Here is a 132,457-nt window from a genome sequence, read left to right as displayed (position 1 = left end):
GCTGTGATAGTGATGGTGGTGATGGTGATGGTGGGGATGATGGTGATGTTAATGTCAGTGGTGATGGTGGTGATGGTGATGTGATAGTGATAAGGATGGTGAGGATGGTGTGATGGCGGTGGTGATGGTTATAGTGATAGTAGTGATGGTATTGATGATACCACTTGCTTTCACAGTTATTAAAGGAATGGGATAAAATAAAGTTTGTTAAATACTTTGAAATATGGTTAGTGATCGAAACCTGAGGTTTGAGTGTAGATATGGGCCTGCTGTGGTGTGAGGCATGAGCAGTGGTCAGCCCAGGCAGTGGCTTCTCTGTTTTGAGGACAGTGCTGCCTGGGCATGCTCTTCCCAGCACAGTCAGCCCATAAACCTGGAGTTCCTCCGTGGTGGAGGGCCGGCCCCTCGTGGAGAGGTGGCAATAGCACTATTCCAGGTCTGCTTCTCCTCTGTTGTCTTCTTGTGAAGCTGATCTACTTACTGGATTTAACATTTTCATGAATGAGAGTGAAGGTTACACAGCAGAAAAAAGATGAACACCTGCAAAACAATGGAGCTAAAGTTGAAATTTTTGATAAATTGCTAGAAGATCTCTCTAAAATATTGTGGATGAGACTGATCTAAGGCATATTTATTTGAGACAAAACTAATAATGTGGTTTATTTATCAAATCAAGAGGATGTCTATTTTTAAATTTTTATTTATTTTTTTGTGGGTCTGGGGATGGAACCCAGGGGCATTCGACCTCCGAGCTACACCCTATTTTTTATTCTTTATTTTGAAACAGGGTCTCACTAAGTTGTGGAGGACCTCACTAAGTAGCTGAGGCTTTCCATGAACCACGATCCTCCTGTCTCAGCCTCCCAAATGCTGGGATTATAAGCGTACGCCACCATGCCCAGCTGGATGTCTAATTTTTTAAAGGCACAGTAATAGATAGACAAGTCTCTACTGTTGTGCTGAGAAAGTGGCTCAGGTAAAGCAATACAGAGATGACCTAGGGTTCCTCACACTTGGCCAAGGTGACATAGACCAAGAGTGGATGACCAAAGAGTGACCAAGGGTAGAATGACTGTATAATGATCAATCAGACCAGGAGACTAAAGAGGTGATAGTATTGATTAGGCCAAAACAATAGGGGTGGTCAGGGTTGCCCTGGACCCAGTGGACTTATGGTCATCGTAGCTCAAAGGGAAATAGAAGAGGAAGAGCAAAAGGGTTTTCTAGCTGTCTCTGAACATAGGTCAATTTGGTTGCATGCAAAAGAAGTGAATCTGATTAATAGTATGCAAAACAAAACAAAAACAGACACCATATGGCAATGCGGAGCTGGTGGGATTGCTTGCAAGGATGCTAAGGGGAGGAGGATGGTTACAGGATCCCAGGGAGAACTGGAGAACCCTCCGAGGAGGTGCAAGCACCAGCCGCCGTCCTTGTCAGACACAGTCACTAGGATGAATCAGGCCCTGCATTCAGTCCTCGTGGGGCTCTGCTCAAGCCCATCCTTCACCAGGGCGCCCCACTGGCCAAGCTTAGCTCTCCCAAGAAGACTTTGTGCAGTGGGGGCTGGGATGTTCCCTGGAGCAACACGGGGGGGTTCTCCATGTGGAAGTGGACCAGGTAGAACCAGCAGAAGTCCACGGCCCTTGTTGACCAAGGACCGCACCTGCATCTGCGCTCTTTTCTCTCCCTAGGGCCTCCCCAGGGCAACGCAGGGGCTCGTTTGTTCATTCAACAGGCATTTCCAAGCAGCTGTCACATGCAAAGGAGGATTATTTGTTTCCGAGATAAGGCCATAAGCAACATGACAGGATCCGTGCCTCATGGGATCTGCATTCCACCGGGACAGACAGGCTCTTCTTTTTTAAGTTAACTAGAGTTGTTTTTAAATTGCAAAAGTAATAGGCACGCATTGAAACAATGCGCCAATACAAAGATGGGTTTGGAAAAAGTTTGACAATAGCTGTATAATATTAATTATTGTAGATTAAATCACAGTAATCGTTGTTTATTACAACACTTCCCAGGTGACAGTTATTTAAGATGTTTCTTGTAAACCATGAGAGCACCACACACACACACACACACACACACACACACACACACACACTACGTGTGTGTTACCCATGACTGTCTATGTATGTACACACGTATATACATATGCATACACTTACCTTTGTGTATGGCTGCTTCTATTTCTGGGTTGTTTTTTATGGTACTAGCGATTGAACCCAGGAGTGTTCTGCCCCTGAGCTACAACCCCAGTCCTGTTTTGTTTCGTTTTTGTTTTGAAATTTTGAAATAGGGTCTCTCAAAGATGCTGACAGATTCGCTAAGTTGCCGCGCCTGGCTTTGAACCTGCAGTCTTCCTGTCTCAGCCTTTCAAGTACTGGGATTATGGGCACACACTACCACATCTGGCTTGTGATATTGCTTTTATTTCCATAAATAAATTCTTTAAGGTGGGTTGTTATGTCAGAGATAGACATTTTTTATTAGAATACATACGCCAACTCACTTTCCCCAAAGTTGCAGCACTGGACAGTCCCAGCACCAATTTATTTATTTATTTGTTTTTTTGGTGATAATGGGGGTGGAACCTAGAGGATTTTCTACCTCCGGGGTATACTCCCAGACCTATTTTTATACTTTATTTAAAAACAAGGTCTCGCTAAGTTGCTGAGAGCCTAAGTAGCTGAGGCTGGCTTTGAAACTGTGCGATCCTCCTGTCTCAGCCTCCCAAGCGCTGGGATTACGAGTGTGTGCCATCATGCTCAGCCCAGCACCAATTTTTTAAGCACCTTTTCCTGACTACCTCATGTACTAGACATCATCATTATATTGATTTTTGCCAATATGACATCTAACATATGCTTGCAGATTGTTATTTTAATTTGAACTTCCCTGAACATCAGAAAGGTTGAACATTCTTGTATATATTTATCAAACTTTAAATTGTTCTTTTCTGAAAACGGCCTAATTGTGGACTCTCCCCATTCTCCACGGGGTGGCTGTCCTTTCCTTAGCATTTTCTTTTTTTTTAATTTTTTTTTTTTCAGTACTGGGGATGGAACCCAGAGACATTCTACCTCCAAGCTACACCCCCAGCCTTATTTTTTTATTCTTTATTTTGAAACAGGGTCTTACTGAGCTGCAAAGGGCCTCACTAAGTATGTGAGGCTGTCTACAAACCACGATCCTCCTGTCTCAGCCTCCCAAATGCTGGGACCTGGTGTTTCCTTAGCATTTTTTTCCCCCGGTACTGGAGATGGAAACTAGGGGCACTCTACCCCAAGCTACACCCCAGCCCTATATTTTTTTTTTCAGTACAGGGATGGAACTGAGGGGCATTCTACCTCCGAACTACACCTCCAGCCCTATTTTTTATTCTTTATTTTGAAACAGTTTATCACTGAGTTGCAAAGGACCTTGCTAAGTAGCTGAGGCTGTCCATGAACCGTGATCCTCCAGTCTCCGCCTCCTGAATGCTGGGATTACAAGCGTGCGCCACCACGCCTGGCTTGTTTCCTTAGCATTTCTGAGGAGCCCTCTCTGCACAGTCCTAGGCACATTAAGCTTCATCTACCACATGTCCTGCACAAGTTCTCCCCAGTGTAGCACTTACTTCTGACTTTGTTTATATTGTACAAGTTATTTAATTGGAAGTAAAAAATGTTTGTGTGTGTGTGTGTGTGTGTGTGTGTGTGTGCGCGCGCACGCGCGCGGGTTGTGTATAGCACGACCATCTCTAATTTAAAAACTCGTATACCAAATCAGCCTGTTCAGTGGCAGAGCACCTGCTTAGCAAGTGGGAGGCCCTGGGTTAATCCGAGTATGACACACATGCACAAATCAACCTATTTTCCCCCATGGCTGGGTTGCCACCTTGCATGGGGAGTTTGCCTCACCCTTAGGGACACATAGCTGCTTCTCTGACCTCTTCCAACGCAGGCATTAGAACGGCCTTCACCTTTGCAGTTTAGAAGCCTTCCCTCGCTTCCCCCCGCCCCTGGTATATATGCAGAGTCCCCGCTGTGGCTTGGAGGCCTCTGAGAAGGCAGGCCTGCTCAGGCCAGAATGAGGAGCACCAGCCAGGACTCTGTGTCCTGCAGAGGTCACGGTCGCTTAGAGGGAGGATGCTGGGGTTCACCCTATGTCCTTTGGCTCAATATCCGAGAGTCTTTTTAGTTGATCTTGAAACCCAGGGGTGTCTCAGGGGCCCAGAAGTGTGTTTGATCTGATTTTTAATCCATCTTACCAGGCAATATGCTCCTGTTTGGTTTTGAGAGTCAGTTTCTAAATCCTCCTGAATGGGAAGAAGTGGCTTGTGATGGTCCCTATGATATAGGATACAAAAAATAAAGAGGTAAAAAGGAGGCAGACAGGAACAGAAAGGAAAAGCAAAATATAACTTGAAGATAAAATCCGGGTGCTAAAGGGCTTCAATTTTTATTCCACAAACCAGTTCTCTTTCCCACCTGTCTGTTCCAAATTCCTGGGAAATCTGTTGATCCTAAAATTGGCTGGAAGAAACTATAATTGCCTTATGCATTGTTAAGATGTCAGATAGAACTTTGAGAAACAAACAATTTAGGACCCTCTTCAGCTTATCTGTTAGTAAGATAAGACTTCAATCAGCCCGAGGACCCTAAGATTGGCCAGACCACCGGACCACCATAAACTGCCTCAGGACTATTGGACTGAGATTATCCTCACCGACCTCCTTTAGCCCAGCCCTCTCAAAAGTCCTTTAAGGGAAAAGAGCCCAACCAGGCGTGATGGCGCACGCTTGTAATCCCAGCATTTGGGATGCTGAGACAGGAGGATCATGGTTCGCGGACAGCCTCAGCTACTACTTAGTGAGGTCCTTTGCAACTCAGTGAGACCCTATTTCAAAATAAAGACTAAAAAATAGGGCTGGGGGTGTAGCTTGGAGGTAAAATGTCCCTGGGTTCCATCCCCGGTACCTAAAAAAAAAAAAAAAAAAAGCCCCACACTCCCCAACATTATCTCTCCCTCTTGAGATGGTACTTTCCTAGATAAACCTCTGTGTCTCTGACTGATGTATGCTAAAGTTCTTTTCCATCATGTCAGCCAAGCACCCACCGATCCTGAGTTCCTGAGTTGAGGAATGGACCATGGCCCCCATCATCTTGGCTCTCAGACCCCTGCTCCCCAGCCAGGAATCCTCAGAGCTCCTCCTCCCTGCCAACCACCTGATAGAATCAAGTCCAAGCAGTAGTGTCACTAGGGTGCCAGAGTCCACTTACAGTTCGAAAGCTCTTTTGCCCACTGTGTGAGTGTTCACAGGGCAGGCGTGTCTGGCAGAAGAACTCTCATCACACAGGAGGCTGGAGGCTGGGCCCTTCTGAGTCTGAAACTCCAAAATCCTGGTGACATTTGGAGCTCACCCTTTCTTGTTATGGGCCAAGCTGCCTTGGGCCGGAAGCTTGCCCTTGGTTTCCTAGGGTCACTGTGGGCACCACGGCAACCCTGGGAAGGTTCCGAGCTCTTCCTGTTCCGGATTCTAGTTTCTGCACAGGCTGGGGGCTGTGTCCAAGGAGGCTCGAGGCTGTCTCTGTGGGGAAGTGAGGCTCTCACTGGAGCCCAGGCCTAACTCTGAGCCAGGCTTTTCACTGAGACCCGCTGGGAGCCATGTACTTCCTCCACACTGTCTCTGACATTCCTGTTCCCTCAGAGCACCACGTTTCCTTCAGCACCTGGAGCCTCCTGGAAGAGTCTCTAGAGGGGCCTCCGTAAGGATCAAGCCCCACGTCCCCAGCAACAAATGAGATGATTAGACTGGAAGGTTCTCCGAGGCCTCCCTCCCTGCACTGGCATTCTGCGGTGCTCTAAGTCTAGCTTTCGGTATCCAGAAATGTTTTGACAAAAAAAATTTCAGAGAGAATTGAGTTTTACCTTATTAAGAGCTGTGTTGGAGGAGTTGCTTTGTCGATGGGTGATTTACAATCTGCTCTCTCTGGGAACTAAGAACTACCTAAAAGTCAAGCGCAGGACCAAGAGCCTTCATGTCAGGGCCAGGGTAGGACCTTGCAGTGTCCTCAGAGACTTGGTCTGCAAGCCTCTGCCCAGCTCAGAGATGGAGGTGGAGCCGCATCAATCATGGCCACCTAGAACTGGTCCATCAAACCTGGACGGCTGCGCTAAGGCTTGCAGAAAACCCTAGGCTTAGTAACAGAAACCTGAAGTAGGGCAGCTTGTGAGACCCAAACACTGTCCTCCTCCCAGCCTGCAGCCTCTCCTGAGTCGTGCACATTGTAAAGCAGAGCAGGAAGGTGACTGCTTTGTCTACCTGTGACTGTGTTCTAGAAAAGAAACACTGTGTAAGTGGGAGGCATCTCTGAACTTGCCTTTCCTCAGCTCCCAAATCATAGGGTTTCCCCGTCCCCCAATGCCCATATTCTCTTTGCAAAGCGGTTGGTTACATGGGGGGTCTGTGAGTGGCTGACTCTTCTCTTTATGCCAAGAGCCCAACCACCAAACAGAGCCCTTAGAAAGTGCTTAACAAGCCGGGTGTGGTAGCACACGCCTATAATCCCAGGACTTGGTTGGCTGAGACAGGTGGATCACAGGTTCAAGGCCAGTGTCAGCACCTTAGTGAGGCTCTCAGCAACCGAGTGAGACCCTGTTTCCAAAGAAAAAATAAAATTGGGCTGGGGTATAGCTCAGAAGTAGATTGTCCCTGGGTTCGAACCCTAGTGCCCAAAAGGAAGAAAGTGCTTAACAAATGTCTCTAGAATTAGTTGACTGGATGTACTCACTACTCAATCACAACTCTTACTTTTGCAGATGGATGAATGCTGCATGTGTGTGCATGCCTGTGCCTGTGTCCCCTCTCAGCCCAGCACCCCAGGAGAGGTCAGGGGAGGTGGGGAAGGGCGTGACTGGCAGGAGAACCTGGTGGATGAAGAACGTGGGCAGTAGGGGCTGGGGCACTGTCTTTGTTTTATGGAAGGGGGGTTATGCGACCCCTATCTTCTTCCCCTAACCTTGGCTGCAGCCAGAGGTAGAAAGGAGGCCGCCAGCAGCTCCTGCAGGGGTTCAGGAACCACAGAGGCTGGAGAGAGAGCCCGTCCTCCTGAGCCAGACCGTGGGCTCTCTCTCACACTTCAAAAACAAAAAACTGTTGGATTTTTTTTTCCTTACAAACCAACATAATCTTAGGCACAAATTCAGCGGCAAAATATTTTGACAACAAGCCAGGTGTGGTGATGCACGCTTGTAACCCCAGCATTTGGGAGGCCGAAACAGGAGGATTGCGGTTTGTGGACAGCCTTAGCTACTTAGTGAGGACCTTTGCAACTCAGTGAGACCCTGTTTCAAAATAAAGAATAAAAAATCAGGCTAAGGCTATAGTAGCTTGGGGGTAGAATGCCCTTGGGTCCCATCCCCAGTGCTATATATATATATATATATATATATATATAGAGAGAGAGAGAGAGAGAGAGAGAGAGAGAAATAAAGAGAAATAATTTGAATTCTACAGCCAAAGCTAACCATCATGAATTATTTTATATGTTTATTTTTTAAAAATGAGACCTCACTCTACTTAGTTTTTCCACCTGAGTTGTTTACTTAACATTGCACCCTTTTCTCCCACAATCCTGTGCATGGTTGTTAGTGGTGACAGTTTCCTAGGTGGAGGGGAGCAGTGGTTAGTGTAGCAGCTCCTCTGTTGGACATCAATGGTTCTGGGTGCAGGCCCTGCAGCTAGGCTGAGGTCTTCTCAGGGGAGAGACAGAAGCCCACACAGCCACATGGGCGTGCATACAATTGTCTCCAACCTCTGCTCCCTCCTGACCATGATGGTACATGCAGCGCCCCCTCCTGGAGTCTGGTCTACTGCTTACCTCCCAGTCCAGAGCCGAGACCATGGTGTGTGTGTGTGTGTGTGTGTGTGTGTGCGCGCGCGCGTCTCTCTCAATGCCGCTTCTTCCCCACATCCCAAACTTTCCTTAGAGAATCTCCCTGTAATTTGGGCCTCATGTAGGATTGCATTTAAGAAGTCTGAATCACATTACCTGGGACCCTCTGACATCCCAACCTGCCCTCTGGGAACCTTTTCTGGGGCAACCTGCTGAGCCGGCCCTTGGGCTCCCCCTAGTGGCCACTCTACAGAAGCATCCTAAGGTACCACAGCCTTTTTTGCAGCATGCAAGCTCAGAGATCAAGGGCCTTCATTCCCTTTACCTCCCATAAAATCCTTGACACCCTCATCCCCGACAGAGCTCTTAGGAGCTGAGCTATAAGTCAAAGTAAAAGACAGCAAATATACAAAAATGGGAACAGACCTAGTATGTTTCCCTGTAAGAGTTACCTAGTGGCACCCAGTGTGCTGAGGATGTGCAGTGATCCAGTCCCCTGGGTCCAGCCCATAAATAGAAAACAGAAGAGGAGGATGTACATCCAGCATTTTGGCTTTGGAGGGGATGCCCGTGGGACTGCTTTCTGTCTCATCTTGCTTGGAGTACCGAGAAGGAACTGGCATATCTGAGATCTCAGGAATCACTGAAGCAAAAGGGAACTCAGTGTCTCTCAGGGGAAGGGGAGACAGCAAGCTCCTAAAAATACACTCGCAACCCTTGCTAATCGGGAAACCGTGGGTACAAGCTCAGAGAACACACACCTCCGAAAAGGTTGGTGAGGCCCCCAGAATCACTAGCCAGGCTGATTGGTGAAGGCTTTACCCCGTATGGGGCCAGTTTAAAAAGAGAGGAGAGGTGGCTGTTTTCAAATGAGTAGCAGTTGTGGGGAGCCATTAAGGCTTTCCCCTAGATTAGTGTCTCTGACTCAGCTGACTGTCCTTGGCCCAGAGTCAACAAGGTTTGGGGAGAAGATCAGATGGTGATGGCACGAGGGTACTGATTAACCTATCTGTAATATATGTGTTTTGTATTGGTCTTTATTGTATTCTGGTGGTGGTAGCACAAGGCTATTGATTGACCTGTGACTGTATAAATACCTCTGGAAAAACAAATCCAGCGTCGGCACAATAAAGATGAGACTGAACCAGAAGTAGGCGTCAGCCAGGAGCGTCGGCGCAATAGAGAATACTGACCCAGGCACAGTCGTCAACCCGTAGGAAATATTGACCCAGGAACAGGGGTCGGCCAGTAGAGATAGTAGGCTGGCGGCTCCCCCACGTTAGAATTAAAAATTCTTCATCCTCACGCCGCTCTTCAGAACCCGTAATTCTGCCGGCTGGCTCCGGCAAGCAGTAAATAAAAATAAATAAATAATAAATAAATAAATAAATAAATAAGAAGGCATATGAAGAACCAGGGAAACACAGCCACATCAAAGAATAAATAATCCTCCAAAAAGCGACCACCTGAAAAGAAATTAAAAATAATCACCTGCTGAGTGTGGTGGCACACACCTGTAGTCCTAGTACTTGGAAGGCCAAGACAGGAGGATCGCAGGTTCAAGAACCAACTCTGGAAGTAGTAACACTTTCATCAACCTAGCGAGACCTTGTTTCAAAATAAAAATAAAGCTGGCCATGGTGGCACACACGTATAATCCCAGTACTTGGGAGGCTGAGATAGGAGGATCATAGGTCCAAGATCAGCCTCAGCAACACAGGAGGCTCTCAGCAACTTAGCAAGACTCTTGTTTCCAAATAAGAAATAAAATGGGCTAGGAGTGTAGCTCAGAGTTAGAATGCTCCTGGTTTCAATTTCTAGCAACACACACACACACACACACACACACACACACACACACACAGAGCTAGGGGTATAGCTTGGAAGCTTGGAGGTAGAATGTCTCTGGGTCAGTTCCCAGTACCAAAAATATAAAAAAATATATAAAAAAGAAATGGTTCCCAGAGGGCAGGTGGGAAATGTCACAGGGTTCCAGGTAATGTGATTCAATAAAATATATATAAAAAGATCTCAATGTGCTATAAGAGACTACAGATAGACAATTAAACAAAAATCAGAAAATGTTCCATGAACAAAATGAAAATATCAATAAAGATAGAAGCCATAAAAAAGAGCCAGAGGAGATTCTGGAACTGAGGAACACAATAACTGAGCTGAAAAATTCACTAGAGAGGTTTAATTGGACACGCGGTCAGGCAGAAGAAAGAATCTGTGAACTTGAAGCCTTATAATTCAGTGAGACCGTTTCAAAATAAAGAAAAAAAAATAGGGATGGGGGTGTAGCTCAGAGGTAGAATGCCCCTGAGTTCCATCCCCAGTATGGCAGGGGAAAAAAATGGAGAGGAGATTTGAGAGACAGAGACCGAGAGAAGACAGAGGCGGAGGTAGGAGGTCTTTTCATGGAACCAGGGACGCCCAGGATCGCCAGCCACCACCGGGAGCCGGGAGCCGAGCAGGAGCTCTTCAGTGCCTCCTGGGAATCCTCACCACGCTGTTGACCTTGAACTTCTGGCTTCCAGATCAGGGAGAGAATACATTTCTGCTGTCTAAGCTGCTAAACTTGTGGGGGTGTCACAAGCCAGGAAACAAATCCACCTTCCCCCCTCCTCTCGCCCCTCACCCACCTGCCCTGCACACTGGGGTCCCTGAGCAAGTCAAGAGCCGGGAGGAGGTGGGCAGCAGGAACGCTGCTAAGTGGTCTAATCACCTGCCTCTCACAGGTAATGGCTGCCCATTCCTAATCACTTAGAGGTGAACGGACAGGATTCAGGGTCGATCCTCACACACTAAGAGACTGGACAGGCAGAGAGACAGCCCCTCTACGTCTTGACCCAATAAAAGGAAACAGATGTTGCCTCCTATGGGCAGAGACTGTAGAAAGGAAATCTAAATTAATCTGATGCATCCACTTAATCATTTAAGTAGCAAGTCAATATTCCTCATTAGCTTCCACTTACAGACCCAGCCATGCTAATGAAAGAAACATTTTTTTTGGTCGATGGCCAAAGAAACGAGGCCAAAGAAACACGTAAGGCTAAGTCTGATATTATTTAACAAAGGCAAGAAAAGACTCAACCCTTCCCAGAAAATACACAGTAGCCACACTCATTGCCAAGATCCAAAGAAAAAAAATTTATTTACAATAGAGAATTTTATTCGAAACATGCATTTTTTTTTTAAAACAAATCATCAAATGCAGACCAAGTTTACACTCCTTAAGGCAAGAGTCCCTGTACACGCTGTACATGTTCATAGTAAATCAAAACCTGCTCACCTGGGCATTCGTGTACCAAGGTCAACAATGTGTCTTTTATTAGAGAATCAGACAATCTCCCTGATACAGGAACTCTGAGGTCAACTTGCTATGAATACTAGAAAAATGCAAACCAATAGCAAGAAATCCTGACGGTCTCCTTAGCACTGCATACAATCAAATCAACTTTGTTTAGAAAGGAAATACAGTAGTGCATACAAAAGTGAGGACGCTGTCCGCGCCCGAGGAGCAGCAGGGTGCCGACGCCACATGACACGCGTCTAGTCCAGGCCGTTGGGTTCCGAGTTAGCTTTTCCCCATTTTGGCAATCAGTTCGTCGCAAATCTTGGTGAGTTCTTCTATCTCTTTGTTCTGAAAGAAGAACAAAGTTCCTGATGTTTGAAATCAAGGCAATGAGGCCAATGAGAAGGGTAAAATACCATGGTGAAATACTGCATGGTAAAACAAGTCAAACACTTAATTCTAATCAATGCAGCCCCTTACGATCTACAGTGGACACCCCAGCGAGTCTGTTTTTTCTGTGGGCCAGCCAGACTTTTGATCCCCCCCAAGTTATCTAAAGCAGTGAGAAAAATAACTTGGAGCCAGACAACCTGTTATATATTCCAGTTTTAGCTGTGTGACCTTGGGCAAGTTACACACCCTCTCTCCAACTTGGTTGCCTTATCTTTAAATTGTAGGAGATATCATCTGACTGAGAATTAAACTAGGCAAGAGATGTACAGTCCCTTGGAAGACTGACTGGCTCCCAGCGGAGGGTTAAGGACTATGGTTCTTGGCCTTTGATTTGTCTCTTAAGGACGTGGTGTGGGGTGAGGATGACCTGGGCCGAGCTCTTTGGAGACTTTATTGAGAAATGGTACAAGGAGGATTAAGCAGTTCTACTCGGATGGGGAACACTGGCATTATTTGGAAGATGTCCAAGAGGTGTTGCCATGGATTCAGGGGCCGGTGGCGGGGAGGCAGGGAACGCGCAAAGTGGTTTCAAGGTGTTCCTCACGCGTCACCTTGTCCATCCCCTGAAGCCCGATGGAGGGCAAACACCTCCTGCTGGTGGAGCGGACTATCTTTCCATTCTGTGTGTGTGTGTGTGTGTGTGTGTGTGTGTGTGTGTGTGTGTGTGTGTTTGGTGGTGCTGGGGGTGGAATCCAGAGGCTTTCTACCTCCGGGCTATACTCCCAGACCTTTTTTATATTTTATTTGGAAACAGGGTCTCACTAAGTTGCTGAGAACCTCACTGAGTAGCTGAGGCTGGCTTCGAACCCGTGCGATCCTCCTGTCTCAGCCTCCCAAGCGCGGGGATTACAAGCGTGCGCCACCACGCCCGGCTCTATCTTTCCATTCTGATGGGAAGGACCCATGGGGAGAGGCCCACAGTGGCAGAGGTGGCTCTGCTCTCGGCGGGGACAGAAGCCGAGCCCCAGACCCGACCTGGTTCCCCTGCACAAGGCTCTAGCAGCCCTCTCCAAGGATCCAGGTCTGCCTACCATCCAGGGGACATTTTTCAATTAGCCCCGCCCCAATTCTCTATAGGAAGTGAGACTTCACAAAAAGCCTGAGCTCCAGGATGTACTGAGTCCCTTCCTTGAAATACTTGTGACTGTCCGAGACACATTCCAGCCTAGAGCCAGGAGCTCAGCTTCCAGGCTAGGACTCCTGGTGCCACCCATAGCTGTGTTGGTGCAGGGGAGAGTCAGCTGCCCGTACACCACAGCGGGCCACCCCCTGTCCAGGACTATGGCTGAGGTCACAACTCAGAGAGGAGTTGAAATCCCTCCTGGAAGACAAGACGCTGTGATTGGCTCCCGCCACTGAGCTTAAAAATCACCATGACAGTCACTATGTCCCTGCTGGGCTGCTAAGGGTGTTTTTTTTGTTTTGTTTTGGCGGTACTGGGGATGGAACCCAGGGCCATTCTACCTCCCATCTACAATCCCAGCCTATTTCTTATTCTTTATTTTGAAACGGGGTGTCACTGAGTAGCTGAGGGCTCACTAAGTAGCTGAGGCTGACCACAAACCTGCGATCATCCTATCTCAGCCTCCCAAGTACTGGGATTACCAGCATGTGCCACCATGCCTGGCTGCGACGTAATTTAAACACCATCATATCCCAATTAAAAGGGGGGAGTGTCAAATGTATTGCTACGTTTTTTATCTAGAAACATCAAATGTGCAACTGCCCTAGTACCCAAAATGATTGGGGAATGTGGTCTTTATTTAACTGGGACATTTTACATTTTGAAGTTACTGAATAAACTACTCAGGGATCAACATACAACCAATAAAAAGAAATACCCACCAAGCCCGAGCACCTAATATTATTCAGGAATTACTGGTGAGATTTGGTGACTCTGGTCATACTGCCTGCCTCTGTGGTCATTGCTAAGAACAAACATCAGGGCCCGGAATCCACAGGTGGTTGAAATATTTGGTATATTTGACACAATGCAGGTGCTTGGAAGGCTGAGACAGGAGGATCGCACAGGTTCAAAGCCAGCATCAGCTACTTAGTGAGACCCTGTTTCCAAATAAAGTAAAAAATAGGTCTGGGGGAATAGCCCGGAGGTAGAAAGCCTCTGGGTTCCACCCCCAGTACGCCCCAACACACAATAAAATAAAATGCCCTTCTGACTCTAAACTGCAGGGTAGCCTTTGTCTTTTTCATCCTAGGAAGAAAAGGGAGAATGCAGTGATCTATACTGTGAGTTTTCCACTTGCTTGGATTCGGAAAAACCAGGGACCTACTGGAAGACAGGGCACCAAGTATGGGCGGAGTTAGCATCAGACCTGGGTGTCAGGAAAGTTCATGGAAGGGGACCTCGAAACCAAGCCGAAGGGCAAGGCTAGCACAGGGCCTCCAGAGGGCAGAGTGCGGCAAGGAGACAAGCCTCCTCATTCCCGGGCTTCCTTCTCTCACACCATCTCGGTGAACTAAGTTAGCACCTGCCCAGGGCAGAGGTCACTGATGCGGGGCCCAGGTGCTGCTCTGGACCCCAGGCAGCCAGGCCAGAACCTGGCTGGGTGTGGACAGAGCAGGAGGGTGCTCTCCCGGGCGAGCTGGAGGACACCTGGTTTCTCTGGCCCTGACACTGCCCACTCTTGGCACGATCAGGCTCCCGCTCTCGGGTTAGCATACTGAATGCTGGGGTTCGAGTACCAGGCCTGGTACATCCTAGGTGCTAATGAATCGTCGACGAGTGAATGACTGCTAAAAAGAAAAATGCAAATGAACACTCCTGCCAGCTGCGATTCTAGGAAAGACAAAATGGAGGCCTGTTCCAGGGATGGCATTGAGCCGGACCTCCCAGAGGGAGGGAGACACGGAGGGCTTTGCACACCACCCGGGTTGATCGGATGGACGGACTGGCCAGCTGCCACACGGCGCCCGCCCAGCCACGTCCCGTCACCTTCTGCTCCAGCGTCCGTTCCAGAGCGTCCACTCGCAGCTGCTCCTTCCGCAGGCTGGCCTGGTAGGCGGCTTGCTCCTGCTGGGCCTTGCCACGAACCTGGGCAATCTCGGCGTTAGCCCTGCGAGAAAAAGGCTCCCAGATCACTCCTCTCCACGTGGGTGTCCGTAGATCCCCATGGACACGGCCCGCCTCCCGCCTCCCAACTCTGGGCAGCGAGAAGGGTCTGGCTCCAGCCCACCTACTGGAGCCTGGGCCGAGCAGTCCAAGAGAGCCGCCACCCCGAAGTCCCGCCCATGCCTAGGATGCCCAAGCACTTTGGGTACCTACGCATCACAACACAAGTGCTTCACCCAGCACAGTGGTTGCTGCTTGAGTGTGCTATATGTAGCACAGGTCACACTGAAACCCGCGTGTGGGTCAGCCATGGCTTTCAAGCCAACTCTGGGGCGCCGCCAGAGCTCCAACCCAGCGGGGGCTGCTTACCTGTCCAGCTTCTCCTCCGCATGCACCTTCAGGGCCTGGTACCTCTGCTCCTCTTTCTTTACTCGGGATAGGTACTCCTGAGCACATTTCTTTAGTACCTCTTCATTCTAACAGGACAGAGGGCAGGGATGAGACCCACCAGAAGAAATGCCCGAGTATCAGGAACCCCATGAACTCTCTGATGCAGGTAGCACCCAGGTGGCCAATCTGACTCCCCATCCAAACAGTCCCCTCCCCACAGTCAGCTCAACACAGACTCCCAGCACCCCCATTCTCCACAAGCAGGGCCCCCACCCAGCTGCCCGTTCAGCGGGGACCACACACACACCTTGCGGAAGCCTTCCAGGACCTCCTTCATTTTCTCATATCTCCTGAAAAGGTCAGCCAGAGACTTCTCCACGGAGTTGAGATCAGCCAGCGCTTGCTCCTTCTCCAGCACCAGCTGCTGCACGGTTTGGTGGGAAACAGACTTCTCTCTCTGTTCATCCTCTGGTGGGTGAGAAAAGGTGCCAGACAATGGAGCCCATGGAAGACAGACTGGGTCTCTGGAGCTGGCTGAGCTGAAGCTCAGTCTAACCCCCGGGCATTTCCTGACTCCAGCTTTTTGCTGGGAAGGGCCCGCTCCTCAGAGCCTCTCTGATGGTCTCCAAAGGAATGTAGGCCACGGCCTGGCCTCTCAGGCCTGGGCCCATGCAGTATCACACTGCATGGTAAAATACCATGATGAAATACTGCATGGTAAAATAAGTCAAACACTTAATTCTAATCAATGCAGCCCCTTACGATCTACAGTGGACACCCCAGCGAGTCTGTTTTTTCCTAATAGCAAATAGATAAAAAAAAATATTACTACTAAATTCTGGGTGGGGACAAGATTCATGGGTGTGTGGCCTGGGCTTGAGGAACCCTCCAAAGTGTTATCCAGACAGACAGAAGGTCACTGGGAGAGAAAAGGGTTTTTTTTTATCCCAAGACATTCCAGATACCCAAAGCCCACAAAATGGTCTCTCCTGAATTCTGTTTCATGCTGACACAGAGAGTGGCCTTGAAGCAGCAAATGGTTTACTCCAGGTAGGACTGAGCTGATTCTGTGACGTGTATTTCTCAGTGACGCCCAGAGAACCCAGCATGGACTGCGATCCCGGCGAGGAGCAGCGCTGCTCTCTGGCCCGCAGCTGCCCCAAGCCAACTCTACCCAGGACTCCAGCACACGGTCCTGCTGACAGGATGGGGTTCCTCTGACCACGCTACCCACAGCACCTGGCCCACACAGCACTGCGGCGAGCAGCCCGGAGGGTGAGGGGCTCTTTGCTTTCCTGGTGAAGGGCTGCCTGCTGCCAGGGACTGACTCCAAGGGCTAGCTGCCGCAGGGGAATGGCCTTCCAGGCTCTTCCGTGGGTCCCGTGTGGTGCTGACTCCTCATTAAATGCCTGCACTGGTACTTAGCAGTCAGCCCACACCAAAGAGTAAACCAGGACACCTTGCTCCTGCCCTGGGCCTCCAGCATGCCCTCCTGTCCTGAGTAAACCAGACTCCCCACCCCGCACTGTCCTCTACCTGCCGCACTCCAGCCTGCTGCTCCCGAAGCCAGGTGGCTCCTGCCCAGCGCTGTGCACGGCTCTCCCATCCATTCAGGCCGCTGACCCCTCTTCACCTCCCCAAGTTGTGGCAGCCCAAGTCCTTTCCTCTCCTCTTCCCTGCAGAAGCCCCTCTGTATCATATCAGATGTGTGCACACACTGTGTGTGTGTGTGTGTGTACGCATGCGCGCGTACACACATGAACATACTTGTTGTGTGCTGCTGGTGGCCCATGTCCTCACCCAGCACACCCTTCCCAGGGGCCCTGGGATCCCTTTTGTCCACTGCTCTGCCCCGGGCACACAGGACGTGCCCACACAAGTCCACGCATGAACAAGGACGGCTCGCAGAGCTCCCGGCATAGGTTTTCGCGCCCCCATTTTACAGAGGTGTGAAAAGCCAAGCCACTTGTACACTGAGGAAGCAACAGAGCCCAGACCCACACCCCAAACCGTGATCGTGGCTCTGGTCCTCCAGGGGCCCTGCGAAGACAGACCTGAGGGACAGGCTCCTGTAACGGGGAGACACTGCCTCGGCTCCCTTCCCCTCACCGCAGGGTGTGCAAACCAACCTTGCGCCCCATTCCCACTTTCTGGTCTGGTAGGTTGGATGGTGCAAGGAATCAGCATCGGTAACCAGCTCCCGGTGGTGGTGCTGACGCTGCAGGCCGGGGGCTCAGCCTGGAGAGGCGCCGGCCAGAAACAAGAGGCGCAATGTCCCTCTGTCCTTCCTCTGTGATCACAGGGCTCTTAGCGCTCTTGCCACCAGCAGCCTGGAGCTGCAGAGGGCACTGGGCAAGGGGCTCCAGAGTGTAGCTGCCTGGGTTTGAATCCTGGCTCTGACACTTTCCAGCTGTGGGGCCTCAGGCTGAGTTTTTGGACTCTGGGTCTCAGCCTCCTGTTATAACATATGAGATAATGGTATAGATGTGTGCATACAGATTTAGCCTCACAGCATTGAGGAGATGATTGAGAAGCTCCATCCAAAGGCCTTGACACCTGGGAAGAGCCCAGTACCAGAGACCATTATTGACGGCATGGCTGTCCATGTTGAGCCCTGTGACAGGCACTCCTGGGTGCGTAACAGTGCACTATAATGGCTCGGGGGCAGAGAATGGAATCGCCAGCAACCTGCTTGCTAAATCTGCACTCCTAAAAGAAAGGGCGTTTCCAGGCTTCACAAGTAACTAAATGCTTGCCTTTTATTCTTGGCCTTTCAGCCGCTTCCTTAGATCCCAGCATGCTATACAATGTACATTCTGGGCTGGTGTGTGGACACGTATGCGTTTCACTCGGCGGGGTAAAGGAGCCATTTATCACACCAAGTCCATCTGATTTCCTGGATCCAAGACGTGGCCTGCCTTAGGTTTCCTTTCCTCCTGACGCTTTTTAAAATTAGAATTGCCCAGTTCCCAGGAGACCGAGGCGGCGAGAATACTGCACAAATCTTTTTTATACGTGCACAATGCAGTTAGGTTCTTAAAACCAAGAAATCAGCCCCGGACCAAAGACGCTCTGAACTCGACAACAGGGTCAGCAACACCTCTGAGGGTTTTTTTGGCTTGTTCGTGCACAACGCTATTAAACGCAGCAAATACACAAAAGCAAAAATAACAAAAAGGGCAAACAAAAACACAAACAAGGGTTGCAAGGGGGAGGTGTCAAATTAAGGGAGAAGCGTTTACTTACCAGGCTTGCCTGATTGTTTTGCAAGCAAAGGGCAAGAAGCAACAGAAAATGGAAGCAAAACAGAGAATCAGGCAGTTGTTAGGAAAGCAGAAAAAAAATCAGTTGCAACAACCTGGAATGCAGAAAGCACAGACGTCTCTTTTTTGTTTTAAATGGTTAATGTCTGAGTTTAATAAGACATATTCTCTTTGGTAAGATCTGGGGAGAGGGGACAGGGATGGCGGGACTGATGTCATGCAGGTGTGCATAGCCAGAAGCACTGGCCCGGGAGAGTTCAAACACGTTTGCATCCACTCTGGTCCTGAACTGACCGCCAAGGGCTCAGGGCCTGAGCTTCCCCTCCACGAGCGAAGCTGGCCAGGTGAGCAAAAATGGGCAGAAAGTCAGGGAATCCAGATGTGGCTTGTGGGCATGTTTCTGGATATGGATGGACTCGCTTTCTTAGAAAGGTGCAGCCACCCACAGCCACAGCCAGTCCAGCCCGTCTCAGGTCCCTGCTGCCCTCTACCAGGACACAGGACTTTGGGATGTCTGAGGCCTCAGCCAGTGACCTGCCAATAGTGACTCTTCAGTCGCTGATGGCAGCCACAGACCTGCCGCCTCTCTAATGAGAAAAGCCCCGGAGAAGTAGATGAAGAAGAGGATGGAGTGCCGGACACAGCGAGCTACCACTCCGTGTGACGCCGCTGCTCCCAGCTAGGGACACCCGAGGGGCCTCACAGGGCCACACGGAGGAGACTCCCAAGAGCAAGAAAAGGTTCAAAGGGGCAGAGTGGGCAGCTCGTGGCGAGGGATCCTCAGGCCAAACACACCAGGTGGGTGTCCACAAGGGACAGGGGGTCACCTATGGCCAGAATCGCTGAAGCCGGTGGGAGGGCGCTGGCCTGCATTCCCTGGAAGGCTGAGTTGCAATTGCATTGACATGCTCCTCAGACTGTCTGGGCTTGAAAGGCTCTGTCTGTCCCCATCTGCAAATACTCTTCCAGAAAAAGATCAGGGTCAAGTAATCTTTCTGTCGCCACAGGGACAGACCACTTCTGGCAACCAGAGATGTCCTCACACCTTGAGCCCTCAAGAGGAAAGGCCTGTTTCAAGTTCCACAGCTGAGCACTAAAACCTGGCTTTGAGCAGCCTTCTAGCAGGAGTCCAGGCCCAAGCCCTTACACCCCTAATTCAACATCTGCCAAAGGCCATCACTGAGGGTAAACAGAAGTGTAGGGCTCAGGATGCAGCAGGCTACTTCCAGAGGAAGTGATTCTCCATCCTCCCAAGACTCCGGGAGGCCAAGCGTTGAGCTCAGCTTGGCAGATGTAGCTTAATGGAGGACGTAGATCCTTCAGCCTGACCCCTTCAACCAGCAGTTTCAGTCCCAAGAGTTTTAATGTTATTTTAAATCTCATCCACATGTGTTCATAAATTCTTTTACTGATTTAGTAAAGAAGTTTCATTTGGATGGAAAGTACATGCTGCAAGTCTGGTGTAGCCCAACAGGCTTCTCCTGGAGCTCTGGGGGACAGGACACAGTTGAGGCTCCTTTGGATGGAAGGCACTCCGTTAATTCCTGAGGCTGCCACTCTACTTATCTCGGGACAAGCTAGAGATGGCACATGACTCGTAAGTGCATCTGCTTGCACAGCGTCAGGTCTGAATCAGAAACAGTTGTTTGCAGTGACCTGGAGTGTGTACTCCACAGATTGCTAGATAAACCTCATGCCCCCAGAGTTCTAACATTGTATCTGAAGAGTGATCATTAGTATAAAAACTTGGGCTTGGAATGTCTGCAAGGCCTTTTTATGATTATAGGTGAAGGAGGAGGAGAGGAGGAGGAGGAAGAGAAAGAAGAGGAAGAGGAAAAGGAAGAGGAGGAGAGGAAGAAGAGAAAGGTCCAGCTGTGTGTGTGTAACCTATACATTTTTTTTTTTTTTTTTTGCAGTACTGGGGATGGAACCCAGGGGCATCCTACCTCCGAGCTATACTCCCAACCCTATTTATTATTTATTTTGAAACAGGGTCTCACTGAGTTGCAAAGAGCCTCACTAAGTAGCTGAGGATGTGTGCAAACCGTGTCCCTCCTGCCTCAGCCTCCCGAATGCTGGGATTACAAGTGTGCATTACAACACCCAGCTTTACTCTTTATTTTGAAACAGGGTCTCACTAAGTAGCTGAGTCTGGCCTTGAACCTGCAATCAATCCTTCTGTCTCAGCCTCCCAAGTACTGGGATTAAAAGTGTGCACCACTATGCCTGGATGTAATCTATACTTTGAGCCTTCTTTTATTGCAAGCCAAAGTAATCTGCCAGGACTAGCTGCTAGGAATGCTGTGTTAAGTTGGACCCTGATGAAGTGTCTAATCTCAGTGCAGAAGAGTGCTAGGATTTGTTAACAGGGTAAGGGATGTGGGCCAGTGCGACAGGTGTGGCCCCTTCGTGTAGAGTCCAAGTTGGGGTTTGAATTGCTTGTGTCTACAATACATTAGAGCTTAGGGATTTGACTCCTATTCTTTCCCCTAGGCAAAAACCAAAGCCAGCAAACTTCCCAGGAGACAAGGTGAGCAGTTCCCACGAGGTGAGCAGTTCCCAGCTGGGTTGACGGTGGCTATGGTGGTGACCACCCTTCCTGCAGTCATGGTCGCTAAGGCACATTCTGGTGGCACTTATAGGGCAGAGTCATGCACCGAGCTGCTCTGGTCCCCTCTGAAGGACCTCACACTCTGCAAAGAGCTAGCTCTGTGCCTTTACGCTCTAAGGCCTCCCCCCACTTTAGGAACCCCCAAACCGGCCTCAGCCCTAATCCGGACACTCACCGATCATCTGTGCGATGGTCTTCTCATACTCAGCCACAATCTTCCTATAAGAAAAGTAAAAAAAAAAAAACACCATTAGACCAGGACGACAGGATGGTCTCACGCAAGGACCCAGGAGCCAGACTCTGGCCAGGCGACCCAGGAAACATGGGTCAATCTTATCGGTCAAGGTTGTCACACCTGCAGGGCCACCACCACCTCAGCCCTCTCCTGGCACATCCAGACAGGCTCATTTTCCCAGTACATGACTCTAAACATACAGCTCTCCTGCGTACACCCTTCAGTGTCCCCCACTGCACACTAAGGAAAAAATATGAGGCCCGCTGCCTGAATCCTCCCATGACCCGGTCTGACCAGCAAGCTCACCTACCGCTCCAGCCACTTCATGGACTCAGAGGCTCAGTGAGAACGAAGACCCCGTGTCCATATCTGGGCTTCCTCACAACTGTGCTTCTGCCCATGTTCGTGTCTCTTCTCTATTCCCACCTCTTGGAGTCTGTTTCTCAAGGTCTAATTCAAAGGCTCTCTCCTCCTGGAAGTCTCCTCTGATTTCTCTTTGGAACTCCCTAACATTTTCTATGCATCTTCTTCCAAGGGCTCCCATGCAGCTGGCCTCAAAGTACGTGAGCCCTGTCTCCTCCTGGGGAACAGAAGCTCCTCAGGGCCCACGGGCCACAGGAGTGGGGAAGCTCTTGTTGGGAAGCCCCAACAAACAGCGGCTGCATGAAAGCACTCAGATCCCCTGCTCAGATGCCCGCCTTGCAGCTGTCAGGGTGAAAGCACAGGGCTGGGAAGTAGCCTGTGATCCAAAGCTGTAATTTTGGGGAGAAACCACTGCAAAAGATGCAGTTTTACTCGCATTATTTCCCCTCAAGAGAACTAAGAGCTGCTAATGGCCAGAGTCAAGGACCCGAGGACAGAGGACAGAAGGTCACAAAGACCCAGAGTCAAGCGGCCGGCCCGGCTGGCCTGCTTCTGGGGGCTGCAGGTCTTCACAGAAGCCAGAGGCTCCGCTTTCTCCTGGGTACCGGAGGCTCACTTCTGCCCTGACCTTCAGCTAGAAGCCACTTGGTTCTTTCTGAACCCTCCACCAAAGCACTCCTGTGCCTTCTGTGATCAAATGACACCTCCTTGCATCCTGACATCCCAGAATTATGGTGGAGCTTTGGGTCTGAAGCCACACTGCAGTGGACACACACGAGGCCAGGAAGGGACCTTGCAGAAGCGTGGGGCGACTGTGACTTCAATATGTGCGGGATTTTTATCTCATCCTCACAGTGACCTAAGGGTGGTGGCTCACTGTCCCTGGCTTTACGGAGCAGGATGCCAAGACACAGGGAGACTGGGAGCTCCTCCAGGATGCCAGGACCACCAAGGGGTGAGGCTTGTGTGCGACGCAGGAATAGACTAGAGCCCTGGAACTCCTCGCCCTTCTGCTCCCCTGCTCCAAGGTACCATTTTAACCCCCATTTTATAGACGAGCAAAGTGAGACACAGGGTTCCCCAACAAGCCCAGAAGCAGCTGAGGAGCTGAGCTCATTTTCACCTGGTCAGCCCCAGAGGCTGACAGGTGGACATTCGGGCCATTGAAAGCCGGAGCAGCTATGCCTGCTGGGCATTATTTTGATGCTGGGAATTGAACCCAGGGACATTCTACCTCCAAGCTACACTCCAGCCCATTTATTGTTTTTGAAATAGGGTCTTGCTAGGTTGCTAAGGCTGTCCTTGAACCTGCAATCCTTCTGTCTCAACCTCCCAAGTGCTACAAGTATAGGTGTGGGCCACCATGCCCGGTTGCTGGCAACATTTTAAAATCCCATGGCCCTGATGAGCAAACAGTATTCTCTGGTATGAGCCCCTCCTTAGCAGCGGAGCCAGAGACAGAATTTTAGCCTTCTCAGTATGAGCTATTCATTATTGGTACAGGTAAAAAACAAAAGCCACCCAACTCTCAAAAAAAAAAAAATCAAAAATAATGCAGCTATGGGGAAGAGTTCATCCGATTAACTTCCAGAAGTGCTCACAGGAAGCATCAGTGGTAACAAGGAAATATTGGAAGAATTTCAGGAAGAAAAAAACGGAACTAGAAGACATGGGCTGGGGGTTACCCAAAGAGGCGTTTGCTTGCCACTTAAAATAGTAGACAGACCAGAAGAATGGGCATGTTAAAAAGCCTACTGTACCCGGTATTCTGCAGCAATTTAATAAGACCGTTTCAAAATAAAAAATAAAAAGAGCCAGGCATGGTGGTACATGCCTATAATCCCAGTGTGTTTGGGAGGCTGAGACAGAAACGATTGCAGATTTGTGACCAGCCTCCGCGACTTAGTGAGGCTCTCTACCTCAATTTAGTGAGATCCTATTTCAAAATGAAAAGTAAAATAGGTCTCAGAGGTAGAATGTCCCTGGGTTCAAACCCCAGTATCACATCAATCAGTCAATCAATCAATCAATCAATCAATAGAGCTGGGGGTGTAGCTCAGTAGTAGGAGGCCTCCAGGCTCAATCCCTAGTAACGAGCAAAATAAAATGGTAGCCTGAAATGCAATTGATTTCCATAACTGACCAGCACCTAACACTGCAATTAAGTGCACTGGCCTTTACATGATATCTATTATATCTATTATATCAACTATGATTAAATACGTAACAAATGAAAGCAAATCAGGTGAACGTTCGGAGGCTGGTGGGAAGGCACTTCACCAGTGTATATTATTTATCTGACTACATACTTTGACTCAGGTGCGGGCCATTTTAATGCTAGAGATAGACTACTCCTTTTAGTATAGGAGCCTTGGATAACAAAGGAAAAAGGGCTTCCTCTACAGAAGACACTGGGGCCCGGCACCCGGCAGGCAGAGCTCTGCCACTGACCTCATCTCCATCACCTCCCGTCGGCTTTCTTCGTATTTGCCTTTCCACTCGGAGACCTCTCTCTCCTTGCTGATGACCTGGTATCAGGGAGAAGGGAGCGGTTAACCCCAGATGAGTTTGACCAAATGGAGGAGGCACCCGATACATGTGGGATTAAAACTTCCTACACCAAATCATAATTACACTTGGAGAACTACCCCGGGGGTACACACAAGAAAGACAGAAGCCAGCTATCTGACTCTCCCAAAGCTCCTCTGGGGAACAACGGAAAGGAGGCTCTCAGTTAAAAACCCAAGCCGCCCACACCTGTGAGACGTGGTTTCCAGGAAGATGAAAACCTGTATTCAGAGGAGAAATTGTTGCTAGAGACAGAGGCTTTTATTTTTATTTTTTGGTACCAGGCATTGAACCCAGATGCATTCTACCTCTATAACCCCAGTCCTATCTTTTATTTTATTTTTCATTTTTTATGTTTTTGGTGGTACTGGGGGTGGAACCCAGAGGCTTTCTACCTACGGACTATACTCCCAGACCCATTTTTTATATTTTATTTGGAAACAGGGTCTCACTAAGTTGCTGAGAGCCTCACTAAGTAGCTGAGGCTGGCTTCGAACTAGTGCGATCCTCCTGTCTCAGCCTCCCAAGCACTGGGATTAGAAGCGTGCGCCACCACGCCTGGCTTCTATTTTTAAAAAATTTTTAAATGGGGTCTCAGTAAGTTACGGAGGCCCTCACTAAGTTGCTAAGGCTGGCCTCAAACCAGCAATCCATCTGTCTCAGCCTCCCAAGTGCTGGGCTTATAAGTGTTCACCACCATGCCTGGCCTGACACAGACTTTTAAAATATATATTTTTTATTTATAAGTGGCAGACACTGGACCCTCTCCCGGTGCCAAAGTGGCCCCTGCATGCCACACTGAATACCATGGTACCTCTGCTCGGGCAATCTGGAGCGCAGAGTCCAGGTCGGGCTGCTGGAACAGAAGGCTGGCGGGTTTCTCCACCTCAGAGGTCACGATGCGGGAGTACAGGGCTGTTTTGGAGACGGAGACATCTGATGGGTGAGTGGCCTCTCTCTGTGGAATGGTTTTTCATTAGACACACACACACAAAAAGAAAAAAAAATCACAACTGTTAAGATTCATTGTATGACAAAGAGGACTGTGTTCGCCCTCTCATCCGCATGGTTTTGAAACAAAGAACGCGGGAAATTTGAGAAAATGCAAAGACTGATGAACGGGGGAAGCGCCAGGGACAACTGCTGGAAACCCATCATCTTGTACAGCCAGACAAAGGGGCTACGGAGGGCGAGGCCCGGGCAGGGGGTCCTGGCAGTCGGCGTGGCTGGTGCCAGCGTATCACTGCCATTTATCAGAGGCCGGGCCACTTAGGCAATGCCCAAGACTCGGGGTTATTATCAAGTGGGCTCCCCTTCCAAAATAAAATCTCGCCAGTGAATGATATTGGCTTCTAGTCTGCATTTGCCTGGTTTTAAATAACCGCAGATTCGATCGTTTTTTTAAGACTGGACACCTTTCAATTTGGGGGGCATGTGTTTAGCTCTGAAAGGAGGTGATTCACACAGAACTCGAGGGGGCTGTAGCTGTCAACCTTGTCAACTTCGACAAGCTGGAGTTTCTGGATGTGAGAGTCACACAGCAGCCGAGCCTAGAGGTAAAGGAGAACCTTAAAAAGCAGAGCAATGACCAGTCTCAGCAACCCAGAGAGACCCCGTTTCAGAAAATCAACAAAAAAGTAACGTGGGCTGTGTAGCTCGGAGGTAGAGTGCCTCCGGGTTCAATCCCCAGTCTCGCACACGCCCACCCCAAGTGGGCCAATGATAATCTCCACATCGGGCTTGCAACAAGCAGTATGGCCCCATCCATCTGACATAGGTTAGAGGCTTTCTACCCTTCAGGAAGGGCAGACACAGGCTCCAAGAGGTTAGCCGTACTCTATGGTTATTCTTCCTTTGGCACAAAATCCTCGGCAATATGCATCACAGGTGAAAGGCAGGGTTAGGCACATCGCCAGCCGGCTTGGCCAGCCTACCTCTACCACCACAGAAGCACCAAACCAACTGTACTCTCCGTCCTATTCATTAACCTGCTGCGCTGGCGTGGCTGCCAGGGTGAGGGCCACCGAGTCCCAAGTCCAACCCGTACAGTGGGATCACTCCTTCCTTGGGAAACTATGAAGAATTTGGAACATGCCCACAACACCACGGTGTAGCAGGAAGACAGCGATTTGGGAGAGAGTGAGGAGGAGTGATAAAGGGCAGGAGGTAAGGTTAAGGAGCCAGCTGTCCCCGGAAGGGGTGGACCCAAAGGAACCTGAGCAGAATATCCACGTGACCACAAGAATGGCCACGCTCCCCTTACGACGGGACCAGGGCAAATGACCACGGGAAAGGGGGGCCTAGGAAACTCGCGTGGAAGTTTAATGGATAGGACTGGAGATTACGGAGTTAGTTGTCACATGCAAGGAGAGCGCAATAGTTCAGGCTGTCTGGGGAGAGAACACACGGATTGGATTTCACTGTCCCTGCCCGGCCTCTAGTCTTGGGACTGGCCCTAAAGTGGGACCCACATAATTGGCTGGTCCAAGACACTAGTGCACAGCCCAGGTCCAGCGTACCCCCGAGGCTCACTCACACGTCCAATTGGGGAGCCAGGATCCTCTCAGCCTGTGGTTAAGACACCCCCAATTACAGGACACCCGAGAAGAGCCCAGGCTGGCCTCCTGGGAGAAAGGATGTCCCCATCTACAGGACAGTACCTCTGTATGGGGGTTTGGGGTCATCTCTGCTGCTGGAAAATAGTTTCTACTAACTAATGTTCTTCTAACATGCCAGAGGGATAATACTTTAGACCCAGTACTCTAACACAGAATCCTGAAGAGGACTTAAAAAGGAGGAAAAAAGAAAGAAAAAACTCTGTTCTTATCACTTTCAAATGATTTTTTAAAATTAGAACAATAAAATTTTAAAATGAAAAGAACAGTAGACACCAAACTCTGCCTGGTCCTTCTAAAGACAAAAAAAAAAAAAAAAAAAAAAAAAAAAAGAGGATCTGAGAGATTTGGTTTAAAGGTTTCCCAAAATTGAGATTCAACTCTGACCCAAACTCCTCCCAGCTCCCTGAAGTTCCAAACGAATTTAATAAAAAACTAACTTTATCTCACTAGGCAGGAACTGAATATGACCAATGAAGGCATTGAGGCGTATCTGTCATCCTAGTACTTGGGACGCAGAGACCGGAGGATTCCAGGTTCGAGGACAGTCTTAGCAACTTAGCCAGACTCTGAGCAACCTAGCAAGATTCTGCTTCAAAAGAAACAAAATAAAGAGGACTAGGGAGTGCAGTTCTGAGGTAGAATGCCCCTGGATTCCATTCCTAGTACCAAGAAAGAGAAAAAAAAAAAAAAAAAGAAGGAATCTTTAATGATCTTTAAGCCCTGTAAAATCCTTTCTAAAACAGGGGAATGACAAAGCAGGGCCATGCGCCTCCTACGTGAATGCAGAGGGACTCTACCCTGATACCTCCACCACGGCTACCTGGTGTCTTCCAGGAGGGGAGTGACTTCAGGATCCATTTGAATTGCTGCCCTTACTAAGTACCTGCTGTTAATGAAAGGGATTGTGCACAGCCCAGCTTTTCTTTACAACCAAGAATTGTTTTCAACCAAAATGAAAAGGCTTGTCTCTCACTGATATTTTAAGATCAGGTATTTTTATATTAAGCTTTGTTTCTCTCACATAATTTCCCACATGCTACTCTATTTAGAGAGGCCAAAAAAAAAAAAAAAAAAAGCAACTAGAAATCACAAACTAAAATGCTAAGTGGTACGACCCGGAAGGCACGGACCTTTGTCACCAACTTCCAATTCTCAAAACTGGCCTTGAAGAAGCTGAAGGCCAGGAGCTGGGCCTTTGTCACTGCTTCTTGGACTACGGTATCCGCTTTTGGACCCACCATCAAGTGGTGGCGGGAGAGGAGGAAAGAGAAGCAGTAACAGGCTGCCCCGACCCAACCTGTACTCATAGGAAACCCGCGTGCACGACCAGGACTCCTGGAGGAACCAGACACTGAGGGATCCCACCTTCCTCTACCCACGCTGCCCTCTGCGAGGACCAGCTCCCGTCCTCCAGCTTGCCACCTGCATGACCTTGCTCCTGCTACCCAGCAGCAGCATCCTCAGTCTTCAGAGCAGATCGCCCTCATCCAGAGACGTCCATGGCTCCAAGGAACACAGCCAGAGTGTCCCACACACAATTGAAATCAACGCACCCCTTGGAGGGCCACACAGACAGGACACTCAGCCCCTGTCCGACCCGGCCCAGTGTTACAGTTAGGAGTGCTGCACTGCGTATCCAACGACCCTGGTCACGGGCCCCCTCAGGAACAAACAACTGGGACAGGAGTGTATGGGAGGAAAGTGACAACCAGGCTGCAGCCTGCCACCCGGCTCTGAGGAACTGTTCCTTATTCCTTGTGCTTTCTAACTTGTGAGACAGAGTCCCTCGCTGTACTTCCTGGAGGTTGACCCTGCTCTGTGGGTCTAAAGAGAATCATCAGTTGAGGCTACGCTAAGGGATCACCACTTCCTGCTGATTTTCAACAACCCCTTGATGTGAGTTTTCATTCTGAGTTCACTTTTGTGTTAGCAACAGCTTAAGACCCTTCTGCAGAAACTCAAGGCCATGTCTCCCACAGCTGACGCACAGGGGCATGAAGCCCAGCAGACTGGAAACTCAGCTGCGCGTCTCTTCCCCGGGTCAGCAGTTTCCGATGCAGTGAGGGGCCTCGAGTTTCCGCATGAGAAAGAGACCCACAGAGGCCTACTTGTCTGGGCGTCAGTGGATCACGCTGGGCTCATTAGCTACAGAAAGAGCGTCTAATTTCCATGGGCCACAGTCACCAGATAATGTCTTTTCTGAAAGCAGTACGAGTTGCTCCCATAAGCAGAGAAAATGCTCCTTAGAGTCCAAGACAGTTCAACCCCAATGGAATATTCCCCTCAGCAGGAGCCTCTGAAAGGCACAGGAGGGCCTGGGCTGCCTCTGGGCCCACGCCCAGTAGATCCACATGACATTTTCTAAATCAGAATCAAGACACATGGCTTGAGAACAGGCCGTAACCGACAGGAAGTCAACCCCTATTTGCCTGTTTGCTGAGATCTGTCTCTGGCATGCTCTCAGAGGAGGGAGGCGGGGCACCCCAAACACTTCATCCCCAACCACACTACTCAGACAGGCACGCTCCGTTCTGCCTCAAACTTCTCCCAGACAGGAAGACACCAGCGTCATAGTGGCCAAACTTCAGGCAGCTCACTCTGTCTTTACGCCACGCCAAAGGACTTGAGGGAACGAATCTCGAGGGGGTACATTGTCACTGCTTAGTGCCTTCTAGAACTCTCGTTTTCATGGACATTCGACCCAAGTTTATGGTTTGACAACAAGAACAAAGACATCACTGATCTCTACTGCATTCTTATCCATGCCTGTGTCCCGGTGGCCACCCACAGTGTGATCTTGGCTACAGACGGAGAACACCGGTGGGGACTCTCAGGGACAGGACCACCACTAGAATTCCTATTCTGCTTTGCGGATGAGCCTTTATGCCAGAGGACAGACAGGGTCCCATTGGGTCCCATTTGGAGAACTGACTTCTAGTCCCCAACTGGTTCTGTTTTCCCATCTATAAAATGACACCTGGATCTGTCTCACAAGGAGAGATGCTGTGAGCATGAGGTTAAGTAAGAGTTAAAACGAGTGTCAGCTGACAACAGCCCCTCCTGCCTTTGAATGCATACCTATGTGCCGGCCCGGGCATGCCGTCTATAGTCATCATAACCAGAACACAGCCATGAGCCTTGTCTTTCAGCTGAAGACCTGGGGCTCATACAGGCTCTTGTTCAATGCCACAGAACACATGTGGTCCAGCCCTGGACTCACGCCACATTCACCGGGCTGCCCGACACAGAGTGGCGAAGGGTGGAGTGAGGCCAGGGCTCAGAGACCACACAGGCACGCCGCCTGCGTGGTGACGTCAGCAACACAACCAAATCAAGAAAAACGACCCCAAACCTGGAAGCCAGACGGAAGGCTCTCTGCAGGCTGTGTCAGTGCCACTCGAGAAGCGGGGGCTGGAAAACACTGGTCCAAGCCAAATGCCCTACTGCCCCTTTTTATAACAATTAAAAAAAAAGTTTTCCCGGAATAACACTGCGCTATTTCTCTGCATACTGTCTGGGGCTGTGTGGGCACCGCGGCGACAGAGGTGAGCACCTCCGACAGAGGCTGCCCAGGTGCCCCGCAAACCTCAAATATCTACTCTGCGCCCTTGACTGGAAGGAGAGTTGACTGAGCCCTCATCCTGGCGCATCGGCCAACATCGCAGGCCAGGTTTTGTGTCACCTACGACTTACTGATGATTTTCAAGAAAGTTAGATGTGGACTCTTAGAAAACAGAAAAGTTACAAATTATCCTTGTTCCATAGAGAAGCAAATCTTATCCTGTTTAACTACTCTTCTTCACGGTCGCATCTAACTTTTTCATCTTATCACCACTTTTATTTATTTACTTATTTATTTTGCAGTACTGGGAATGGAACCCAGGGGCATTCTAACTCCGAGCTACATCCACAGCCCTATTTTTTATTCTTTATTTTGAAACAGGGTCTCACTGAGTTGCAAGGGGTCTCACTAAGTAGTAACCAAGGCTGTCTGCGAACCACGATCCTCCTTTCTCAGCCTCCCAAATGCTGGGGTTACAAGCGTGCGCCATCACGCCTGGCTCTTTATCACCACTTTTATGTCCAACACCTTATTCTAGCCTCTTTATCCCCCTGATGGTACCCATTGGCTTTTTCTTTTCTCCCCCACTTAGCCAGGTCGTGCATCAGCTGGGACCCTCATTCTGGACTTTAATGGTTCTTGAGTAAAATAGTGTTCAGTGTGTGCTTACGCATGAGTTACACTTTCACCTTTTGGAAATCACACTTTGTTGCACACCCACAAGGCCCGCCTGCCCAAAGGTTAGCAAAGCAGCCCCGGGGGCCACGGTGCACACGCAGCATTCTCAGAAGCCGGCACACTGCAGCGGCACACCAGTACCTTGGCGCCCTGGCGGCTGTGAGAAGCCAGGGCAATCTGTCTGGCCAGCTTCAGGGCTTCTATCCGCATGATGGCAAACTCTAACTCCTCCTGCCCGAGGTGGGGTGTGAGCAAGATGGATGTGATGTTCTCCACATCCCAGAAACGAATGTGCCACGTAAACACGTCATGGTGACAGGTACTGGGGTGGGGGACACACGCTCGGCTCTCTTGCACAACGAACACCTCAGCAGATCATGAAGTAAGTGTTTAATTTCCTTTCTTAAAAACCCGCCCTTTTGAATATCTATTGGGAAGTATGCAGCCAAACAGGAAATGATTTTCAAAACAGGATCGAAACTTTTACTCCGCTGTAATCTTTTCTTTCTTTTTTTAAACGTAAAGTTAGCCAGAACTTTCCACGAATGGATGTGCATCTTTTCAGTGGCTGCCAACAGTCTCTCTAGGTTTGCTCTGAACATCTGAGTCCATGGGACATCCAATTAAGTTGTCAAATTTAAAGCACAGCGTAATTGCTTTGGTTCCAGATGCAAGACTGAGTCCAGATGTTCTGTCAACAGGACTCTGAGAATGCCTCGTATCTATAGACGGCCCGGCTTCACGGTGACCGCCTCATACCTTTGGCTCAGTGAATAAATCACCGAATCTGCTTTGGGGGCTATTAATAAATCTGAAAAAATGACTGTTTGGGCCCAATCTCCAAATTGAAATGGAAACGGTTTGATATATAATTGCACAATTCATGCAACTTTGGCGTCCTGGATAAAGCACATCCCATGTCAGTGTTGGAGGGGAAGCCGCATCACCTGGACCATTCTCAGCAGCCCCTCAGTAGGTCCTGCCTCGGCTCACCTAGGGCTCAGGGCTTCACTCTCTACTGAGGTTTCAACAAACTCCCAAAGGGTCACACGTGGTCTACAAACCTGGAGTTTCTGAGCAAAGGCTGGGGGGTTCTTTTCTGCTAAGTCGGGTTCCAGATAGTCAAGTGCACCACAGAGAGCAGCGGGGTGGGCCAGCCTGCTGAGGAGGGAGTCAGCAGAGGCAAAGGCGCCCTCGGGAGCTGTCTGCAGCCAGCAGAGAGGACAGAAGGGAAGAGGAGGAAAGCAGAGAATGATACTGATTCCAGACAAGGCGCTCGCATCCATCTGCTGGACATTTCTGCCCCAAGGCTAAAGAGAGTAGCAATTAACTGCCAATACAAGCCCACATGCTGACAAGGATGGCTTGAGATTGGCAGGCCCTGCCCCTCCCCGAAGCCCACCCGAAGGCCACCCATGCTCCCTAGCAGTGGGCGGAGCCAAGCTGACATTTGAGTCTTTATTTGGACATCTCAGTGGTGGGAGGCAAAAGCTAGCTGATGGGTTTTCAAAACATAATATAACTCATCAAGGAAAAGAGCTCCGAATATAAATATCAAAGGATGTAAGGTTTTGGCAAAGTTCATTTACTAAATAATAGAGAGAGGATTTTTTTGAATGAAAAGGTGTCTCCTGGTAGATCAGAAAGAATTCAAAATTAGAAGCCAACTGTGGAGAACGGTGAGCCATGCACAAGTCCCCCCACGGTATTTATCTGCAAGACGGATTCACAACTAGACCCTTTCTGCCCACGATTAGGCTTCTAATATCCAGCCCAGCATTCACTGCCAGAAGAGCACATAGCTGGTGCTTAATAAATGCCTGCTTCATGATATGAGTGAGATCGTCTACTATAGAAGGTACCCACTACATCAATAGCTTCTGGCCCGTTTAGGGACTGCTTCAAGGGAGGCAAAAGAAATAAAAATAAAATTAGCCTAGAAGGATGGTCTATTTGAGACGTGGAAGACCCTTGCGTGTGCGGCATATTCTCTAGGGAGACCCCAGGGAGGGAGTGGACTGCTTGAGGCCTGCGGCTCAGGTCTATTGGTTTTGGAAGGCCCCAGTTGGGGTTGACCGAGGGGACATAAAATACCCGGTCTAGAGATAGGAGAAATCTCCCATCACCGAGATCCAGGAAAACCAGCACATCCCCCAAAGGAGGGGACCAGCATGACGACTCAGCATGAGGGAAAGTCACTGAGGTACTGCAAAGACAGACAGGCATGAGGCTGGCAGGCTCAACCTGAAATCACCAGGGCTTCCATCTTGGTGGGCTCTGGTCTACAAACAGGAAAACTCTCCCATCACTGAGACCCAGGAAAACCAATGCACTCCACACAGGAGGGTGTCCACTGCTCTGCCAGAGACACAGCACTTGCTGACGGTGGCTCCAAAATGAGAGTCCAGTCCCAAGGGGAGAACGTGTAAATAAACACCTCAAGTGAGATCTGCAAAACCATCCCAGTGGGGTCGGAGGGTCTTCCCCTCGCAGTAATGCTGGGGTATCTTTGGCTGGCTCCTGCAGTCTGGGGGCCCGGGTGGGGCCAGGCAGATGCCAGGTGAGTGGTGACCCCTGACGGCCCGGCCTGGCCTGTGCTCTCCAGACCCTCAACTCCACTTACGAGTTCAATCGCCTCGGCAGGGGCGCCCAAGGCCATGGCCTCCAGCTCTTTCTGGGAGGGTTTCTCAGGCACCGGCAGGTGTGGCTCCTGGCTGGAGGCCAGCCCTCGTGGGACAGGATGCTGGACTTTGGCGGCAGCGTTCACAAGGGCTTCAGTCTCCTCGAAACTTGACCTGAGGAAGCAAGGACAACTCTGGAGTCTTCTCCTTGGCAAGTCCACGGAAATCAACCAGGATATCCCAATTAAGGCCATACCTCCGCGGTTCCTGAACCTCCAGGTCTGTGTCCCTGGGGGAACATGGCCAGGTCTTCAGGAGCCAGAGAGAGGCAGTCCACCCCACCCCAGGGTCGCCGACAGAGGAGGGCAGTGCGGATCTCAGTGGCTAAGGGGCACAAGCTCGGGAGTCAAGCAGTCAGCCGGCTGCTTTTTGTTGCATTCTGGGAGAAGTGACTGGCACTGTATATCAGACCCCTTTTCTATAAGACAGAGAGCGTGCACCTTTGCGAGGGCTGAATGAGCTGCTGTATATGTGTAAAATACTCAGCTCAGTGCCTATCAAATGGCGCCATGTTGTTCTAACAACAACAACATCATCATCATCGTCTGTCACATAGGTTCTGGTCTGCAGGGTCCTTAGTAAGTTTGAGCAGTCAAAGCAAGACCATTTTTAGTCCTGCTCAGTGAGAAAGCAGGTAACACGGATGGGATGGTCCAACTCTTAAGTGCAATGACCCACACTTCCGCAATCAGACGCTGCACAGGTCAGAGTGTGAACTCCGACAAACACAAACACCAGCCTCAGTAATGACATGCGCACACCAAGCGCTTTATGCCGGACGCCCTGACCAGAGCTTTCCATACGGCATCTCTGTGGAGGCCAGGTACCTGAGCCCCCGCACAGCTGGCGGAGGCTTCGGAGACGAGCCGCCTCTTTTAAACTTCCTAAGTCCCTATGAGCTCAGTCTATTACGCTCAGGGAAACTGAGGCACAGGAGGGCCCAGTAACTCACGTCAGGTCACAGTGCCAATACAGGGAGGAGGGGCTCGGGTTTTGAATGATCTGGCTCGCTGTCCTCCACTGGACAAATGGCAGAATGAAGTTGTGTGTGGAAGGGATGGGGAGTGATGGGGGCCGTTAAAGGACTTCACCTTAGTTCAAAGGGTCCCAGGACAACACTAATGCGCTGTGCCTGTGTGGACAGAGATGGAAGTGCAGGGCCACCTCCTCACAAACAAAACGAGGCTAGGAGGACGGCGCGAGGGTGCTGGGGCTTCAGGGTCCCTGGCCTCGGGCGTAGCTGGCCCATAGTGGAAGTCATACCCTGAACACGGCGTCGGGGAGTCCGACATCCGGACCGGAGGAGACTTGACGGGGCTCTCCTGAGAGGTGTCAAACATCAGGTACAGGGCCTGCTTCTTTGGGGCGTCATCGTCCTGCTGCAAGGATCAAAGTCACACATCAGCTTGGGGACAGCGGCCCCGAGCATGTCACCGAGGTGAAAACCTGAACGCTCTCCAGCAGGGAGCAGATTACACAATAGGAAAAATCCTCCATTTTTGTCAAATGATAGGAAACGAAAGAGTAAGCGGGGGCTGGCTGGCAGAGGGGCCGCGAGGGGCGGGGACGCTCAGACGGCCTTGCTGTGCTGTTCAACTCCTCGGTGTTTACTGACCACCCTCCCTGGGCCTGGAAGCACATGCTGGTTCCCGGAGAGAGATGGAGCTACTGAAAGGAACTATCCTGAAAGGACCGGGCTTCTCTCAGTGGGTCAGCAGGACGGGCATGTACAGAGGACATGGTGTGGGCCAAAGCTCAGAATCCTGAGTCCAGGCATGTGCCGAGCTCAGCTGGACTGGCGCACAGGGGGTATATGATCTAGAAATAAGGGGAAGGAAACGAGTGACCAGGGGGCCAAGCCCAGGCCCCCCACAGCCTTGAACCCCAAGCTCAGGAATGGGGCCTGCATGTGCTAGTGACAGGAAGGCACTGAAAGTCCCCTCCATTGCCCTGTGGGGTCCCCAGAGAAGCCCCTGTAACAACCAGCAGGCAGCTGGCTCTGCACCATCACACCCTGAACACCTCTGGTGGCCCTGCAATCCCTGGCAGGACACCTCTTCATGAACATCGCTGTCGAGGCCCGCCGACACACACGTCAGCGGATGGGGCACAAGAAGGGCCTTGTGGTTTCATCCCATGACATCGGCATCGCAACACATGGACGTTTCACTTCAGGGCGAAACGTCGCCCCCTCAGCATTATGTATGTGGGGTCAGGAGCCGCCAGACAGTCCGAGCAAGGCACCGAGGGACGGTGACAAGGCCCACGCACTTCCTCAGGGAGCGGCAACTTCAGCCTGTGGACGGGACGTTTCCCTGCCTGACCCTCGGGTCTGCCCCAGGTTAGAGGCAGCAATCCCCGCATCTACAAACGACGCACAGGAAACGAAGATGAGAGCGGCAGGTCCAAGGCCTTGCAGGGTCGTGGCAAGGCTCCCGTGGACCTGTGGGTCTCTGAGGACATCAAGGACCAGAGCACAGAAAGAGGTCACGGCCAGCGTAAAACACGTGGGCCGGGGAAGAGGGCTTACTACCGCCGCCACGTAAAGGGAAAAGGAAGCGGCGGAGTGGGGGCTTGTGGCCCCTCTCAAAGAAATAATAATAAAAAAAAGTTACTCTTGATGTCTACTGGGGAATGGTTCTAAGAGCCCCTCAGATACCCAAGTCCCTTATATAAAATGTCACAGTATTGCATATGTATTTAGCCTACACACACCCTCCAGGATACTTTAAGTCATCTATAGATTACTCTAGATTACTTATAATGCCCAGTATGATATAAATGCTACATAAAAAGCTATTTAAGTTCTGCATTATTTAGAAAATGACCGGAAAATAAGACTATGCATAGGCAGTACAGGTGCAAATTTTTTTTTTTGGTAGTACCAGGGATGGAACCCAGGGGTGTTCTATCTCTGAGCTATACCCCAGTTCTATTTTATTCTTTTATTTTGAGACAGGGTCTCTCTAAGTTGCCGAGGGCCTCACTAAGTTGTTGAGGCTGCTGTGAACCTGCGATCCTCCTGTCTCAGCCTCCCAAGTAATGGGATTACAAGCGTGTGCCACCGCAGCCAGCTCAGATGCAATTTTTAAAGAAATATTGTTGATCCACAGTTGGTGCATATACAGACACAGAACCCGGGGACATGGAGGGCCAGCCCTAAACTCCGACAGCTAGGAGTGTACTTTTCAAACAACCAACCCCACCCCGAGCCCCTTTCTAAAGCAATTCTGACTAGCTCTCTGTGTGTCTGGGGAAGTAATTATGCAGGAATCCCAATCACTTTCTGCCTAAAAATACCAAATGACACGGGCTGAATGCAAACCCCAAGCCCCAGCCCCAGTACGCCATCACTGCACAGTGAGGACGCGGTGGGCGCAGAGGGGTCCCTCTGGGGGTCTGAGCTCCTAGGGTGGAAAGAACTTACAGGTAAAGAAGAGCCGATTTTTTCCATATATTCAATTTCATAGGAGTTTCTGTAATCCAACTCTGCAAAAGAAACACAAAGTGAGATTAGCGGCAAAGACAAAACTAGAAAGTGGTGGTGCATGGCCGTAATCCCAGATCCCAGTACTTGGGAGGCTAAGACAGGAGGATCGCAGCTTGAGGACGGCCTCAGCAGGTAGGAGGTAGGGAGATTCTCAGGAACCTAGGGAGATCCTGTTTCAAAACCAAAAACGAGCCGGGCGTGGTGGGCACGCTTGTGATCCCCGCGCTCGGGAGGCTGAGACAGGAGGATCGCATGGGTTCGAAGCCAGCCTCAGCTACTTAGTGAGGCTCTCGGCAACTTAGTAAGACCCTGTTTCCAAATAAAATATAAAATAGGTCTGGGAGTATAGCCCAGAGGTAGAAAGCCTCTGGGTTGCACCCCCAGTACCACACACACACACACACAAAAACCCAAAAACGAAGGCTGGGGGTGTAGCTCCAAGGTAAAATACCCCTAAGTTTAAACTCCAGCACATGTACGCGTGCACACAATTTGGGCCTGGCAGAGTGGAGCCTCGGACGCCCAGGTTTGGCTGTGCACAGATCCCAGCACTCTGCGCCGAGGTCTCAGATCAGAGCACCTGTGTATTCTGGGCGGGGGCTTTGTCTGTAACCAGCTCACGTGCAGTACGTGGAATGACACACCCCCACGGCCTCTTGGAACTGGAATGTACTTGTCCTCTGCAAGCCCCACTCCCACTCCACTCCAAAGCAAGGGAAGACAGGCCGTTCCTCCAGTGTTGCTTATAGAAGCTTCTCAAGTCACCTGAGCTTCCCCAACAGTCTACGGTGTCTACAGGGCTCATCCAGATCAAATGTTCAAACGCAGAGGCTACTAAAGTCCAGCTGGGTAGAGAAGTGACTGACTTCAGGCTACAAAGAAAACTCCAGATACTCACTAGAAACCCCCTGCCTGCCTCAGGCACCTGAAGAGTTCCACAGGAAAACTCAGCTCTGCCCTTAACTGAACGCCCTGTCCAGTACACAGATTGAGCACCTACTGTATGCCTTTCAGTGCTTAGGGTATATCTGGTACAGTGGTGGATGAGCCTGAAAGGGGCTCTGTCCTTGCAGAAGCCACAACCCAGAGCTGCCAGATCCCTCTTTTCTACTTAAAAAAAAGTCAAGATATGACAAGCCAAAGCACTAGCAGCCATCTGTAAAGCTTAAGGCCTCAATATTTTTTTTTTTTTAAGATGAAAACAAATATAAATAGCAGTTCTGGTGTAAAGCTCCTTATTTCTGCACATTGCTGAAGGCATCGGGGAAAGGATGATTCTGATACGTGCTTGAAGATGGGACAGATCCTGGGAGACTTTCTCAGAACCTGTAGGCGTGTGTGGCTGCGGCTGAACGAACTTGGCACTTGGGCATGAGGGCAGCTTCTTGGAAATCTCTGGCTCTCTCCTGTGGAGCACACGTGCCCTTCTGGCGGGTACGGCCTGCTCAGACTGAAGCTGGGTTTGTGGATGAATGACCAGAAAGGCTCCTCACCTCCTGTCATGTCTTGGATTTAGAACATCCCCCTAGCTCTCACGGAACAAGGTAGAAATGTTGGAAGCAGGGTTTGGTTGCTAAGGAGAGGTGTGGCCTTGGGATTATATTATATATATTATATGGGAATTATTTATGTTATATTATATTATCTGCTGTCTCTCCCCTTCCTGTTGCCATATCCTGAGCTCTGTACATAGAATCCGACATCACCTGGACTGAACCCCAAATCTCCAAGAAAATTGTGAGCAAATAAATCGTCCTTCCTCTAAGGTGTTGTGTGGTCAGTCTTTCTGGATCATAGCAGTGCAGATGTTGACCAAGACAGCTCCTAAATGTCTGCACTGGGGCTGTACAGGGACTAGCACGCAGAGTGCGCATGTGCCTGAGCTGTGGTTTCGGAAGCTCGCGCTCCAGATGTCACGCAAGCCTGTTCCACCTCGGTACTGGGAAACATTAGTCTATACAGGCTGCCATCCTCCTGCACTGAAATGAGAAACAGATGGTGCAAGGTGGCCCTAGGGCCTCTGCTGGGTCTACCACTTTCCAGGTGTGAGACCCCAGGATGCTGCTGTCTTGTTCTATTTCAGACTGTTTGAGAAGATAATAGCGATCCAGCTGCTTCTTCCAATTCCAAGGTATGGCCAGGATGGCCAAAGCCTACATTATTAAACAGAAGCCTCCCGGAATGCCCCTCGAATGGCACAGAGCACCCAGTACGCACTCAGCAAGCCAGAGAACGCCACGAGCTTTCCCAGGGACTGTGGGCTCAACAAGTTCCCGCATCTGGTCTCCAGCTCGCCTCAAAGCACCCTGGGACACTTAGCTCACTCCCTGGCAGCTGACTGGCTGAGTTTGGGGCCAGCGAGCTCCCCCGCCTGTCCCTGCCCCACTGCCAGTGACCTTCATTCTTCCTGTCAGAGCAGTGGCGGACAGGACTGAGTGTTCTCCGGTATTTTAAGGAGACATCTTGCTGAAGCTGGTTTTAGAAATGTCACTCATCTGCTTACAGTTCTAAGCCTTCCAGGCAGGCGAGGGGGTTAAGCCACAGCCACTTTTAGCCCTTCCAGGCCAGGCCAGGAGGGGTTACACCAAAGGCGCCGAGTGGCAGCTGTCTTTCCGACTTCAGAGGCGCTTGTTCACTAAAGCACGTGGCTGCTTCAAGCTGAAGAGGCCCAAAGTTATTTTTAAAGGGGCCCCTCATGTCTAAGGACTGCTTTGGCTAATTATTTCCTATTGGACCCTGCACAACAAGAGGGCTTGGCTTGCTCTTCTAACTCTAATTGCTAGCGCTTTGCTGGAGGACTAGAAGGAGCCCTGGGCAGAAGGCAGAAGGAGCGTCATTCCCAGGATCGAGGAAACAAATTTACCTACTCGCTCCACGCCTAATGCCTCTATAGAATGGAGCCTGAAGTGCCACGTTTGCTGCAGAGGTTGAAATAGTGTCAGATAAAAGCCCTATAGCAAGCTGGGCGTGGTGGCGCACGCTTGTAATCCCCGCGCTTGGGACGCTGAGACAGGAGGATCGCACAGGTTCGAAGCCAGCCTCGGAGCAACTTAGTGAGACCCTGTTTCCATAAAGTATAAAATAGGTCTGGGAGTTTAGCCTGGAAGTAGAAAAGCTCCTGGGTTCCATCCCCAGTACCACACACACACACACACACACACACACACACACACACACACACACGCCCTATAGCAGATTATATAAACGTGAAGGATTGTAATCGGATACATTCTTGTTCAGTGCTGGTATTTATTCCTGCACAGTTGACATAAGTGGTGCTATGCTTATGAGCATAGGAGCTCAGGGGAAATGGACAGGGAGGCTGCTCTCAATTTCCTTACCACCTTCCTCCTGAATGTTGTGTGACAGTGATCAGGCTCCTAAGGACATCTTCCCCTGCTGGACGTGGAAGGAGGGGCTGAAACCGCTGCGAGGGCACAGGGAAACCAGGTGACCCCAAGGGCACGCAGACTGGTGACTATAACAACGCCTGCTCTTCCCTGGTCTCCTGGACCATGGGCTGGGGAATCCGCTCCTAAACTTTTCTTTCCTAGGAGCCACTCAGGTTAGGTCTATTCTCAGAGCACTGCGTTTGGAAAGATTGCGCAGAAGGGCACGCCCCAGGCGAGTATGCACGTTGTAATTGAGAGCCCCACTGTTCACGGTGGGAGGTTACGGGTCAGCACAGCGAGCTGATGTGTCATCGCTCAGATGTGGTAATGTAACCACCCGGGCTCCTTTCTAAACTAGCTTCATTGGGGTTTTTGAAATATTAAAGATAGTCGGGAGTGGTGGTACACACTTGTAATCCCAGCATTCGGGAGGCTGAGACAGGAGGATTACGGTTCGAGGACAGCCTCAGTTACTCAGTGAGGCCCTTTGCAACTCAGTGAGACCCTGTTTCAAAAATAAAGAATGAAAAATAGGGCTGGGGGTGTGGCTCAGAGGTAGACTGACCCTGGATTCCATCCCCAGTGCCACAAAAAAAAAAAAAAAAAAAAGAGAGAAAAGAAAAGAAAAGAAAAAAAAAAGAGAAATATTAAGGATACCTTAAAGGACTTTAACACAGCTCTTAGGCACCCCGCTAGGGAAGAAGGACTGGGTCATGCCCTCATCCCACAGATGAAGGCAAGAAGCCTGGTCCATGCTCATGTGAACAGCTGTTAAGTCAGGAGACCTGGATCATCATGCACAGGCCCCAGATACTGGCCAAGTCCCTCAACAGAGCAAAGCCTCTGTGTCCTCAGCTTAAAGCGGGCTCAAGTCTTAGACTATTTTAAGATGTATCTTTGGCTGGGCGTGGTGGCACACACCTGTAATCTCAGTACTCAGGAGGCCAAGATAGGAGGGCTGCAGGTTCAAGGACAGCCTCGGCAACTTAGCAAGCCACTGTTTTGAAATAAAAATAAAAAGGGCTGGGGGTGTAGCTCAGAGGTAGAATGCCCCTGGGTTCAATCCCCAGTACCAAAAACAAATAAATGAACGCAGCCGAGTGGGATCTACCCTGGCTTTTATTCCTTTAGGGGTAGCATCCCCGAGGCCCGGCAGGGGTACGAGCCATCACCCAGTTGCTTACCTTCCGTGGGTGAATTGAATTTGGTCTCGTTGACGAAGGTGGACAGGTCCGAGGGCTGCGGGAAGTCCTGTTTGTCCGTCTCCAGATCCACGGTCATGCACGTCCATTTCTGATTGGTGACCGCCAGCTTCTCCTCATCTGTGGCGTGGACCACCGCAGAGATCACGGGTGGCGCTTCTGGTGTTGCGGCGGGGGTGGGGTCCTGCGAGGACAAGGGAAGCAGTCTCTTCTCAAATTCAGTGTCATGGGCTGAAACCACGTCCACCCATGGGTCTGGAGCCCCATCAGCGAGGACAGGGCCCCCAGAAAAATCCTCCACACACAGCTAAGAATCTGCTTCTCTGGCCATTTGTTTCAGGCAGTAACCATGGGTTTAAAAACAAACAGGATTTTGTGTCTGGATTCATCCCCACACCCGTGTGTTTCATCTATATCCACACATCAACTTCTCAGTGTTGTCTGACAATACTCACACTCGTCCCTGGGAGGAGAGAAAAGGGGTCTTCCTGCTGGTCCACAGGACAGGGTGTAACTTAGCAGGGCAGCATGGGGGACCAGATATGTCGGAGCAGAGCTGTGTCCCAGCCCAAAGCCCCTATCCCTGGAGCTGGGTCCTGGGGTCTCCCCCACCCTGGCCAGTAACTGTGGCTTTGCTGGCTCAGATTTGTAGGGCTGGGAGGTTAACTTGTGCTGTGACCCAAGAATGACACAGTAAACTTGCTTGAGCACAAACTTCCTTGGTCTATAACGAGGGCTGAAGAAACGGCATGTGGTTGGTGGAGGAACTAGTAAGAGGGAAACAGGGATTCACCCAAGGAAAGAGCCTGAGTCCCTCAGAATCAGGGCATGGGGTCCCTTCACCTTCCCACGCTGGCTTGGGGGCCCAGTTCAGCCATCCTCGTAGCTCGGGTTTTGCATTTTCTTAGTCTGTATTCCTTGACCTTCTCAACTCAATAGTCACGTAAGGTCTCAGTGAGTTAACTGGAGAGAGTGGACCACAGTGGTCCTTTCTATAGAATCCAAGTATCTAGCACTTTTCTGGAGCTGTTTCCTCCTCCTGGGACACACACTGATCTTTGCCGAAGCGAAGAGATCGAGGCTGTCTTGCCAACACCAAGGGCCCTCCCGTGCGAGAGGTACTGGTCCTGGACACCCGCCCACGAGGGGCAGAGGGAAAGCTCCGTTGACTGGGGGGTAACACACCGCAGTGCTAACCCCGGTGGTGAGCAGTACAACCAGAAAGAGCAAAGGGCACTGTACCTGGGAAGGTGGATCAGAGAGAGGACACCGTTTTGGCGATTTTTTCACCCTAAATGTGTCACTGGAAATAAAATGGAAAATGTGAACCCAACAAACAGAACTACAGAAGACTCTAGAACAAAACATCGCAGCTGAAGCCGCCACCTCTACCGAGCTGTGTGGCCCTGGCCACCCCGCCTCCTGCCGCTGCCAGCTCAAGACGTCCACGCGGACAAGCTGAACAGATAGTATTTTTGCCCCCAAGGGAAAGATCCATTAAGCTGCGAATCTTTAAGGGATGCCATTTTGGAGTGCTGACCCAGAAAACAAAGCTAAATTTAACCAAAGGTTCTTATTTTATAAGGAAATTTTGGGTGAGTGGATTAATTTCTCTGGACTCTTCCAGGAATGTCTGAGCCAACTGAGGTTGGGGGAGGGGCCCTGGCCTCCTGATTTTCGCGTGGGCCAGGAGGCGCAGCCTGCACTGAACCGCCAAAGGAGCCCAGGCAGAAAGGGAAAGTTCTGAGTCTGCAGGGAGAATCTGCGGAGCTCTCCTTTCTACAGGACCTCTGAGCCGAACAGATTCCTGGACTCTAAAGGATTCCAGATGGGATTTTCTGTTTATTCCAGGCAGATAAATGTTTATGTGCGTTCTTAACCGTGGTTAATGAACTAGATTCAAGACTTTGTTTTTTCTTTCTTCACATAGATAATTATTGGGGTGGGGTCAAGGAGGCAGACCCCAAGAAAAAGGGATGACGTTCAGCACAAATGGTCCAGTGAAGGCCACTGGGCCGCTGGGGTCATGTTCATGGTCCAGTGAAGGCCACTGGGCCGCTGGGGTCATGTTCACTGCAGAAGGAAGCCCTTTCCCCTGCACACTGGTCCCTGCCGCCTGGCCTCCAGCGCCCCCTGGAGCAAAGCAAGGGCTTTTGTGGGGTGGGAGTCTCTCACCTTAGATCCCACCACCCTCTCTGCTTTCCATGTTAACTGGGTGGGCAGAGAAATTTGACACCTAAGTGCCTCTCTTGTGTTCTCTCAAATAAAACACTCCAACAATGGCATTCAACCATGGGAAAGAGTACCGCAAATGGCTATTAATGTATTTATGGCATTTGCCATAAAAACAGCATAATCGCAGCTTAAGGCATATATTTATTCATGCAAATAAATATTGCTAAATGGCTTGAAAATACTGAAGGAATCCCTTGGGCAGAAAAGGGCCTGAAAGGCTGTACCCTACCATGGGGCGGGTAGACCCCAGGGCCCTGGACTTCCCTTAGAAGGACAGACAGAAGGCTGCTGTCCTTGGAGCTCTGATCTGCCCACAAGACCCGCCCTGGCGGGGGAAGGCGGAGCTGCAGAGGCACACAGGTGGTCAGCTGCACTGATGCCCAGGGCATCCCACAGGTGGCAGTCAAAGCACTCCCGCCCCAGCCGGGCCCTTGTGACCAAGGCTGCTGCGGCCCAGGCCAGCCTGGCGATGGCTCTCAGCAGTGGGTCCACCCTCCGCTGACCCCGCACTGCAGGCCTCAATTTGGAATGCCCCCGACAGTTAAGCCGCACATGTCAGCGAGGACCAGCTTTGGCAGTGTGTCCTGTGCATCAGCGGGTGATGAGCACGAAGCCCCAGTGCTACTGAGAGCAATCGCCCGCCAGCCCACTTTAAAATGAAAAGAATGAAATGAAGAGTTAAAAAACATTATGTTTTCGATGAAGACATCCAGTATGCAAGGGGAGGAAGACGTTCCATTCTCGACAGGCAGGCATGTGTTGGATAATCATGTTTTCACAGCCAAGCAATCCCATTTGTGGTAATCACAATGAAACAGAAAAATAACCCCTGCTACCAGGGAGCCCTGTGCCCCCTCATTCCCAGGCCCACCACAGAAAGACATGAGCAGCAGCTGCGGGGAGGAAAGAAAAAGGGTTCGCAAGCAGAACACAACAGGCGGTGAAAAGCACACTTGGCGTGAGAAGCGGATTGCATTAAATTTACTTACAACAGAGAACACACAGACATCACATCTTCAACCATCCTAAGACAAGAAGACAAAGAAAAGAGAGACAGACAGAGGAACTGACAAAAAAGATAGCTCTGCAGACAACCGGCTCCTGTCGGGCGAGGATGTGACTATCACTCTCTGCAGATTCTGCTGGAGGGCGGGCAACCCCCCAGCCTTTTGGAAAGGGGCCTCTAGGGAGCAGCTGCCTCCCTGGGCCCTGACTGTCTGCAGAGCGCTGGTGCCCGGAGAGCTCTGTCATCTGGGGTATGAGCTTCTAAGACAACACCCCATCAGCAGGAGGGGTGAGACTGAGACCGGGGCCAGCTCCCCCGACCTCTGTCAGCTCTGAGGATCAGGGGACAAAGTCGCTGGAGACAGAATATAGTCAGGCGAGCTCAGAGAAGGAGCAGATGGTGGCTACAAGTTGGCTCTTATTCCAAGGATAGAGTCCACGGCTTTGCAGGCAGGCATTTCAGACCTCTAGGCCAGTCTTAAACTAAGATCCTCTGGCTTAGAAGAATCTAGAAAAGCCCACACTTGAGGCCAGAAAGGTCTCCCAGCCCCCATCAAGTAGTGGGGTGCTCAAGGCTAAAGCCTGCTGTCAAGATCCTCTTCTCAGGCAGCCAGGCTTAGGGCAACCCAGGATGGGAGGCACATGGCTCCCATGTCTCATTCCCACCACGCAGGCCCAGAGGACCAGCACTGTGACTGCTCCGTTGCACACCCCGGAGACTAGTCTCCTTGGTCTTGTTGCATCAGAGGCGCTGCCTCCCGTGACAGCAAGAGAGCCTGCAAGTGGCCAAGCGGGCTGCATGGGGTCCAGGGTCCTAAGAACAGACCTGCAGCCACCCAACTTAAAGCCGGGCTTGGGATGAGGGATGGGAGCAGACACACTGTTTTAAAGGGAGATGTATCCGGCAACATGTGAGCAATAGACTCGGTTATGAATGAGAGCCTAGAGGCTGGGGAACCCTCCACCCCTTTCTGGTTTCACTAGGCTCTTCTGGACTTGTAGGGCCTCTGGACTCCTGTCTAGAAGGGATGACCAGAAAGAAGGACAGAGCCAAGCCCGGCTGGCCAGGTGTAGGGAGGCCCAGGCAACACTGCTTCCTCACAGGCCTCCTGGAGTCTGCTACTATGTTGGGTTCCCAGGTTAGTCTCATTTACAGGCAAAAACACATGCTATAATTTTTATTTGTTTCGTAGTACTGGGGATTGAACCCGAGGCATTCTACCTCCGAGCTCTACCTCTAGCCCTTTTTATGTTTTGTTTTGAAACAGGGTTTTGCTTGGTTGCTGGGAGTCTTGCTATATTGCTGAGCCTGTCTTTGAACCTATGATCCTTTTGCCTAAGCCCCCCAAGAACTAGGATTCCAGGTGTGTGCCAACACGCCCAGCCAATGCTATAAATTTTAACAATATTCCATAGGGCCTATCTCCTAGCATCTCCAAAAAAACAATGTACAAGCTAAACAGAGAAGAAGGCCAGTCCAACAGGGGGTAGTCAGGCCTCTCAAGACAGCTCCTTTCCTATGCCCCCACAACCCTCCTGGGTTGAGCATCAAGTCTTTGGTTAAAAGTAAAGCTTTAGAATCATTAGGGTGACGCTCGACCCCACAGGGGTTTGTGGCCACAGAGAAGACAGGAAACACGTATCCTGTCTGCCTGGTGAGATGGCTTCAAACATGGCGTCCTACAGCAACGAGCCGAGGTTAGGCAGTGAGTTATCCAGGCACAGGGCTAAAGGTCACGGCATGCCTCCCGCCTCCGACCCTCATCACCCCAACCCTGAACTTACGTCTTGAGGGGCGTCTTCTTCTTCTTGGCGGGCTTGTTTAGCCCGTCCCCATCCACTCCATTGGCTTCGATGGCACTGGCTGGGATCTCAAAGGAGGCTGGGGATTTAGAAGGTGAGCTGGGGGTCTTAGAGGACGGCTTAAAGGGGTCAACGGGTTCATCACAGGTGTCCGGGTCAAAGTTATATGACTGTGGGGGCAGTTTGGGAGACTCCTGCATTTTTGAGGTGGAAGAAAAAGGGTTAAAATTGGGGTCATCCCACTTGTCAATATCAAAGGTGTAGGTACCTTTAGCAATAGGGATGTCATTGGGCTCCACGGGGGACCTGGGAGGCGAGGCAGGAGCGGTGTCCAGTTTCTCGGGTATCTTTTTTGTCTTTGGCCTCCTTAGGGGCATTTTGGCAACTGGCTTTTTGCCTACCTTTTTGGTAGAAGGGGGGTTTTCCTGCTGGCTGTCCCAACTACCTTTGTCCTCAGAATAGTCAAACTCCAGCCTCACGGAGAGCACTTTGGCCGGGGAGTCCTCTTGGTCCCCGCTATCCACTGAGGTTACCTGCGCTGTCTCGGGGGCCGTAGTAGGATGCAATGTTTTCCTCCCAACAGGGGGTGAGTTCTGTACCCTGCCACCTCCGGAAGCCAGGGGGTTGGCGTCCTCTGCCCGTTCTGAGTCCAAAGGACAGGTGGCCTTGGACACCGAGGTGGGCTCCGGGGGTGTCTCCTCCGATGTGGCGGACCCTGAACCCTCCGTGGTGGCCGACTCCGTCTTGGTGTCGGGTGCTAGATACTCCTCGTTGGGGACAGGACCCTCTTCAGCTGGCTCTTGCTGGGTCTCCTTCACTGGGGGGGTTTCTGTGGGCTTCTTGGTGGTCTGCTTCTTCTTTAAGGAAGGGGGCCTTGGTTTTTTAGTTCGCTTAAGGGTACTGGAAGCACTGCTGGAACCCGTGCTGCCGGCGTCTGGGGCGAGGGCCACGGCCTCGGGGCTGCCCGGGCAGGAAGCACCGTCGAAGTCGCTGGCCTGCAGGCTGAGCGAGCGGGACAGCGTGGACTTGGAGGGGGGCACCGACTCGGTGGTGGACTTCCTCCGCCCGCTCACCTTGCCCTCGGGACTCTTGCAGTCTGAGGAGCGGGGCTCCAAGCTCTGAAAGTTATCAACCAGCTCGATATTGTCGAAGTCTAAGTTGTAAGTCCCGCTGCTGGCTATTGGCTTGTCTTCATCGAAGACGGCGGAGGAGGAGTGCGAAGGGCGGAAAGGGCTTCCTTCCACCGAGTCGCTGCGGGGGCCATCGGGGACGGTGACTGTCTCAGGACTGCATCCTGAAGAAACGAAGACACAGCCGTTACTCGAGGGCACGGGGACCCTGGGAGCACTTCTCATCTGTTCCAGACCCTCACCCTCCAGGACAGCCCAGTGATGCTTGGGTACTGCCCCTGTCTGCGTGTTACGGTTTGAAAGTACAATGTCCCCTAGGCTTCCTGCACTGGCGGCAGCCATGCTTGGAGGCGGAGCCTGGGGACAAGGCTGGGTACGCTCTGTGTGAGTGTACGTGTGTGTCCCAGGCCTGCCCAGCTGCAGAGTCTGGCTGTAATCCTCTCTCAACCTTCTGCTCTCTCTCTGCTCCTCACAATCATGCCCTAAGGACCCATCACCCCAGTTCCTGTTTGACAGCTGGGACTTTGTGTGTGTACACGCCAGCCAAGGAAGCTACTCCTTATTTTCTAACATGTTGGAAATGCACAAAATATCAACCAAATGATGCTTAACCATCTCACGGCCCCACTGCGCTCTGGAGATCCGGCCGACCCTGGCCTTGGCTTGACCGGTCTGGGTCCCGCCTGCACCGTGGATATATATGTATCTGAACTGAAATCTCCAAGTTGGTAAGCAAATAATCTTCCTTTTGCTAAGTTGTGTGCGTCAGGTGTTGGAGTCACAAGGAGAATGCTGATGGAAACCCCATGCGTTATCGGCTCCAGACCCTGGACCTCAGTTCCTCATCTGTGCAAGAGCAGCCATGAGGGCTGAAGAAGGAACAGCCCCGATCGCGCACGCAAATCACATTTACCAAGTGCCTGCTGGGCCCAGGCGCCGTGCTGGGGATGCACAAATGGAATGACAAAGCACACACAATCTTTGCCTTCCTGGAGTCACGATCCTCAGGGAGAAGACGGAGAACAAACAGTCGAGTAATAAAACGCACAGACTGTCAGGCGGTGATGCCGGGTTAGAACCTGGGCCGGGCCACGAGAGTTGCAATTTTAGGTAAGATCATTAGGCAAGGCTTACTTGAACAAGGACCAGAAACCAGGTGAAGGTATGAACCAGGAAGACTTCTGGGGAGGGAGCACCAGAGGCAGAGAACAGGGGCGCGCGCCCCTGCTACATGACAGAAAGAGCCAGGCAGCCAGGGCGGCCCAAGTAAGCAGAAGAGCAGGACAGGGAAGTGGAGAAGTGGGACATAGGGCTCAGTGCCTTTCAACGTATCAGCTAGCGTCCGGGGCAGGTCTGGCCCCAACTACTCAGTCGCTGGAACGGGGGAAGCCCCGGGTGGAGCAGCAGGACCAAGCTTGTCCTGACCACCTGCCCCTCCAGACCTCACCCGGGACACCTCCGTCCCACCCCTGTTGCCCGTCCATTCTCCTCTCTGTGGCTCCTCCTGGCTTCCGGCCTCAGCCACAGCCAGCCAAGGAGGCTGCTCCTTACTCCCCAGTGAGCACAGGCTCCAAGTGCTGACCCGATGGTGCCCAGTGATCTCCCGGCCCCACTGCGCCCCAGGATGTGGCCGGCCCTGGCCTTGGCTTGACCACCCTGGGTCTCGCTCGCACCAGGCGGTACCTCCTACGTACTCTGGGCTCCCAGCTGTTCTGAGCAGCCAAGGATGCGGGGAAGTGGTATTTCAGAAAACAAAAAACATGCCGCTGGACAAAAGAGGGCAAACGTTGTAGCCCTAGAGAGAATAGGGATGAATAGGGAGAATGCAGGACACAGAATAGAGAGACTTGTCCAGAATATGACGGTACAGGGCTCTCAAAGCGTGCTTCCCGACAGATGTCAGGTCCCGTTAGTTCTCCTTTCCCCATGGTAAAACTGCCAGATAAAATACAGGATTCCTGGTCAAATTTGGATTTCAGATACATAAATACAGCTCCTAAGTCATAATCCCAGTACATGGGAGGCTGAGGCAGGAGGACTGCAGGAGTGAGGACAGCCTCAGTAATGTAGTAAGACTCTTGGCAGTTTAGCAAGACCCTGTTTTACAATTAAAAAAAACAAAACGCTGAGGGTATGCTTTGGAGGTAAAATATCCCTGGGTTCAATCTCTAGTAACACACACACACACACACACACACACACACACACACAATTTCCAGTGTGAGTGTGTCTCACATCCCAACTAAGTATTATCTAAGATTCAATTTTAACTGGGCACACTGCATTTTTATTTGCATTTTATCTGGCACCCCTAATTCTCATCCCAACAAACAAGGTCTGGGAAATGTTCAGTGAAACTGGACCAGGTCTCTTCCTGTGGATTTTCTCCCAGCCAATCACGCTCACTCCTGCATCCTGGAGGTGGTACTCTGTGTGGTGCCTACTGAGAACTTTGCTCGCAAACACCCCTTCCTCTGGAACTGTGCAGGGAGCCCTGTCGATGAAGTGGGAGGTCACAACAGAAGGGAACTTCAGCTCAGGCTCCTCTTAGATCCAGTCACTGGCAACTAATCACTTTCTCTTGCAAGCTCAACAAACACCTCTTGGATTTAGAGCTGACAATGAACCGCCAGGGATCCAGGCATCTATCCTACACATGGAGTGCCTGATTGGAGCCTCTTGCTTAGCTTTTTCCTCCAGGTGGTTTCTCCACCATCAGCCAAGCGCTCCTGCTTCCTTACATCTCAAAAGAACAGGTGCCGACCTTTGTTCTGAGATCAACTCTCTTCCTTGCTGGGGGACCTCGTATCCTCAAGTGCCCCACCTTTCCATCCACAGTGACCTTGTCTTCCCGCCCTGTGGTTGTCTCTGGACACCTGGTACAGAGAGCAGAGCCCAGGGATGCTGAGAAGGCCCAGGGGCTTCCAAGTGGGTCTTGCTGGGAGGGAAAAGGGCATCGTTTCCAGTAAGACCTATCGGCGCCCATCTTCCCTCGCTCAAGCTGCTGCACCTGCCTCAGTGGCCTTCAAATGCCAGTCTTCCCTGAACCAAGTAATAATTGGCAGCTCTTCGGTTTAACCATCTGCTCACTGTTTTCCCCAGAAGAAAAAGCTCCCTTCCTATTTAACATGGCTTTCCTATTCAGAACAGACATTCTCTAACCAAATCATCACGGACCAGGAGGCCTAATCTTGCTGCAGGGCTTCTTTAACCTGGGCATCATGGGCATTTTGGGACAGTGAGTCCTTTGTCAAGGAGAGGGGGCTGATCATTGCAGCATCCATCACAGCATCCTTGGCCTCAACACATGAGATGCCAATAACATGTTCCACCATAGCAGTGACCATCAAAAATGTCTGCAGACGTAGCCACATGTCCTCTGGGGGGGGGGGTAACTGCCCTGGGCTGAGAGCCACCATCTTATTGTAGCTGCCAGGGCAGGCTGCTCCACCCGGGCCGGCACCAGGCTCCGAGGAAACTTCGATGGCAAAGGTCATTCCCAGGTACAGCCTTGACATTCCAAAGCAAGAGTGGTTCAGTGGGTCCCCCTGGACTCCTGAATGTCCACACATATCTGCCCGAAGACCATTCACTCCACAAACACTCTTATGCCCGCCAGCGTGGGGTCTGTAGTTAACACAGGAGAGGAAGGACAAGACCGGGATCAATCCACCACGTCCACCCGCCCTCCACCCTCCTGCGCCCGGCTGTGCCGACCCGGGCATGGAAAACAATGCCCTGTCTCCTTGTGTTTGTGTTTCTGGCTCCTCCTGAGGATAAAGTCAGCATCACGGCTCACCACGGGGAAAGGCTCCTCGGAGTTTCCCAGTTCTACCAGTCAGCTCAAGCTGCCATGACCAAGCACTGCAGGCGAGGGCACCTAAACCACAAATGCTTCTCCCAGCTCTGAGTTCGAGGTCCAGGTGCCAGCAGGCCTGGCCTGCCGAGGCCTCTCTCCTGAGCTGGCAGGAGGCGCGTCTGAGTCCTCGCGTGGCCTTTCCTCTGCGCATGTACGGCCCTGGCCTCTTCCTCTCCTTAGACACCAGCCCGCTGGATTAGAGGTCATCCCACGACCCCATTTAACCTGCGTCATGTCCTTAAAGGCCCTGTCTCCAAATGCAGTTACCCTAGGAGCAGGGCTTCAACATGAGGACTTTCAGGGGCACACAACTGTCTGTAATACCAGTGCTGAGCACCACAGCCCACACGTTAAGGGACAAGCAGACGTGTTTGGAAAGGACAGGGAATTCTGAGGGAAAGGAGAGATACAGTGGTAGCCGATGTCGCCCACCTTGCCAAAGGCTACGTTTCCTAGCTTTGCTGGACCGTTTCTCAGGGGATGCTCACTGCCAGCTTGGTGCTGTCTCCCTACCCAGTGAGCTCACTCAGGGCAAGAAGCCACTGCACCCAGAGGGGCAAAGGCAAACAGCCGGGCACCCTGGCATGTTCAGATTCCGCCCTTACCAATCGGGCAAGGGCAAGTGCCTTACAGGGAGCGCAGCTACACACCCTCTCAGCTACCTGTGGCAGCTAATGATGTTTATTCCGGGAGAAGGGCTTCATTTTAAGCAGGCTAGTTGAGATATAAATGGAGTGTTACTTTGTCCTTGGGTAGCATTTACTGGTGGCTGTGGGCAGCTCAGAACAAAGCTGTGGTGAATTCAACATTTCTCAAATGCGTCAGCCCAAGACCCACCTGGGACACTCATCCAAACCCCAGACTGCCTGCCCATCCATCCACGTATCCACTCCCAGCTGTCCGTCTGCCTATCTACGTATCCCTCCTCCGCCACCACCTGTCTGTCCCTTCCTGAGTAACAGTTTGCAGGGCTGGGGCTCAGAATCCCCATTTTCACAGGTGAGTCTCCAGACCAGACGGCCTGGGACTGGGCTGGCGCACCCCATCTGCTTTGTGTCTGGGCTTGTCCCGGTTCCTAGACCCTTTGGTAGGCAATGCTTTTGTACTTGGCCACAGAAAAGAGTACATTTTAAGCATGACTTCGGATGAGCACGGATCGGTCTTGAGGTCAAGCTCAGATCCCTGTGGGTACTCTGCCTCAGAGACCGAGGTATCAAGAAACTAAACCCCAAACCCACCAGCAAGAGATGCAGGAGCCCTGTGCCAAGGTCACCTTCTCCCTAGACCAGTGGGCAGCTGTTCTCTCCCTGAGACCCCGCAGAGTGCCAAGAGCTGCCACAGAAAGCGGGTGCTCTGCTGCTTCTTGGGTGTCTGTCTCGGTCCATTGCATCCGTTTCCACACCTCCCTTCAGTTCCTGGAGGCTGAGCAGGGGAAAGTGCCGACTGAGGCTCTGTAATGGATTAATGACAATCGCTGATCATGTTAACTCAGTGCTGGCGAGACTGTCTTCATGAAAACCAGGTTGCATCCAGCAGAGTCCAGTGCATAAGCAGTGAGGTGGCGTGGCCGTTGTTAGGATGAGAGTCTAAGAGGAGCTTGGCTGGGCAGGGCACAAGTGACATTACTCCATGGGCACACAGGAGCCGCGCTGGGGTGCCAGGCCCCTGGGGGAGGTCACGAAGCTCACAGGACCTGGCCTGGTCAGCTCCACCTCCAGCGTGGCAAAGGTCACTGTGCTGTTGGGCTTTGGAGCCCTGCCTGCTGTCCCGCTGGGCACTCTCCCCACTGGGCTGCCTGCCCTGCAGCCACAGCCCGCTCTGCCAGCCCCAGCGGGAGCAGAGAGGCGCTATCTGTGTGCAGACCTCACCACTCTCCTGTAAGGGCAACCAGAATGACAAGCGGGTAACAACAAAACACCTGTGGGGCCCGTGTCACTGTCCCCAGCCTGTGCGCTCATCTGCGGAACAGTGCTCATTCCTGTCTGGTTCAAGCATGACTGTGGGTGGGAAACGCAATGCTCGAGAGACACGCCTCCTTTACAAACTGAAGACGACAATGTGAAGACAGGCTGCCGGCATGACCTTCTGGTGCAGAGAAGATGGTGCCAGGGTTCAGGGCTGCAACAGCGCTGCCAAGCATCAGCTCAGCATGCTCAGCCAAAGTGCCATAACCTCACTGGGCCTCACTGTCACGGTCCCCAGTACTGCCTCCTCAACCTCCGAGCTACACTCCTAGCCCTATTTTTTATTCTTTATTTTGAAACAGGGTCTTACTGAGTTGCAAAGGGCCTAAGGAGCTGAGGCTGTCTGCGAACCGCGATCCTCTGATCTCACTACACCCGGCTCCCAAACGTTACTATTTTTGTGGTCAAATGTCAACTGTAACTGGACAACACCTACCCATCGTCCTGAGGGATCATGGACTGAGCCACCTGCCTGGGGTCTTGGGAGACCTGGCTTCCTGGGGTACATTCGCGGCTTGCTAAGTGGCAGGGGTCACCACACAGGTAGACTGGGGGCCTTACGTGAAGTTGCCGTGGGAAGTAAATGTGTGTCTAGAGCTGGTGAGGACCTGCAGGTTCTTGGCATCTCCAATCAGGATGCCCAGGACAATTGTGAACATGGCCACCATCCTCTTGTGTTTTGTACCTGTCTACAGAGGGCCTGTTAACAAAATCCGATAGACCAGATCGATTATAAACACCAGAAATTGGTTGCACATATTCTAGAGGCTCCAAGACCAAGATCTGGTATCTGGTGAGAGTCTGAGTCTTGGTTTATGGACAGCACCTGCGTCCAAGGGAGAGAGGAAGGGTGCCGGCACAGGGCCCAGGGTGGCTGGGGTCACCTCCAAGCCCCCAAAGGAGTAAACAAGCTTGGCCTTCCTTGGAGGGTGATGTCTGGAGGGAGGGTGGACACCTGTCAGAATGACCCTCCCATGCACCCCGATGACCACCTACTTGCTGACCCCCACCCTGACCTCTGCCTTGGCGTGCGGTCCAGGCTGTGGCTCTCAGCAGTGGCTGGCACAGGGCTGCACCTGCACACGCCTGAGCCTCAACAGGCACAGCAAAAACTCACTCAGCACCTAGAGCAGCTGCCCACGGTCCCCGGGTGGACAGGAGTCTGGTTTCTAAGCTACTGGGAGCCAGGCTTGGAGGTGGGAGGCCTGATTCCAGCCCCAGGCTCCTCGCTTGTCGCAGACCCGTGACCTCACGGGAAGGGGGTGTTATGTACGTGAGGGATCAGTCGCTCTTCCCTAAGAGATGAAACACACAAAGGTCCCGGCCAGGCAGAGGCATAATTGGGGGCTATTATTTAATCAGGTGACACTTGCGTGTGTCCCTCAGTGACGGTCTTGGAGTTCTAATATCAGTCACTGTGCAGTAGCCAAGCGGTCCGTCCACAGGGCCATGGCGGTCAGAGGGGGATGGAAGAGGTCACCCTCTTCATTTACAGATCAGGGCACTGGGCTCCAAAGGCCGTGTTGTGGCCCCCCGCAGAAGGGGCAGATGCAAGGGGGCGCCCAGCATCCCACCCTCTGCCCCGTAGTGAAACGTGTGGCAGGGCCCGCATACAGCAAGTGCCTGTGCCATGAAGGTTTCCAGGAGGGAATGTCTTTATTCACAGCCAAAGGTCCTGCCTGTTATTTCACGTGCTTCCTTCAGCACCTCTGGTCACATTCCAGGCCTTCTGAAGAGGAAAACGCAACAATGGACTTTCCTCTCCTGCCCTTGCTTTCCCAGGGCTCTCAGAACAAACCCGCCTTCCCCTCTGGCCACCTACGCAAGCAAGGACTGGCTCCTCACACGTGGCAATGCCCCAGGCGTCTGCAGAGTGGGCGAGAGCACACCCCTTTTGGGGGGTTGCTTCTAACAAAGCAGCAAATCAAATGGGCTTTTGTGCAGCCCAAGCTGGGTGCTGTGAAGGTCACAGTTCTCTCCCTGTGTCTCCTCACTGTGTAACCCTCTCACCATCAGCCCGATTGGCATTCTCCAAGAAGAGCAGTGTAAAATCCCCAGTCTTTCTGCTTAAAGACTCCAACGGGTATAATCAAAGGTTCCAAGGGACCGTGACTCAGTGGCAATTAACACCTCCAACCTTCCCTAGTGGGGTTACCCTGTAGGCCACTCTCATGTTCTTTCTCCTATTAATAGCCATCTAAGAAAGAGGTAGGTGTTGCATGTATGTGTTTTTAAGAATGAAGGTTGTAGCCAGGCGTGGTGGCTTGTGCCTGTAAACTCGGTACTTGGGAGGCTGGGACATGAGGATCACAGGTTTGAGGCCAGTCTCGGCAACTCAGACCCTCAACAACTTAGCAGGACCCTGTTTCAAAATGAAAAAAATAAAAGTAAAAAGGCTTGGGGTATAGCTTGGAGGTAGAATGGTCCTGGGTCTAATCCCCAGCATTGAAAAAAAAAAAAGTAGAGATTGTTCACTGCTTTGTTGGAAAGGAAGCCAAGCCAAGGAAGGAGAGCAGCACGGGGAAGAGAAGTGGGAAACTTCTCAGCAAATCCTAGAAGATGCTACCATGGTCGAGAGCTCGCCTTCTGCACGCACCTCAGCAAGAGGGACCTAGGCTTTACAGCGTGTTTGTCACACAGCCACTTTCCATTAAAACCTGTGGGCAAATTTGTACAAAATACATTTTATATGCATTATTAATTAAACAAAGCAGGAGGGGACACAAATGATGCTCAGAGCCGTAAGCAGCCTCTTTGGCTCTCCTCTGCCTTAAAATCAAACACCGATTATCATCCCCCAGAGCCAACATCTACTCAGCAGAACCCAGTTTCTGCTGCTGGCCACTGAGCTGTCAGAGGGGGAGTATGAAAACCGCATGTGTCGGGCGCCAGCGAAGGCATCCGCTCTCTGAAAACTGCCTTAGTCCTCTCTCTGGGCTCGGGCAGTCTGCCCATTTGGGAACAGCGCTAGAGTGTCTATCTTTCCTAAGTCACTGGCCTGCTTAAACCCAGTGCAGATAAAATGGATCCCACTTATCCCCTTCTAAAATCAACATTGAAGTCAAAATTTTACAGCCTAGCTGGCTCCTGGCCAGGGCAACAGAGCAAGTGGAAGCCTGGCCCTCAGCCTGCCCACTCCAGCCCTCCCGGGAATACCTCGAGCCGGGCGGTGCATGTCCAGCCTGCAGGGCCCAGCCCTCTCCTTGGTTCTCTGCAGACACAGGCTGCCCTTGACAAGATGGGCCAGGAATGGGGATGTGGCGCACCTGGACATGGCTGCTCACAGGCATCAGCAGGTGGTCTACAGGGAGGTGGTTCTGCAGACTCAGGTGGGGAGGGCTGGGCCCACGGGAGGCACAGAGCGGCATCCTCTAAAGTGTGGGGCCCAGAGCCGTTGAAGTCTGTGCACAGCACTGCTGGGGCCTGAGAAGGGCCATTTGTGCAGCCAGTCCCCGTAGGGCCATTTCTGGCAGGCTGTGTTCTTCCCAGGCCTCAGATTAAACTTTCTGATGGAAGCCTCCGATCGCCATCTCCTCTGGTGTAAGTGGGCAAGCACACAGAACAGCAGGCTGTGGGCAGCGTGGGGGCGAGATGAGGTCTATTCCATCCCCCAGTACTCACTACATCTGTACGGTACCTAAAGGCATTTAACGAGGGGAGGAAGGAGATGGGAAGTGGTAAGAAATAATCCCAGTATTTGGGAGACTGAGACAGGAGGATCTGGGTTTGTGGCCAGCTTCCACTACTTAGTGAGGTCCTCTGCAATTTAGTGAGACCCTGTTTCAAAATAAAAATAAAAAATCGGGCTGGAGGTGTACCTCAGAGATAGAATGCCCCTGAGTTCCATATTCAGTACCACACACACACAAAAAAAAAAAAAAAAAAAAAGAAAGAAAGAAAAGAAAGGAAAGAAATCAGCTGACACCAAGATACTAAGGAATTGCCAGGTGTGGTGGTGCACACTTGTAATCCCAGCATTTGGGAGGGCGAGACCAGAGGATCCTGGTTCACAGACAGCCTCAGCTACTTAGTGAGGACCTTCGCAACTCAATGAGACCTTGTTTCAAAAATAAAAAGACTAGCCGGGCATGGTGGCACACGCTTGTAATCCCTGTGCTTGGGAGGTGGGGACAGGAGGATCGCACAGGTTCGAAGCCAGCCTTAAGAGACCCTGTTTCCAAATAAAATATAAAAAATAGGTCTGGGAGTGTAGTCCGGAAGTAGAAGAGTTCCATCTCCAGTACCACCAAAATAAATAAATAAATAAATAAAATAAATAAAAAGGCTAAAGCCGGGTGTGGTGGTGCATACTTGTAATCCCAGCATTCGGGAGGCTGAGACTGGAGGATCGCAGTTTGCAGACAGCCTCAGCTACTTAGTGAGGCTCTCTGCAACTTAGTGAGACCCTGTTTCAAAATAAAGAATAAAGAATAGGGCAGGGGAAGTAGCTTGAAGGTCAAATGTCCCCAGGTTCCATCCCCAGACCCGCAATATATAAATAAATAAATAAATAAATAAATAAATAAAATTACTAAAAAATAAGGCTGGGGTATAGCTAAGAGGTACAATGCCCCTGGGTTCCATCCTCAGTACATCAAAAATAAAAACAAAAACAAAAACAAAGATACTAAGGGATAAAGCAGCGTGCATTGACTCAACTCTACCTCTCCCATCTCGCCCAGGCCTGTGCGGACCGGATTTTTAGAATGTGACTGTAGAGTCCCATGAGCTGTCCACGCCAACCTTCTCATGGGAGACAAAGAGTAGAATCCCAGGCCCTGCTGGAAACTTCCAAGACCCAGTTGTCCCGGCCTGCATAAGCCTTCCAGTGAAAGGCGCCCAGAGGTACAGAGCAGAGAGACTCTGCAAAGCACACCCCACAAAGTCTACTTGTGGGCTCACCCTCCTGCTTCAGGGCAACCTAGGGCACACTTCAAACAGCCCAGAGCTTGGGGATACCCGTCGGAGGAGGCTGCACCCTCAGCCCCTGGTGGGTGTCTGCCTCTGGCGTGCACCCCGAGGAGCCTCCCGGGGCTCCTGACCTTGGTTACCTGGTTCTTCCGGGAGTGGCGGTGCGATGACCTCAGGTTCTGGGATGACTTCAGGGGGGGGCGGGGGCGGGGCAGGTGGAGCTTTGACGGGGGTGGTCGACTCCGGGGTCTCAAATGCTTCTTCTGAGTCGGAACTCCTGGTGGAGAGAGGAGAGGAACGCAGGTTAGACAGGGGCCAGGGAGCAATTCTGCTGAGCGGCAGGCGGCATCCCACCAGGGCCCTGCGGATTCAGGCTCTGCTCAGTTCAGCTGCTGGGGACAGACTTGGGGAGAGCCACGCTGCTGGGGCTGATCCGTCTTATTACCAGCTCAGACTGCAGCAAACAGTGAACTCTGCTCTACCCAAAACACACACTTCTCACCTAAGTGGTAAATACACGCACACACAGCAGACTCGCCTGATGGGCTCTGGTGCCCGCTACCTGACATCGATTCAAATACAGGACAGCCTAAGGTGGACCTCTCTGCGTTTACAAACGCCCTTCAAGTTCCCACTGTATGAAGCCATTTCCCCTCTCTCCCTCAACATCCCACTCTCTCTCTACTCCCTGCTCCCCAGAACTTCTTGTAATTAATGTAGATTGCCTGCCTGCCTGCCCTCCTGTCTTTCTTCCTCCCTCCCTCCCTGTCTTCCTTCTTTGTATGGTACTAGGAATTAAACTCAGGGGTGCTCTACCTCTGAGCTCCACACCCGGCCATTTGTATTTTGACACAGGGTCACACTGCGAGGTAGAGGCTGCTCTACAACTTGGACTCTTCCTGCCTCAGCCTCCAGAGTCCGGGGGATTGCAGGCATGCACCACTGTGCCCGGTGACCTACTCCCTTTCTTCCTTGTTTTGGTAGTGTTGAGGACTGAACCTAGGGACGTTCTACCACTGACCTACGCCCCCAGCCCCATTTTATAGTTTTATTTTGAAACAGGGTCTTGCTAAGTTGCCGAGGTTGGCCTCAAACCTGTGCTCCTCAGGTCTCAGCCTCCCAAGTAGCGGGATTACAGGTGGGCACCACCACGTGGGGCTTGATTTATTCACTTTCTTCCTAAGCTTATCTTTTTTCTCCACTGGACTGAGCGCCATGAGGACAGCCAGCTTGGCTTATCCCCGCATCCCTGAGCCTAACACTGGAGGCAGTAAAGGGGCATTTGTTTTAGTAAATAAATGAATGAAAGCAAACCTGCCAGCCACTGGGTCAGACCGAGCCACAGAGCACAGCCGGAGACCCAGTGGGGCAGACAGGCCCCATGTGGGTCTGCAGGGAAGTCTACTCATGAGGACAGTTCTTCACCCAGAGACCTGGACCAAAGTGCACCCAGAAAAATTCCCTCCGGCAGTCAGGGGGAAGCCAGGGGCCAAAGCGCTGCCCTTTGCCCAGCCAACGGCCCATCTCCCTCCCCTGCTTCCACAAGCAAGGGAGCTGAAGCCAGAAGAATGAGGCTCCCCCATCACCAGCTGGCAGGCTGACCATGGCCAGAAGGCAGCTGCTCCTTGGTCCAAGAAAATCCCAGGGCTAAGGCCAGGGCCTGACCTCGCCTGTGAGGGCTGATTCTCTTCTCAGGACAGTTTAAATGAACCCCGATACCAACGGACTCCTCCGCAATGATCCGGTGGGGGACACTGAAGACCGAGGATTGGCACAAACACCCCAGCAGGTGAAATCTGGTGAAGACCGTAATCAGAGGCAACACAAGATTATAGTCAGAGGCGGTAAGTAACTGGGAATGTGCAGGACGGTCTGAGTTAGGCTGCACCCATGTCACTGAGCCAAGCCGCCCAACACCCCACAGGGTCAGAGGACCAGTGACCTCGGCATAGGTCACTATCTTCCAAAGACCATCAGCCAGATGGCAGAGAGAGCCAAGAAGCAAACCGATCCCTCCCCCATCTGCCAGAGGCCGAGAAAGAAGCTGCGTGTTGAGTTCCATTTAGAAGTCTACATCAATATTACTTTTACAACTTATTTGTGAGTGACTCATTTCTTTAGTGCCAAAGACCATCACCCCCGTCCACCCCTCCAAGGACCTCGGCTCCTCCAAACAGCCACAAAGCCCTCCAGGGATCCAGAAATAAACAGAAACATCAGAGCTGCTTTTGATGGGCTCTAATGAGCCAGAGGCAGCACAGTATTAAATTTCATGAGTAAATACTTAATATCACACACCCACCACAGGGGAGACACTGACTCTTTACACATACACTTTAATATTCAAGTGCTTAGCTTTTGTCCAAGGAGGGAATTTAAAATCCAGCCACACTTGGACCATGACAGATCTGGGTACCTGAAATTTTGCAGAATCTGCTTAGGGGTAAGAAAAACACAAGGAGCTCACGCAACTGAAATGCAAGGAAGGAGAACCTGGATCACCGCGGCGGGCCCGGGTATAGCTCCGGGAACAGGCTTTCTCTCCCAACCCCCAGCGTTGCACACATCGGGAGCAAAGCTGACAAAACGCATGGAGCTGACTTGCCTCTTTCCAGAGCATCCTTGAAGGGCCAGCAGTCTGGAGTCCCCGCTGCCGCTCACTGCTGTCCACACCCAGCGGGCCCATTCTACTGGGGACCACATCTGCCAGGAGTCAAACGCCATCTCCACTGAAGAACGGCCTCAATCCTCCAAACTCCCACCCCCCAATGCTTGGTGCCTCTGAGATATAAATCTCTTCTGACGTCAACCACACCACCAGCTATAGGTGCCGTGAGCTGTTCCAGCGTCCGGAGGCCCACGCGCTGCCGAGACGCAGGGAGAGGGACTGAGTGTTCATCCCCCTGGCTTCTGCATCCCGGGGCACTGGTGACACGTGGCTTTGGAGCACAAAGGGCCCTGGTCTTTCTCAACAGCACAAGCAATCCGGAGGGCCGGATGCTGTTGGCTTCTAGCTGCTGAATTCCAATGAGGGCTCTGCTATGCAGCTGCCAGGCTATACACCTGCTCTGGGGCCACCATTCACCCCAGCCTGGGTGGGGGCAGGCACGGGGACAGGGCACACGGAGCCCCTTTGTGCTTTCTCTCCTGTTTGCTATGGTCTCTGTCTGCATCAAAACACCGCAGCCCACCACGGCCCACCAGAACGCGCTCACTTCTGGTACCACCTGCTTTGTCTTGTTTCTGCGCCCTCTCCTGGGAGCGGGGAGCAAGTTAATTAGAGGAGGCTGATGGCAGCTTTTTAAATTAGCTCTTTTTGTCCCCTTGATTCAGTTTCCCTGGGAGCTCAAAAAATGTTTCCAGGAGCAAAAATTTCTAGAGCCCACACACAAAGAGTCTGTTTATAAAAATAAAGCAGAGTTTTGGAGCCCCGATGCATAAAGCAATTCTCATCGACTGTTCAATTTTCTTTTCCTACTAGAAGAAACTAAAACGCAAGAAATTATTCTGTTAAGGCTCCACACTCTAAACGTGAAAAAAAGGAAATTAATTTAGTTTGCCACAAATACGTATCAGAAGGAGCAATGTTGCCCATTACAATCTGCTAAAGCATCTGTAAATGATAAGAAGACATATTTCCCCTATGGGCATATACTATGTTCACCACAGAAGTAAATATGCAAATACAATAAAGTGCATTTCCCATAGTATAAACAGCTCTTAATGAACAGGAAACAGAGCAGCTTTAATTTTCAGCATACAGGGCATGAATACGGCTACCATTTGTTGACCATTCTTGTTATACCGGGCACTGGGCTAGGCCCAGTTGTGTACATATCTACAATTTCAAACACCCCCGGCCTGGAGTGCAGGCCCATTGTACTGATGAGACAATTATTGCTCGGAGAGTCAAATTACTTTGCCTACAGCCGTGTACTTAGTAAGTCATGGGAACCTGGGCTCAAATCCAAAACTGTCTGCCTCAAAAATCTGTGCCCCTTTCACTAGCTCTGTGGCTTCCAAATGTTTTTAGCAATCTCAATGTATAATATGTTCTTATTATAAAGTCTATCGCAGAGAACAATCAAGAGGCTTGGATGAACCTGAAATTTGACACTGGGTGTCGGGGAGGCCAACTGCAGCAGTCTCCCTGTTGATGGCTGTCCCACTGCACAGTATTAGGAAAAGCCCTGATACACACCAATGAGTGATTACAAACAGCCCCTGGTTATTAACAGCCTGTCCCGTGACCCAGGGATAGTCTTCAACAAGACAAGCAGGGCGGGAGGGCCGGCTAGCCGAACACCACAGCATTCAGCACAAGGCAATAGGCAGGTGATGCTCAACACCAGGGTGTGGGGTGCGCAAGTGAGAGGGAAGACAGAAAGGGCACCCCAGAGTAGACAGGCGTGGTGGCCATCAGAGCCCGGGCCTGCAGGCTCCCAGAATGCTGCACGGCTTAACAACGTTCTTTTGGCTATTTTCTTGAATTTTAGAGAACTATAGAGTTCTAAAGCACAACTGGAAGATGTCCAACTATACTCTGTACAGAGCTGAATTCATTCCTCCGCAGTGCCATGCTGTGTCAAAACGGGGTTTGTCCCCAAAGCCAGAGTCAGGTAGTTGGAAACATGTAGACTTGAAAGGCTATAGTCCCCTCTATTTGTGATTTGGTTTAAATATTTTCATGTTTTTATTTAGATGAACTACAACAATAAACTAGTACAAGATCAGCACACCTACACACATAATATAATAATATACATATATAAATACAGATGTCTCTGAATGTATGTCGATGTGTGTGTGAATGTACTGTGCACGCATGAACAAGTGTGTGTATGTGTACAACTAAAGCTAAAGCATGGTCATCTATTAAGGTGGTACCAGTGGATATGGTGGCACACACCTGTATCCCAATACTTCGGAAGCTGAGACAGGAGGATCACAGGTTTGAGGACAGCCTCAGCAACATAATAAGATTCTCAGCAACCTAGCAAGACCCTGTTTCAAAATAAGAAATAAGCCGGGCGTGGTGGCGCACACTTGTAAACACCGCGCTTGGGAGGCAGAGACAGGAGGATCGTGCAGGTTCGAAGCCAGCTGCGTGCGCTGGCTTAGGAGACCCTGTTTCCAAATAAAAATGTAAAAATAGGTCTGGGAGTGTAGCCCGGAGGTAGAAGGGCTTCCAGGAACCCCAGTACCACCAAAATAAATAAATAAATAAATAAAATAAAAAGGGCTAGGGTATATAGCTTGGAGGTTGAACGCCCCTGGGTTCAATCTCCAGTACCACAAAAACAAAGAGGTTATTATAAATCTAGTTTTTGAACACATCATTAAACAGTTACATTTTGCTCATGTTTTACTGGAAACAATTCAAGGTCTTGGGATAATACACTGAAGAGACTACACCATCTTTCAGCTTTGAAGGTGTTTCTCTGTACCCTGTACAGGGAGGGGGGCAGGGAGGAAGGTAGGAGAGCCCACCAGGTGCTGTGTGCCTGTATGCCCCTGGCAACAGGATTTGCAATTTGACTTGAGATAATAAAGCACCAATAAGCATATATTTAAAAAAAAAAGAAAATTTAGAGATCACATCTTACAATGCACTTATCCCATCTTTATAAACAGGTAAGGAAACCGAGATCCAGAGAGGGAAAATGACTTGCCCCAGGCCTCAGGCCCACTCATGGCAGCCCTAACTAGCTATCCACAGAACCACCGTCCTCATTAAGACTGCCTACACATTCTGAATACACTGGTCATTCTGGCAATCTAAAGTTATCTATACTGGAATGCTTCTTGACCATGGAGGGGAAGGGGTTATCTCCGTATGCGTATCTATTTCTAGATCAATTCCCAACATAAAAGTATGGAGGTTCCTGAGACCACTCACCCAGTGTGAGGGGGTGGAGGAGATGGGCCTTTCAAAGATGCCCCACCCTCTGATCTTGCACAGAGGCACGACCCCAGCGAGAAGTCCCTGAGCTGCCGTGGTCAGACTGGAGGCCCTTCTGTCTGCCCCTCAACTCCTTCCCTCTTGAAGATGAAGCCCAGCCAAAGGCCACAGCTCTGGCCCAAAGCCTTGCTTTGGGAAGACCAGCCAGCATTGTCCAGGCCAAAAGACCATCTGCTGTCCCTGAAGAGAGACCGAGAACACCCAGCAACAACTCAGCTCTCGGCGCGTGTGACTGGCTCATTCATCTGCGTCTCGTGTAAGAGTCTGATGAATTTGTGAGCCGATATTTTTGAAACTGCTGCATACTCGATTCTATTCATCAAAATAACTCCTTTGAATCCTAGCCAACACACACACATGCACGCACGCACACGGGCACACGCATGCTCCTTCTGCCTAAGGAGAAGTCTGCCTTGACCAGACTGGTGGGTTTTTAGGGGCTGGCTGACAGTCTGTAGCTTCAATTTGCCCATCCTGGATATAGAAAGGGCCGTGTCTTAGCAAATCGTGCTTCAGTACGTAGGTAAAGGGAGAGTATGATTTCAACACAACCAAACGCTGAGACCCAGTTTGGATGGTCAGGTGACTGAGGAACAGACGGTCAGGAGCTGTCTTTCGTGAACACAAAGCTAGCTCTGACAAGCCAGGCTGCTAGAGTTTTCCCAGCTGACACCTATGGTCGCCTCAGGAAGATCAAGGCAGATGATTGCCTATTTTTCCCATGATCCCCAGCAACTGGTGTCTGTCGGGTTAATGAGGTGGGGCCTATTTTCAGATGCAAGCATCTATCACTTGTTGGCTACATTGGGATGTTTGTGGGGTGGGCAAAGGGGCCATGGCCGTGACCATACTGGCTGCCTCCTGGGAGAGAAGTGGCAGACTGAGGGGAAAGAGCCGGCACAGATCCAGGGTCCTATATACAGTTGCAAAAAACAAGACTTGACTCTGGATAACTAAGGCTAGAATTTACTGTAAGGCTCTGGAGGGTGAGGACTTGGATCTGGAGAGAGGAAGGTGGGCTGTCTAGTCAGTCCTCTTGCCATTTGGGGGCTTCCCCAGACTCAGTCCAGGTTTAAATTCCAGGGAGGGAGCATCTAATTGGCCCATCTTGGGTCAGATGCCCATGTAATCTTAGCTGGTAGAAAGCAGAGGACCTAGGTCAACAACTGATCCCATGGAACCAGGAGACAGACTTCCCCAAGAGGCAGCCGGAAGGTGGAATGGGTGGAAGGAGTGCAACCAAGTGGCATCCCCACCCAGAATCCCCCACCCAGGCCCCTCACTCAGCTGGCGCGTGACCTCTGGCAAGCCACCTGGCCAAGGGGATTCGGAAGTGTTTGCCCAATAGACTGGGATAAGTCTAACCTACAGATAAAGTCTCCCCTCTGGCTGCAGTTCTGACTCTCAGCCTCCAAGCACTGGGGATGTGATGCTGGCCAGGTCTTCCATTTTATTCAGTCCAAGCTACTGAGCTGGGCATGAAAGAGAATCTGGAGGCCATGCAGAGCGTGTCTCTGAGAACGCGGGTGCTCCGAATCTCAGGAGCTCAACCTCACGCTGCCTGAGGGGTGGACACATCTCAGTGTCCAGGGCCAGCCCGGTGGTCCCTGAACGGACAGAAGAGGCTCAGTATGGCACAGTGTGCCTGGACACGGTACCCGCTGGAACACAGCCCACCCCCTCATTTTGACATCGGCTTATGGGGGATGATGCAAGGCACAGAAGCATCTTATGGGGCCAAGCAGGCCCCACCGCAGGAGGTGCAAAGAGACTGCAGGGCTCCCCAGGGTGCCAGATTCCACTGATCCTATTGGAATCCCTCCATCCCACCTTCTTGGGAAGAAGCCAGATTGCAAATCAGGACTCTGGAGAAATAAGGAAGGGGCGCTCTGGCTGCCCCTGGGGCTACTCTTTGTCTCCATCCACTCCCCTCTTCTTTGGTACATTCCTTCATTCACCCAAGGGTCAGTCTCTAGAAGGCTCACCATCCTTGTGGAATCCACAAGGGAGCGATTGGGGGAGGCTAGAGGCTGCGCTGAACCGACCAAGTGACCTCTCAGGGGAGCCAGGTCAGCCCCCAATTCTGCTTCTCTTGTCAACTCACCTCTGGGGCAAAGGATGCCATCCTAGGGCCATCCTCAGTCTCCTAAGGGAGACTGAGAGGGTGATGATCTCAGGGCGGACTCTTCCAAAGGGCCAGGCTTGGCTCTGTAGGAGAAGCAGTCCTGGCCCAGCTGCCGGGGGAACCAGCTGCCGGCTCCTCATTTCTGCCATGTCCTCTCCTCCTCCTCTCTGTATCTGAGTCTGTCTCCGCCTCTACCACTCCCCAAGTCTCTGCCTTTTGAGCATCCAGCTCCTTCCCACCCTCCCATCTTTTCCTCACCTCTGGGTCTCCGCCTCCCCCTCACTTCCCCTCTGGTCAAAAGGAGGAAGGGCGCGCTGGGAGGCTGTCCTGCTCCTGCGATACCTGCACTCTCCGTCAATAATTTACAATTTGGCCTTCTAATTGGCATTTCAAAGCCTTTCACATTATGGTGAATGTTAGTAATCTGTGGCCTCGTACTGCAGGGGACAGTAACAGCCTCGTACTGCAGGGGACAGTAACATCCCTGTACACATGGCTTCGTGATATTTCGCTCAGTGTAAACAGGAGAATCACCCTGAGGAGCCTTTGTGTTTAACAAACATACACACATCCTACATCTGCACTTCAACCAGCCGGTGGGGTTTCAGGCAGTCCAGAGAGTTGGCGAGCTCCTACAGAGCTCCAAGCGGCTGGGGCTTTCATGAGCACCTCACCCGCTGTCACCTCCCTGCGTGAGGACTTTGTGAAGACTTAGGAGACCCGGAAGCTCTTGCAGGATGGGTTTACTCTGTCCTGTTCCATTTATCTGAAAATGGGTCATTCCCAGGGTCGTGCCTGGAGCACACGTTCAACAAACTCTCCACAGTGACTCCCACCATTGAAACAAATTCCCCAGAATGCCTCCTTCCCACTCTGCTAAATAAACAGCAATCCTCGGCCTATTGTGTGTCACATGGAGTTGTGAATTTTTTTGCACACTGAAATAAAATGCACAAACCTGGACCTGGGATGGAGTGGTCAACATACTTTAGTAAAAAGCCTGAAATTTAGAATGTTGTGAAATGCTCATTTTCCGCCAATCTGCAAATGGTGCCTCTGTGCAATAAAGGAGAATGAGGTCCAAATCCTTTGTCCCTTTCCTTCCAACCTCCTAACATGCAAAGAGGAAAAGAACAGCTTGTAAACCGCACACTAATCGCAGCGTCTGGGTATTGCTCGAAGCCTGGAAAGTGTGCTTTTCTCTAAGGGGCTGCCTGCTGCAGGACATTTTCAAACTCTTCTGTCGTATGTAACGCAGCAATGTCAGCTCAGCCTTTGACCCACTTATTAGGAATTCTGAATTAGTGAAAAGTCCAAATTAAAGCATCTTCTTTGCTTTAATATATGAGGGATACGCCTTCTGACAGCTTGGGGTCGACAACGGCGCAGCATCCATCAAACGCACAATGGAGCATCAACAGGTCTGGCCACAAATTCAGGCCCCCACATTTGAGGTGACTCTGGACAGGCTCCTATGGGCCCTGGGCCTCAGCTGCCTCCTCTGCACAGCAGGCAGGGGAGGCAAAGTCAACAGCTCCACCCCTGGGGGCGCTCACAAGGTATTGACTCACACTGGTCTTAAGAGTGTTAAATTTTTACAACTAATATCATGATGTCCTCATTCTCAACATATCAGAGAAAGCTAAAAACACAGAAACACTCCCATTTTCTTAAAGCTCCCTGTAGCCAGGGGACAGCTGCGCCAGTGATTCATGAGTGTACAGAGTGAGGAAAATAAAAACGTGATTTTCTTGCTCTAGGTGCGCGCGCACACCTCCAATAGCTGTGGGCGAGGAACTGCAAAATTAAGCAATAAAGTTCACTCGAATATTTACTGAATTCATTCCCAGTTGCTCAGAGAGAAACTATAATCAGCCAGACAGAAGACATGCGGATGCTGTTGGCCACAGGCTCCAGGACGCACCCGGGTTCTCCCTCTTGCGTTCCCCATGGCGGCGCTGAGACAGGAGGAGCGGAGGGGCCAGTCAGCACGCCGCTGGGGAAGAGGCTTCAGCAGAAGGCCAGCCCTGGGGTCGCAGGGAAGCGGACAAGCACAAGGCCCGGGCAGGCCACCTGAGAAGGAGGCACACAGGAGGAGGAAGTCTGCTCAGGAGGCCGATGAGCCGGCCTCGCTGGAACAGAAGAGGAAAGAGAAAGGCACTGGAGGGCTTGGCCTCCGGGAGGACCTGGCTACTCTGAGGCCAGCAGCAGGGGCAGGAGGGGATGCTAGTGTGAGTCCAGAAGAAAGAGGATGGATAAAGCCTGGGATGGGAAAGAAGGCCACTGGGAAAGAGAGAGGTGCCCTGATGAAGACAGCCAGGGTAAAGTGACACATGTCAAGGGGACAGTGGCAGTCCCAGCTTTTGAAAAGTTTTGGCTAAAATAAGCACTTGAGGCTGGGCATGGTGGTGCATACCTGTAATCCTGGTAATTGGAAGGCTGAGACAGGAGGATTGCAGGTTCAAAGCCAGCCTCAGCAACTCAGTGAGAGCCTGTTCCAAAATGAGAAAAAATGTAAAAAGGTACTTGGCCAGGTGTGGTGGTGCACACTTGTAATCCCAGTATTTGGGAGGCTAAGACAGGAGGATCACAGGTTGATGGATAGCCTCAGCTACTTAGTAAGGCCCTCTGCAACTCTGTGAGACCCTATTTCAAAATAAAGAATGAAAAATAGGACTGGGGGTAGAGCTCAGAGAGAATGCCCTTAGGTTCAATTCCCAGTATCAAAATAAATAATCAACTTTTGTTTTTATTTGCACTGTAATACAGGGAAGAAAATAGTTGTCCCCAACTCCAAGAGATTCTGAATCTCTTGCATACTAGTTGATTTAACAGTGACAAAAATATCAGAGCCATAATTGTGGTTTAAGTGTGACAAGGTTGAAAAGTAGCCTTGGATTTTAATGACATATAACAGAGCTCCAATAAAAAGATACTACTTCCTGTATCCAACAAGCATCGCTGCCTTAGGCTAAGGGTTTTGTGGCAATGACCCAAGAGAGTTAAAATAGACTAGGGGCTGACCTCCTCCTGGCTGACAAACTACTCAACTGTATGATAAAAGAAGTAAGATGTAAATCTGACAGGGGTCACCTGGCTATTTCTCTCCATCCTGCCTGTCGGCCCTCTGATTTATAAACAGGCTCTGGGCCTCTCTCCTAGGTTTATGGCCAGATGTCAAAGGCCACCCCGTATCTCTGTGTTCTCCAACCTCTCGCATCAAAGGCTCAAGGCGGTCCTTTATCTCAATGCTTCTGGTGTCTGCAGGAATTTTCTTGTAAGTTGAGCTAAATAATTAGGGGTTTATCTTTTTTTTACTTTTTCTTAACATACCACAGGACATGTGGATTGATCAAGGAAAGAATCAAGGTATTGCCCAAGTTTAGGTTTGCCCACCGGGGTGAGAGGCGCACCTGCTCTGGCATAAATGGAAAAGCGGACCCCTTCCATGTCCACAGGCATCTCCCTTTAAAGCCAGCAGCAGGGGGTTGCTTTGCCTGGCTCAGCTGACCAGGATCAACAGCACCGCCACAGGAAGGGCCAGCCCTAGACCATTGTCCTTCACAACAATCCAATCACCGCCCCACAGCCTAGAAACTTAACAGAAATTGTAGAAAGAAAGCCAGGGACTGGGAATACAGTCATATCCACCAAAGAATGCAACACCCAATAAAGAAATATAATCTGAAATTGAGACCCTATAAACCTTCCACTTTCTCCTTGGACAGCACTTTCCATTCCAGGACTAGAAGCAAAGCCTCCAAAGGAAAGAAAGACAAGAGGGATGGGGAGCAGCTCCAAGGAGACCCACTGCTGTGGCTCCGGGCTGTTCCTGAATTCCTGTCTGGGGGAATGCGGCCATCTCTGGGGCCATCCCTCCTGCCTCCCACATTCTCATGCTCAAATCCCAAACTCTCAGGTGGTTTTATTAGGAGCTGGAACCTCTGAGAGGCACTTAGGTCATGAGAGATTCACACCCTGGGAAAAGAGGCCCCAGGGAGACCCTGCCACGTGAGGATACAGCCAGCTGTGTCATTTAGCTGGGCGTGGTGGCGCATGCCCATAATCCTAATACTTGGGAGGCTCCGACAGGAGGATCACAGGTTGGACGTGAAGACTCTCAGCAACCTAGCAAGACCCTATTTCAAATCAAAAAATAAAGTAAAATAAAAAGGGCTGGGGGTGTACCCTGGAGGTAGAATGCCCCAGGGTTCAATCCCAAGTACAAAAAAAAAAAAAAAAAAAAAAAAAAAGGCTCCACCTATGAGCCAGAAGGGAAGACCTCACTAGATGTCAAATCTGGCTTGGATATCAGACTTCCAGGCTCCGGAACTGTGAGAAATCTCTCTTGCTCTGTTTATAAGTTCATGGCCTTTTGCTGTAGCAGTCCAAACAGCCTAAGACAGAGGTGCAGAGGGAGCCCGGACATCCGCCTCAGGTCATTGCGACTTGCTTCCCTGCATAGCAAGTGTGGGGCTGGGGCTCTCAAAGACACGAAGGGCTGCACCCCCATTCCCTCAGGGAATTCGGGTGCCCTTCTCCCCAGCCTTGAGCTTCTGGCAAGGACCACAGAAGATCTGGAAGGGCCATGCCCTAGAGTGGCCCCTGGACACCCCTCACCCCCACAGTCCCGACGCTTCCTGCTGCAAAATAAGGCCATCTGCACCCCATCACAAACCGCAGCCCCTCCAGCCTGGCCCTATGTCCCCCCTGCTTCCTTCTCTTGCTGCTTAGAAACCTCCCAGGGGTCCACCCTCTTGGCCATGCTTGTAATTTTTATTTATTTTTATTTATTTTTTCTGGGTCTGGGGATAGAACCCAGGGGCATTCAACCTCTGAGCTACACCCCCTGCCCTGTTTTTTATTCTTTAGTTTGAAACCGGGTCTCACTGAGTTGCAGAGGGCCTCACTAATTAGCTGAGGCTTTTCGCGAACCGCGATCCTCCAGTCTCAGCCTCCCGAGTGCTGGGATTACAAGTGTGCCCACCACACCCAGCAGTGCTTGTAATTTCTAAAAGGCCGTGTGCACAACCACCTGCCATTTCTCCAACTGTATCTCCCCACAGGGCTGCCTTTCCTTCTGTTCCTGCCTCCTTCCAAAGAGGGATGTGCTTTACCTGAAACTCTAAAATCCCACCTGCACCCTTGCCCGCTAATGTGAGTAACCAATCTCAAACAGAACTGGCTTGCTATGCCAGGAGTGGTGACACACATCTGTAATCCCCGTACGTGGCGGAGAGAGGAGGATCACAGGTTTGAAGCCAGCCTCAACAACTTAGCAAGAACCTGTTTCCAAATAAATAAATAAATAAATAAATAAATAAGTAAATAAATAAAGGCTAGGGTAGCTCGGAGATAGAATGCTCCTGGGTTCAATCTCCAGTACCAACAAAACTAAACAATGGGCTTTTAGGGTAACTCCAGCTCTTTCTGTACCTCCAAAATATATGGTTATTCACAGACACACATTTTTCTCAGGTAAAAATATGTTTTTGTCTGCATATGCAGTGGGACATTAACTACCAAAATATCACTTTTTCTCCAGAGCTAAGATGGCCCGGTCCCAAGTTCCCTGTAAAACAATAGTCCAGTCTGTCTCAACACCTCCCCCCACAGTGCAAACCACTGTGAATATGGGGGTGTAAGAGCTCAAGTTTTTTGGGGGGTAATTGGGGGTACTGAATTCAGGAACATTCTACCTTTAGCCCCTTTTCGTAATTTGAAACAAGGTCTCAGAGACTACGCTGCTGAGGGCCTCACTGAGGCTGAGGCTGGCTTCCACCCGTGATCCTCCCATCTTGGCCAAGTAGTGGGATTACAGGTGTGTGCCACTGCGCCCAGCTAGAGCCAAAGCCCTTGTGAACCACGGAGGACCTCAAGGCAGATGCTCCTGATTTCAAACAATGGAAAAAGATCAAGGTGGGCGTTCAACTCTAAGACGAAGGAGCAGCTGTCCGGTCTCCTATCTGACAAATGTGCAAACTCCAAATACGGAAACTCCAAATGCGAGAAAGGCCACTCGGCAAGATAGGGAAACACGGGTGGGCTCTTTTCTCCCATTTGTTTCTTGAACACAAACCCAAATCTGGTCCTGTTTCTCCCCTTTAACTCCACCAAAGGCTTCCCAGCACCCTCCAAGCTTGTCCTGGGCCATTTCCTCCTGGACCCCCCCGCCCCCCGCCCATCCCGTGTGCCCAGTGCTGACTCACCAAGCTCCAGGTCCACCCTCCGCTAGCCCTCGGGGCTCCTTCAAAGCCCTCCCCGTCCTCTTCCCTCTGCCAGTCTGCCAGCAGAGAACTTCCCAAGCATGGCAGATACATCCCTCCTGCTCTGTTTCCTGGACCCTTGCGAAATGCTGAAGGCTCCATGGTGCCTACAACCCTGTGTCTGGAGCAGGCCTCCCCCAACAGATGATGAACTCCTGGAAGGCTGCTAGGCACCCCAGAAACTGTCTCGTCCCCCACCCCCACCCCGTTCACAGGCCTGGCCATGATTCTCCACCAGTGGTCCTCATTTTGCACCAGCCCTTTTCTGTCTCACAACCTAACAGCTACAATTTCATGTTCAAATATTTTTGACCAATAATGTAATAGATCTGAGTATGGTGGAGAGATTCCCCAGGAACCCTGAGATGGGGCGATGTATGCTATCTCCAGGAAAGCTGGGGCCCAGGTAATCCCCCCACGGTGCCTCTGCAAGGTTTCATCTACCGCGCCAGGCGTTCAAACTGTGGATTTCAGACACGCCGGTCATGGTCATATTTGGAGAAGCTGGAGACAAATAACATACAGGAATGACCAATTCGTAGGACTGTGAGCCGCGACTGGGAAACGCTGCATGTAACTCTGGAAGCAGCGCCAAGGACAGAAACTGCACCCTCAACAGACCTGTCTGCATGGGTCCTTCCTTTTCACCTCCTGAAGGGGCTTCCTTGCTATTATAAACAGTTTAAGAGAGGGATACTAATGCATCCTTCCTGGCATCTGTATACTAATAAATACAATCTAGAGGCAACTCAGTATTTTTCTCCACCAGGAATTATGTTGTATTAAGAAATAAAAATAAATCCAGGCATGGTGGCGCACGCTTGGAATCCCAGTACAGGGGAGGCTGAGACAGGAGGATCATGGGTTCAAGGCCAGACTCAGCTACTTAGTGAGGCCCTCTGCAACTTAGTGAGACACTGTTTTAAAATAAAAAATTAAAAAAATCAGTCTGGGGGTGTAGCTCGAAGGTAGAATGCCCCTGGGTTCCATCCCCAGCACCACAAAATGAATGAATGAATGAATGAATGAATGAACAAACAAACAAGCAATAAAAGTAGCTGGGTGTGGTGGCACATGCTTGTAATCCCAGTACATGGGAGACTGGGACAGGAGGATCATGGGTTCAAGGCCAGACTCAGCTACTTAGTGAGGCCCTCTGCAAGTTGGTGGGACCCTGTTTCAAATTAAAGAATAAAAAATAAGGCTGGGGGTGGTAGAATGTCCCTGGGTTTAATCCCCAGTACCCCAATAAAAAAATAAAGTAAAATCATAAATAGCCCTCTGGATGTAGTGGCACACACTTGTAATCCCAGTATTTAGGAAAATAAGAGGATCGTAGGTTCAAGGCCAGCCTCAGCAATTTAGTGAGACCCTGTTTCAAACCTAAAATAAGACTAGTGGTGTAGCTGAGAGGTAGAGCACTCCTGGGTTCAATCCTAAGCACCAGGAAGAAAAAAATGATGATCTCTCTTATATGGTTAAAAGTTGAACTCAGAAGCAGAGTAGGATGGTGGTTACTGAGGGCTGAGAGGGGGAAGCAGGGTGGGCAGATGTTGGTTGAGGGCACACAATTCCAGTTAGCCGGGAGGCCTAGCCCATCTGCACTGTTAGGAATCAGTTCAAGAGATCTAGTGTACCGCTCGGTGACTATGGTTAATAACCGTGTGCTGCACACACCTGCAAAGTGCTGGGACAGTTGGTTTTAAGTGTTTTCTCACACACAGGAAAGTATGAGGTGATGTATGTGTTAATTAGCTTGACTCAACTACTCCACAACGTACACGTATTTAAAACATGATGTTGTATTATCATGAAGACACACAATTTTTATGTACACATATTTAAAAAATGATGTTGTATTACTGTAAAGATATACAATTTTTATTTGTCAGAAAAGAAATCTCATGAAGCCGGGCGTGGTGGAGGACACTTGTAATCCCAGCATTTGGGAGGCTGAGACAGGAGGATTGCGGTTTGTGGACAGCCTCAGCTACTTAGTGAGGTCCTTTGCAAATCAGTGAGACCCTGTTTCAAAATAAAAAAGAATAAAAAATAGGGCTGGGAGTATAGCTCAGAGGTAGAATGCCCCTGGGTTCGTTCCATTCACAGTACTGCAAAAACAAAAACAAAACAAAACTCATGAACTACTGGGCATGGTGGTACACACCTGTAATCCCAGTTCTCGAGAGGCTGAGACAGGAAGGTCACAGGTTCCAGGACAGCCTCAGCAACTTATCTAGACCCTATTTCAAAATAAATAGAATTGGAGACCTAGCTTGAAGGTAGAATGCCCCTGGGCTCAACCTCCAGCATGAAACATGGGAACAACCTTCACTAAGAGGAAGGAGCAGAGGCGGGGAGGCGCATACCTGTAATCCCAGTAGTTGGCAGGCTGAGACAGGAAGGCCACAGGTTCCAGGACAGTCTCAGCCACTCGGCAAGACTCAGCAACCCAGTGGGACTGCGATTCACAATAAAACATAAATTTGGTCTGGGATGTAGCTCAGAGGTAGAATGACTCAATCTACCTCAACCCTCAGTACCAAAAAGAAAAAGAACAGGTATACTGCCCAATGGCCCAGGAACATAACACACGGCAGGGACAGACAGTCAGTCCCACACTGGGAGGGGGATGCAAAGTGGAGAAGATCCCTGCTGGCTGCAGCCTCGCCCTGCCCCAGCCTTGTCTGTGGGAGCAGAGGCTGGGGTGGCACTGGATGAAGTTCTGCGGCCCGGGGAACAGCCCTGCCCTCCCCTGCCCTCCACAGAGCCACCTCTCCTCCTCCCTGGAGCGCCTTCCACTCACCCCAGCATAACAGCACCCGGGCTCCAGGACACTGCCCAGGGCTCCGGCCATGCGTACCCACGCTCCGCCTGTCCTCGAACAGCTTCTCTCCAGCTTTGCCCTGGGACCAAAGATGCTCACTCCAGGTGCTAAGACCTGGCAGCTGTCCCAGGAGCAGGCTGCCCCCTATCGCCCAGTTAGGGCAGGAGAAAGAGCCGACCTGTTGAAGGGCGTTCCTAGACCAAGTTTCTCCCTGCCCTCCCAGCAGGGCTCTGGGTCTGGGGTCCCCACAGACAGTGCAGGAGCTGCAGCACAAAACTTCCCAACACTGGAAGCTTGCTAGAGAGATTGGGGGGTCAGAGAAAGGGTAAGGCAGCCCTGAGAGGCCTTGTAAGTCAACTCTGGCAGATCAAAAGTCATCCTACACAACACAAACATGCCGCTTGGGTCTTTGGGAGTTGTTTGGGGGGTGTCCATTTTCCTAAAACCATCTTGGCATCGACCTCTGTAGCAACCCCACCTGTCAATCACAGGAGACATGTTCCCTCTTTTATTTAAGTTAGTTTGACTTTTTTTCTTGCAACTGAAGGTGCATCGCGAAGGCCACAGCAAAGCTCACACGTGGGGAAGGGACGGAGTTGTGGGCACAGCTCTGCACAGAGACGCGTGTGGACCGCAGGCTCCTGCCCAGGAGACCTGCCCTGCTTAGCACATTGTAGGCAGCAAAGCACTACCAGCACTCCCCACACCCCCCTAGAACTCCAAAGAACATCTGACCCTCACGGCCCCTCCCCAGCTCTCCAGGAATTCTATGCATTTCTGCCTTCCCCGTTTCCCTAGGAGACTAAGGCCGTGAGTGAGGAGCCTAATCTCCTAGCAGCCGCAAGGCCTCTCAGTAAGGCACCACCTACACATGCACAGATGTTTTCCCCAGAGTGAAGCAACTTCTCTGGCCTTTTTCCTAGAGGGAAAACACTTCCAGGTCACTCCAGGCATCTCTGTTCAATGCAGAACAAGGGATAATTAGCAACTTCCGTCAGGACCCTGGTAAATGGCAGAGAGGAGTGGTCACTCTACTCCTGATCGCCTCGGACGTTCTAGAGAGATCCAGGTCTGATCTGTGTTAAGGGCAGCACTTGCTCAGGCCTGGATTGCTGCAGAAAACGGGACTGCTCCAGGGTGGCCCGCAGCAAACAGGTGGGCAACTCCCAAGCCCCGCCCCCAGCAGCAGCTTTGGCAGTCCAGCTGTTTTCCAAACCAAGCACTAACCTAGACTGAGAGTCTGCTGTTACCATGGAGCCGGAACATGAAATTAAAAGCCCACAAGTCTCTGGACACATCCCTGTGGCTTTGACTACATTCCAGTTCATCTCTGGGCCTTTCTATTGGAGCTCAGCATTTCAACGCCGACTCAGCAGGTGCAGGTACTGAAAGGCCACAGTTTTCCCAAACATTTCTGGGCTTAGCACAGATCAACTTCCTTTTGAGATGTCAACAGCTATTTCCCACTTAGGATAAACAGTCTACACCTACCTCCCTTAGAAACACTCCTTGAGAAAACAGAACAAGCCAGAGAAAGGGATCCTTTAGGGCAGACGAGAGCTAAGACTCAAGGGATAAGCTGGACCTAGGGCCCAAGGTCAGTCGTTTTTATCTCCAAACAGACTACCCACTACATTTCCATCTGGGAGGAAGAATTTGCAATCTCAGCTATCTATCTCACGGCCCTGAGAGGATACCTCTGATGTAAGCTTCCCAAATGATGTGTAGTGTGTGTGTGTGTGTGTGTGTGTGTGTGTGTGTGTGTGTGTCAAATCATAAGTTAAAAGAAAGGGATTCAAATGACTACTTGACTTACTATGGGTGACAATGTGGAGATCCTAAATCGTATCTTACAAATGATGTAATTGTGCGATTTAAATAACTGCTCTGTTAAAACAAAGCCCTCTGCTGGGTGTGATGGCACACATCTGTAATCCTAGTACTTGGGAGTCTGAGACAGGAGGATTGCAGGTTAGAGGCTAGTCTCAGCAACTTAGTGAAACTGTGTTTCAAAATAAAAAATAAAATAGAGCTGGAAGTCTAGGACAGAGATAGAATGCCTCTGTGCTCAACCCTCAATACAAAAAAAAAAAAAAAAACCCACCCTGATTCCTAATATTCTAATGTTTTAATTCTAAACTCCTCAGATTCTGGAACTCCACATCTTAGGATACATGAAGCTAAACTGTTGGCATAATCGGCCTGAGTGGCTGGCTGATTTCTCGGCCTTCAAGGACGCGGCGCTGCTGTCCCCCTACCACGGCCTGTATCCCCATCCCAGGCCCGGAGGCGGCTGCTTCCCCCGTAAGGAGGAAGTAGTGGGAAATGGAGAGCAGCCACTCAGAAGAAACCCGCCCTTGTCAAAAAGCTCCCAACCTGCAGGAAGTCCACCGCCCCAAAGGGTGGCTACTGCACAGTCGCGGGGCGCTGGACACAGGCAGCCTCAGTAAGAGCTGAGAAGTGGGGCGGGGAAGCTGCTCTCAAGCCCAGGCCAGACTCCTCCCAGGCCCCGCAGGCTGGCGGCCGGGACACCTGGTCTACCAGGGAGAAGCAGGCAGAGACCGTCCTGCAGAGGGGAGCTGAGCACAGAGGCTTGGGTGAAAACAGACTTCTAAGAAGAGCAAGCCATCCAGAGCACAGAGAAAAGAGAAGGGGGAGATTGCGGGCTGCGGTGTGTGTGTGTGTGCGCGCACGCATGCGGTCCAGCTGTCACTAGGTCACTGAGCATGAGTTGGACCCTGTGCACTTGTCCCAGGATAACAGGAGCCAGAGCGTGCGGGCAGGGACACGCCTCCTCTAACCACAGCCCCGGGAGGACCCTAGCACGCCACACCATGGTGTCAGGCTGTGGGACTGGCTAACTCTGTGGCGACGGGTCAGGTCTGCAGAACTCGGACACCCAAGGCATTCAGCCAGGGCCTCCCCACCGCCCAGGGACAGCAGACGTGCTTACTATTCTTCTTGCTAGTAAGGCAGCCACCCACTCGCTCAGGCGTGCATTCATTCCACAAATGTTTACGGAGTGTCCACTAGGTGCCGGGCACTGCGCTGGGCACTGAAGACGAGGCACGAGCAAGCAGCATGCCTCCACACGTCCTGCTGCGAACAGCTCAAGAAGTCAACTATGACAAGTGTGCCCAGCACCGCGGAGAACCCAAAACCAGAACGATACGGAGCAATGCAGAGCTGTGGTTGTCACGCGGCTGCCGCTTGCCACCTGTTGCTACATTAATTTAAATTAAAAATGTGGTTTCTGGATGACACTACTGAGTGTCCAACAGCCACACGTGGCCAGGGGCTACTGCATGGAACAGTGCAGGTTGCAGGACCCTTCCAGTGTCGCGGAGGTTTAACTGGACAGCTCTGGAGGATGGTGGCAGGGACATCTGTGGAGAATCGGAGCTGGGGAAGGAGCTGGCCGTGGCACCTTGGGGCGGAAGGCTTTCTGGAGAGCCTTACAGCATGTACAAAGGCTCTGGGGCAGCAGAGCACTGTAGGATCAAAGAGCTGACAGGTGACCTGTGTCTCTAGAGAACACCAGGCAAGGGGAGGACTGTCGGTCCTACAAGGGGCAGGGTTAGACTAGAAGCAATGGGAAATGGACACGGGGTGGTAGCCAGGGAAGGCGCAGGACCTAGAGTGTCCTGTGCAGAAGGGAGGCGAGGGGAAAACCACAGGACTTGACCTTCAGGGCTCCGATCTGAGTGCCCTTGTGGACGTGAGGAGATGGGAAGACTGGGCGGGGCTGGCTTGGGTAGTGTGAACTGTTTTAGTCGTGGTTTTTGGCAGTGCTGGGGCTGTACGGGGGCCTCTGCACTCTACAACTGAGCGACACCCCAGGCCCGTTTTTGTTTATGAGAGGAGGAGGGTCATCAAAGTTCTTCCCTGGACATGTTAAGCCTGAGCTAACCGTGAGAAATCCAAGAGGAGACATAGATTGCACAGCACAGTACTCATAGGAGACGGGAGGGTAAAATGGGGGTGTTAGCAGCACATACCATCTAAATTCATGAACAGCTAGGCATGGTGGTGCACGCTTGTAATCTCAGCACTTGAGAGGCTGAAACAAGAGGATCTCAGGTTCAAGGCCAGCCTCATCTACTTAGTGAGGCCCCCCGCAACTTAGTAAGACCCTGCTTCAAAATATAGGAAAAAAATTGGGCTGGGGGTGTGGCTTGGAGGTAGAATGCCCCTGGGTTCCATCCCCAGTATCCTATTTTCTTTTCATTTTATTTATTTATTTTTATTTATTTATTTATTTTGAAAACAAGGTCTCTCTAAATTGCTGAGGCTGGCCATGGATCTGTGATCCTCCTGCCCCAGCCTCCCAAGCGCTGGGATTACAGGCCTGCACCACCACGCCCAGATACTATCTGTTCTTGTGAATGAGGTTTTGGCGGGACATTGACCTACACATTCCCTATGGCTGCCTTCCACTACATTGACCTACACATTCCCTATGGCTGCCTTCCACTACATTGACCTACACATTCCCTATGGCTGCCTTCCACTACATTGACCTACACATTCCCTATGGCTGCCTTCCACTATATGACTTACACATTCCCTATGGCTGCCTTCCACTACATTGACCTACACATTCCCTATGGCTGCCTTCCACTACATTGACTTACACATTCCCTATGGCTGCCTTCCACTACAGCAGCACAGTGGATGTCCACAAAGCCTAAAATATTTCCTATCTGACCTTTACAGGAGCTTGCCAACTCCTTAATTTAACCATCCAGGGGACCCAGATTCTTTAACCTATAAAATTCGCACATCCCTAACGCAAAAGCCGGGCACACCGAAATGGCGCACCAAAGTTTCTGCTGGGGCTGATTCTAATTGGCGAGGCGACGTGAGCTAACTCTTCACTCTGCGCCCTCCAGCTCTGTTCCCATGTCTGGCAATGGCAAGCAGCACCCACCTGCTCTCCAGAAACAACTGTTAATGTGAATGTGTAAATATAAGCAGAGCCCTTGGGTCATCAGAAGCACCTTGTCCAGCACGGCTGAGTGCGTGAGGGCAGTTCTGACTCGCTCCGTCTCCCCCAGCGCCCTGTCCCATTTGTACAGAGAGCGCAAGTCCATGAACAATAGGTTTTCACAGAACAACTGTTTATGATGCCTGGGTCCACATCGTTAATCTTAAGCGGCAGGAACAGAATTGTTCAACATCCTTTCCTCATCCCAAATGCTGCCCCAGCACCAGTAATCAATCCGGCAAGGGCAGCCAATCATATTTCAGGCTGACGTAGTTTCCTAGGCAACCAAAAATATAGCCACAGAAACAGGCTATGGACAGTGAAAAGAAACACAGGGATGGCAAAGAGTGACCCACGGTCCCCTGACCTGGATGCAGTGCTTGTCCACAGAAGCACACCTCATCATGCTAGTTCACATTCCTTGCTCTACCAGCCGCAGGTACGGTACCCCAGCCTCAGCCCCAGCAGAAAGCGATGGTAGGACCCCCAGGTGCCTAAGGGATTCCTGGAAGGCTTAGCATGTTCTTACTTTCAGCCCCCCCCCCCCATAGAGAAACCCTCCAGGAATGCCCCAAAGAAAAGATGATGAAGGGCCAGGGTCCCTGGGGATCTGGGCACTGGGCCCAGTCTAAAACCAAGGGTGAAGGAAAGGGCGCCCATGAGGAAGGGCTTGGGGCTCAAGCTGCCCCACCCATTCAGCAGATAACTTTGTGACTTGTGCAGTTGGAGGGGGCAGGGACTACTAATTGTGTCCAACAATCACATCCAAAGTGAAATCTGCTTCCAGGAACTGGTCCACATCGGGACGCTGCCAATGACTTCACCAAAGGGCTTCTGCCTCAAGACACAAGGCTTTGAAAAGGAATGGCTTGTGCCGGAGCCCCAGCAGCCCTTCTGGCCTCTTGAGTAGCCGAGAAGCTGGAGATCTTCAGGAACAGGGTCACCAACAGCACATAGGACAGCTTACAGCTGCCTCGCTTTAGCAGAAATGGAGCCCCAGGGGCTGCAGGAAAGAGGGATGATCAGTAGCTAGCTGGCAGATGGAGATCGTGTCTATCCAAGAGCTTCCGGCCCCTTTCCTGTGCTTCCCTGCTGAGAATATAGGAGCTTCCCTTGTGGAAGTCTCCCTCTCTCTGCCACTACCCATTTTCCTCGTGGAAATGGCCAGTACTGTCATCAGAACTTCCTTCCCAGACAGGAAAGAAACAGGTGGAGAAGCAGCCAGTGGATTCTCAAGGACCTGGGTGGACAGGGCTTCCCAAACTCTGACCCACTCCAAATCAGCAGTCTTTACTTTTTTTTTTTTTTTTTGCTGTAGTGGGGATAGAACCCAGGGATATTCTACCTCTAAGCTATACCCCTATTTTTTATTCTTTATTTTGAAACAGGGTCTCACTGAGTTGCAAAGGACCTCACTAAGTAGCTGAGGCTGCCCGCGAGCTGCGATCCTCCTGTCTTAGCCTCTCAGATGCTGGGATTACAAGTGTGCGCCACCACGCCCGGCTATCAGCAGTCTTTGTAAGTCACCAGTTAAAAGGGAAGTTCTGATTCAGCACTATGGGGCAGAGGCCCGAGACTCTGTAATTCTAACACACCCCAGGGGAAGCGGAAACTACAGTCAGTGGACCATCCAGGGAGTAGGAAAGACTGGTCACCTTGAACCCTCATCCCGTACCAGGTCCTCCGTCATTCACACCTTCCTGCTCCTCCGGCCTCCCTCCCTCCCCACCTCCTGCTCTCCTGTATAGATAGAAAGAAGCTGGGGCTACAAAAACTACCACAGACAGACAGACAGACAGACAGACAGACAGACAGACAGACACACACACACACACAGAGAGAGAGAGAGAGAGAGAGAGAGAGAGAGAGAGAGAGAGAGAGAGAGAATCTTGCAACTAAAATAAAATCCTTCAGTCATTGCTTATCTCTCTCGGTTTCTCTCTTACACTGGCCCTCTAAAAGCCCACCTTTCATTGGAGAAAAACAGAAATGTTCTGTCTGGATTCCGGTTGTCAGGGGCTACGACTGGGGGCAGGTGAGCGCCAGTGTGGGCTCCATTCCCGCAGCCCCGACAGCATCGTCTTACAAAGGAAGCTCTTTCCTGCCATGGACTCACTGGCTGTCTCTCTTGTGCATTATTCATGTGCATGCATTTTTAGGTGCATGGAAATACATACTGTCATGAAAGACCCGTGCCTGTGCAGAAAAAAAAGAGGCGCACTCTTAATATATATTTTAAAACCCTCTAGACAGGAAAGGGCACCTCTGTAGCAGGAAAGCAAGCCCCAGTTACTCGGACAGCAGAGATGGGTTTTTAAGAGGGACAGCTTCGAGCAATGGCACTTCCCAAACACTTCCCCTTTCTGATGTTTCATGATGAAAATGTCTGGGGACAGAGGATGGAATTCTGTGAATGAGTAAATATACTACCTTAAAGATTATATTCAAGCCGGGCATGTTGGCGCACGCTTGTAATCCCAGCATTTGGGAGGCTAAGATAGGAGGATCTGGGTTTGCAGACAGCCTCAGCTACTTAGCGAGGCCCTTTGCAACTCAGTGAGACCCTGTTTCAAAGTAAAGAATAATAATAAAAAAAAAAGTTGGGATGGGGGTATAGCTCAGAGGTAGAATGCCCCTGGGTTCTAACCTGAGTACCAAAAAAAAAAAAAAAAAAAAAAAAAAAGACTTATATTCAGACATTTCAGAAATACCAGTTCCAGGGAGAGAAGCCTCAGGAGAGTACATATGGACCAACTCAAGCATAAAAATATTTGCTAAGCAGCTTCTATCACAATGCGTCCATTCAGCCTGAAACTTAATTTAAATACCACTATTCCCAGAGGGCAGAGCCTTAGGGAACTTTGGGGGCAGCACCCACCTAGCAGAACCTTTCCAGACTCTGCCAACAGAAGACAAGCCATGTATGAATTCAACTGGTAAAGAGGGCGGGGACGTCGGAGACGAGGGCTGGATTTCCAATGGTGAAGAGCACATTTCCCCAAACATATGGCCCCATTATCCTTTAGGAGTCTCTAAGTGCTGGGTAGGTATAGCTGGTGAGCTGTCCGTAGCTGGTGTGCTTGTCTCTGTTGCTAACTGGTTTCCAGTTTAAAGACCTCTACCAAATAGGCTGAAATTGGCCTTTTCTGCCTAGGCTCGAGTCCTGCAGGGCAGCGTGCAACTCCTTTCGCCCAACAATACTGCATCAGGATGAGAAACTGGGCGGCATAGTACCGGGTTCATGACATAAAACAAACGAAAAATCCTCAAGCGCGATGGGCCTCCATTGTAGGATGCGGCTTTCTCGAGTTGCAGAGAAGACAAACGATGGGTGCGCACCTGCTCCTGAGAAGGACCCGCCACTCAGGAGCGGGGACTACAACCGCGGCTCAGCCCGGCATTACATCACTGCACGGGCTCGCTCCTCTCCAGAGTCCAGGCCTGGGGACAGGAAGGAAGCCCCCTGGAGCCCTAAGCCTGCTACGATACACAAGCAGCCCCACTCTCTAACACACTGCTTGGCCATCCCCAGCCCCAAGTCCCCTGGAATTTCATCCTCTCCAAAGCACATTCTTCTCTTTTCAAAAGGAGAGAGGACCCCAGGGTAGACTCGGAGGCCCAGCCTGACCTGCAGAAATGGGACCCTGCAGACAGACCCCCTCCTTCAACATGCCTGGGTAGGTAACGAGGTGACCATAACAGAAACGGCCGTTCTAATAAACATGCCGGATAGAGGCCACTTCTGAGCACATTGGCTCTGTGCTTTAGAGAAAAGCTCGGATTCCTGGATCCATGCACAACCAAGGACTGTCTCCACCAATGACAAGGCTGTTGGCTGTCTTTACTAATAATACCGAGCGGCCTTGTCCCCGAGTGTTCGGCAGAGTGCTAGCGTGGGGATGCTTAGGCTAATGCACGTCCACAGCCAGCTCCGCGCCACCTGCCCAGCCGGGGCAGTGACTGCCCCTCTAACAGTCTGTCTCCACGGGCACCGCGCTCCCACAATAGAGGGCTCTTCCTGGGAGGAGGCCTTCCTTAACTCCACGGTTCCCTGGCAGGAAATACCACTGTGTGGGGGTGCGGCAAAAAGATGCTGATGGAGCAGGAAGCCCCCAGCCATGCACGCTGCTGCTGCACAACCCGCACCGAATCCAAGGGGTCGCTTCTGCCCCCAGGAGTGCCTTGGGGCTGCCAGAGGTGCACTCTTGCCAGGGCACGAAATGCTAGCAGCAGCAGCTACCAGGCAAAGCCCTGCAAGGCTGCAGAAAACCCCAGGCCAGCCCTGGCTCCTGGCTGCACCGGCATTCAGAGAGGCGCGCTAACAAAGCCGGCGAGCCTCTCCTGGTCTTCCAGGGGCTCCGGCCGTCCCGGCGCAGCACTTACATGGCCTCAGAAACCTCCGGGTTCAGGTCGCTGGCTGGGGCTAGCTGTAGGGACTGCGACCCTCCCATCCTCGCTGCGCCCTGGCGTGCAGGCTAGCCGCGAGCAGGGCCAGCGTCCTGGCGGGCTTCCTCCAGCCGCGAGCCCGGGGCGGGCCGGCGGGCGGCCGGGGCTGCTGCACTGCAGAGGGGGGCAGCTGCTGGCATCCGTGGCGGCGGCGGCGGGGAGCGTCGGCTTGCTGCGGCCCGAGCGGGCCCGGGGAGCGGGCGCCCAGGAAGTGTGCGCGCGAGTGTGGCCGGCGCGCGCCTGGGTGCGCGTGCGAGTCCAGCCAGCGCACGAGCACCGGTGTGGTCCAAAAGGATCTGCCCCGCTTAAAGCCCCCGGCAGCCCGGCGTGGGACAGGATGATGTCATCACTACCGAGCCGCCCCACGCCAGCATCCACAAAGCTCCGTCTCCGGAAATGGAGCTGGGAGGGAGGCGAAGACCCTCCCTCTCCGTCAGGCAAAGCCTCTCCAGCCTCGCCCACCGCACGGCTCGCATTGTGTGGCTTTAAGATGTAAATACACTGCGGGACCAGAGAGGGGCGTGGTGGTGGAGGTCCTGACCACCCAGAGGGGAGGGGCGTTTCATCTCAGGATGCTCTTTCTTCCAGGAAGAAATAAATGCTCTGTCCAGCCCCAGGGCCGGGGACACTGGAAGAAACAGGTAAACAGGCTGCAGTGGGGACTGAAGACGGGGCCTCTGCCTCCTCCAGGCCAGCCAAGGGCTACAGCCTGCCCCAGAGGGAGCCTTCCAGCCCGGTATCCCTTTACAGTGAGCCAAGGCCTGGCCTCCGAGGATACCACCTTTGTTCTGCAAAATCTGTAAGGGTTGGGACAGGCTGGGGAGAAAGAGGTGCAGGGCCAGCTACAGGAGCTGGGTCTGCAACACCATCTTTGGCCGCCAGACCAGTTTTCCACAAAGACAAGCCCAGTGCAAAGATTTGCTGCCTTGAGCAAACGGGGCGCTGCCAGGGTCCCATCCCCTATGTATCAAGAGAGTAGACAAGAGAAAGGGAGAGGAGAGTAGGGTGTGGGGATGGGGATCCTTAGTGTGAAAAGCAGATTATCTCTGAGTCTAAACAGGCTGCAGGAAAGTCAGAAATCCAGTGCACAACCTCACTCCCCTGCTGGGAAGCAGCCCCCCCCACCACACACACACTCTGAAACCCTCAAGGCTGAGCCCTGGGAGGCCCTTAGAGAAGGATTCCATTTTCTTATAGGGGCGGGCGGTTCAGGGCACCCCTGGAAACCAGACCATCCCCCCCTGCTTTGCTCTCTGCAACCACTTTATGATCTCCCTGCACAGACAGACCACCACTGAATCCAAATGGAATCACCTATGGGTACATTGAAGAATCATCTGCATGTTCCCACCATTTCTTTACCCATAGGGCAGTTAGTCTAAAATGTATCTAAATTTTGGCCCAAAGAAAAATAGAGTAAAAATTAGACTGCCCAAGGCATTGCAAAGTGTTCCCTAGTACACTGAATATTTTCTAAAACCGTGGCCAAGGATGTCAGAATGGGGGCGTTGAGGACTGCCACTTAGGACGTAGGATAGCTCTTGAGCTTCCTGGTGGGCTGACTTCACTCTGCTCATACTTAATATCGGTGTCAAACAAAACACCAAACCATCAAAATTGCTTCCCAGGACTCAACAACATGAAATTTCTAGGAAACACTGGGAAGGTTCGCTTTCACTTTTCCATTTATAAGAAAATAGCTAATGATGATGTCAATCTCACAGGGAAGGCACCTGTCAGGGGTGGCGTGATGGAGCCGGCTCTGGAAAGTACCTCCCAGGGAATCTGTCACTCATCCTCAAGCTAGGTGTCTGCTGGTGGCAAGGATCCTGCAGCCTGTCCAGCCAGTTGCCATTCTTAGCTCCTGGGGGTTGTTTATCCATGGGAAAGCATACCTGTTCGGCTCCCTCACCTACAACTGGAGATCCAAAGAATCTTACTACACGGAGCTGACAACTCAGAAATGATAACCTACACTATTAGTATTTGAAGGAAAGTAACCCTTTTCCCTGGGTACCTAGGGGATGACCTTCCGCCAAGCTTGCACTAGGAAAGCGCATGGTCGGGGGGATAAGGAGCAACCAAATGAAACCTGTCTGCAGATTTTGGGGTTTTTTGCATGATATGGAAAATCACAGACCCGTCAGTGTCCATACCCATGGTTTTGTAGCAATAACAAGAGAAGGCTTTGAAATGAGACCAGAGTTCACACCCTGACTCCCCTCTCATTAGCTGCATGGCCTTGAGTCAAACACTTACCCATACTGGGCCTCTGCTTCCTCCGCTAGTGAAGCAGACAAGAGCATCTGCTTTGAAGGGCCATTGGGAGAATTCAACAGCATCTATGAATGCCCAGGACCAGCATCCTTTTTTTTTTTTTTTTTTTTTTGCGGTACTGGGGATGGAACCCAGGGGCATTGTACCTCCTAGCAATAACTGCAGCCCAAATTTTTAGTCTTTTTTTTTTTTTTTTAAGCAGGGTCTCACTGAGTTGCGAAGGGCCTCGCTAAGTAGCTGAGGCTATCTGAGAACCGCCATCTCCCGGTCTCAGCCTCCGGAAAGCTGGGATTACAAGCGTGTGCCACCACGCCCGGCAACCAGCATCCTTCTTTATAATAAGCGTTTATTCCCCAATTTTAATAGCATAAAGGAAATAAGGACCCATCAAAGTCAAGGGCTTTTACTTGGAATCCCAACAATCAAAGTGGCAAGGTAGTAACACATTACCTCCTGGGATGACACCACGCTTGTAATCCCTGCATTTGGGAGGCTGAGACCGAAGGATCCCAGTCCCAAGCCAGCCTCAGCTACTGCTTAGTGAGGCTCTTTACAACTCAGTGAGACACTGTTTAAGAAAATAAAAAAAGATTTGGAGGTAGAATGCCCCTGGGTTCCATCTCTAGTACCGCAAAAAAGAAAGCGGGGGGTGGGGGGGTGGGAGGAAAGACGGACAGACGGACGGACGGACGGACGGACAAGACAACCAAGAACCAGGGCTGAAACAAAGAGAATGTGAGCACTCTGGAAGTCGATCCAACTAAAACCCAGGGATCCCTAGTTTGTGACTTCTGGAGGTAGAACCTCTCAGACCCTCAAGATTTTTGGATGCTTACTTTACACGCAGTGTAAAACAGACTTGGTTATTCAGTAACTTAACCCGAAAATGAAAAGCCAAAGAAAATGGGGGAGAAGAGAACTGGCAAAGCCCGAATGTGTGTGTCCCTCCCACTCCTCAAATGTGTCTGCTGAAACCCCAATCCTCAGTGGGGTGGTATCTAGAGACAGGGCCTTTGGGAGGTGACTGGGGTTAAATAAGGTTATGAGGGGCCCTCCTGATGGGATTAATGCTCTTAGAAAAAGAGACAAGAGGATCTCAAGTTCATGGCCAGCCTCAGCTACTTAGGCCCTCTGAAACTTAGACCTAAAGACTAAACTCTAGGGCTGGGGGTGTAGACCCCGGGTTCAATCCCTAATACTGCAAAAAAAAAAGGGGGGGAGAGAAAGGGACACAAGACACCCCCAAACCCCATGAAAATACAGCAAGAAGATAGCCATTTGCAAACGAGGAAGAGGCCCTAACCAAGAATCCCACCTTGCTGGTTCCATGACCGTGGGCTTCCAGCCTCCTGAACAGTGAGAAATATATGTTGTTGTTTTAGACATACAACCTATGGTATTTTTTGTTACAGCAGCATGAACTAAGACATGCTATTAGGATACAGTGATAGTACCAAGAAAAACAGCTAACAAATGAAAAGGTAAACAAAACTATTAAACCAGCCCAAGGAAACCTCCATCAACAGCAGTCTGGGGCTGCTGAACACAGCTTGGGCACCCCAGGGGCCCCGAGGAGCACAGGCCGCCCTGGGTCAGAGGTCCCACAGTAACCAACCGCTCTCACCACACATCTCACTCCTGCCTATTTTGCAGCCTCCCCTTCCTCCCCACTTCTCTACCCAAATTCATTCATAAAGGCTAAACCGCTGATTTGTACAGTAGAAGACACAGATGCCTCTAAAAGTGTTCAAATGAAAGTAGTCAGCATCCTAATCTTTTGTATTTGGACACGCCCCGCTTGGACCAGGCCAGGCCTGAGCCCACAACACCACCTAATCCACACCCTTTGCCCTGGGCCTCCCACGCTAGCTACCCCTCCCTCCCTGCCTCCCTCACTCCCCCAGCCAGTCCCCACCTGGCCGCCCGGTGAGGCCACAGCTCCTCCGGCAGGGCCTGTCCTCTGCAGTCCTCCAGTGCTGCCCACCACTTCTAAGCATGGCCCTAATGAGCCCCTGTTCTCAAACAGTCCCTCTGCGGGCTTTGGGGACACAGCAAAGGGTAGGCCATGCCCACGCAGCCTGGCTCCACTGTTGCCGTCTTACTGAGGTCCCGGGACACCTGGAAACCTGGATAAAACAAGGAATGCCGCCGCCATCATTTCTAAAACAATGTGCAAACCAGACGTGGTGGGGCACACTTGTAATCCCAGTAACTTGGGGGGCCGAGCCCGGAGGAGCGCAGGTTTGCGGCCAGCCTCAGCAACTTAGTGAGACCCTGTTTCAAAATTAAAATAAAAAAAAATTAAACAGGGCTGGGAGTGTAGCTCGGAGGCAGAATGCCCCTGGATTCCATTCCTAGAACCACTAAATTAAAGAAAGAAAGAAAGAAAGAAAGAAAGAAAGAAAGAAAGAAAGAAGGAAAATAAGTGTAAAACAATGTGCAGCTCAACGTGTGTTACTGCACCTGGTATGTGCCTGGCCTATAAAGGAGAATCAGATGGGGCTATTCTCACGTTACCTACAGGCACACACCAGAAAGATCAGCAAGCCTGACCAATCCCAGTCACGGAGAGATAAGCCACGTGGTGGGGCTCTTGGACCCCACGGAGGCGCAAGGGACTGAGCCACACTGGAGTAGTGTGAAGAGCCTGAAGCCCCAAGAAAAGCAAACTTGAGCGGCTCCACGGTGGCCTCTGGCCTCAGGGAAGATGCTGGTTGCCATAGCAGCGAGACTCTCCTGCACCACAGGTGGCCCCCCAGAGCTGCTAATTAGCCCCAGCACATGCTAAAGGAAAGTAGGTCAGAACACAGAAAAACCCAGCTGGAGAATGAGAAGGATGTAAATACAGTTGGAGAACAGGACTGGGCAGGCCTCTTTCTTGGCCCCTGGTGGTCCACCCAGCTCAGCATGGCGGGCAGTGGAGGAGGCTGGGCAGAACCTGCAGGCCTTCTCTCTAGGGAGCCAGCCCTAGACAGGCTCCAGGCTCAGGGTGGTGCCTACTGACAACACGCCCCTCCACCCCCATGCACACACCTGTGCCTGGCACTTGCTGAACCCAATGCACAGGATCAGGCACGCTCACAGCCTTGCCTAAAACTCCAAGAGCCGGGAAGCCTCGTGGTCCAGGCACAGCCCCCATGTGGGCCCCCACCCCGAGCAGGACGAAAGCGGACAGGCGGAGCACCAGGCTGTGGGTCAAGCGCACTGGCTTGGCTTTTTCCGCTTGGGTTTTCCCCAACAGGGGTCCTCTTTCCTGGCTTCTGGAGATGTGCTTTGGTTTCACTCGGCCTTACTTCCAAAGTTGTCCACTACCCGTTAGGAGAAAGTCCCAATTCAACCTGCTGGCTTTGAAGCTGTCACTGGCCCCATCCTGTGTTCCAGCAAGGTCTCGCTGCCACCTCCCCAGCTCCGCCATATCTCTGGATGCCTGTCCAGCACCAAGGCCCTGCTCCAGAGGGCTCTGCTCCATGCCCAGTCCATAGACTTCTTCCCCTTCTTGCCACTAAGGCGCAGCTAAGCCTTGGCACTGCCGTGCCTGTTAGCCTCAGGGGCACCCTATGTCTGCGGCTCCCCAGCCATGCAGGGGCCTTGCACAACCAGAGACCAGTAGACACAGCAGCGGGGAGCCTCTGAGGATGTGGGGAAAGCTCTCAGTCTCACGAGGAGCAGAGGAAGGGTGTGAGATAGGTGAGTTCCTTTGCTTCCAAGCCACGGATATGATCATCTTCCAGGCCAGAATTATATCACACACTCATCCTAGGAAGTCCCAGGGGTTTTCTTGGGCTGAACACAAACTCTGATGTTCATCTTTCCCAGCAAGTTCTCTTGCTCCCTCCTTGAAGAGGGCTGATCTACCACATCTCCCTCACCACCTGCTTCACACACACACACAGGCGACCTTTCAAAGTTCTCTCCAGGCAAGGACCACTCCAGAAGCTACTGTTCAGGAAAAACATCCTTTGAGTTAGGACAGAATCTGAGCACTGGAGATTTACGGTTAGATGCCAAGAGGTCATCCAAAATGTGCTAGAAAATAAATCAATAAACAGAGTGAAGCTTATATTTTAAAATTAAGATTGTAATCCAGTTGTGTTGAGGCCCTCCTGTAATCCCAGTATTTAGAAGGCAGAGACAGGAGGATTGCAGGTTCAAGGACAGCCTCAGCAATTTACCGAGGTCCTCAGTAACTTAGAGAGCCCCTGTTTCAAAATAAAGAATGAAAAATAGGGCTAGGGGTGTAGTTCTGAGGTTGAATGCCCCTGAGTTCAATCCCCAGTACCGCAAAATATATAATAATAATAATAATAATAATAATAATAATAATAATAATATAATGATATAATGATAGGGCTGGGGTATAGCTCAGAAATAGAACTCCCTAGGTTCAGTCCCCAGAATGACACACAAATGCACACCCAAGATTGTATTCAGGATTGCATTCAGGATCTTTGATGGTAAGTGGCTTTTCTTGTGACTGACATTCTTAACACGATCTCTCCTGGAGGTTCTCTGCCCGGGGACTGCGTACACCACAGACGATGCCTTCAGCAATCTCTCTACCATCCCTGTATTTGATTTCATATGGCTACTTCAGCAAGCACATTTGGACCTATGTAGCTCCCCCAGCAATGAGGAAACAGGAAGTGGCTGGGGATGGATATCAAGTTTCCCCACCCTGCACCGAGGGACTCCACCACGCACACAGCTCCACGGAGACGGGTTCTAGATGGGGAAGCAGTGGGCAGCATTGGGACTGTGTTTGCCAGCAAAACCACTTACAGACTTGCTCCTCCTCAAATGCTCCTCCTGGCTTCCCGAGTCCTTGCAGTCCCTTGCTGGTTGCCAGGGAAGATATACTCTGCCCCCAACACAAGGCAAAGCTGCGAGCCTGGCAGAAGATGTGAGATGTTGTGGAGTCCGTACAAGGAATCCTAGGGAAAGGCTCAGAAGCCACCCGAAGCCATTGAGAAACAGCAATGGGCCGTGAGACCCGTGAGCAGCCGGGGAAGAGAACCCCAGGCAGGATGCGGCAGAACAGACCAGGAACAGTGGAGAGCGAAGAGAAGCCCCAGAACCCTTCCTGGGCAAGTGCCTCTGCCTGGCTGCAAAAGTCAACTGTGAGGTGAGCAAAACGCAGCCCTGCAACTTCAGCAAAGATACGGCTCAGATTCCTTGTTCACTCCAGGCTACAACATATGGTTGCCATTAAAGTCTATGTTTTGTTAAACCTAAAATAAAAATCATTTTCATAATTTTTATTTCCTTTTTCAAGGTAAAGTCCCAAACAATAGCCGGGCGTGGTGGCGCATGCTTGTAATCCCAGCATTCGGGAGGCTGAGACCCGGAGGATCACGGTTCATGGACAGCCTCAGCTACTTAGTGAGGCCCTCTGCAACTCAGTGAGACCCGGTTTCAAAATAAAGAATAAAAAATAGGGCAGGGGGTGTAGCTCGGAGGTCGAATGCCCCTGGGTTCCACCCCCAAACCCGCCAAAAAAAAAAAAAGTCCCAAATATTTTCTCCACTATTAACCATTAAATTTTGATTCATTAACTGGATTCACTTTATTTACTTATTTTTATTTATATATTTATTGATTTACTTTCTCCTAGGTAACCATTTTCTGCTGTAATTTGTTAGACCCTTCTCCCTTCCCGTCACTAACTTTATAAACTAGATTTAAGGTCATAGGCAAAAATAAGCAGGGTGGCCCCAGGCAGACATTTGGCCAAATAAAAAACCCCAACTTCTCCTACTTAGAAATAAAGTCAAGCTTCATTCTCAGCCTGGGAAGAGAGGACCAAGGGACTCACCTGGGCCAGGTAACTGCTTCTGTCTAGGAACAAAAACACAAGCAGTATGAGCCATCCTCCTTCTCAGAGAAGAATTTCCAGGAAGAAAAGAAAATTCTGTAAGCTCTGTAAAAAGGCTTTGGTTCTTATAAAAAGGGCTTTAATATCACATTTGGTTGAAAGTGCATGCTGATGTGTTAATCAACTTAGTTCCCCTAGAGCTGACATGGACTAGTTTTAGAGGCTACTGAGTATTGAGAATAAAAGACCTGGGTGTAAGAGGAGAGGGGCTCTCCCGACAGCCAGAATGATGGCCAAGCTGGTTTCTCTGGCTCGACTGGAGAGACGGGTCAAGAGCGGCCGGTGTGCCCATCTGCAGGGGAGGGTGTTCTCAGCGCACCCGTGAGGCTCCAGCGAGGGTGGAAATTCCCAGGGGGAAGTGCAAGGCAGCAGATTCAGAAGCTCCAAACTCTTGGCTTCCCCTGCCCCCGGTGACAGCCTCGGCCAGGGCAGAGGCGGCGTGTCTGGGCCACCCAATGTGGCTGGCTGCTCTGGGGTGCGCTTCCCAAGCCTGACAAGCTGTCAACGCAGCCTGACACCGCTGCCCTACTTGTGAACAGGGCAGTGAAAACCAGGCTCCGAGGCCCAGAAATGCTGACTCAAGGAACAGAAATCCAGAACGCTGGGCCAGAAATAGCCGCCCTGAGCATCTACTGAAAGCATCCCGTCTGCGGGCAGAGTGGGTGGACGCGTGTGTCGGTGTGGGGGTGGAAGGGTGTGTGCACGTGTGTGCACACAGTTCTGCCCTAAAAATACCTCCCTCTTCACAGGCCGTCTGCGGTCCCCTCTGCACCCTGCCTTCCCCGGCTGGCTGCAACCGGCCTATAAATGTCTGAGAGTAAGGGATTTCCCCTAAATACCCAGATCTTTAAAAAAAATTGATATGTAGAGATAAAGACAATCATTCTACAACCCCAAGCTGATCCCAGCCCAGTCTTGGCTGGCTGACCTGATGGAAATTTTGTGAGAGACAACAGGAAACCGGTAAGGCCAGGTTTCCAACTGGCTTGCAGGGGCTGGCTCCTTCTAGGTCAATAAAACAAACGCAAGCCGGATTCTGGGTGCACACTTGCAATCCTAGTACTCGGTGAAGCTGAGGCAGGAAGGTCACAGGTTTGAGGTGCAGTAGCTTAGTGAGAACTGTTTCAAAATTAAAAACAAAATGAAAAAAGGCATGGGGATGTAGCTCAGAGGTACTGTGCCCTGGAATGCACCCCTAGTGTCACCCAAAATAAATAAGGAGTAATCAAATGCATACTATATTTATGTAGTTTTTATATCTCTTTAAGCCATCTGTTCAGAAAGACATGAAGGGTTCCTGGTTTACATGCAACCTGCATGGGGCAGCTGCTGCCCTGCCTGGGCACAGACTCCACGGGACAGCTCCTCTGTCCTGGCAGCAGGTCGGCATGGGAGAGGCCCTCAGTGAACGAGGTGGATGTGTGGATGAGAAGATGGACAGACAGACAGACCTGCATGTACAAACACACAGGAGAAAAACAGAAAGCAAAATTCTTTCCAAATGACATCAGAGCTCACTGAAGTGATCCTAGGATGAGGCCCAGCCGGAGCTGTAAGGACACCCCAGGCATCATGCACCAAGCCCAGACCACGCCCTGCAGCCCCTGACATCCTCGCCCTCCCCAAGGACAGGTCCTGGCTTGGCTTTGCGACCTGGGGGAGGGGGAGGCAGGGGCTGGACGCTCTGCAGCCGAGTTTGCAGTAACCATGCAAGTCAAAAAGACGAATGGCCAAGAGGGGATGATTCCCTCACTCGGATTCTTAAACTGGGCTGAGAAGTTCCTTGGGTCTCTGGGACTCAGCTCTCCCATCTGTGCAATGGAAATAATAATTAATGATGATAATAATAATAATAATAATAGCTCCTCACAACTGGAATGTCGCGAGGTGTGATTGAGACAGCATGCGGACAGCACATCTTTCAGCACAGCAGAGAGAAGCAAAGAGCAAGTACCCCACTCGTCAGCTGCTTTACACAAAAGCAAGAAATCACCTTGGCCCCAGGGAGGACAAGTTGTCCCAGCCTCGTGGACGGTGGCCTCCGCCTCGGCTGGCCCAGGTCCTGCAGGCACCATGTGCCAACCTAGGGACAAGCCCTCCTCGCGATGAAGCGGGCTCCGTGCGTTAGGAACAGGATCGTCAGTTAGGTTTTGGGGTTTTTTTGTGGTATTGGGGATGAAATCCAGGGGCATTCTACCTCCAAGTTATACTCTCAGCACTGTTTTTTATTCTTTATTTTGAAACAGGGTCGCACTGAGTTGCAAAGGGCCTCACTAAGTAGTAGCTGAAACTGGCCGCGAACTGTGATCCTCCTGTCTCAGCCTCCCTAATACTGGGATTACAATGTGAGCCACCATGCCCGGCTCAGTTTAGTGATCAACCAATACATTTTACAGAATGGAATGACGCAATATAATATGATGGAAAAGTAATACATCCCACCTGGTAGGGGAGGTTAGGTGGCGGTCACGTGCGTGCATGGGTGTGCACGGCCGTGCTGTTAGACTTCTCCCTGTAGACTGAGCAAAGAGGCTCTGGCTGTGGGTCCTCCAACCTGGAAGGCTTCCTTCCCTCTTACATTTCTGTTGGCTTGTTTCTTTGTTTTCAGGTCTCAAGGTCAAAGCCCGGATTTTTCATCCCTTTCTTAGAATCACTCTGCTTTTGACCATTGGCTTTCAGGCTTGCTGTCTGCAGCTGAGGGAGGCAGGCAGGCCCTGTGGTCCTGTGAAGCTCCCCCGCAATGGTGCTGGGCAAGATGCCAAGGTGTTTTTACAGAGTGGGAGGGGGACATGGAGTGGGACCTGAGGCCAGGACATCATCCATCCCCAGAGTGCCAGCCAGCTTTACCTGGAGAGCACACCAGGGTCTCCATGCTGGTGGGAGCACAGGGAAGTGGCACCTGGGCCCTGAGCCTCATAGCAAGGGGAGGAAGTGCTGGTGCCCAGCCGAGGCCCCGGGGACTCGTCCCAGCAGCCTGGAATCAGCCTGGAATCACAGCCCAAGCTGGGAGTCAGTGCCCCTGCAGAGCCTCTCTGGACTCTGGCCCATGTGTGCAGGCTCATCGCCGTCAGGGCTGCGCAGAGCAGATGCTCCAGGACCAAGTGTGAGCGGTGAGTGAGTGAATGAGCCACAGGGAGCCTCAGATCCTCCCCACCCCATGGCCAGTGCCCTGGGTCAAGGTGCCACTAACCCCGCCTTGCCCACGCTGACACCCCACACCTCCAGCCTCTCCTCTCCACCCACACTCTCCTTGCCACCAGAGATATTCCCCCCAAGTAAATGCCATCCTGATTCCCCCCTGCTTGAAGAGATGAGTTCCCTTTTATTTCCTGGTTCCCAGAAAATCCCCCAGTCTGGCCACCTGCCACCCTGGTGCTGAGCTGCTTGGTATCCTTCCTCCATCCCTCCAGTTCTAGTTCCTGACCTGGAACTGCCAGGCTGCTCCTCAACCCTGAGCCTGGGCATACACAGTTCCTTCCCTGAAGAACCTTCTCCCTTTATCATCCCAGGAAACAAAACCCAATGGAGAGGCTGCCTCCTCTGGGAAGACTTCCTGGCTCTGCAGGTAAAGTCAGGTGCTCTCTCCTCGTGGGTCTTCTGTTCTCAGCCGTGTGGGGAGTTTATCGCCACACTGTGCTGTCTATTAGAGAACAGCTGTCTTGGTCTCCTTTCCCAGCACTGCTGGAGCCTGGGGATGCAACGCTGACTAAATGCCTCCTCCACGTCCAGCGTGGGGCTACTTGCTTCATATGTTTCTGATCTTCACAGTGACCCCTCTGAAGCGGTCACTACTAGCCTCATCTTAGAGGTGGGTACGCTAAGGCTCCAAGCGATCGGGTAACCTGTCCAATGTTACAAGAGGCCCACTCCTTCCCCTGTATCACATCATGCATAGGGTGTGACATAGCATCAGCCCAGGATGATCTACTGAGGGTGTAGGCAAATGGCTGGATGGGAGGGTGGCTGGATGGTGGATGGATATATAGGTGGAAGGACGGATGGATGGATAGATGAATGGGTGGATGGGTGGATGGATGAACGGATATACAGATGGATGGATACATGGGTAGGTGAGTGGATGGATGGATAGATAGGTCGATGGATGGATAGGTGGGTAGGTGGTTAGATGGATGGATGGATGGATGAGTGGAAGGATGGATGGATGAATAGATGAATAGATGGATGGATGGATGTACAGATGGATGTACAGATGGATGGATAGATGGTCAATGGATGGATAAGTGGGTGGGTGGGTTGTTGGATGGGTGAATGGATGAATGGATGGGTAGGTGGGTAAGTGGAAGGATGGATGGATGGATGGATGAATAGATAGATGAATGGATAGATAAACAGGTAGGTAGAAGGATGAATGGATGGATGGATGAGTAGGTAGGTGGGTGGGTGGGTGGGGATAGATGGATAGATGGATGGATGATAGATGGATGGATGATTAGATAGGTTGGTGGATGGACAGATGAAAGATGGATGGATGGATGATGGATAGATGATGGATGGATGATGGATGGATGGATGATTATATAGGTTGGTGGATGTATGGATGATGGATGGATGGATGGATGGATGATGGATGGATGGATGAATAGATGGGTGGGTAGATGGATGGATGCATGTATGGACAGATGGATCAGATGTTGCCAGCAAAGCAGAAGAGAACACAGAGGCCACTGCAGGATACCCCCTAGACACAGCACTCATCACTTCCTGCTTCCAACAGGAAGTAGTATAGAACTGAGCTGCCAGCACTTGGGCTGGGTGGAGCCTGAGCCAAACCTGCTGTGGCCAAAACACTCCGTCCTCCCCAGCTCCTGGGCCTCGCCTCTGTCCTGGCCTCTCCTTTGGTTTGGGGTCTATTCTCTACCTCCCTTGGGCTGTCTGTGATGAGGCCTGCTCCTGGCAACTCTCTTTTCTACTCCTCCAACTGGGTCTGAGGGCTTGAGGCATGGCTTGGAAGGAAAATGCCTCTGGAGGTACAAAATGGGCAAAGGCTACTGCTGGGCAGCTGTGCTGCAGTAGAGGGTGCGCTTTGGGCCTCAGCTGCCCCATTTGGGGTGAGAAGGAGCCCCACACTGCCTCACACCTTCCCTGACCCCTCCAAAGTCCAACCATACCATCTGTTTCTCACTGAGCCCACCCAGTCTCGGCTTCCCTTCCAGGCTGCTCCGGCCTGAGACTCCAGCCCAGGCAGGGTCACAGAGCTGAGGCTCTGCTGGGCACGGCTGGAGAGTCCCAAGGGCTGCTCACCACCAGCTCCGATCCAAGCCTCCTCTAGGGAGAGGGAAGAGCTGCAGAGCTGGGATCCGGAGCCCCGTTTCTCCATGCCTGTTCCTACCCAGCCTGAGAAGGACACCTCCCACCTGATTCCTGGTCAGTGAGGCTGAGCCTCCCTCTGCCTGAGCCAGTGAGGCCGAGCTGCAGGCATACCCAGCCTGTGAACACCAGGTGCCCTGCCATGGTCCCGGCATTGTGCACTCTCACTCACAAAACAGGGCAGGAACCAGGAGACGGTCGGATAGCCTCCCCCGTCCCACTAGGAGGGTGATGTTGGATGTTTGTGCCCAGGCTGCCCTGGGACCAGTGGGTCTTGGTGCTGGGGAATGACTAAAACCTAGCTTACATAACACCAAAGGAGACTCCAGTCTGTGAGCACAGGGTCTGGTCCCCAGAGCCCCTCAGCCCAACAGCCCAACCCCTTTTCCTAGCAGTCCAGGGAGGATCACCCAGACCTGCTATGGTTTGACTGGGACTTGTCCCCGGAGAGAAGCAGGATTTTAATTCCCAAAGCTGTACACTAAGGGTATTAAGAGGGTGAAAATTCAATTCAGCTACAGTGTTGATGCGGGGCCTGGCATGTGATGAAAATTAGAGTCATTAGGGTAGAACTTCCATGGTTGAGTCCTACTATAAGAAAAAGAGGAAGAAGGGGACAGAGACAAGAAGAGACAAGACACATAGACACAGACACTTTCCCCAATCCTTGCCCTGTGACACAGGCTGTCCTGCAGCGAGGCAGCCAGGGCGAGCCCTTACCAGAGTCTGCACCATACTGTTCAGACTTCCAGCCTCCAAAACCATAAAAACCCTTTTTTAAAATAAAGTTATCGAGCTGGGCGTGGTGGCACACGCTTGTAATACCAGCATTTGGGAGGCTGAGACCAGAGGATCGCGGTTCGCGGACAGCCTCAGCTACTTAGTGAGGCCCTCTGCAACTCAGTGAGACCCGGTTTCAAAATAAAGAATAAAAAATAGGGCAGGGGGTGTAGCTCGGAGGTCAAATGCCTCTGGGTTCCATCCCCAGACCCACAAAAAAATAAAAAATAAATAAAATAAAGTTATCTTGCCTCAGGTATTTCATTACAGTAACAAAACACACACACACACACACACACACACACACACACAATGTTTTTTTTTTTGGTGGTACTGGGGTTCCTGAAAGCCCTTCTACCTCAGGGCTACACTCCCAGACCTATTTTTACATTTTTATTTGGAAACAGGGTCTCCTAAGCGCGGCTGGCTTTGAACCTGCGCCATCCTCCTGTCTCTGCCTCCCAAGCGCGGGTATTACAAGCGTGTGCCACCACGCCCAGCTAAAACAAACATATTAGTATAAGACCCAACTTTCAAAATAAACTGCTGTGGTGGGAAGCCAGCAGAACAACTGTGAGCGCAAAGATGTGCGGTGGATTTTGAGGGCGCCTGTCTCTAGCTTGGAGGAGAGGTGCAGAGAAGGTGTGCCCTCCCTCGCCTGCCTAGGAAAAGCTCTTAAATCTTGAAGGAATATTGGTAGAGAGCTGTGGGCAATCTGGGGCAGGCTGCCCAAGGCAGGCAGGGATACCTCACCAAGGAAGCTTGGCCACCAAACCCACCAGCCCCTCAGGCTTCAGTGCTCAAGGGGAATCGAGAACCTGCATCAGCACTCGAGCTGGCTTCCCCCATGCGAGCAGCTCAGTTGCCTCTAGGCTGAGGTCCCAAGCTACCAGTTCCTAAGGGACTCTCCCTGTCCCCTGCAGGGAGAGTGGGAGGTCACTTCTGACAAGGACGATGGTCACTCAGGCTCGCGCACCAGCTGGTCCATGCACCAACACACCAGGCTCCTGAGCCACCAGTTCCCCGAGGGCAGCGCTGGCTGCCCCGGCACAAGCTAAGCCTCTGACTTACATTCCTAGTAGGCCTTACAATCATCAAACTCTGCCTGCCTCAGCCCCTCACGTCTGCTAACCACACCACAAGGTTTGGCCGTCGTAAGAGGAGGCGGAGGCCATGCTGGAGGAGACAGAGGCCCGAGGTCGCCCTCCCGAGGCCAGCACACTGCTTCAGGAGGGCTTAGACAGCAGCACGCAAAGGTCTCTCTGCATAGCCCCTTCCCTGCCTCCCCAGGCCACATCTGTTCTCCCCCAGGCCCGGGCCTCCTGATCACCAATGAACATGGGGAGGGGAGCGTGAAACTCCTCTTTGCTCTGGCAACGTGAGACCGTGTCAGCAATTACACGGCAGCCATGAGAGGCGGGGAGGGGCGGAAGTTGCCCGCGTGTGCAGAGCACAGCATCTGTCGCTGGTAATAAGATGAGCCCTGGGCGTTCTTTGTCAAGACACCAGGTCGCACGGCCATGCTACCCCCATCCACACACAGAGAGGAGACAAAGCCACAGTGGGGCACGGTGTGGGGGTCCGGCTCCAGATGGGAACAGGGCCCTCCACCCACAGAACCTCTGAGGCCGGCCCAGCTGGAGAATGGCAACTTCCACCTCAGTGCACGGACGCGCACTGAGCATCCTTCAAACTTGCCTTGAAGCTGGTCCCAGAGGGAAGGACGTGATTTCCTTAGACCCGTGGACTCAGGTGACAGCCACGTGATGAAGAGCTGCGTGGAGTGGGCTGGAGGCGCACTTCATCCACAGAGGTGGCCGCCCAGCTGTCCTGCGCCCTGTCCAGCTGGGCCAAGGCCTGGAGCCTCAGGGCACGGGGGCCCAGCTATGCTAAATCCTCCCCTGCCTTGCAGGGCAGCCGCAAGAGCTCCTAAAATTGCAAATCTGCTCAGATCACTGTCTCGCCAAGGGGCTTCTGGACACTCTTAAAAGAAAATCTGAGAAGCCGCTGGCCAAAGCTGTGACAATCTGCAGAAAAATTTGATAGCACTGGACTGTAGCCTGAAGTATAAAATAAATACCCACAGGCCCACACCGGCATAAATAAATGATCAAATAAATTAGTAAGTGGGAGAAAGCACAGATCTGTGCAGAATTCTAAATAATTCATGTAAATGCCCCTCTCTAACAGAAGGGGACTTAACCCCTTCCCCCTCTGTGCTGAGACAGGGGCTGTGCACAGTTATTTCTTTCCAAAAATCACACTATGGAAAAGCTGGAGTGAGGGGAGAAACCTGACCCCCAGCCCAGCAACCAAGGTCAAAGGCGTGCTGACGGCAGGGTCCCCCCAAAGAAGGAATGAGGTGGAACTTTGGCCCTGATCTTTCTCCCCAAACCCATAAACATAGTCTAATTTATGAGAAAACCATCAAACGCGTTCAAGGGGCACCCTACTAAATGCCTGACCAGGAACTCCTTAGAACTCTCGGGTCATCAAAACAAAGAAAGTCTTAGGAGGGAATGTCTGACTCTAAATGGATCCAGGATCAGAGAAAGGCGACTGGGGGAAACTCAGAGACCCCGGGTAAGCTGTGGTTTCAGTTACTAATGTGTATCCATGCTGTCCATTAATTGTACCAAATTACCCTCAGAGAAAACTATGTGCCTGGGTAGGTGGGAATTTCTCATACTATCCTTTCAATTTTTCTGTAAATCTGAATTATATGTGTGTTTAGTGTATAAAAATATATTTAATAATTATATAATACATTATATATTTTATATATTATATGTTATATATATTATATGTATGTAAGTATATATGCACACTTGTAATTTCAGTACATGAAAGACTGAGACAGGAGTTGCAGGTTCAAAGCCAGCCTCGGCAACTCAACAAGGCTCTCAGCAACCTAGTGAGACCCTGGGTTTTTTTTTGTTTTTGTTTTTGTTTTTGCGGTACTGGGGATGGAACCCGGGACTATTCAACTTTCGAGCTACACACCCAGCCCTATTTTTTATTCTTTATTTTGAAACAGGGTCTCACTGAGTTGCAAAGGGGCTTACTAAGTAATAGCTGAGGCTTTCTGCGAACCACAATCCTCCTGTCTCAGCCTCCCAAATGCTGGGATTACAGGTGCACCACCACCTGGCTGAGACCCTGTTTCTAAATAAGAAATAAAATCAGGCTGGGGGTATAGCCTGGAGGTAGACTGCCTCTGGGTTCAATCTCCAGTACTAACCAACAACAACAAAAAATACTTAGATTAAGCTAGGTATAAGGCACACCCCTGTAATCTCAACACTTGGGAGCTGTGACAGGAGGATTGTAGGATTTGTTTGTTTGTTTGTTGTGGTATTGGGGATGGAAACCAGGGGCATTCTACCTTCAAGCTACACCCAGCCCTATTTTTTTTTTCTATTTTGAAACAGGGTCTCTCTGAGTTGCAAAAGTTCTAAGTAGCTAGCTGAGGCTGTCCTCAAACCATGATCCTCCCGTTTCAGCCTCTCAAATGCTAGGATTACAAGTGTGCGCCACCATGCCTGGCTAGGCTCATAGGTTGAAGCCAGCCTCAGCAACTCTTAGGGAGACCCTGTTTCAAAATAAAAAAATTCAAAAAGGCCTGAGGGTGGAGTATAGGGGTCAAACATTCACCTAGCCATGTGCAAAACCCTGGGTTCATTCCCCAAAACTACACACACACACACACACACACACACACACACACACACACACACACAAATTATATACCTAAATTCTAACAGAGGAAACAAAAGATAAAACCCCAGTCTTTACCCTGACCCACGGTGGTGGACTGCCTGGCCCTGCCACTGGGCCACCTCCGCTTCCTTCTCTGTGGGCTCCAGCCACTATCCACGTCTTCAGTTGGCTCCCGGCTACCTTCTCTGTCCTTGGGGCCCTCACACACACCTCCCACCCCTGCACTATGTATCTCCCAGCATCCTCAGCCCGCATGTAGTTAAGCCCACTCCTCTAGTCCAGAGAAGCCCTTCACAGCCCACGCTAAGTGAGGGCTGGGTTTCATCTGCCTGGCATGCTGCGTTTCTGCACCGCACCCTGCTCCAATCACTCAGCTCCATGTCCATCTCTTCCAGTGGGTCACCACAAGGCAGTGTGTGCCTTCTGGCCCTCTGTGTCCTGTCCTAGCATAGCGCCTGGCCCCGGGTAGCCCAGGTCCACGCTGCTAAGCACTCAGATTTAAATGAAGAAGCAGCCGAAACAGAGCAGGCTCCAGGAAACAATGCTCCAGGGCACGATCTCCTGGTGCACCCTGTGATTGCCTGGTACGCCCATGTGAGAGGCTGGGGGCCACTAGCCAGGGAGGACCTGGGGCCAGCGGGTGCCACTTGTATCTACAGGGCCAAGAGGGGCCAGAGATGCTCTTGGCCCCCCTGACCGTCCACACCAGGGAAAGTCTACAGGGTGGAATTCTCTTTGATTTCATAAAAAAATCTACTTTAGCCAATAGATACCTTTGTTTTTTAATTATTATTATTATTATTATTGCTGTTGTTGAAGTATAACTCACAATAAAATAGAAAAATTCACTCTTTTGGGTTACAGTTGACAAACATATAGAATCATGTAACTATCACCACAATCAAGACCAGGATATTTTCATCACCCCAAAGACCCCTCATGCCCAACTCAATACCCTCGTCCAACTCCCCGCCCCTGCCAGCCACTGCGGAGTTGTTCATTCTTTATAGTTTTGCCCTTCCCAGATCATCAGGTAAATGGAGGCCCACAGAGTGAATGTGCACACACACACATGCACGCGTGCGCACACACACATGCACGCGTGCGCACACACACATGCACGTGCGCACACACACATGCACACACACACACACACACACACACACACACACACACACACACACTCTACTGGTTCTGCCTCTCTGCACTGACTCCCACACTGCCTCCTCCTGTTGGTGAAAAGCTATCGGTCAAGGGTATACCTTCCATCAGCCACAGTTGTGGTCCCAGGGGCCACACTGTCGGTGCCTGCTGACACCATCCTAAATGCAGCTCACATCACAGCCAGGGGCGAAGGACAGCAGCCTCAGCTGCTGCGGAGGGGCTTGTCAGTGCCTGCGTACGCCCTTGGCCAGATCCTGGCAGGAGGAAGCTTCTACCACACAGCCAGATGGGGCGGGAGGCGAAGCTGCGCCTTCCAAGGCCGGGGAAGCAAGACCCACACGGGCGGCAGCTGGGGAGGCCCCGGGGACACAATGGGAGAATTATTCCCAGTGGAACCCGGCTCATTAATGGCACACTCATCACGCCCACTCACCCACCCACCCACCCCAGACATGGAATGGACTCTAAACACCCAGCACACTGCTTCTCTGGGGTCCCACCAGGGCCTCCAATCACAGGGCCAGGCCCTTGAACTCCTCACTCATCAGCCTCCAGTAGAACCAGGGGTTCATTAACAGCTCAGGTGTTTAGGATTCTCTCTGTGCATTTACTTCTTTGATTTTTGTTCAGAGGAAAGAATTTTTGTATGACAATTTCCGATAAAATTGGAAATTTTTATTGTATGGGCAATAAACTCCGGGTTGAGAACTAAAACACAACTTTGCAAACTCTCCAGGATTCGCCCCAAATATCTGAGGCTGAGGTGAAAGGCAGCTGGATGGGACTTGGTGGGCCCTCCTGCTGCTTCTCTCCGAGGAGTTCCAAGGCAGAGAGGCTCGTGTAGGGGGTGAGCGCCCCCTCCTGGACAGCCAAGGGACCTCCGACATGCAGAGGCCCCTGGGCAGTGCTGGGAACACACTCCAGCCTCCAAGAGGCACAGGCTTCAGCTTCTAAGAGGCTCTCAATTTCCCCTCTGGCAAGAAGCAAGCCTAGCGATGCCCACGACGAACGGTCTCCAAGGCCAGCGGCCTCCCTGGGGAGCTGGCTGGCCCAGGGCCTCTCGGCAGGGGGCCGGGCTCAAATCTGTGACTCAGCACTGAGGTTTTGAAAGCCGGCCTGAGGTGGCAGCTGGGGTTTGAGGTTTCACAGGCCGCCGGCAGGATCATTTCTTCCCTCTGGCGTAAACAGCCACAGAAGCGTGGGTTTCTATGTCACTGCGCCCTCCTCATTCCCAGATTCTCAGACTCCACACCGCACATTGTGGGGAGACCACAGCTTAGGCGGTTCTGCAGGACCAGCCTCTGCCTGGCCCCTCACTCCCCCTGCGGCTCTGCTCTGACCAGCCCTGAGCTCCTTGGGTGGTAGCGACCCTCTTGCCAGGCCAGGAATGCTCCATCTTCCAGATGTAAAGCAGTGTACCCAGCTACAGCGAGACCGTCATGCCTACTTTATTCACCCTGAGCACTGGGGCTTGAACCCAGGGCTAGGGCCCCTCAGAGCTCTATTTCTAGGTCTTTTGTTTTGTTTTTGTGGGGCTGGGCATGAAATCCAGGGGCCTTCTACCTCAGAGGCACACTCTCAGACCTATTTTATATTTTATTTTATTTGGAAACAGGGTCTCACTAAGTCATTGAGAGCCTCACTAAGTTGCTGAGGCTGGCTTCGAACCTGTGATCTTCCCGTCTCAGTCTCTCAAGTACTGAGATTACAAGCATGTTCCACCATGCCCAGCCTTGTTTTCTTTTGAAACAGGGTCTCACTAAATTGCAGAGGGCCTAAATTGCTGAGGCTGGCCTTGAACCTGTGATCCTCCTGTGGCAGACTTCCACATACTGGGATTAAAAGCCTGTGTCAGCCTGGTGTGGTGGCGAAGTCTTGTAATCCCAGCATTAGGAGGCTGAGACAGGAGGATCTGGGTTCATGGCCAGCCTCAGCTACTTAGTAAGGTACTTTGCAACTCAATGAGACCTTGTTTCAAAACAAAGAATACAAAAAAATAGGGCTGGGGGTGTAGCTTGGAGGTAGAATGCCCCTGAGTTCCATCCTCAGTACTGCAAAAAAATAAAAATAAAATAAAAGCATGAATCAACAAGCCTGGCTCATTATGCCCATTTTCTCCTCTCTGTCTACCCTAGAGGGACAAGCCGTGAGCTCCAGCTGCACGAGACACCAGTCCCCCCCCCCCCCCAGTGACTCCAGATTCAGGCAGCCGCCCACAGAAGGCACCAACACACAAGCAGACAGAGAGCCCACAAGTGTCCGCTGGCTGGACCGGGGTCAGATCCCCCAGGGCCCCACAAAAATGGGGAGAAAAACAAGAGCCAGAGAGTAGTATAGTGATCCCCACAGGGCCAGAGCAGACAAGCCACACTGAACAAAGGCAACAGATGTGCTTGGGGGATCTGGTGAAATACTGTCTGTAACATGGACGAGGAGGGAGGTGAAAATTATTTATTCTGTGACAGAATGACTCTAAAGGAGTGATCCAAACTCCTGGAGCTTCGAGGTCAGGATCAGAGCTAGCTGATGTGTTAGGCCAGTGCCAGAGCCCGCGAGGCCGGGATTGGAGCCTGCTGCAAGGCAAGGCCAGTGCTGAGGCCTCCAAGGCCAGAATCGGAGTCAGCCAAAAAGTTAGGCCAGAGCCGGGGCCATCGAGGCCAGGATCGGAGCCTGCTGTGAGGCAAGGCTGGTGCTGGGGCCTCCGAGGCCTGGATAGGAGCCTGCCGAGGGGTTAAGCCAGTGCCAGGGCCAGCGAGGCCAGCATTGAAGCCTGCCTTGAGGTATGGCCGGGGCTGGGGCCTCCAAGGCCGGGATTGGAGCCTGCTGAGGGGTGAGGTCAGTGCCGGGGCCAACGAGGCCGGGACCGGAGCCTGCCGTGAGGCACGGTTGCTACTGAGGCCTCCAAGGCAGGGATTGGCGCCAGCTGAGGGGTTAGGCTGGTGCCGGGGCCAGCAAAGTCGGGATCGGAGCCTGCTGTGAGGCAAGACCGGTGCTGGGACCTACAAGGCCGGGATCGGACTCTGCTGAGGGGTAAGGCCACGAGGCTGGGATCAGAAACTGCTGTGAGGCAAGGATGGAGCTGGGACTTGCGAGACCAGGATAGGAGCCTACTGAAGGGTTAGGCCGGTGCCAGCGTCAGCGAGGCCAGGATCGGAGCCTGTCATGAGGCTAGGCCACTTCTGGGGCCTCTGAGGCTGGGAGAGGAGCTAGCCGAGGGGTTAGTTCGGTGCAGGGGCCAGTGAGGCCAGGATCGGGGCCTCCCATGAGGCAAGGCCAGTGTTGGAGCCAGCGAGGTCAGGATCAGAGTCCTCCGGGTAGCCAGGCCACTACTGGGGCCGTCAAGAGTGGGATCGGAACTTGCAATACGGCATGCACAGAGATATAGCACAGAAAATAAAATCCAGATGCTTCCCCTAATTAGCAAGAACTAGGAGGAAAGGGGTAACTGGAGGAGGTCGAGTAATAGAAAGGGCCCTATTGAAAAGCAATTAAGGTGACCAATCAGAGGGGAGGGAATGGGGGAGGATGGAATCTCTTTAAAACTCATGAAGTAGCCAGGTGTGGTGGCACACACTTGTAATCTCCACAATTGGGAGGCTGAGCCAGGAGGATCACACAGGTTCGAAGCCAGCCTCAGCTACTTAGTAAGGCTTTCAGCAACTTAGTGAGACCCCGTTTCCAAATAAAATATAAAATGGGTCTGGGAGTGTAGCCAGGAGGTAGAAAGCCTCTGGGTTCCACCCCCAGTACCACCAAAAGTAAATAAAATAAATAAATAAAAATAAAAAAACTCATGAGGTGCGTAAACAATTATATCAAAGATAATCACCAATTAAGCATGGGATCCAGGGAGGGGGAGGGGATGGGATGGGGATTGGATGAGGGCTTATTGGATGATATGTGCTTGTATATCCTCTCAAGTCTTGCATTCCAAAGTGATGTATGATTACCAAAAAAATAAAAAATAAAAAATAAAAATTCCTGGGGCTAAGAGGGCCACCTCACAAGCTGGAACCCACCTTTACTCATACATATAATCAGCAAACAGACCACACACAAACACGAATTGGGAATTCAAAATCTAGTGCTTTTGAGAAAACCTAGCGCCTCCCTCTGCTCACTCAACCCACTGGATACTGAATTCATGCAAACAGAGCAAAGGTGTGTGACTATGGTCCTTCTGTGTGCTAGCGGGGATATCGGGGCCTGAACTCAGGGGCACTCTACTTCTGAGCTACACACCAGGCCCTTTTTAATTTAATTTTTATTTAACTAATTTTTTTTTTAAGTACTGGGGATTGAACTCAGAGGCATTCTACCTCCAAGCTACACCTCCCCCACCCCTATTTTTTTCTTCTTTATTTTGAAACAGGATCACCCTAAGTTGCAGGGGGCTTCACTAAGTAGCTGAGGCTGGCCGCAAACCTGCAATCCTCCTGTCTCAGTCTCCCAAGGACTGGGAATATAAGCGTGTGCCACCACGCCTGGCTTATTTTTTATTTTAAAATAGGTGTCACTAAGTTGCTGAGGCCGGCCACAAACCTGCAATCCTCCTGTTTCAGCCTCCCGATACTAGGATGACAGGTGTGAGCCACCATACCTGGGTAAGGGTGCCACTCTATCCAGCTATGAGGAAGGATCTGTCTTTGAAATGCTAGGGGGAGCATTCAAATGCTGAGGGGCTGCCTCAGGAAGTCTGTCCTGAAGCTGCAGGACTGTCCCCAGCCAGATCTTATGAGGCTGCCCACCTTAAGACTCACCCAGCACCAAGCTCCCTCAACTTGCCCGGCTGCCAATCCTGTTCCAGCCCCGACCCTGGACCTCCAGGCCACACCCTTCCTGGCCTGGCCCCATTAGCCGAGGGCACCAAACAAATGATTCAACAGCTCAATTAAGAACAGCTTCCCTCCCTCCCTCTGTCCCTCTGCCTGTCCTTGGCCTATCCCCAGAAGGTCAGGCCCCAACAGGGAAACCAGTGACTCACCACCAAGCCTACCTAACATGTGGTCACCTATTCCCAATAAAACTCTTCCCTTCCTGCCTGACACCCTCTCCAACGCCCCCAACTTGATGGTGTCCTCACCAGCCAGACATTCAGCCCTGGCGCCGGAAGTCAGGCTGGGAGCTCCTCCGGCTCTCTCAGCCCAGGGCCCTTCATCTTCCTGCTGAGTCACCCCCTTCTCCGGAACCCCTCCGCTCTGCTCGGCCACCTCTGCTACTCCAGGTCTTCACCCTGCCCAGAACTCCCAGGACATCCTGCCGCGCCCGGCTTCCGGCTCTGTCCCCTCACGTACACTTCCCACAGACACCAGAAAGAGCAGGCTCGTCTGGCCAGGTTCTCCCCTCGCCTAAAACCCGCCCCAACTTTTTGTGTCCTTTGGGGTACGGGCGAGCTCCCCGGGTTGGTCAACAACGTACCTTACTGCGAGCCCACCAAGCAGACAAGTCCTTCATAGTTGATCAAGTGGGCCCGCCATGAAAAGCCTGCCTTCGAAGCTCTGTGCTGACGGGGTAACGGTGCCCAGCACGCACGGCCAGGCTGGCCGGGGCCCGCATGCTGAGCGTCCCTTGTGTCTCAAGAACATGTCCCGCTCTCCTGCGAGGCCACAAGCTCAGAGCAGATGCAGCCCTCAGCCCTCGGTCTCTGGCCACACAATGGCAGTCCTTCCCTTCCTACTTCGCTTCCCCAGCTTGGGGGTCGTTGACAGCGGGACAGCTGTCCTGTGCTCGGGGAATGCCAGAGTCTAAACGCTGAGCAGGTCTACCAGCATCATTTTGAGATAAAGTGGAATGCAACTGAAAGCAAAGTGAAAACATAGGGCCCGTGTTCCCAAAGCTCAGGAAGCAGGAGTGGCTCAGCAGAGCCCTGGACGGGCCCTGTCTTCTGGGGTGCGCAGCCGGGCAGTCACCGGAAGCCAGCCCTGGGCCTGTACCCAGGCACTGAGACAGGGCCCCCTCCCCTGAGTTCTCACATCGCCCTTGCAAGTTGTTCTCTGTCCTCTCTGAAAAGGGGCCTCAGAAACTTAGCAAGACCCTGTTTCAATATAAAAGTGAAAATACGGCTGGGGTGTACTCTGAGGTAGAATGCACCTGGGTTAAATCCCCAGCACCATACACATCCACACAAGAAAAAAAAGGAGTTAACCAACTAAGCAACATTTTATAATCCTTACTGGACTAATAACAAAGTTAAATTTAAATTCATGAGTCTTTATATTTTTGAAAGGTGAAGAAAATCCTTTTTTTTGGTGGTACTGGGGTTCCTAGAAATACTTATACCTCTGGGCTACACTCCCAGACCTATTCTATTTTATACTTTTTATTTGGAAACAGGGTCTCTTAAGCCAGCGAGGCTGGCTTCGAATCTGCACGATCCTCCTGTCTTCACCTCCCAAACGCGGGGATTACAAGCCTGCGCCACCATGCCTGGCTGAAAATCCTTTTTTTTTTTTTTTTTTTTTAGGGATGGAACCCAGGGACATTCTACCTCCAAGCTACACCCCAGCTCTATTTTTTATTCTTTATTTTGATTTTTTCTTTCTTTTTTTTTTTTTTTTTTGCGGTACTGGGGGTGGAACCCAGAGGTATTCTACCTCTGAGCTACACCCCCAGCCCTATTTTTTATTCTTTATTTTGAAACAGGGTCTCACTGAGTTGCAAAGGGCCTACTAAGTCTAAGCTGAGGCTGTCCACAAACCACGATTCTCCATCTCAGCCTCCCGAAGGCTGGGATTACAAGCATGCAGTACCATGCCTGGCTTATTATTTATTTTGAAACAGGGTCTTACTGAGTTGCACAGATCCTAAGTAGATGAGGTTGGCCATCAGGAAATACTGATTTTATACTTTTTTCTTTTTTTATGATGGAGTTGATAAATTGAGAGCACCTAAACCACCACACTTTTAGCAGACAGACAAGATTTCCTGAGCAAGGAGTTCTTTCCTATGTAGCCCAGTTGGACGAGGCTCAGCATCCTCCTCAACACGGGTCCTTAGGGAACCGTTACCAATGGATGTTTGCCATCCCTGCGTTGGTACCTTGTCCTGGTCTTTACAGACAATAACAGGTCCCACCAGCCATCTGGCCACGGTCTGTCCACATAAACCAGAGAAGGTCGGTCCAGGGCCTGCACTGAGTCTCCCGGCCCCACAAGTCCAGTTATTTTGAGGTGCTGTCAGCAACTGTGATCCTTTGATTCCCTGTTCAGGGCTTGTGAGTCCTTTTTGGCGGAGTTCCCGCTGAACTGATAGCAAATTTAATTTCCAAGATCAGCTGGAGTTGCCAAATGAAGCCCCTGAGCAAGGGCACGCACCAGAGCCGCTCGGCTGTCGCTGGAGAGTGATAACGGCCCCCAAGGTGAAAGCTGAACATATGGGGCCTGTGGGCCAGAAGGCCGCACATCTACTCTCGCACTTCACGTCCCCATCTGGAAGGCATTTAGCATCACAGTCCTCCCTCGCGGGCCTCTGGAGTTTTTCTTCTTGAATCCCCAGTGCGCCCGATCATGTAATAGGGCAGGTGTGCAGGCCAAAGGCTCAGCTCAGACAGAACGCGAGAAGCCAGCTGGAGAAAAGCAAGTGCACTGAAACCGTGGGGTCGGCAAGCACGGGAGAGTCAGTCCGGGAGAGTCTGGCCCACAGAGTCCTGAGATTTGATCAAACAAAACAGGTCTTGGCAACGGCAGACAGGGCAAGCACCAGCGGCTGCTGGAATGTTCCAGAGCCCAGATCAGAAGGTGCTGAGAGAGGCCTGCAAATTGGCTGGCAACTCTCAGCCAAAACACATCCAGACAGTTCCAGTGGCCAGTGAGCTCCAGCAGCATGTGAACCAGCCACCCCCACGGGAGCGGGAACAGCCCCAAACACGCAGACCTGCAGCTTTCTAGCGGGGGCGGGCAGGGGAGGCCGCAGAGTTAACCTTGCACTGGCTGCTCGGTTCTTCCCTGGAGCCCCTTTTCCTGTACAGAGTGAGTCTGTGCCCAGAGGAGAGGAATTAATTTTTTTTTTTTTTTTTTTTTGGTGGTACTGGGGTTCCTGGAAGCCCTTCTACCTCTGGGCTACACTCCCACGGGCTACACTCCCAGACCTATTTTATATTTTTATTTGGAAACAGGGTCTCATAAGCCAGCGAAGCTGGCTTCGAACCTGCGTGATCCTCCTGTCCCCGCCTCCCAAGCGCGGGGATTACAAACGTGTGCCACCACGCCCGGCGAGAGGAATTAATTTTAAGCTTGAACCAAGCAGAACTTCAGCAGGAAGGGAAATGTGAACTAGAGGAAACGTCATCAATAGCATTCACAAACTCTAGGAGCGGTCTGGATTAGGTGGTGAATTCCTACCATCGTCACCAGCTGTTCCAGAGCTCTCTGCCCACATGTGAGACTTCCTCCTGTGCCCTTAACAGCCTGGGGACCAGAGCCAGGTTACCAAGGACAGAGCCAAAGGAGGCTAATCTCAGATATCCAAGACTTAACTCTTTATCCACAAAGCCAAAATCTATCTGCACAAGAACCACAAAAAGCCAAAACCAGAACAAAAATCCTGTGCTGGTGTGAACCATATATGAAAGAATCAACAGTGTGTGTGTGTGTGTGTGTGTGTGTGTGTGTGTGTGTGTGTGTGACTGGGGGCTGAATCTGGGGGGTGCGATACTTCTGAATTACACACCAGCTTTATTTTATTTCTTATTTTTCAAACAGGGTTTCACTAGGTTGCTAAGGGTTTCCTCTGTTGCTGATCTGACCTCGAAAATGTGATCAGCCCACAAGTACTGGGATTACAGGCAGGTGCACCTCAGCTGGAAACATTGTCAACATTTGACAACTGCCACTGTGGCCATTCATGTGGTTTGGTCTAAGCACCAGCTGGACCTTGGAAAACAAAGGTTCCGGAGAACTATCTAGGGGCGCCCGTTTATTCAGCACACTGGGCACAGGTTGTAGAGATTGACTCATGAACATCAAAGTAGCTTTTAAACGGTACAAAGTTATTATTTTATTCAGAATTGGGTGATCCTTTTCCTGAAGGAAAAAAAAAAAAAACTCTGCTATTTGATTCAATTTTCAATTAAGTGTGGGCTTAAAGTTCAGAAGTCTTTGCAGGGTGGCTGAGCCCACTTACGCAAAAAGCAAATAGCTCCAAGACAAAAACTCTTATTATGCAAACATTAAAAAACAAACTCACTTGATTTAGAAACAAAAGGAAAAACAGAAGCTGTAGGTCAGCAGAACCTCCCTGCATGTGCACCTTGGAGAAATGTGAGGCCGCCCTGGAGCCTGGGACGCTGGGCAGGAACACCCATTGGTTCCTGCTGCCCTTCTGGGGGGCCCGGCTCTTCTGCCCCCAGGTCAGAGGTCAGAAGCTTCAGTCACCAGCTGCTGGGCCGGTGTCTCTGAGAACAGTTCAAGATGTCCGGCCACTGGGGAGCCCCAGGTGGGCCCCAGACCAGCAGGACCAGCAACCCTGGGACTCATCAGAAATGCAAAATCTTGGACCTCCAAAGATGGGCAGCAGCTGGTGGTCCCTGGGCTATTCTGATGCACACAAGTGGATGGGAGTCAGGTTTTCCAGCTGTGTTGCTGTGACCCCCCCCCCCAAGGCTTAAGGAGGCTGCCCACCTGGATTCCTCATAGCAGGAAGTTCCTAGATGTGACTAGACTACCCCATCTCACTCCGTCTAATACAGGTGGTGCAGCTGCAAGACTTCATTTAGGAAGCCAATTATTTTTTCTAATAAAAATATGGAACTGAGAAGAATACAAATGGCCGTTGGCAATCCAGACATTTGTAGAATGTTCTAGATAACCTGGCCCCAGTTTCTGGGTCATCCCTGGATGCCTCAGCAAAATGGAAGCAGAGCCGCCCGCGCAGCTTCACAGGCTCCTCCCTGTGATGTCCTCCAGCGGCCTCAATAATAGAAGGGGCGTCCATGGCCTCTTCGTCTGAGAGACACCCCACAGATGGGGCGACTTCTTCATCTTTTGCTGAAGCAGAGCTCTAGAAACCTTAGGATCTGGCACCAAAGCGTTGGCAGGATGGGAAAGGCAGGAGAGGGGCTTGCTCTCCGTGTCTCTCTCAGTTGGCTTAAGACAGAGGCACCTGCCTCAATTTCTCTAAATAATAACTTTTTTAAAAAAACACACTTAAAATTCTTCCATTGAACTTTTTAACTTCCAGCACAAACCCTGCCTCTGCAGAGAGGCGGCCCTCTGCAAGGACTCTGGCAGCTAAGTTACCCTCCCACCTGCAGCTAAGTTTATACCCCACCCCCACCCCGCCCTCTCCCTCTGTCCCATTCTAAGCAGGAAAAGGAGCGGGTCCTCAGGCTGCATCCCAGGATGCCCTTCTTAGGCACTGACACATCAGCGGAGTCAGCCAGTTCCTGCCTGCTGCTTGCAGGAATGTTCTATAAAGTCCGTGAACCCTAAATCAACCTACACCAAACCTCCGCTCCTAGGGTCCCAGCGCAAAGATGAGGCTAGGTCCCCCCGAGCCTCCTCACGGCGCTTGCGTCGGCCGATCTATCAAAAGCTGAGCGCTGGTGTGTGTGTGTCTGCTTAAAGGTATCCTATTTCATAGATTATGGTATTTACTGACCTTGAACCCATGCCAAGTGCGCAACTCATGCGCTTCTCCGGGGCACAGAGCACCCACCGGCTTGCACTTCGCCCACACTTTGGTTTTGGACATGGGGGTCATTTTTTTGTGTGGTACTGGGGTTCCTGGAAGCCCTTCTACCTCCAGGCTACACTCCCAGACCTATTTTATATTTTTTATTTGGAAACAGGGTCTCTTAAGCCAGCAAGACTGGCTCCGAACCCGCGCCATCCTCCTGTCTCCACCTCCCAAGTGCGGGGATTACAAGCGTGCGCCATCACGCCCGGCCACGGGGGCCATTTCAGACAGCAAAACTAGCAACAAAAGCACAAACAGACACCAACTATCCTGTGAACAGGACTTCTGTCCCTAGTATGAGCTGAAAGACACATCCAGAAGGTCGAGCTGGGCCTTGGCCGAGAATGTGTGTGTTTGTGTAGGGCAACTCGGATTTCTCACCAATATGCATGCACGTCCACAAAGGTCAGAGGAAGAGCCGCGGATGTTGGCTCTGGAATTACAACTGTAGTTACTCCCAGCGAGAAGTCAAACACGCAAATGAGGATCAACTGAATTTTGTGGTGACCTTGGGCTACGAAAGTGAGCTGGCCCTGTCCCCAGTACTATCAGGAACGGGGGGCTCTTTCTCTAACTCAGTGAAAGTGGTGATACAACAGACTCTGGAGGACCGTGAGAACACTGGCCAGGCACCTGAGTCCGCTCCATCATTACTGGAGTCTTCTCTGGGCTTCTAGCCATTACCTCCCACCTTCCCCGGGCATAAAGCCGGGAAGCTGGCCACGCTCTCAGCGTAGGAGCATCTGTGTGTCATCGCCGGCTCCTTCCTGCATCTGCGGTCACTTCTGGCCAGGCGCTAGGTGACAGTACTTCGTCAGCCTGGAGGACGTCGGAAGAGGCCGACCTGCTTCAATCCGGCTTTGTCATGTACCAGCTCTGTGACCCCGAGCATTATCTTCTTGAAGCTCGGTCTGTGCGTCTGCGAAATGCATTTGGAACACAGCTCACGCTTTCTACGACTGCTCTGAGGGTTTATGGAGACCTCGGGAAGGCGCACTCAGCACAGGCCAAAGGGGCTGGGACAAGTCCCAGTGGGAGGAAGGGACTTTTTTTTTTTTTTTTTTTTTTGGTGGTACTGGGGTTCCTGGAAGCCCTTCTACCTCCGGGCTACACTCCCAGACCTATTTTATATTTTTGAAACAGGGTCTCTTACGCCAGCACGGCTGGCTTCGAACCTACGCGATCCTCCTGTCTCCGCCTCCCAAGCGCGGGGATTACAAGCGTGCGCCACCACGCCCGGCAGGAAGGGACTTTAGAAGCCCCTGTCATCTCCCCAGCTGGACCTCAGCGTCCCGACAGCCGCCCAGCCAAACAGCCAGGCCCTTCTTCACGGTGTTTAGGAAATCCTGTGAGCGTCAGAGATGAGCTCAAGTTTTACTAAGGGAGGGTGGCCCCCAACTTGGCCACAGGACCCCAGGCCTTCCTAAATGCCAAAGGCCTGAGAGTCAACGGGGATCACCAGGGAAGGAAGGGGGAGGAAGAAAAGAAGCAGGGTGGGGCGCTCCCGACTTCACACTGGAACCTCCTGTACACTCTTTGACCACTGCAGGCCTTAATTTTTGGCTATGGTTTCTCCTCTAAAACACTCATCTCACACGTAAGTAAGAACCATGACCAACTCCCACCTGAGAATGGAGCACGCAGAATCCCACATCAACACGGGCGGCCCTGGAACCTGCCTCTGGCCCGCGGCTTCCAGCTGGCTCTCCCCCTCGACTTTCTCTTCCACCAGGCAGATTCCCCAGCATATGAAGAGGCCCCTCATGGCTGCACCCTGAGAGGTGCTGGGAGGGATCAGCACGCACCTGCCCCAGCAGGCGAACAAGGGCCCTCCCTGTCCTCCCTTCTGGCGTGGCCCAAGTCACAGCATCCCCCGCTCTGGGCCATCCTGCGTGCTACGGTTCTGGAGGTCATAGTGTCCCTCCTCTCCTCCAGGAGCTCCCAGCTCAGCAGAGGAGACCGAGTGGGTACAGGTAGTTATGGTACCCAGGGAGGGCAGCTACAATGTGCAGAGGGTGCTGCTCCAGCTTGAAGAGAGGGCTTTCTGGAAGAGGGACCATGAACTAGAGGAAAGAGACCATGTCTGTCATGTGCCCCAGTGCTCCCCAGTGTCCTGCAAGACCTGGCAATAAAGCTGCTTTGCTGAAACAAACATAAATAAAAATGTGTGTGTGTATAAATACAGACTCTATAATATAGAGGCCCACATGTAGACATTCATGGGTTCTGTATGTGTGTGTATCTATAGATATGTATTAAAGTGTGCCTATATGGAGAGACAGTACACAGACCTAAGTGTGTGTACTTATGCAGGTGCCTGGCCTGAGTCCTGAGGCCGATCGGGGCGAGCCTGCTCTAGGTCAAGGGCTGCAGGCGGAGGGCGAGGTCATGCTCAATCTGGGCTGGGCACAGTGTAGGCAGAGGGCGGCCTCAATGAGGGGTGCTGGGGCCTGGACAAGGCAGGCTGGTGGGAGGTGAGCCCACAGGACAGGACACGCTGCAGGGTACTGCACCAGGTGAAGATGCGGGGACCTGCTCGCAGTTGATAGTTCTCTGTGACAGCCACCAAGAGACTAAAGAAAAAACACAGCTGCCCCGCTCCACTAGCCCACCAATGACAGCCGCAGCAGCAGCCTCCTGGAGGACTTCTGCTTAACGGGGACCCCTACAAGCCACAAGGGAACAGGCCTCTAAGATGGCCCTTGTGTGCATGGGGCTTCTCCCCAGGGTCCCCTCAGTTCGCTCCCAAGGCCACAGAAGAGGCAAGGCCCTGGCACGCACCTACTGAGAACAGGTGTGGAGACCTTGAGTGGGGGTGGGGAGCAGAACCGCGGACGAGAAGGGGGCCGCCTCAGGGGGTCTCAGTACCAGCCCCAGCACCCCCGTACCTCTGCGCTGTCAGATCCCTGGAGACATGGCCGGCAGCATCACCGCGGTGGGGAGAGGTGGCTACGGGTGAGTTTCCCAGGGCTCTGGGGGCAGCTGGCAAGGCCACATCATCTGTCACCAGCGAGCTGAAAGAGAAGACAAAAACCAGTGCTCAGCTGTTCTAGAAGTTTCAAACGCCTTCCAAGAGCACATTCTATATAGACTCTGAGCAAGACTCGGTTTCCCTCTCTATGAAGGAGGGTCTGTGCTGCTCACAGGATGGGCCACAGGTGCTGCTGGTCTGTCCCTGGCCCATGACAAGGACAGACCCCTGGCAAAAGGGCTTAGAAACCTTGATGGCAATTGGAGAGAGTAGATTTATGTCTGTTGACTCTAATAACAAAACATCAGAGCTGGTGCTTTGTTGGTCCTAAGCACTGGCTCTCAATCAGGGGTGGCGCTCATCCCACAGGGGACACTGGCCGTGTCTGGAGACATTTTTTGGCTGTCATGGCTGGAATCAGAGTGGGTAGAGGCCAAGGGGCTGCTGAGCACCTACAATGTGCAGGACGAGCCCCTGTGACACAGGATTGTCTAGCTCAGACTGTCCATGTTGAGAAACCCTGGCCTTGAGTTCTGCTTGATTTTTCTAGTAATTTGTTTCATTGTATTTTCAAAAGTTCTGCGCAAGGACAAGCTAGAAATTTAAAAACTGCGTCAGCCCTTCGTTGATTTGAGAAATCTGCACTGGACAGTCCCGAAGCCCAGGCCGGCCCTCGAGTTCAGAGTTGCAGGCCTGACACCTGTCAGGTCCAGCGGGAGCCCCCTCCCTCTTCAGCAAGGCCAAGGAGGTCCCGAGCGACTTTCTCTCATGAAGAGCATAGGCGCTTTGCTGAAGATCATAGATGCTCTGCTCGAAGCCGTCAGTATGGGGATCCCTATTTTAATTTCCTGAGCAGGTATCAACTGATTTGCAGTCATAGGCCATGAGCAAGAAAGTGAAGGTCCCTTGGTGGAGGTTGTACGGGTAAGAGGCAGAATATTTTGAAAATAAACTTTTTTTTGTGCGGTACTGGGGATGGAACCCGGGGGCATTCTACCTCCAAGTACACCCACAGCTCTATTTTTTATTTATTTTGAACAGGACCTCACTGAGTTGCAAAGGGCCTCACTTAGTAGTTGAAGCTGGCCTCGAACCACGATCCTCCTGTCTCGGTCTCCCAAATGCTGGGATTACAAGCGTCCGTCACCACGCCCAGCTTGAAAATATACTTATTTAGTAGCAGCAGTAGCTGGCTATGTATAAATGTACAGACAGCTACTAGAGCATCAATGAAGGCTTCTGGCCCAGACTTGGGGTCAGGGAAAACTTTCTTGGGAGAAGTGAGTGAGCAGAGGGTCTGGACAGCTCCGGACAGTGACTGTTTACTGACGCTTAAAGTCTGCCAGAACCTCTTGCAAGTGCCAGACAAATTATCATATTTGGTCCCCAACACCATGAGTGGGTATCATTATTAAACCCTGCTTAGGAACACACACGCAGAGAGGCCGAGTAACTTGCTCAAGGTTGCCCAGCTACTCAATGGCAGAACCAGGGTCAGCACGCAGGCCCGGGCTGGCGCCTGGGCAGAGGATCCGCCCAAGCCTCTGTTCAGGGTCACTGGCAAAGTGCTGCTACTGGCATTGGTGTGAAGGGGAGAGGGCAGGTCCGGGGTGATCTCCCCAAACTACACCCTAAAGATGACTGCACCAGCCTAGGCGTGTATCCAAACAGCACCGCGATTCTCCACGGCTCCCACTTGCCAATCCAGTGCGCCCAGGATAGGATTCTGGGGCGCTCTGGCCACACCCAGGCAGAGAAACATTGGTGCCCAGAGGGAGGAAGGAAGGAGCGGGCCTGGCGGAGGCAGCCGGCAGGGGCATGGCTGTTTCTGGTGGGCCGCCATTTGGAGAATCTTATACTACAGGCAAGATCCATTTTCCAACCTCTTAAAGCCAGATGGAAAAACAGCCCGGGAGTTTTGGCAAGTATGCTGAAAACCAGACAAGACTTTGTTTCCTTTGACACAGCTGCATACACCCATGAGTTTATTTTAAGGAGAAGATGATGGATGGGGGCGGGGGGGGGATAGCCACTGTGATCATGATAGAAAGAACCGACACAACCAAGATGTCCAACAGGAGGGGCTGGTTAGCCAGATTAATGCACAGCCCTATGTAGAATAGACCTATTCGCAACACTTTTTTTTTTTTTAAGGTACAGTCAGGTGCAGTGAGACATGCCTGCAATCCCAGCTACTCAGGAGCCAGCCTTAGTTGGGACGACAGCAACTTAGCAAGTCTCAAAATAAAAAATAGAAGGGGAGTGGGGTGGGGTGGGGTGCACTCCTCCTTCCAGTACATGGGAGGCTGAGACAGAAGGGTTGCAGATTTGAGACCACCAGTCTTAGCAACTTAGTGAGGCTCTCAGCAGCTTTGTGAGACCCAAAGAGGGCTGGGGGTGTAGTTCAGAGGTAAAATGTCCCTGAGTTCAATCCCCAGTACCACAAAAATAAATAAATGAATAAATGAATGAATGAATAAATAAATGAATAAATGAATAAATAAATAAATAAATAAATAAATAAATGGGGCTGGGGATATAGTTCAGTGGTAGAAAGCTTACTTAGCAGGTAGAAGGCCCTGGTTAAATCTCCAGCACTGTGAACACTGTGAGGATTATTATTATTATAAATAAAAAAAAAGAAGGAAGGAAGGAAGGCCTTCATGCACCTAGATGTAAATATGTCCATAATTAACTGCAAATAGTATAAAGACTATTGAAGCATGGTCAGAGTTTATGTGTCTGTGTGTGCCAAAATACATGTTTTATAAATATAAACACACACACAGAGAACACAAAGCACCAGATCGGACCAGCCAGGGAACAACGCCAGAGCAGAAGTGAAATGACGTGTGCTTCTTCTTCCTGGATTTGGTCTCTATTTTCTAGTTCTATGCTGAATACCACTACCTCTACAATCAAAACAAATAACATTTTTAAAAAATGTAAGTGTCAGGAAAGAACTTCAGTTCTGAAGTCAGTGACAGTTCTACGAGGTGGTGACAATCAGAAGGGTAGGACCCTTCCCCGCTCCAGTCCTCAGCTTGTCCCCTGTGGGGACCGATGCCCCCAGCCTCATTCCAAGGCAGAAACACACCCACACCTCGTTTGCGACACACGAGAGAGGAAAATGAAGGCCTCAAGGAGAACCTCTCAGGAAGCAGACATCTGCACATGCATGCGTGCTACAGAATGGCACTTTTATCTTAACGGCTCTTTGGGATGGAATGACTTTTCAGAGCATATTGGCCACTTCCCAGGTTTTTTGTTTTGCATGGAGACTCTTGAACATAATTGAATAGTTTCTGGATGACATTTAGTCAACTTCCTGACCAACTGTGATGTAAGTGCGGGAGCATGCGGGGCCATGCAGGAACTCGTGGAGGCAGAGGCCGGATCCCAGGCCAGCCGCCTCCGGATCCCGCCTCCGGTCTCTGAGCCCTGCCTCTTCCATCACCATAGCGAAGGAGGCCGAGGGTCCCAGGACCATCAGGGACGCCTTGATTCAGCCTCCTCCCGGCTCTGCAGGCAGCCCTGCTTCCCACTCTGCTTCCGCCCCACTACAGCCCAAGAAACATGGCCGAGGGTGTCAGAACAGTGTGCAAAGCAAGCGTTCCTGAGCTTTGAGCTAGGCGAGGTGGTGCGCACCTGTCATCCCCAGTACTCAGAAGGTCGAGACAGAAGGATCCCAGGTTCAAGGCCAGCACATGGTCATTTAGCAAGAACCTGTTTCAAAGTTCTCTAAGAAGCCTGAAAAGGGGCCGGAGGTATAGCTCAGAGAGGTGGAGCAGCCCTGGTTTCAATTCCTGGACACACACACACACACACACACACACACACACACACACAAGTTAATAAGCCTTGCATACAAACAGTTATAATTTTAAAACATATACGTATATATGTATTTATGTGCATATGCAGTTAGTTGAACCATAGGAAAGTTACATATATATTATGCAAAATTCATATTGTACCATAACCTCTGGAATTTTCACTATTTTTTTCGATACTGGGTATTAAACCCAGGGGCATTCTACCTCTGAGCTACATTCCCAGTCCTTTTCATTTTTCATGCTGAAATAGGGCCTCACTAAGTCACTGGGGGTCTCCCTGAACACCACCTGGCTGGCCTCAAAAGTGCTCCCCTCCTCTGCTAGTCTCCCGAGTTCTGGGATCACAGGCGTGCACCACCACGCCCAGCTGGACTTTTGTCTTAGTTCCAGTGGTCCGGTTATGTTTGAGATGGCTAGGACCGAGGAGGGCTGACGTGTGGGGAAATGGCCAGTCCTTAGAAAACAGACCTTCTCAGACCAACTGTCAGGGCCACGAAGGGCTCTACACTCTACCAGTGGTGGCGCTGCTGGGTCTTGAATTTCCAGGACATTTTTCGGAGATTTCAAGCACCAGCTGTGGGCCAGCCAGAGCTGAACTTAGGCCAGCCCGGGCTAGTTGCCACTGGAATGCCAGGGAGGGACCTGCATCAGCAGGTGCTGCTTCTCCACAGGCTCAGGCGGAGAGGGCTCAGCCTCAGAGAAGACGCTCCTGTTCTGGTCTAAAGGGCAAAAGCTCCCCGTCTACACCAGCAGCGTCTGCGCAGGTGCCAGCACAGGCTATAGCTGATCTCACACTTCAGGGCTGACAGGCTTCTCCTTGGGAGTAAGGCAAATTCAGAGTCTTCATGTATTAGGGTTTCTACATCAAAATCCCAGAGACTGAGTGACTTGTAAACAGCAGACAATGATCTCAGATGCAAGCTCCAGAGGCCGAAAAGTCCAAGATGGAGGTTCCGGAAGCTTCCGCCTCTAGCGAGGGTCCTCTTCCTGACTCCTAGGTGTGCTTCAGACTGCATCTTTGCGTGTGTGGTGGAAGAGACGAGGAAACTTTTTCAAGCTGTTTTATATGGCACTAATTCTTGGGGTTTTTTGTTTGGTTGGTTGGTTTTTGGTGGTGCTGGAATTCCTGGAAGCCCTGCTACCTCCGGGCTACACTCCCAGACCTATTTTTATACTTTTTTTTTTTACTTGGAAACAGGGTCTCCTAAGCCAACGCTGCTGGCTTCGAACCTGTGCGATCCTCCTGTCTCCGCCTTCCAAGTGCCAGGATTACAAGTGTGCTGTGCACCACCACGCCCGGCATATAAGGCACTAATTCTATCCATGAGGTTCCACCCTAAGAGACAGCTGCATTGTTTCTGTGCTGGGAGGCATCCGTGGGTTCGGGGGTTTCTTGTTTTCATTTTTGGAGGGGGCAGCTTCATGCCTGCAACTTACTCCCAAAGGGGTCAGAAAGAGAATCACAATGACGGATATGCTATGTATTCCCACATAGCACATCTAGAGAGAGCCAGTCACCAAAGCGCTGGGGCTCTAAGGTCACCCGCTGGAGGCACCACGGGAGTCCTCTGTGCTGTTCTTGCAACTTTCCCCAAAACTGGCAATTCTTTCCAGCAGCAAACAAAAGCGTCTTGAGCCCCGGCCTGCAGGCAAACGGCCACTCCCCGGCACCTGCAGGGCTCAGTCGCTCTGGGGGACAGTGTGGCCTACAGCTCGGGGAGCAGGGGAGACTTCAGAACCTCAGAAGGTCCGGCCATGGGCCTGCAGGCCTCACAGACTGTGAGTGTTTAGCAGCAGAACACTCAGAACGCTCTTGTCAACACCATGGAGAGGGGCTGCGGGGAGAAGGCCTGTGAGGGGACACGGGGAGCGATCAGAGACGATTTGGGGTTTGAGCATCTAAGGGGTTAGAAAGCCACGTTATTAACTGTGCGCCTCACACGTAAAACCTTAGACCTCCACATTATGATTTCCTTATCTTTAACAAGGATTAAAGAAGATTATTTACTTATCTTCAAAGAAAGCTTGTGTTCAATTTAAATGTTTTCATCATTCTGAGATATAAAATCCCCTGGTTTTGAAGTACTCCTGCTCCTGTTTTCTAATACAAATGGAGTTATATGCAGTTTGGGGAGTTGTTTTGTTTTGTTTCCTTTTTTTGTGGTACTGGGGACACCACCAGCCCTATTTTTTTATTCTTTATTTTGAAACAGGGTCTCACTGAGTTGCAAAGGGCCTCACTAAGTAGTAGCTGAGGCTGTCCGGAAACTGTGATCCTCCTGTCTCAGCCTCCCAAATGCTGGGATTATAAGCGTGCACCACCCCCAACCCTCTTGTTTTTGTTTGTTTGTTTGTTTGTTTGAGGCCATGGGGACAGGAAGATTCCTGGGGACCTTCTCTCCCAGGAGCAGACAGGGAGCCCAGACCCAGGGGTGGAGGGACTGGACCAAGGCCTACACATACTGGCTTTCTTGCAGGTAGCAACAAGGAGGTAGAAGGACAATGGGCAGGCAGGTTCTACGGGCCACAGTCGGAAGATCCAAACCTCCTGGGAGTCAACAAGATCAAACCTCCTGGCAGCCAATAAAATCAAACCTCCTGGGAGTCGACCAGTTGCTTGCAAGACTCCAGTTGTCCTGACAATAAGCGGACGCCATCTAGATCCCAGGAAACCACCTCAGCCACAGAGGGTAAATAAGTCACTTGAACAGGGCATGACCCCTCAGAAAGAGCCAGGGATGCCCGGACAATATAAAAAAAAAAAAAAAAAAAAAAAACCTGACACAGACTGGATGTTGCTGTGACCCCAGGCCAAGAAAGAAAAACTCAGAGGAGGATATAAGCCCCTAGAAAAGGGGCTCCCAAATGGTTGCCCACTCGGGAACTCCTCCCTTTAAAGCTTCTCTCTTGCATGCCCATGGTGTGGATTTGGGAGAAGGCGGAGGGCAGCTTAGGCGCTGGGCCCGGGGCCGCTCCCGAGTGACCAGAGGCAGCTGCTGGCACCAAGGTCCCCACTGCCTGGAAGGGCGACCTGCTTCCTTTACTCCTGCTTTTTACAATAAACTCTGCTAGCCTTTCAGGTGTCTGGTGTCATTCCTCCAACTCTATCGTCAGACACAGACCTGGTAAAGAAACCATGGGTTTCAACAGTATGTGAATATATAGGAAATACTGTAACAATTATAAAGAAGCATCAGTCATAGCAATAATCATAAGATCAAGGAACGCTTGCATCTGTCAGGCCTGTGTGAAGAGCCTCACACGCCCTTTTCCCCAAGGCCCTCCCCTCCGAGAGGATGAAGAACAGAATCAGGATTTGAACCCTGGTCCAAGGGCACCGGGGCAGGAAACCCCGCAGTAGGCTCTGGGCCGGGCACCAGTAAGAAACAGAAAGACATCTGCCGCAGGAGTGGGAGGTGGTCCTGGAGCCCCTGCCCCAGAGATCAGAGAGACAGCTTCCACTCCCAGATAAGAAAGCCCAACAATTTAAATACTTAGCTTTGGGCTTGAAAAAAAATAATTCTTCTGAAAAAAGATATAAAGCTTCTTTAAAAAGCCACTGTTTGTGATTCCCAGTGACCCCTGTGGAGAAGGCAGATGACCTGCTTTATAGAACAAGAGATGAGTTTCAGGAGCAACTAGGGACACAGGCTGTCCACCAGCCTCGACCTCACTCCGGAGCCCACGTCCCTCTGGGGTCTTCCCCTGGGAAAAGCCCACCTTGGACTGTCAGAGGCGGCCACGCAGGCTGGAGAGGCGCAGAGGTAGTAGGAGCCTCTGAGGGGCACCCAGAGGCCACAGGGCCAGCAGGGGACACGTCTCCTATCCCCACACATGCACACACAGAGGAAACTTCTACCTTCCCCCTAGATCCCCAGCCCAGAGTCCACCAAGCAAAGGTTTATAGGAATGAATGAAGTACAGCCACAGGGAGCCAAGAAGCTTGATAAAACGTGACATTTACAGACACTTACAATTAGTCATTTGCCCATTGGATTTTGAGCTGTGCCTTTCATATTTTATAGCCAACATTGTTAGGATCTCAAATTTCTTTTCCGTAATTCTGAGAAGCCCTGGGCCTTGGTCCTGGGCCTTTGCAAAGGAAGAAATAACAGGCCATCCTTACTCCCCTTGAGAGGCAAGAAAGGACAGACGTAGGAAGCCAGGACCCGGCCAGACTGCCTGAGCTGGAACCCCTCCGGCAAGGCTGAGTTCAGAGCCTCAGTTTCCCCATCTGTTAAGGGGGACTGCCGTTGGTCCCCTTAACTTTAAAAGTGGCCTTAAAAAGCCACTTTTTGTGATTCCCGGTGACCCCCGTGGGAATATAATAACTACAAACAGGATCAGAATCGGGGAGGGGAGATGACATCACAGAGTGTTCTAGTAGAAATAATGCAATGCATGTGTATAATACTATCAATCCAATATCAAAGACATGTGGGGAGGAGGAGGTGGGGGAGGACTCCAAGAGCTATGTACGTGCATCTGCCTGACACTCTGTACCCCAATATGATGTGAAATCTCAACACACCAAATACAATTTAAAAAAAAAATCAGAGCAAGTAACGGGGTGTCATGGCGCACGCTTGTAATCCCAGTACTTGGGAGGCTGAGACAGGAGGATCGTGCAGTTTCAAAGCCAGCTTCAGCTACTTAGTGAGGCTCTTAGCAACTTATTGAGACCCTGTTTCCAAATAAAATATAAAAGAGGCCTGGGAGTGTAGCCCAGAGGCAGAAAAAAAATCAGAACAAGTGTGCTGTTTCCCAACATACCATCCCGATGTGCTTTCCCAGGCCCGGGTGCCCTCCCGCCCCAGCTGTGCATCCTCAGGTGAGCACACAGCTGCCCCACCCACCCCAGGCTCTGTATGAACACAGGTAACAACACAGGTGACAAGGGACGGGGACCAATGTTAATGAGCCGCTCAAACCTGCCAGGCACCATGCGGCCCCCATCAGCAATGAGAACAAGACACGGCACTTCCAAGGGTCAACTAGGCTCTAGGCTCCAGCGTGAATATGGTTTGTTCTCTTCAAAACTCCTGCTAAAATTCAGTCCCCATTATGAGAGATTAAGAGGTGGGGGGGCCGTAGGAAGTAATTAAGGCTCTACCCTCACAAACAGATTAATCTACTCATGCAATTCATAAATTAGTGGACTGCCTTGAGAGTGGTCTGATAGAAAATTCATTCTAGCTAGGTTTCTCCCATGCTCCCTGTCTCTGGACATGGGATGTCCTGCCCTGCCTCAGGGCCCTGCTAGCAAGAAGGCAGTTACCTGTCAGGCATAGTGCTGCACACCTGTAATCTCAGTACTTGAGAGTCTGGGACAGGAGGACTACAGGTTCGAGGATAGCCTCAGCAAGTAATGAGACTCTCATCAACCTAGTGAGACTCTGTTTCAAAATAACACACACACACACACACACACACACACACACACACACACACACACTAGGGCTGGGGGTGTAGCTCAGAGATAGAATGCCCCTGAGTTCAAACCCTAGTACCTCCCCAAGGAGAGGTATGAGCAGCAGCTAGGGCCCTGCCCCTCTCAGGGCCACAGGCACCTCCTCCACAAAATAAGGGGTTGGATTGTTCGGTCTCTGGGGGCCCTTCCAACCTGAAGATTTGCTGGTCTGAAGCATCCGGGCTTCAGAGGTCCAGAGCCCCGGCCCGGCTGAAAACAGGCTGGCGTGGAGAAGCCAGCAGGTGGTCCTGCCCTGGCCCACTCCAGCAGGTAGCACTTATGAGGGGAGCGGCTGACCCAGATCCAGGCCCCAAGAGACTCCACTGGAGGCAGGGAGGGGCAGCGGGAGGGAGGGGAGCCTTCTCATGCACAGCCTAATCACTCCTTCAAATAGGGCTACTGTTGTTCCCACACCCATCAGGGTTAAGGGGCCCAAGGAGGCCCGACTGTATGGCAGACTCCCAGGGTAGAAGCTATTCCAGAAAGACAAGGCAGGGAGATGGCACTCACGGCTCTTCTCCAAAGACAAGAAATAAACCTGTCTAGGTGCTGGAAGAAGTCACGTTTCAGGTGAGTGATAATGTAGTGATGCTCCTGGTCAAACCTGCACAAAGCCAGGGGACACTGTGTGCCAGTGTCAAGACTCCAGCCAGGGTGCCTGCCGGTCCCCGAAGCATCAAATCTCCAGGTGCGCCGACACCCCCAGAGCACTGTGCACAGAAATCAGACTGAGGAGCCGTTGGGGGCAGGTGCGCAGACAGCAGTCTAGTCTACACAGCAGACACGGGTCCCAGCCTGAAAGCAGGCCTGCTATTTACTAGCCATTTAGAGCCCTAGGCAAGTTCATTAAACTCTCTACGTTTCAGTTTTCGAATCCATAAAATGCACTACTTGAAAAAGTACTGAAGGGCAAAAAATGTGCGAAATTCATAGAAACAAGAGTAGACGGCTGGCTGCCAGGCCCGGGGCCGGGGGAGGGCGAGGGATCTGCTGCTTGATGGATTCTGAGCTTCCAACGGGCAGGAGTGAGTTCTGGGGCCCCGGTTCACAACAACGTAGGTAGACCGCACGCTCCTGGGCTGGACGCCTAGATACGGTTTAAGCCGGGCGTGGTGGCACACACCTGTGATCCTAGCACTTGGGAGGCTGAGACAGGAGGATCGCAGGATCAAGGCTGGCTCCAGAAATTTAGTGATGCCCTCCACAACTTAATGAGACCCTGTTTCAAAATAAAATAAAATAGGGCTGGGAGGTATAAGTCAGAGGCAGAATACCCCTGGATTCAAAGAAAGAGAAAAAGGCAGGCAGGCAGGCAGGCAGGCAGGCTTTGACAATAAATTTAACATTACATGGTTTATTTAATTACCTTTTTTGTTCTGTTTTGTCTTGTCTTTATGATACTGGGGATGGCGTTCTACCTCCAAGCTACACTCTCAGCCCTGTTTTTTATTCTTTATTTTGAAGCAGGGTCTCACTAAATTGCAGAGGGCCTCACTAAATAGCTGAGGCTATCGGAGAACCTGCAATCCTCCTGTCTCAGCCTCCCAAGTACTGGGATTACCAGAGTGCGCCACCACACTTGGCTCTTAGTTACCATTTTAAAAACATAGGCAAAGCAGTGTCCACCTCATTACAGGTCCCTAATAAGCGGGAGGTGTTCAATAATAAATGCTGTCCGGTGATAGAGAAAGGACAATAAGAGAGTGATTCATAGCTGGTCACCAGCTCTGTCCAGCTGACACTTCAAGTCAGAACCAGCTTCCCCTGAACTGCTCCAAACTGAGGGCCGGCACCCAGCTTGCAAAGGAGCCGGTCTCCAGGGTTTTTACACAGACAAGGCAAAATTGAAAAACAAAACCCTCAACCAATACTCAATATCTTATCACAATCGCAGATTTTCCCTGAACCCCAAACCCCACACAAACAGCAAAATGACATCCACATTTGCTCCCACAGTGCAGTGAGGTCTAGACTGAACCAAGAGTAAAGCCTTCCCTCCCACAGTTCAAGAGAGGTCATGATTCATTCAAGGGTCTAACAAAAACTGCGGGGCAAAAGTTTTCCCCAGCACAGTCCTGGGCACTAAGGCTGCAGAAGGAAGAGAAGCAGGGTCTCAGCCCACAGAGGCCCTGGCACAAGGCTGGCCACCCACCCGCCTGGGGGCTGAGGCAGGGTGCCCCAGAACCCACAATTCTAGGCAGCAACTCCCTGGGGCGATGGGGGTCCTGGAGGTAGGAGAGATGCCTGTGACCTTTACCTGTGCCTGTGAAACACACTGGCCCAGAAAGCCCCAGGTGGGAGGGACAGGTGTCCAGGCAATTAAAGGGCCGGAAAGGAAGCTGCAGGGGCTGACATGACCTAACTTCTCCAATGGGACATGCCCCCGCTAGGGGGAGAGTCATGGTGTGAAAGCAGCCCCCGCACCCTCAGGGGTTACATGCAGGACGCCGGCTGAGCCCAGGGTTCTGGATGACACAGAGCCTGCTAGATCCTGGGCCTGGAGGACGGAACTGACACCGAGGGCTGGAAACAGCAGGAAGATGGGCAACAGGCGGCTCTCTCTTTCCCTCTGGTTCTCCCAGATTTGCATGCTGTGAGCAGAACCAACATGAGTTCCATATTGTTTCATTTTTTTACTTATTTCTAGGAAAATTTAAGTGAACAATTGAAAGAGGAGGGTGGCAAAGAAAGGCAGGAGGAACTAAGAGAACCAGCTAACCGAAAAGAGAGCCAGCTAACCAGCTCCTAGACAGGCGGGTCTTCGAGCAGCTTCTAAATAAAAGAACCACCTGGTGTGGCAGCCCGCGCCTGTAATCCTACTGCTTGGGAGGCTGAGACAGGAGGATCCCAGCCTCGCAATCTAGTGACACTCTGTTTTGAAATAAAAAAAAAAAAAAATCGGAGCTGGGTGTGGTGGCTCACACTTGTAATCCCAGCACTCGGGAGGCTGAGACAGAAGGATCATGGTTCACGGCCAGCCTCAGCTACTTAGTGAGGCCCTTTGCAACTCAGTGAGAGCCTGTTTCAAAATAAAGAATAAAAAATAGGGCTGGAGGTGTAGCTCGGAGGTAGAATGCCCCTGGTTCCATCCCCAGTACTGAAAAAACAAACAAATTAATTAATTAATTAAAATTGGGCTGGTGATGTAGCTTAGGGGTAGAATGCCCTTTGGGTTCAATCCTCAGTACTGCAGAGAAAGAGAGAGAGAGAGAGAGAGAGAGAGAGAGAGAGAGAGAGAGAGAGAGAGAGCCCTACATTTACTGTCTTCTTGCTTTTGTTTAGCAATAATAATAACAACATAGGTTATAGGAGGTGCCACAGACTCCATCTCCTTTAAATTAATCCCTTTACTTATAAAGAGAGGGAAAATATTACTGCAACTGACTTTTCCTGTGCACTTTACTAAGTATCCCCCCCCCCCCCCCCCCCCCCGCACATGACTGCAGGGGCCTGGGCAGCTCTGAGCGCCAGTGGGGGCTGGGATAACCACCCCTCCACAGAGCAGTGACTCAGAGGGCTCCAGCCTCTTCAAGGTCACACAGCTGGGGAGGTGGGGCGGGTCCCAGGGATGCAGACTCTGTCTCCACATTCCCAGCTATCTCTCTGCTACCCCTCCCCACCCCAAGGGAAGGAAATCTTGGGAACTTTGCTTTCTTTTAACTGGCGGTTCTGAATACTTTGCGGAACTGGCTGGCTGAGACCCTATAGTTGGAGGACAGGGAAGGGAAAGGGGATGGAGCCTGTCCTTCACTGAGAGGTCTCAGAAACTCCCAGCCTATATCAGAACCCCTAGGGAATTCCACTCCCACTACTCTATTTTTAGAGCCCTGCAAACTTTTGTTACCCAGCTTTGGTTTTCCCGCCTCTTATTTCTCTTGAACGATTTCATCATCTCAGGATATTGTCATCGCCAGGAGCTGCTGTGCAAATGACCAGCGAGGTTATAAACTAAGAACTATGACCTCAATGGTGGGGGCAGAAAAATCTCAGGCACCAAGATGGATTTCACAGCCCCTGGTCACAACTGGAGATACCAGGGGACCTCGCCCTGTTGCCTTCTCTGTTTTTTTTTCTTTTTTCTTTTCTTTTTAGGGGTAGGGTACTGGGGATTGAACCTAAGGACATTTACCTCTGAGCTACACTCCTAGCTCCTTTTTTATTTTTATTTTTTCGTTTGTTTATTTTGGTGGTACTGGGGTTCCTGGAAACCCTTCTACCTCCAGGCTATACTCCCAGACCTATTTTTATACTTTTTTTTTTTAAATTTGGAAACGGTCTCTTAAGCCAGCATGGCTGGCTTCGAACCTGCGGGATCCTCCTATCTCCACCTCCAAAGCCCATGGATTACAAGTATGCGCCACCACGCCCAGCACTGTCTGTTTTGACACTACATTGCTGAGGCGGCCCTCTCGAACCTGAGATCCTCCTGTCTCAGCCTCCCAAGTACTGGGATTACAGGCATGCACCACCACACTGGGCTGCCTTCTCTTTATTAAGCTTTGACCCTCTTGCTGGCAGTGTCCAGGCCTGGAACCCACAGTTCTCTGCAGGGCCCTCTCCACAGGACACATGGCATTTGGGGAGGTGTTTCCTGGTTGTGCAGAACTGTCCCATGCAAGCACCCTGCCTCTCACCCTTGGGTGCCCGCCGTACTCTCCCACACCCTACCACAGCCTTGATCCACTATGTGTCTGCTCAGATATCACACGCAGGCACACACATGCACACGAACACACGCACAACTCCTTGGAGTTAGGGGCAGTGTCTGTTCAACTGAACCACACCCACTCCCCAGGCCCCTTGTCTCAGACACGTCTCAGACACGTCACCATAGAAACAACAACAAATAAGTGTGACACAAAGCTGAACAGACCCAAGCAGCCGCCTGCGCACTGCGCACAGAGGACGCCAGGCCAGGCGTCTGGGGACCTGGTCCAGAGTCCCACCTCCACGAGTGACCCTGGCCAAGACCCTGGACCTCTGTAAAATGAGTCCAGTGTGCCTCCAGCTAAAATATTCTAAGTGCACACACTGGAGACAAAGGGCGAGGCCAACGGAGGGCGGGAGGCTAATCCTGCCCAGCTT

The 132,457-nt window shown here is 51.3% G+C and overlaps 1 protein-coding gene across 5 annotated transcripts; it reads right to left on the bottom strand.

Moving 5' to 3' along the window:
• Nucleotides 1–11,430: 11,430 nt before the first annotated feature.
• Nucleotides 11,431–85,285, bottom strand: TACC2 (transforming acidic coiled-coil containing protein 2; the record flags this gene model as incomplete). Of its 5 annotated transcripts, XM_080693914.1 has the most annotated exons (18): nt 11,431–11,532; nt 14,591–14,711; nt 15,077–15,183; nt 15,405–15,565; nt 21,147–21,190; nt 24,021–24,097; nt 24,952–25,095; nt 31,137–31,226; nt 32,060–32,200; nt 33,619–33,790; nt 34,940–35,055; nt 37,104–37,165; nt 41,743–41,944; nt 43,003–43,063; nt 44,985–45,020; nt 46,786–48,097; nt 58,808–58,944; nt 85,218–85,285. In XM_080693914.1, 18 exons carry the CDS (start codon nt 85,283–85,285, stop codon nt 11,467–11,469), a joined length of 3,117 nt encoding a protein of 1,038 aa, XP_080550040.1. In that variant the 3' UTR covers nt 11,431–11,466. The 5 variants fall into 5 exon arrangements, with proteins under 5 accessions (XP_080550040.1, XP_080550042.1, XP_080550041.1 ...); XM_080693916.1 differs by lacking the exon at nt 31,137–31,226; XM_080693915.1 differs by lacking the exon at nt 44,985–45,020.
• Between the last annotated feature and the right edge of the window lie 47,172 nt (nt 85,286–132,457).

This window comes from Muscardinus avellanarius (assembly GCF_963383645.1).
Source record: "Muscardinus avellanarius genome assembly, chromosome: 4".
NCBI classification, from domain to species: Eukaryota; Metazoa; Chordata; class Mammalia; order Rodentia; family Gliridae; genus Muscardinus; species Muscardinus avellanarius.
Note: the sequence above shows the minus strand (reverse complement) of the source record. Positions and strands in the feature narration are given on the sequence as shown.